The following is a 121,896-nucleotide window of genomic DNA, read 5'->3' as shown; positions in this document are numbered from 1 at the left end:
GTTCTAATTGTATTTTGCAATTACCTCCGCACTGCATTTGAATAAATAAAAACAATGGTTAAATTAAAAAAAAAGAACATTTAACTAAAATATCAACAGGGATCATCAAGAATTCTAAATGGTAGAAGATGCAAATTTTAAGAGGTTCTTGTTGTAAACCCCACCACCATCAGCAAAAAATGTCTGAGAACTATTTGGTGTATTGTGTATATAAATAGCAATCCATCTTCATGTATAATGTCTAAAGTAGATATGAAATGCCTAAAGTAGGCTTCAGTCTCTTCTTTGCTTTTAAAAAAATCTAATGTGTCAGCAGCTAAAGTCCTTCAAGTTATTTTGGTTATGGAAAGATTATAATTCAAATATGTTTATTTGAATATGCTTTTTTTCCCCGTAGTGAGTTTTTGCACTCCCTAACGCCATTGCTCATTACTGTAATTGAAGGATATTTTAAATGCATATTATCACTTCCTAGGGAATGAACAATTCAGTATAATTGTTTGCTACAAATCAAATGGTCCATGCTTTCCCACAGAAAATCTCCAGAAACCTGAAAAGCAGACTACAGACAAATCAGACAACACCAAGTAACAGGAACACAGCATTCATTTAGAAAAATACAGATAAATCGAAAAACCTTACATTCATGGAAACCTTTTTAATAGTCCAAATAATTTTCACAAGTGTGGTAATAATACCTAAAGATCTGGATGTGTCCTGCTTGACAGTTTGTCAATGATGGTAAATTAAACCATATAATCAAGTGTTCAGAGACCTGCTCAGTTGTCCTGCCTTATATATAAATATATATAAACATATAATAATAGTATTAGAAATTCTCTGACTTCATCAATCCCATAAATATCTTTAAACAAATTTGTGGCAGGAATGGAATTACCAGAAAATATAATTTTTGTAAAAAAAAGCTCTACAAAGCTCATGTTTTAATGAAAACCAAGCGACAATACTTTAATCAGAAAACATAATTGCTGAGTCAAAATGCACAGCTCTTCTACAAAATAAATGGAAAATGCCCTCTCCCTTATAATTAATTCAAACAACCAAAAACAAAACTCCATACAGTTCTATCTTAGCAGCAAGATCTTCATTATACAGTTATTTCATTTTCTATTTCAAATTAGATTAATGTTGTATTAATGATAAAAGTAAAACATCTCTATTTTTTGTGAAACTGTTATCATTAGCAGGTAGGGAGACATCTTCAAAGAACAAAGATCTTATTAATTTGAAATGTTAAGGCTACTACTAAACTATACTGTGTAGTTCAAAGAATGATACTTCTAGCTCTTTGACAAGGAACTTTTCTGCATTATGATGTGTTCAAACAGTGTTTGCCAAAACAGTCATTTGAATACGACCATTAAGAAAAGAAAGTCTATTTTATTTTATTGCATGTACAATAATGTACACAATTTTAGTAAGGTCACACAAGAGACCAGCAGTAATGATAAGAGGTATATTTGTGGTTACAGTAGCACATCACATTAAATTAAACCTTTCCCCCTGTGTTGAATCTCTGTTTCACTGGTCCATTTACAGAAAATAAGTAGTTGGATCTCAATGTGATATTTTGCTTTAATACTTAATCAGCACTGTTAAAAATACAAATAAAATAAATAATGTTTGTAATATCACAGTTCACCTGTTTTTTTTTTAAGAAAACAAGAGATATCCAGTTCACACTTTCTTAGCTTCTGAAAAAAAATCCTTTCAAAATTCTCAGTGAACAACTATTGACAGGATAATTTGCATCCCTAGGAAACAGAGGAATGTGTAGGTTTCGGTTGCAATTTCTCACCTAGGCACACTGTATCATATACCTCATCATAAATGTTACCCTTCTCAAAGCCCTTATAAAAACGTCCCTGATGGTTTCATTTGTTATGATTAACTTAAATATGATCTATTCTTCCCCACTTGAGTCTGTATCATCATTAATATAGTCTTCTTCTACAGGCATTCCACCATTCTGTGTACCCCATTCATCTTCATCATATTCAATACTGTCATTGTCTTCAAGGAGTTCGTTTTCAGGCTCAGGCCTGGCAGCAGCAGCTGCTTCTCCCCCTTCTGCTGCTGGAATGCCTCCTGGGTCTTCATTAGGGGCAACATATCCATTATTATTGGAAAAGGCGCCATTGTCTCTCGAGTCCTCCTCAATATAGACCTTCTGGTGGCACATGGGGCAGGTGTCCTGTATGTACAGCCACTTCCGGAGGCAGAGGGCATGAAAGTAGTGGTGACAGGGTGTGATACGCGCAGAAGTTGCAAACTCCTGATAGCAGATGGCGCAGACGTCCTCAATGTCTCTCAGCTGACCTCCTTTCACCTCCGGCAGCGAGTTGATTTTCTTCACTGCTGTCCGCCGATTAATGAAGGTCTTCCAGCCATTCTTGGCTTGTAGGTAAATGTTGAAGTAGGCATGGAGACACATCATGCACGCGCGGATCTTACTGCCAGATTCGAACATCATGGTGTAAGCTCCATTCCCAAACATGATCACCCCAAAAATGAACTCAATTACATTGCCAGTTGAGCGCACATAATACACATAGTCATCCAGCTTTTCCCATAAGACATTGTAGTAGCCATCAATCATGAAGAGTGTGTAGACAGTCAGGGACACAATGACCTTCAGACAGAGCTCTACACAAAATGCAGTCACAGCAAACAGCCAGGTATTTAGAATGTAGTGGTGCCAGAGGATGAAGCTCAGCACAATGGGCAGTACAAACAGACACAAGGAGACCAAGAGCACAGGGAAATGTCTGCGAAAAGACGAAACATGTGAGGCACTCAAAGACATCAGAACTGGATCAGTCATCCCATGAATGAAATGCAAGATGGCAGTCAAGAGAAGGCACATGTTTCGGCTGAGCCGGACCAGTCTCTCCTCAGGGTCTAGGCCACTAAGGCCAGTCTGAAGAGCTAAAATGAAAAACAACACAGGTGCTACGAAACCCAAGCGTTTATCTTCTTCTTCTGTGGAACCAATGAAAGCCAATATACCGAGCCCCAAGTAATGAGCAATGGAGGAGATAACTGCACTCATGCCCAGGACTGTCAAGGTTGAGTCACACCCACTGATGATAAGGTTGCACAAAACATCCCAGAAAGCATCCCAGGAGATCAAATAATTCCACTTTCCTTCTTCATTGTCCACCACTTTCACAACGTAAACCAGAATGATAGCTTGAGCTGTAAGTCTCGTGAGCCAGAAAACCCTGAGGACATCTGGGAAGCGGATCCTTTTCCAGGTGTCCTCCACCAGCAGCTGGAGTCCATAGATGCGATACATGTGCCTGATGAGCAGGTACACATAGCGACCTGAGTAATAGAACCACTTTATCTTCATAAGTAAGCAGACAACTGTGTTCACTACAAGAACCAAGCCTGAAATGATGGCCAGGAGCTGTCTCACATCCACTGGCAACTCCAAGATCAAGCCCCATATGGGGATCATAATGTCTAGGACAATTAGTGCAGCAAAGACTGACTGTACATTGAGGAGCATAACATGCCCAATTCCAAACATAAGCTGGACTGTGGCCATGCCCAGCCATAGTGTGGGTCCACTACGAGGAAGCAGCTTAAATCCTAATGCTGCTGTATAGTAAGCGCTGTAGAAGTCTATATGAGAGGTGGCGTAATAGTTCACCAGAAATGCGACGGCTCCCAAAAGTACTGCAAAGAAGATCATGTAGAACTTAAAGAGCGCTCTCTGGGACAAGACCAGGACAACACCTGATACCAAAACACCTGGAAAAGAAAGGAAAAAAATTAACTTGATTTATGATACAACATTATTAAAATTAACTTGATTTATGATGCAACATTATATCCTTATGAAAATCTGAATGAACTGAACTGAGAGCTACACATGTTCCGGCTGTGGCACTAGAAAAGGAAGCAGTACTTTGGAATGCAATATGTTACGTTGTAACACACATGATATTATGCCTGATGGCTGTTTTGCAGAGTGGAATTTTAGAACTTGACAGGTACAAATCGAGGTGGCACTCTTTAACACAGATTAACTACATTAGCCTGTATTCCCTGAACTGTCATCTGAATTGCTATGTTCTTGTGATAAGACAAGGGTATATACGAGACCATCCAGAATCAAAACTGACATTCAGATTTGATCTCATATTAATCTTTTGATCCAAAATACACGTTTTTAGTACACAGCAAAAATGATTAATTTCACTTTACTGTCCTGATAGTTATGATTTTCACTGTAGCCTATATGGTTTAGTTACAATTAACATTTAAGACTGTCGATCTAATTTCCTACTAAACAAATATTGTCTGCTAAAACTAGAACAATGAACTAATGCTTTTCTGAAAGCGTGATAAAACAACTCAAACCTAATGTTTACAAAGAATGTAAATCATCGTTTCAGCAGTATGAAACTTGCTCTTAAAGTTAAGATTTGCGATTACATATTTCAGGGCTTTAACCCATACAGATTTTGGAGAGAATGGGAAGAAAACCTGACTCCATAAATCAAGGAAATGTGGAAATAAACTGGCTAACAGAAATCCGTTTGAAGCATATTTCAAAAGTCAGCTGAAGGATAACATGAAGAAAATCGGACATCCGGTCCTAGAAACATATGCTACTGAAAACGCCGTCCATAAACTCATTTCTTAGGAAAATTAGACTTGCTCAAGACGACAGAGTTGAAGAGCTCCCTGTTTTATAAAATCTTATTGGCATTTAAAATCATCCGATCGCTGTTGCCCTTCCTAATGTTAACCCAAAACGAAGCGCGGGGATATAACAAATAAACGTAAACTATTCAACTCAAGACATTAGAAGCGCAGAAAGGCAGTGGTATTATCCAAAACAGCACACAGGGGAGTTTTTCACTCCTCTCGACTCTGTTGGCTACTCATGAACGGCGTGTCAATGACATCGGAACCGCAGGGAGTAAACCGAGAGGCCGGAGCTCCTGTTTGACAGGTGGCCTGGTCAGCTTGATCAGGTTTAACAACACGCAAGAGTGAATTAAAAGGATGACACACACCCTATCAGACGACATTTCATTAATACTTTAAATTCACCTTACCCAAAAAACGAATTAAAATCCGTACAGCAGTGATGGCCCATCCGGACCCAGGATCAAAATAAGAGTTAAAAATGGCGTCGATAATGAAAATACAGGGAACTCGAAAAGCCACATCCAGCACAGCTAGGGCCTGGTGGCCGATCCGGATATGAGGGGACGCCATGGGACGTTATACCAAGAGGACTCGGGCTCTCGGAGTCCAATGCTCTCTCGCCGCTTCTGATTAAACAAATTACTGAATTTTCTGAAGTTATTTTTCTGGATCCCTGCACACCGCCATCTTCACTGTCCTCCTGTTGCTATGCACGGAACGCGGAAGTAACTCCAATTTGGAACGTCATAGTGAATACGTAATTAAATGGAGCTCCTAAACATGACGCAATGGACTTGATGTCCAGTTGTTATGGCAACGGTCAGACAGTTCTGCTTTTTCTCTTAAGGTTCGTGCCGGATTGTTCTGCAGAAGCCAAGGAATGAATCCTCTGTAGCGTAGAAACCTCACTATCTCCTATTTTGGAAAAGTGCAAAGAGATAGACTACAACAATATCTTTTGTAATTTACGGAAGATAGCATATTAATAGCATATTAATAACAAGTTCCTACGTTTTCTCGCAGGAAGACCCATTTAAGAAGTCCATCTCAATAAAGAAGAGAGTGTACACATGTGTAACTAATACATTGAAAGTCGTCCATTAATATTGTGAGTAGGAGTTGCTTTTAAGTGTCATTATGCTTCTGTATCAAGGCAATCGAAGTATAGGATAATCAGTGAAACTGCAGCATGCCTACTACTAGTAGCATAAGCATTCCCTCAAAAGGCTCCCTATTTTGTTTCTCGTCTTCCTACCCTCAAACACAATGCTAAAGCGAAAGTGTAAATTCACAGCAGAACTAAAAAATAAATTTCCTTGTTTTCGAAGTGGCAGAGAAGACCGGGAAGCTGAATGTTTGGTGTGTAAGCCTGGTACGTTTGTCTCCGTGGCAAATCAAGTTGTACTTGACTTGCAAGCTCAAGTTGACTCAGACAAACGCAAAAAGGCAATTCGAGGAGAAAGTTCGTTAACCAAATTGTTGGCACGTCAAGGGGAAGAAAAGGTCTCCATAACTAAGAAGGTAAGCCAGAGAAAAATCTTAGTAATTATTTGATATTGTAGCGAGACGGGGTCTGTGAGAATGCAGACAGGAATTCAGGCTCTTTTTAGAATGGAAACTGCTCTTTATTGCCGGCACAGCAGCAAAGACAGCTGGAGACAGACAGTGTAACCAGGGTATAACACACTAGGGTCACCTAGGGTACTGAAACATAGGTATAGGGTAGTTAAGTGGGTACAGGTATAAAAGGCTGTAAACCGGAGATAATTATACATATGACAACCCAACAGCCCACAAAAATGTGCAACTGCACCAGATGTTCAACCCGCGCTGGCCAGTCGCCCTCAGTCCCCCCTCCCATCCTGCCCTTCGCCGTGCACCTCAGCTAGACGCTCTTCGGCCGCAACGCCAGGTGAGAGCGCCACATTGCCACCACCTAAAACATCAAGTGTCCCACCAACGATGAATAACCCAGCGAGGCCGCACACTAAATCCTCCAGCCCCCGTGGCGCCCGGTGAACTCGCTCGCTGCATTGGGGTGGAGTCTGGCGGTCTGCTCCCTTGGCCCCCCCAGGCCATAGGAATCTGGAACTGGCTGCTCCCTGGGATCCGCTGCGCCCTCCTATTAGAGCGTCCCCTCACGAGCCCTGAATGGAACCAGGCGGTCCCAGTGCAGGACCACAACCCTCCAGTGGTGCCAGGGAGCCACTCCTGCTCCTGGTTGCTGCTGCTCGTCCCCAGAAAGGGCTTGAGGGGGTCACTCGCCTGCTGGTAAAACTGGCACTTATCTGAGTCCGACAGGTGTTGGCACTAATCGCTGTCCATCCCTCCCACTGCTGACACAAATGTAGGGAGACAGGGTCGGTGAGGATGCAGACAGGAATTCATGCTCTTTTTAGAACGGAAACTGCTCTTTATTGCCGGCACAGCAGCAAAGACAGCTGGAGACAGACAGTGTAACCAGGGTATAACACACTAGGGTCATATAGGTACAGGGTAGTTAAGTGGGTACAGGTATAAAAGAGTACAGTATAAACCGGAGATAACTATTTATATGCAACCCAACAGCCCACAACAATGTGCAACTGCACCAGATGGTCAACCTGCACTGGCCAGTCGCCCTCAGTCCCCCCTTTGACTCCTCCTCCCATCCTGCCCTTCGCTGCGCACCTCGGCAAGGCGCTCTTCAACCGCAACGCCAGGCGAAGGCACCACAATATTATTATTTACAGGCACCGAACTTTTCTGTACTAATACCTGATATACAGGTAGATTTACCAATGAACATAAAACGTGGGATATTTTGAAAACCTTCTCCATCTCCACCCCTTTCCCAGATAAGGCAATAGGAAAGTTCCTCAGGATGTCTTCTATACCAGTTCAACCTCATGGTTCTCATCACCTGTGCGTAACCCAATGGATGTAACCCAGTTCCAATGGGTTTGAAATTTCACTTTCTGTGCCTTGTAATCACATTGACAGCCTTTTTCATATCGCACTGATAAGGGCACCAAGGAAACAAGTAGCTATTTGTGATTAGTTAATAATATTTAATTCATGTTGAAAATAAAATGTTAATTTGATAAATTTACAATTTATTTGATCTTTTTTTTTACAAAATCACAAGATGGCAGCAGTGAGGGGTGCCATTTCTTTCAGAGTAAAGCGGTTGGTGTGTAGCTCTTCAAGTACTATGACATATCGTTACTTTTCTATTACCATGGTGTAAAGCTTAGCAACACCAATATCACTAACCTATTAATACGTATTTAGATATCTTACAACCTCATCTAAAAGTCACATGACTTATATTAATTACAAATAAACTGGAAGTCAACATTAACATAACATGCATAATACCATACAAGTGACCATATCCCTACTAAAAACTATTAAACATAGTACATTAAAAATGATAAATCTGATAAATCCAAATTAGGTGTCATACAAACAACAAACTTAATGCCTTTTAAATTATTTTTTATTTTCTTTAAAAATATATATTTGTTTCCCAGAAGCAGCAATCAAGAATCATGTTCATCATGGTTCCTGTATGTGGATTCCAGGATTTTCAAGCTGCGAAACAAATCTGGAACAGTGTGGTAGTGAAGACAGAAGCCCATACCACGTTGTCTGGTGTGAGAGCAGCTCTAGTCGGTATAAGCCTTCAGCTTCCTTTGAAGAAGACCTTTATGGTATTGTTGAAAATAGTGTTTGCCAGCTCAAAAGGATCTTCTTCTCTTGCTGCAGCCATGATCTCTAGCACTTGACTGTAATGGGAGACATGAATGTTTTCATATTTTCAATTTTTAACTCATTAAAAAGCTCCTAAAAAATACCTCATTTGAAACTCAAGCACCAGTGTTTCACACACGCTACAGTCTTTTATTTGTAGGTGTGGGGGTTATATTATAGTTATGCACATGAGCTCATAGTACTGCGAAGTCTTTTAATTGAGGCACACAGCTCCAAGTATCACTTTGGTCTGAAAATTTCTAATAGGAAATTCTGAATGGAGTTCAAAGATCAAGTAATAGTTCAGAAAACCATATCATTTTACGTAACCATCTCTTGCTAAAAGGTGTACCTTTAATTTTTTTGGTTTTGTTATTTCCTCACTCCAGAGAGCTCCTGAATTCCTAAGACCACTCCACAGATTCTGAAGAGGCAAGTCTGCATTCACTACAGCATGGGTGGCTCCTCAAAAGTTCATGCCTAAGGACACTGGCAGCAGCCAGACAGACACCAACTGGTTCGAGAAAAGGCATGTCTGTGAGAGCTTCATCTGACAACTGTAACTGCAAGAAATGAGTTTTGAGGGCAAACTGTGCTTGGATTATGAAATTGTAGGCTTGTGAGGAGGTAGAAAAGTACAATTACTGGCCAGTTATTCAAACAACTGCAGCAACATATACAGCAACATGATGTAATCACATGATTGTTTCCTAGAGCTCAATACATGATCTTTAAAGCGAGGAAGTCACAGAAACTGAATGCCAAGGTAAGTCATTAGAAAAAAAACAACATTGTTATTCTCTAAGATGACATTTGTGGATGTAAATGTTGACACAGGTACTACAGAATCATGCTCGCAGGTTCTGATTAAAAGCCTGCACAATCTGTTGCATTTACTTATGTTTTAAAAATAATTTCCTTTGCTTACGTACATTATATGGCAGGGCTCATTTCTGTCCTTTACACAATGGCCTGCTTCCCATTTCTTCTTAGTAGGAAAGGTAGTTTTTATGTACTTGAAGCCTGCATGACTGTTCTTCACTCCACACCATGGAGCATCTATGTTACACAAGAAGACACAATCACAAGTAGTAACCATTACAGACACATGACTTTCAAGCCAACTGCACCACTTTTCTCTGAGCTGTCCAATTTTTTCCTACATGAAAGAGTCTTATTCTAAGCATGTTTGATTTAAACCAATATTTTGATAGTCAATATAAAATAAAATCTCAGACTTTAAGCATTTAATATATTGTGCATCTTTTAAAAATCTTGCCCTTTTGCCTAGATTCTTTTTATAATTTCTGTCCCCAGTTATACTTTTCTGTTGTTTAACTTATGTCACTTTAAAAAAAAGCTATCGTATAATAATAATAATGAAAAAAAGATTCACTTTTTAATTTGTGAAATAAGTTCAACAGAAAACTTTTCTGTTAAACCAAAGGATTCAATAAACCTGCCTCTGTCATTATTGAAGCTGATTTCAGTTCTAAAGAGCTGCACGTACCAGTTTCAATCATCAGTCTTTCAGAAGGAATTGACTTCATGGCCTCAACATTTTCTTCTGTTTTCAAGGAGCTAAAACAAGTGTGAGCGCGCTGGTGTCAGTATTGAATTTGACAAACGTGGAGTCAGTAAAAATCTTAGTTTGTTCATTTACATAATATAACTCAATATAGCGTTACATGTTCAGTATATATATAGTATACTAGAATACAGTTAAAGTAGGTAGCTGTGTTAGCATGCATAGGCTACAAAGGAATAAGTAAACATTTATTTCATGCTAAAAAGAGAAGAAAGGAAACAATGTTTCAACTGTAGACTTCTTCTGGTTGGGTCTCTTTTCAGGTCTTCGGGTGTAATAAACCTTTGAATAAACCTTTACTTGTTCCTTTGCAGCCTATGCATGCTGACACAGTTACATACTTGAACTTCTTCAGCCTACTTCTGTTGCGACCCACTATGCCTTCTACTATAATATATATAGTTTAATTTTGAATTTTGGAACCTACCAGCCATTTATTCCAATATAAAGGTCTAGATCAAGAATAGCTGCTGCCTCTTCCTTCGTACCATCAAATGAGTGCACCTGTAGCAGAAGACAGTACCATGAGGTCTACTGATATTCTAACCCCAAAAAAAATCCTTTTGTGAGTCATTACAAAATATGCATGAATCTTGCATAAAGGCATGAAATGGCCAGTTTCCAGAGAAAAGCTTATATTATTTTTTAACTGACAACCCACTGAAGCAAAGCAGATGTGAACCTGGTCAGTACCTGGATGGGAGACCTCCTGGGAAAAACTTAGGTTCCTGTTAGTGGGGCCAGCAGGGGGCGCTCACCCTGCAGTCTGTGTGCATCCTGAAGCCCCAGTACAGTGACACTATACTGTAAAATAGTTGCTGTCCTCTGTGGTCATTAAAAATCCCAGGGTGTTTCTTGAAGAAATTAGGGGTGTTACCCTGGCATCCTGGCCGAATTTCCCATTGGCCTTTACCAATCGTGGCCTCCTAATAATCCCCATTTAGATTTAGCTTCATCACTCTGTTCTCCTCCCCACTGATAGCTGGTGTTTGGGGAGTGTACTGGCGCACTATGGCTACCGTTGCTTCATCCAGGTGGATGCTGCACATTGGTGGTGGTGGAGGGGAGTCCTCATTATCTTTAAAGCACTGGAGTGGAGTGTCCAGAAAAGCACTCTATAGTGCTTTTAGTGTATAGTGTAATTAATTATTATTATTTTTGTCCTAAGGTATATTATTATTCAAAAATGATGTATCCACAATTTGTGCCTTTTCACTTACTTGTGATGTACAGTATTAACATTCATACATATAAATGAAAGAGCACCTGCTTACAGTATCTGTAGTGTAACAACTTCTAACCCCCATCTGTCACTCCTCTGTCACCCCAACGCACACGTAAAACCATAGCAATCTTGTTAGCTTTTTAATTAAAAATAAGCTAAACAAATACTTACCACCCCCCCAACACATCTCTCTCTGTTTCTTTTCATGATGTCTGTTGGTGTAGAAAAGCAGGTGTCATGTATCAATCAGAGCCATGATACCTTTGCATTCAGATAAACATAAATGTACAGTACCTAAAAATTCTTCATGTGAGTTTCTGCAATGGAGGAACATGGGCAGTTTTGTTTCTTCGGCCACGTCAAACTGCTTTTCAAAGTACCTTCAAAAAGTTAAGGAAAAAAATAATAGTATTATAAATATTTATTTTCTTATTTTCTAGAGTTAAAATAATTCCTTTAAGCAATATCTGGAACTTTTTTTATATGGGAAAAGCATCTTTGTATACCATTGTCCAGAACGCAGAAGCAAACTTATTCTAGTAAGACTGAAGTAGAAAATACCTGCATGTGTACTTAGAACTCAAAAGAGGAGGTCGCTCTGTACACAGACACACATGGGCAATTAGAACAGGCAATTCCCAAATCATTGAGAAATAGCTAAATGAGATTTTTAGAACACTGTACCAAATGAGCAAAAATGCACTAAATCACTCGTTATTTAAAATTCTCATGTTCTTATATACACCGAGACTGTGCTGTTCACGAAGGTAATATACCATGTACCAATACATATTATTTTTACATTTCTCTAGTTAATGGTAAAGTAGATGTACATTTCTGATGTCATTTTCTGATATACTGCCCTTGTCACTTAGTTTCTTCAATCATCCAAGAATGTTACAAACTCTTACTTGCTCCTGGGCACATTCATTTCTTTAGCATCCCTCTTCTGGTACTCCCCGCAAGTACTTTTTAATGCTTCCTTGCCAGTAATTTCTTATATACTATTCCAACTTACTTTCCTCTCGAGATATTGGGTGGTTCACCATTGAGCACAATATTAAATCATTTAAGAATTCTTTGTAGCTTTTAAGTAATGTTTTTATTTTACACATATGTTTTTCACTAGGTGACACCTGCTTTTTCCTCCCAGATAGATAAAAATGGTGACTTCCACAGATTTAGTTACATGTCTTCAACCTTCAAATAAAGAGCATCTTCACACCCACTTTGCTTGTGGCTTTATTCAGTGCCTGTATTTGTATTTGTAATTCTTCACAGTTAAGTGCAAATACCATGGTGTCATCAGACAATTGTCAATACATTAAGTAAATTATTTTCATTTTGTATCCAGTGTTAACTCAATTAAAAACACCTTACAAAACAGATGCATTTTTCATTATTTACAATATTTTCACTAATAGAACTTCAGATGAAAGCTGAAGGTTTTGTATAAGAAGAAACTTCAAAATGTTAGCCATTTTAATGTGAAAAGATGAAAATGCAGTTGGAAATATAACTGAGTATTTACTTACAGTAGCTGGGTTTCTTTGGGACAAAACTCCAGTCTGTCAAAATCTGGAATTACAATTACATTTTACTGAATATATACTATATAAAGACTTTAAAATTTAGAAAGACTTATAATCTAATAAATTATAATCTTATTAGATAAATATTTTATTAAACCCAGTAAAGTGTCTTTATATGTGCACTACACAGAACAAAAACATGAATTTAGAAGACCTTTACATCACCAGTAAGATTCCACTAATGCTTCACAATGTTACTATAGCTGACAAGAGTCAGCACTACATTGCTGCCTATTTAAAACTGTTAATTGGTTATTGTAAGATGAATGAGTCAAAGGGTGATGGTTTCTTCCTCTTGCAGATAGGAATATGCAAGCTATCAAAGTAAAGGCCAGGAAAGAGTCCCCAGATTCATATATTTTTTAAAATTTCTTTCTGGTCTTTAATTCACTATATTAATCCAGCTTTTGATGTGCAAGTTGTTGTTTTCTCTCAGAAAAAAGTGTATTAAGGGCACTTTCTTCTTTTCTGAATTGTGAACTTTTTAAAAAGAATTTGTTTTTAAAAAAAAGACAAGTATTATATTAGCTATAGAGGTAAAATGTTTTTGCTTCACAGATAAGCAGCTTAGTTTAATCACATAATGTTTGCTTTTGTTCAGATATCTTAACAGATCATTTGAGGTTTAGTGAAGAAAGCTAATAGTTTGCTAACAAAAAAAGTTCTGAGATTAATATAGGCAACCACATTCATTTTAGTATTTCTGAATTATTGTGAAGTATTTTTAAAGAGTTCTGGTCATAATGTCAGCTAGATTTTACCGAAACCAGTTTTCAGTTTGTGAATATTATCTTTAACGTACATTCACAAATTAAATTATTTGTATTTATTATATAAATATAGAAAGATCCTAGAAACAGTTTTTACTGGAGACTCCAGCAATGTAGGACAAAAAACCATGCCAGGATCCATGTTTCATTAGGAGATGAAGTAACCAAAGATTTACAAGCCTGAAAATCATTTAACCTCTAATAAATGAAGAAATATTAGAATTGTATACAAGAAACTTTGAAATAATGTATAAAACAAAGAAACTAGTAAAGGTTTATTCCATGGTGAAATTAGAAGAAAAGAAACACAACGTTTCGGCTGTGGAGCCTTCTTCAGGTGTCACCCAAAGTGCCGAGGAAGGCTCCACAGCCGAAACGTGTTTCTTTTCTTCTTGTTTACTTGATCTTCTTTACTTGTTCCTTTGCAGCCTACACATGCCGAACAGCTATCTACTTAAACTACATGTATAAGACAACATTAAGTTCATTTTCTTATGTTTTTGAATATAGCAGATCCCTTTACAGGTCCCTTACTTTTTTAAGAAGGGTCTTGAATTTTAACTGTGATGTGCAGTTGTGGTGTAAAGCACAGTCTATATGAGACAAGTCAGTTTTACAAGCACACCAATGTGTCTTTATACTTAAACACCAAAATTAAATTACTTTCCAGCAATAAGAAGAAACCTTAATACGTTCTTATACTATTCTGTGTCATAATCTACTGAGCTACCACTAATTTTATATTACCTTCTGTGTAATTCGGTGTATTACAATTCACTTAATTGTTTTCCCATTATAGCAAAACAGCCCCAGGTAAGACTTCTTTTGGCCTGACTACGTGGGGTCTAGAGAGAGAATAGATTAATATGGCACAGTACATTGAAGCCACTACGTAAAGCATTTTGGTAACGTCTGTGTTAAATCACCTTACCTTCCTCATCAGTGGCTCTCGTTCAGTTTCAAGAAAATATTACAGTTTTAACAGACTTGTTCATTATTTTAACAGGAGAGTGCTTTAGGACACAGAATAAAACTATAAGAAGAGCAAATCACGCATTGAACAATAAGAAATAAAAAAGACTGGAAAAGGTATAGGACCTACCTAGGCCACACTCCCCAATCGCCACTATCTTGTCCTTGTTTGCTTTGGCCAATTCTTTCAGGTCTGCCAGGTACTGATCAGCTCCATTCTGCTCAAACTCACCACAGCGGGTGGGGTGGCAGCCAACTGTGCTGTAAAATTCATCTTCACAAAGAAACCATAAGTCGTTCAAATAGGACACACGATGCACTTGAAAATGTCCATGTGACTCCGTAATTTTGCTGTAATAGTAAACTCTCCGGTATTTAATTTAAAAAAAATCACTTAAGTCACCATTCTTTTAAAAATTCTCAAATTTTTCTAACATTGTCTACATATAACAAACCATCAAGTTTCTGACAAAAAGAAATCAATGATATGGGAACCAATTACCTCGTGTTCGTGCCAGTTTTAAAGCATCTTTACTGTCCTGAAGACTGCCTCCTGTTATCATAAACTAGAAATTCAAACAAAATATGTTTAAAGTAATCCCGGGGCTCTCAAAAAAAAAATCATCATCAACCCTCAGAAACATGCAACACACAAACTGAATGGCTTACCTTATGGATTCCTATTTTAACGGCTCTCTCTATCACCTGTGGAAAGTCATCTGAAGTACAAAAATGCCAGTTTTGAAAAACTGAGTATTGTGATCCAATGTATTTCAATAAAATTATTATTATCCCTTACACTGATATATCACTTTTTCACAGGTAATGAAATGTTTTAAAAATGTGACAGAGCCAAAAATACAGCCCTCCTAGACAGTTTTATTAGGAAGACAATCAACATGTGAGTGGTGAATTCTGCTCTGTGTTGCAAAAAATAAATTTATCACAGCACTTAGCTGTATTGCTTCTACCTGATCTTTCAGTTTCATGTGTATGTAAAAAAAACAACAATATATTATAACCCCCAAACTATATTACTAATCAGTTCCTCTGAGCTTTCATTCCTTCTTAGGATTTGGAAAAACATGCTGCAGAAAAAGGTCTATGTGTAAGTGTGCTGTGCAATCAACTTTTTTATTCTGATAAGACATTTAGGATTTTTCCTTCAGTCACTGCAGGGAAACGTCTGTCTAATTTTGGTCAGACAACCAATTAATTATTTTCCTGAAATCTTTATAAACCTTAGTAACAGCGCTTGTTTAAAAATGTGAATAGCACGAATAAGTTGTCAGAATCCTACTGTATTATGGACGCGATACCAACCTTGATGTTTTTGGTTTCCCCTGTATATTCCTCGAAACATAGAATCGGTCAGGTTGATTCCGATATCTGAAAAGCATTGTAAAACACCTAAGTGGATTTTCAATAATTCTGTAGTAAACACGGGCATAAACAAGATCTGATATGGTTCTGAAAAAAGATGCACATGCAAATAACGATGCTAGTAATGAAATGTAATCAATATAGAACGTTAAAAATAGAAATAAAACTTTATTTAAATGTATACCTATGTACTATAACATATGATTATCGATCTTTATTTTTTTATTTTAAGACCCTTGTATAATATTCTTACCTATAAATTTAAACTGTGCCATACTTGCCCTTTTACAGCCGGCAATACAAAACCCACATGCAGACTTCAAAATTCCCATAATTCCGCAGTCACAACGGAACCGTACATACTGCAATAAATGTGCATTTATATTCGTTTAATTTATTTTTTCTAAAATTGTAAATTAAACTTAAGAGGCAGTCAACCCTTCCACTTCATAGGTTTTGGGTCCTGAGATCGATTTAGGTGTCGTATCGATAGAGTAATAGCACTGTACGAATTGCTCCTATGGGCTATTTATGAAGTTCAAATCTGACATTTCCTGATTGGCCATAATTCCTCCGGTATCCCACAAAGCAGTGCACTTGGTGAAGGTGAATCCGGTCGAGGGAGTTGGGAGGACCGCAGGAAAGATGGCATCCGCCTATCTTACCCACCAACAAAAAGTCCTTCGGCTGTACAAAAAATCCTTGAGACATCTCGAATCGTGGTATATATTTAGGTGAGAGCAACGGCCAATATTATTTTTTTGTAAGGAAGTGTTTTGGTGTGAATACAAGTATGCCGCAGGCCACCAGAAACAAAAACTACCCTTTGATATAATCTCATAGTATGTTATCTTAATTGCTCAAAAATGGTTGTGACATTTTTAAATCTCTCTCATATTTTCTACTTTGTGTTTTCAGGTGCGTGTATTGTATTTAATGAAAATACATTGACAAACCATGCCTGGTTTATATGGTTAACCGTGCCATGATAATAAAAGGTCATATACGTACATTATAGATATTTTCCATCTCACTGGGCTTCCAGTAGTAGACTCACAAAACTGCTTTATTAATTTAAGATACAATAACAATGGTTTAAGGTGTTTTAAGAGCATTGTGTAAATGATTGCAGCAGCCACTATGATTAAAAAAACGTTAAGAAGCTCTTAATTGTATGACTCTAGTGTGGGTCAAATACATTTCCTTCTCATGCTGCAGTATATTTCGTGTTTGTAGCTTATTAGCTGAAAGAACGATTTTTGAAAATAACCAAAATGAATGAAATATCTAAATATAAAAAATCAATCGATGGGCAATCGTTGTAAAATATTAGCATGTGTACTTCATAAGGTTTAACCCTCGAAAGCATGCTCTCAGTATTTTCTGACGAATTGATCACAACGGCACATGAGTGGTTAAACTGATTATTCTTTTTTTTTGTTCTGTTGAACTGGACATCTATGGGAACTTGATCGCATAAGATATGTTACAAATGAAGGAGTCCGTTGGGCTCGTTTCTTGATATAATGTAGGGTATTGCCTTTAACACGATGTCTGGGTAATTTGTTCCACATTACTATAACTCTTTGTTTGGGTAAGCATGAAGCTGTTCACAGTTTTTAATGCACTTCTATGTAGTTTCCACTTGTGCACACTGGATTTCAGAAGAAATCTTGACTGTCATTCTGAAGACCTGCATCGTGTTCCCTTGTTATCTTCAAACACCATGGGACACCTTGTGGTTATGATTATCAGTTTATAATAATAATAATAATAATAATAACAATACAGCTTACATTTATATAGCGCTTTTCTGGACACTCCACTCAAAGTGCTTTACAGGTAATGGGGACTCCCCTCCAACACCACCAAAGTGCAGCATCCACCTGGATGATGCGACGGCAGCCATAGTGCGCCAGAACGCTCACCACACATCAGCTATCAGTGGGGAGGAGAGCAGAGTAATGAAGCCAATTAATAGAGGGGGATTGTTTGGAGGCCATGATTGATAAAGGCCGATGGGAAATTTGGCCAGGACACCAAGGTACACCCCTACTCTTTTCGAGAACCGCCCTAGGATTTTTAATGACCACGGAGTCAGGACCTCGGTTTTACGTCTCATCCGAAGGACGGCACCTGTTTACAGTATAGTATCCCCGTCACTACACTGGGGCATTAGGACCCACATGAGCCGCAGGGTGAGCGCCCCCTGCTGGCCCCACTAACACCTCTTCCAGCGGTCTCCCATCCAGGTACTCCCGTGTGCCATATTTATCTTTTTTGTCTGTCAATATTAGACATTTAAGATTTTTTTTAAGTTTGAAACAGACATCTAATTGAACAAGCTAAAAAAATTCCAAACAAAAAAAAAAGGGATGAGCTGTTACGGTTTTGTTTCAAAGCATTCAGTATTTCTGTTGTTGGTGTTACGGAGTGTTACAGAGTTTCCTCTACTAAAAACCCAGTTGATGAGATGATGATTGTATATTAATAGAAATCCTGCTTAATGAACAAGGATCGTAAGTTAAAAATATTCATAAGGGCACAAGCAACAACTATAAGAACATTTGGGTGAATGCGTTGCAAATTCCATTGCAAATGGTTGCTTTCTATGTGATTTCCAGGGATATATACCGATTCCACGCATGCTTGCTGAGAGCCCGCTTTGACCAGCACAAGAATGAGAAAGATATGGTGAAAGCTACGCTGCTGCTGAAGGCTGGTGAGGAGGAGTTTTGGGAAAAGCAGCACCCCCAGCCCTATATCTTCCCTGACTCTCCTGGGGGAACCTCCTATGAGCGATATGAACGCTACAAGGTAGGTGGCTGTGAACACTTGACTTCCCACGAGCTGTCAGATGATTGAATTCTCCCTTTACACTGTCTCACCCTGATGTTTTTTTGCACACTGCTTGGGCTGAGTTTTATTTAAGTTGAGCATTATTTAACTTTTTTGTTATTGCTGCTGTTGTTCTGTGTGAAAGTTGGTGTTTCCTTAATGTTTTTGTATTGAGGCATACATGCAAATAAGCATTTCATTGCACTTGTGCATATGACAAATAAAATTGAAAAATTGCTCTGGCCGTAAAAACCTTAAACCTAACTAACTTCATCTTAAATTGGCTCTTACTTGTGTACGATTTGGGATTATAGTAATCATTGTGCTGTTACTTTATATACAAGCACATTTACATAACTGGATGATATTAAAAAAAGTTGATTTCTTAACAGTTCTCAGATTATACATGTGTGACTTTGTTATACTGTAATTGTAAAGTTTGTCTAGATGAATTTTCTATTATATCTGTTTATTGTGAGAGTATGAGATCTGTGGATTTCAATACTACTGTACTCAAGAGAGGCATTTCATTTATTTACTTTATGCATAAAAAGCACCAGGAAAATTGCCTTTCTTACCTTACTGCAATGTCTGGATTAAAGAGTGCATATTTCCCTCTGGTTAGGTACCTGAGTGGTGTCTGGATTACTGGCATCCCTCGGAGAAAGCTATGTACCCAGACTACTTTGCCAAGAGGGAAATGTGGAAGAAACTCAGAATCCAAAGCTGGGAGAGAGAGGTATGCTCTTCTATATCATAAAAAATATTTAACGGTTAATTTTTTCCTCCTCTTGCCTCCTATTAGAATATCTCGTTTGTATTCAGTCTATGTCACTTCCCATAGAGTCTCTAGCCGGAGGAAGGTTGGGGCAACTGGGAGGCCTTTGACATTGTGTAGTATAAGGCCACTTGCCATTGAGTGCAGCAGAAAAAGAGAATTCTAAGTGAAATTCAAAGGTATGGACAACTTTGCACTGTTATCTCAAAGCAATGTAAACTCAAGGTCACTCATAAAAGTCTCTTATCTGTAGCCAGCCAAGGATCCCCATCTGGTTTTACATTCCTGGCACAGCCTGGCTTTCAGCCCATCATCATGAGATTGTAGAACGTATCCTAAAGGCTGTGGATAGACTTGCAGTCAATATCAACCATGGAGACAGTAGAAACATATGTTAAGGGGTTCACCAAGCAGGGTAGGCACCATCAGTCTATATGTGATTAAAGCCCTCCAAAAATAAAATTAACAGAAGAAAAACATCTGGGTCTTGCTGCTGTAAAATACGTTTATGGCAAACAATTTGGAAGTGTTATGGAGCAGCCTATTGAATTGAGTGTAGGATTGTGTCCACTCCACTTGAACCTGCACAAACCACAGCTCCTATTGGCTAGCTTGCTTTCTTGTGAACCCCTAATCACGTTTAAATTTGACACAACTGACAGCGGAGAGGGCTAAAGACATGAGTGAGGGGCAGACTGCAGCATGGATTCCTTTTCCGCACTTTGTTACTTTAATTATTTTGCTATTTTTTATCCTGGCTTCCCTCTTGGAGAGTAATTGAACATTCCTAACCTAACTTCTTTTCTTTCTCTTGTGTAAAACCCTATAAAATAAGAATCTGTCACTCTTTTTTATATCCTTGTGTGAATAGCTTGTGGTTTCCATGTTTCCTGGTTGTTCTAATTTTTCCTTCTATATTTTAATATAATTTGCATGTCCGCATTTGTTTTCCAGACATTATCCACCTTTGAAATGTACTTTTGAGGGTATAATACACTTTTGGGAAAAATAAAGTTGACATGAGAGTGCAACCACTATTGTGGATTACCGAGTTCAATTTGGTTGAAAGCAGCTGTTCCCAGTTTCTTTAAATGCATCCAAATAAACACTTCTAAGGACAGACTTTTAAATTGACCCTTTTTCTCAAACGCATACTCATATTTACAGGTTTAAACTTGTACCTGTTTAACCTGGTAGATTATAAATTACTTCTTTCCTATCTTCATTAATGACAGAGATTAATAGTGCATTATTTTAGGATTTGTAAGTACAGTATTACATTATTAAGCACTGTAATATTTTAATTTGAATTATCTTTGTCTTAAATTTCCTACCTGATTAGATTAATTATCTGTGAGTAGGTGGGTTATGCAGTCTTGCTTCTGGTTATCTTTAGTTGGATTTTGGTTAGATTGTGTCATTCTTTAGACTTTTTCATTTTTTGTTCCATTTTCTGATGAAGGAATACGTCAGTAAAGGAAAACCACTAAATTCAACCTTTTGTACCTAGGGGGAAATGTCTGTGGGACAGGTCTTCTAAAGAGAGAATGGGTATCTAGTATTAAAAAATGGATTTAAATTAACCGTTTGCCTTCCTCTCTGATGTTTATCTGTACAGCATGTCCTCTCTATCCGAGCATGAACATTGAGTTCACGATCTCCAAGCCAAGACCCCTTAGCTTCTCAAAAATGGCACCATGTGATAGTTCTGCAGCATTTCAGATCATGTTCATATAGTATATAACATTGGTTTTGTAGAACTACTGTCTAGGGATCATAACCATGGCTTTTATTTCTACTTTTACAGATCCAACAGTTGCAGGAGGAGACCCCAGCAGATGGTCCCAAGACTGAGGCGCTGCCCCCAGCTCGCAAAGAGGGCGACCTTCCACCTTTGTGGTGGGAGTACGTCACCCGCCCACGAGAACGCCCTACGTGAGCCCAGAAAAGAGCAGGGGCCCATACAGTCCAAACGTCATTATTGAAAAACATACATGTCGGTTTCATAATGTACAGCTGATTCCCCTAGTGTAATCATAATAAAATTGAAACCAAGAAGTGAATTTTTATTCATGTGTTCATATCTATCCAACTGGATGTGGCTGATTGTGGTTTTACTCAAGTTGATCAGGATAAACCGGGGACCACAGAAGGACAAATGAAATGCAGAGATGAGACAAGGAGAACTCGTATTCATATGAGTAAAAATTGACTTTGGTTAAAATATCTTTGTTTGTTGCAGTATTCTTAGAATTCCTAACTACACTTCAAAAGTTGTGATTTTATTTGTGACTTGAGAAAAATATTACCCTTTTGACATCATGTATCAATACAAATCCACAAAAAAGGGTTTCTAAAACGATACAGAAACAAAAAATTTATTTATAATTATTCTAATTCAAATCAACATGAACAGAAGTATTAAAACCTTTTTTTGTTCCAAACAGCAGGTTAAGACAAAGACTTTTTTATAATTTCTCTTTAACATAAGCTGAAGCAATCATTACACAGAAAAGGGAAACAAATTACAGGAACTGACCAAATTTACAGCCTGTTGAGAACTCAAGACGGCACAGGGGAGAGGTCAACTCTCATGAACTAGCATCTAAGCCATTAGAAACAGTCTATTAAAGTGTGACAGTCTGCTTTTACAATATGCAAAAACACAAACCTTTTAAACTACTTTTTATATTTTAATCAGCTTACACATTCACACAGAAATTTTGGCAATTTTTAAAAATGTTTATATTGTGATATGCTCAAAGTTACATACCTAAACATTAACAGCTGTACTTAAAATTACAGCAATTATACAACTAAAGGTTTCTACACTGACAATATCAAAACATTTCTGTAATATGAGACAGTAACCACTTATAGTTTTAGCATCATATGCACAATGCATCAGCTACTTAGACTACTTCAGAATTCTCTTTCGGAAGCAGGTCTTTATAGAAATTACAATAGACTTCTGTTTCCTTAAATTGCCTTTCAAACCAAGGGCAGGTTCAAAACTGGATAAGAACTGAAAAAAAAAATGCTATCACATGAAAAGTGAAATGAATATTTCTTCACGCACATTTACTGGCTTTGAACACAGTCCAGCTGATTTCCATGACGATAAACACCTGTTCAAGTTCAATAGTGGATATCAAATCTTGGGAAGGCATCAGTAAGTGATGTGCAGTTTCTCAAGAGACTAAAGAATTTATCTTAGAGAATAGACATTTAGCTTCAAATAAACTGCACTATCTGAAATGCTTTGTACTTTTTAAAAAAATGTTCACGTGATCTTCCCAGTTAACATCTACTCAAAGGGAGCATCTTCACACATTGTTTCGAGAACTCTGCAGACTGCTTCAGTAACACTGCTTTCATCTCTTGTTGACCAGTGGCTTACACTAAGATCCTAGTACACAGCTTCACAATGAGATGCTAGTACCCTCATAATGCCGAACATAGCACATGATGGAAGTAACCTGGTTCTTCTGAGCTTTCCTGTTTTAGGGCAAGTGGTTCTTTTATGTCAGACTCCACAGCACTGCTTCAATGATGTGGTCCAGTGCATTAAGGAAACAAATTATTGACTCAAGGTGATTTCAAAGAACAATTCTGTGGAATATTTTGACTATTGCAAAAGCATCACCCAGATCCTTAAACATCGTAGGGCTCTATTAAACATTTCAGGTGTCAGGTCAAGCTTTTGTCTGAAAGTATTAGAATACTATTGAAACGCTCTGCACAGAAAACAATACTTTAGGTGTGTTTTGAAATGGGCCAAGAAAGCACTATTACAATAGAACATGTTACGGTCTTAAATAATGACCTGTTATCGGTTTATCAGTCTATTATCAACCAGAGGCTAAAGTTAGCCACTCTGAGCTTACAAGGGTGAGTGATGAACAATGTTGAGTGGCATGTTTTAGTTCTATGTTTGTCAGAAATGTTAAATATTTGGAAAATGAAGGTTAAATAGCATAGCTGGGCTGCTTTGCAAATGTCTATGCTTCAACTAAAGAAGCATAGAAAAGAACTCAGAAAACAACTGTAATATTAATGAATTATGATTCTGGATTTCACCCTTACCTTTAGAATGTGAAAGTCAGCCACATCAGGTCTTCTAACCTAACCCAAACTGTGCAGTCACAGGGAAAAGGGGGTTTATACTGATAAATACAAGAAGTGAAGAGAGAATCACAGGGTCTGGGTATGCTTTTCTGTCACCTGTGATATACCTCAACAATACTGTACAAATAGTATATATCTAGCATTAAAACTAATTTAAGGCAAATTTATGAGCCAATATGTTTCAGTTTAGAAGAATACAAAAATAAATGTAAAAACAATAAATAAAGCCCCTGGATTTCCATTTCTAGTTATATTTACAATTTGACATGAATTTATGAGTTTCACGGCTACTGCTCCTTCCAACAGTGATTTCAGTGCTTATGCCGAAATTATACCAAACCTGGGTCTTACAAAATACCAAAAAATATTTTTATCATTACTTCTATATATATATATGTGTATCATTTCAAAATGCTTTAGTTTCTACAAAGTATACGGTTTCCTCAGAAGAATAAAGAGATGTGATATGATATTCAGCCTGATCATACATTATCCTCAGCTTACGGAATTAAGGCCGCATGCAATATGATCCATTGTTTAGTGTACAGAGTGAAGAGAAAACCAACAAACGTAACACAAAACTCTGTATAGGCTACAAAAATTAAATGCCATAATCTGGCATCAGATTTAAAACAGAAAAGGAAACTGTTTACAGACAAGCCATTGGCTAATGTCTTTCCTTCCAGGTCTGTCATAATTTCAAATTTTTATTTTCTTAACAGCATCCTGTTTTGCCATGACACATTTTTCAAAATATACAGCATCAAAGCCAGGTTTCACCTGCAGAGTATTGCTTACTGTTAGCTGGTTACGTGCATCACTTCTCAAAAAGAGTACCCTTCTAAAACTTTAAAAAAGATTGCTTACTACTCAAGTACAATCATTAAAAAAAAATCATAGTTCACACCCGCCATGTAGGCTGTAGTCTCAGATCTTTTACAATATACTGTAAAAATTCACAATAAATTCCATCTGTTGAAATTAAATTAAACTCAGTCATTTCAACACTTTCAAGAAGAATTTGGCACCTTCAGGTTCATCAGGAAAAGGAGCAAGAGAAGAAGGGATCAACATAAATGATTGCTAAAGATGAAAAAACTTATATACAAAATTAAAAGAACAAAAATGGATGCCTGTTTTTAACATTTCTAAAATATTCAGTATCTTGCCTTCCCTTCTCCCCAATCTGCAACACCTAATCTTCAAAAAACAGATTTTTTTCAGATGATTACTGGAATGGACACAGCCTCAGCTGGCCCTGTTGGAAAGCAGTATAATATTCAATCGGTGGCGCGGGGAATGTTCATTTACGCAATGCGGGGCGCGGAGCGGTCGTTGGTCGTCGTCTTTTTCAGTTTGACCCCACGCCGGATGGCAAGGAGCATGTTGTCACCCTGAACGTCGGGCAAGGCTGTGTCCTGGGCGCTGTCTTCAGACAGGGTCTCTTCCCCTGGCGTGGCCTGCTTGATGCCGCTGTTGAACTCGACGACACTGCTGGGCTGTGGGGGAGGGACGGGGGGGTTAATGGATGCCTTGCCACTCCAGGACGAAACCACCACGCCTCCCCCCGGCTCACCCTCCACCACTGGTGCCATGGGGGACTCTGGGGTGGTCACTTGCTCTATGCCCTCCCCACTGCTAACCCCGAGGCTGCTGGGAAATCCCCCTGGCACGTCGGGCACGGTGGGCGTCTTCACTGGAATCACGGGAGTCTTGATGGGGATGGGGCCGGCGCCCACTGTGGCGCGGCGCACTGAGGGCTTAGTAGAGGGGGTCCGGCGGATGGTGGCCACTCCTGGGGTGACCATGACTGGTCCTGCGTTGGAGGGGATGCCAGCAGTGGAGGCGGGCCGCTTGGCCTGGAACATCTTGCGGTAGGACTGGCTAATGTCGCTGTTGCGCGGGATGGTGGAGGATTTGTCGAAATCCTGCTGCTCTACCTCCTGGTCCTCACTGACTGAGAAGTAGTCATAATCTGACACTGAAGCGAGGAAAAAAAGGTGAAAGAAAGATGAAATAGGACTTTTAGCTGTGATCTGGCTGTTTTTCTAATATTTCCAGTTGATCTGGGTAGTGGTTACCATCTGTTAAAAACATTTGCACACCAATTGCACTTTATTGGAGAGTGAGAGGAAGGATTTCAATAAAGAAAAAAAAGAAGCATCTCTAGAGTACTTTTCCTATTTATATGTATAAAATACAACAAGTAATTTCACTGAGAAAGGATCTAATACTGTTAAGAGATTGGACCATTTGTAAATCATCTAGAAAATAAAGATCTCAGACGTAAAGCAACATTCTTTGGGTAAAACTGGGAACATTACTAGAAAGCACCTGAAGATTAAGTGTCAATTTTTTTTTAAATCATTTAAAGGTCATGGGTTGGCTTGGTGGTGCAGTGGTTAGCTTTGCTGCCTCGCAGTGCTGGGGCCCTGGGTTTAATTCTGGACCTGGGGAGCTATCTGTGTAGAGTTTGTATGTTCTCGCATGTGTTCACGTGCATTTCCGCTGGGTGCTCCAGTCTCCTCCCACAGTCCAAAGACATGCTGGTGGCCAACTGGCTCTGGTGTGAGTGTGTGGATATTTGTATCTGTGTTTGCCCTGTGATGGACTGGTGTCCCTGGATGTATTCTGCCTTGTACCCATTGTTTGCCAAGATAGGCTCTGGCTTCCCTGCAACCCTGAACTGGATGAAGCTGTTAGAAAATGGATGTTTGGATCATTGAATAAGTGATAATGGCATATCCATGTTGACCTTTTAAAGCAGATGTGACAGGGAGCGCAAGTCATGCCTGTACCTTGTGAAGGGATAGTGTCCTCAGAGCAGCAGGGTGTGGTGGTCTGGGTGCTATAGCCACTAGAGCACTGCAGGGAGTCCCGGCTCGAGCGCTGGGTATCCAACTGAAGCCCACGGGTCAGAACCAGAGCCAGTTCCTCATGAGCCTCCATCTCCTCGCCCTGTTGACACACAAACATGCTAGCACACTCCCAGAGCTGAACAGGTTTTCGTTGGTTGAAATGATGAGGCCAACCAAAAGTCATTGTCATTGTCAATGGTGCAGGTGAACAGACGAAGATGATGTACAGATCCAGCATGTGTATAGTTGTTTGTGTCCTGCGATTGGACTGGTCCAGGCTGTATTTTACCTTGTGCTCTTTGCTTGTCAGGATTGACCCTGTACTGGATAAAGCACTTCGAAAATAGACTGAGGTATAGATCCTATGACTCTGTGCTCTTTAATATAAAAGCGTCAGCTTTCTACCACACATCAGAAAGTGGGAAATAGTAAAAGATATTAGAACTTCCTTGAGCTACAATTCCCCAGTGGAATCCACCAACATGTAGGAATTTGCCAGTTAGGTATTTCAGTATTGGGCTACAGGTTTTCTCTTTAATTCTGGTATTGTGCTCACCTTGGTAGACACAGCCATACTCCTGGGTCTCTGGGAATCATCCACAGGAGTTGTCTGCCCACCTGTGTGTGCAGCTGGGGCACCAGCATCAGCTGCTTCACGCTTCTCTTTGCGTCTCTGTAAGGTGTTCACCATGGGCTGATCATAGGGCCCTGGTTTCGCCCAGTCCTGCATAGTGGACCACAGGTAAAAATAAGAATCATCAAATAAGCATCCACAAACCACATTTTTATCTGTTGTTAAATATGGACTTAATTTACAGAGTAAAGAGACCTGAAATCAATTAGTTTTTTTAGATTGTGATCTGAAGAAATCACCACCATCTTGCGTGCGTTTGCATCAATTTCAGCTCCATTTTAGATTATTAAACATAAACTTCTAAAATGCTACAACTATGAACACCAAAATCCACCACCATCAAGAGCGATATTAAAAACCTCTATTTGTTTGCCAGGTCTTTTTTGCTTAGAAATGTCACTTTATTAGCTATATAACTGAAAACAATGAGTATGGTACAATACACTGATGAAAACTAGGTCAGAGTGCTGATTAAGCTTCTGAATTATAATTCTTCTTGTTTGCTTACATACACTGAGTAAATGGTAATACAGAGGCAGAACTTTTCCTTTTTACAAAATACAGAATTTTATGGTTTTATATGGAAAAGGAGTGGCGCTTGCAATACATTTGCCTATATTTCAATTGTTTCTACTTCTGATACAGAACAGAAACAATAAATGTTTGGAATAGATCTGGGTGCAGAAAAGGCTTTTCTGATACATTAGAAAACATTCGGAATAACTGGCAATCCCCCAGAAATTAAATAGAGAATAGAAATAGAGAAAAAAGCAGTAAATATTCAACATGTAATGGAGGTCAGGTCAGCTTGTGTTTAATTATAATTAGTGAAAATATTGTCAAACATATCTTCTTAATTGCAGCTTTGCAGTGAGCCTGGAAGACAGAAACGGAGATCACATATGGAAAGTCAAGAAAAGGGTGAGTAAGGTTAGTGTTTTGTGCAAGCCACTATAATAAAATGTGAACACTTCCCACTGAGTGTTCTTGCTACCCCTCAAGTAATTTAAATTTCCTGCTCTATAACCCAGCCTGATCAGTGTGTTCCACAGTAACCCATTAGACCCATTAAACCCATTAGAAATAATTTTGTTTTGCTTTACTTTTTCTACTTCAACATGCTCTGTGCAGTCCTGTTGTTCCCACTTGATTTCTAGTTTCCAGTTACAAATATATTACAGCTTTTCAAAATGTGAGGGAAGACAATGATATATTAACTCCATGAGAGAACCAAACAACAGTTCCTCACTTGTATGTGTTCCCAACATTATTTTCCCACAATTATTATTCAGAAAAAAAATTGAACAGCAGATTAGTCAAAATGGCAAATCGTTTTGGGAAAAAAAAGAGGTCAAATAGGATGTGAAACATGAAATTAAGTGGAAGGACTGATATAAGAGGAAGGCCATAGAGTAAATGGCCTTTAAAAAAATGTTTAAGAAGAGTGGAAAGCTCATGGTGGATCAATAAAAAAACAGTGGAAAGGGAAGCTTGCAGCAGATGATAGTCCGAAAAAAAGAGATGAGGAATCAATGAACAAACCTTCCAGCTGGGGATCTTGGATGAAAGGAGCATGCCGGGGCCCAGAGTGCAATAATGGGGGTAATCAGGGAGCAGGGCCCAGCCTGGCCGTGTCCCAGACCGGGAAGAGGATGGGGGGAGAAAGGGGAACTGGCCCGCAGAGCCAGTGGCAGCCAGGAAGGGTGGATCAGTGCACAGGCTGTAGTGATCGTACCCCTCTGACAACTACACAGATGTAGAGGACAAAAACAACAGAACACACAACAATGAGGAAATTAAAATAAACACAACCACAGGATGGCAATGAGAGGATTCCAAATCAAAGTTACAATAAACTAAGGGAAGCAACTCAAAAACAAATTCACAACATAAGGAAAATGATTTTAAAAAGTGTTTCTAACAAACAACCCAAATGTTGAACTTCTTAATTAAAGCCAAATTCTAAAGAACCATGGTATGATGGGAACCAAAAACTAAACCACTTGTTTGTTGTACAGCATGAGCATTACTGACTGGACTGTCTTTACAAAACATTGTAATAATGCTGTGATCTAGGCCCTGGTGGAGGTGTGAGTTGTAACACAGTGTCACCATGTGTGGTTTTGAGTTTCCGAAAGCGCTGATGAGCTCTAATGAGACGTTTTAAAACAAAAAACAGAAATACGCAAGACAAGTGTCCACAACATATGTAACTGTTTCCCCACAAGGGATGGGTTCACATAGAACACCGCACGCAGCATAACCAATTTCAGCGAGTTAATCTGACGCTTGGAGCGAGGTACAATGCGGAAAACTGAGAAAGGCGTAAAGAGCTGCAAAGCAAGGAAGGCCAGACGGCGCCTCGCCGAGACGGAATGTTCCAGACTGGAAAATGGCGGAGAACGCTGGCTGCTACCCGCCAGGGTGGGAAGTTCACCTTTTCGGCCGAAGCCCAGGCCCCGCCCATCGTGGAGCCGGAGCTGACGGAAGTTGGAGAGCTGCACTCGCTCATGGACTGGCAGGTCTCAGAGGCGTCGGAGGAGGCCGAGCTGGAGGAGGTCTGCAGGGCACGCGTACACAAACCCCACAGGGCAAGCGAGGAGGGCAACGCGCAGCGAGTTAGGGGTGGGTGCACAGAACGCACAGAGAGAGAGAGGAGACAGCAAAGAGAGCATCAGCACAAAAGCAGAGAAAGGGCACATTGGTTTAGGGAGTACATATTAAGCAGGAAGTTGAAATAACATAAGGGAGAGTTTTCACATAAACAACACGGCAGGAGAAAAAAGCACAAAGTAGCAAGAGGTTAGAGATTAGGTATCGGACAAAAAGCCGAAACAACCTAAAAGCCCATTTCAAGTCAAATCCAATCCTGATGTTCAAAAGAAAGCTGCAAAGCCTGGTTTCAAACACAGACCTAGAGTTATACCTTTTTACTAATAGGACTATACTCAAAACAAAAAATACATTCAGGGGTGTTCGGTTAATGGTGATTGTTACAAGTGTTAAAAATGCTGCCCAAGGAGTACATTAAGATATATCTTGGATGTTAGTATTATTTTTCTGTTTGTTTTGTGAATTCTAAATGCAAAATGAATAGGTATGCCAAATATTAACACCAATCTGAACCTCTGACACCACCCTGGACACTGGCATTGCCACAAATAAGATACATGCAAATATTTACTTGTACAGGCTCATTAAACTTAAGTCTGAATTAAGGCTGTTTGCTCCTTAAGGAAAAGTAAAATTGAACATAAATGAAAACAATCAATTGTTCTAAAGCATCCTGACGACACATAAGCACCGATCAATTATATCTCAAGTCTTTTCTCTGGCCCATCAAATAACAGCAATTTATAGTTCTATCCTTACTGAGGACTAAGAAATACAAAAACTATCTGAAACCTTATACTAAACAGTAATTGTACCATCAAGAAGAAGAAGTTAACTCTTCCATTAACATTCCTGCATTACTGTATATTCAAATTGTCATTTTCCTTTGCAAAGATGACTGGTTCCTATGTTAAACAGAACAGTTTAACTCTATACTCTTTAATACTTCCACTTTCTCTATAGAGCTTATTCTCTTCCCGAGAACATCTTTTCTAGGTCATTTACTCACTAAATGTAGAGATGTGTGCCACCTACTATGATAAAAACACTGCATTTGGACATGGAAGGGTAACTTAGGACGGAGCCTTAACATAAAGCTAATGTCACCTGAGTACAGTATTTAAACTGACATACTTTGTTGTAAACAGAAAGTAAACAGTTCTATCTTTTTAAAATTTTAAAAATCTAAAAACCAAAGCAGGCTTCTATCAAAAATACATAATGCAAACCCAAAGAAACATATCACTGTTACGTCTACAGACTTTGGATATTTATTTAATGTTTACTGCATTATTGTGAATTGACTGATTATTTTCAACTGACTGTGATGCACTTGACTGAATTTTGTGTAAAAAATAAATCTTGTCAGAGAGCTCATAGGGCACTGGTGATGAAGTCATTTATCCTATAGAGTGTCTGTTAACAAAATTCCAATTGTAGTGATTAACTTCACTGAAAGACGCTACAATAATCAAGTCCTGAGACCTCACTTTCTGCCCTCCTTGTGGGTTCATCCTGATGTGACAACACTGCAGCAGGACAATGAACATTCCTATTGCCCACATCGCAATGGCTTTCTCAGTACTTAAAATTTGACATTAATACTGTGCACATCCTTTTCATCAGATGTGATTCCTGTTAAACATCTGTGGGATGATATGTGACATCTAGGGCTCAAAGACCAGTAAAAGGACAGATGTTTGCCCAGGCTTTACAAGAAAAATTGAACCAACTCCCACAAGACAAAGCTTGTCACACATATGCAGCCTGCATAATTTCTAGTCTATACTACTCATCTGTTTATTTCACAGTAGAAATCCTGATAGTCAACTGTCAGCTGTTGATTACAAATATTTAATTATCTTTACAAATTCAACTATGTCATGAATGTTCAATAAAATGTCAGTGCATCCACTAAAAAAAAAAACTGTAGTACTCCGTATACAACTTTGAGAATTTGTTGCAGTTATGAGTTCTTCAGTATATAAGTGATTTCAGTGAAGAATAGGACTAAGATTCTTGTTCATTAACAAGTCACAGGAATTACTTTACACAAAACCTCTATCAAAAGACTTGGGTCATAAAAAACAGTAGTAAAAATGTATACCATACATATGCTTGCTCTAGCCTCTGCTTTTAAATTAAAATGTCTTTTAATATGACGTACTCATACTCAAATATTTAGAGAGCTTTAAACATACAGTATATGACCTGCTTTTGACATCCTTAGCGGTTGTATAGATCTTTCATGTGATGCTTGATCTGCACTACATGTATGACTGTACAGTAGGTCTGCCAGTGTTCGGCCGTACCCTTGCCCCTCGACCTCCCCTGGGTGCAGCCAGGTCCTTACCTGCGGGATGTTCTCTGGGGGCATGGGGGAGGGCGATTTGGACTGGAAGGCGTCCTGAGAGATGAAGCCCGAGTCGTGGGACGACACGCTGGAGAGCCGGACGGGGGCCTGCTGGGGGAGTGTGGAGCTGCGGTAGCGATAGTGTGAAGTGGGTGAGTGAGAGTGCGACCCGCTCGACCTGGAGTCGCTACTGTTAACGCTGTTCAGACTGCTGCCAGAGACAAGGGAAGGGGGGCAGGCAGAGGGGAAGGGGGGGACGAGTGAGGACAGGGGTGAGGGTGAGGTAGGAGGAAAGACCAGGAACAATTAACACTCCACAAAAAAATCAAGTGCAGCAGGCAATGTAAGCAGTCCACTTAAAAATGAAACAATAACAACAGGCAATAAATAATGATTACAACGTACTGCAATATCCCTTTGGTAACCTGTATCAATAGAGTATATTCAAAATTATTAAAGATCTGCTCATTTTTAAGTTTAAATATCCAACAATACTGGTCCTCATGACTTTTCATATTATATCTGTCCATGCCCTGGTAAGGAAGGAGAGTGGCTTCACCCTTCCTGTTTTCTGAACTAAAGCTTCTCGAAAGTTAAAACTCCTTACATGACATTTTTTTCCCCCAACTGAAATGTTACACTGTTTTCCATTGTTTTGTCACAAAGTGACGATTTTGACTTTGTGTGAAAGCTCACATAGTCTGCACTGTGCTTAGTGCTTCATTGAGGAGAGTGATAAAATTAAAACCTAAAGAAAACAAAAACTGCTTCACCAGTAGCCATTAAAAGAAATATCTGCCAGATAACAATTTGCAGTAGTAATATAGGAAACAGAACTAGTGCACTCAGTGGTGATTGCAGAAGTTAACTGTATAATTCAAAAACAACAGGTTAGCGCTCAGCGACAATTTAAAAATGCTTTCAAAGCTTCTTTCCTCCACCTTATTGAAAAATGTCTGACACAGCCTTGTGCGTCACACTTGCAGCTACTTTATATTACATAAATGCTATTTCTTACTGCTGAGAAGCTGATTTTAATATCTACTTTATGATTACAAGTATAAGGAGTAAACCTACAATTTACATACATTTTTCTTTTTATCTATACTAGTGAGCCATTTTGTCAGCTTGGAGAAGACATATTGGCTTAATCTTAGAACCCTACTTACTTATCAAGTTTGCCAAAAGGGATAAAGCACTAAAGAATGGGGAAATCTGCACGCAAAAAATCAAGCCAAATAAATATATTCAAAATAAATAACATTCAAAATGAACACATCTGTCATGCCTGTTACAAATCAAAGAATTAGTGCACTGTAAAATGTGCTTTTCCAAATTTAAGTGCAATGAAAAAGAACATCACAATCAGCTTCAAAAAACCCTTGAACAAGGAACAAAGAGCTATAGAACAAATTCACACAATACAGCAAAGCAAGCACATCTCCACATTACATGAACTGTTTTACAGATTGAAAATGGTTCAATTGAGACAATGTGACACAAGACACCAAAGACAAAGGGCTGAAAGACTTCAAAGAGAAGTATGGTTCTGTATTTTGTATTTCAATTAATAAGACAATTCTTACTGTTCCTAAAAAAAAACACTGAACTGTAACATACTGAATTGGACTTCAGAAAAACCCCAATGCTGTAGATGTAAAACCACAAAAACTATACAAATTCACAATGCTGTATAGCAAAAGTTTGTAAAACACTTTGCAGTTCGAACAATGGTCATACTTTATTTTAAATGACTATTATACTGTAACTGCCTTCAAACCACCTGTTGATAATTAATTTGGCTGACACCCATCAAAAGTATCATGACTTACATTTGACTTACAAACACAGTGTTTTAAACACACTTAAAAACACATTTTTCACCCATAACAGTGTTCAACTAAAAATGTCCACAAAATACTTAGCTATGTGTATTCTCATTTGTAATTTAACAAAATGGGAAAGTGGTGAATACTTCTATAAGGTGCTGTATTTCTTATCATTATGAGTACACTGACTAATGAAGTACTTTTAAGGTGTATTTTTTTCACAATCTTTATCTATTATGTATATGTTGTAGACACAGATTATGTAAAATTATCGCTTGGAGGGAATTTTAATAATTTCTGCATGCCATAAATTAAGAAGCTGTAAATGTGTGTAAACTTCTTTAATATTTTTAACATATTCATTTTCTTTTTTACCACAATGTGGCGCAGTGAGACTGACAATAAAGGACCTAACATTAAATGAAATTATGAATGTGAGACATACATTACTCTCACACTCTCATTATCTGACAATTATTCCTAAATGGATGCATACTTAATTAAAGATTATGAAACTCTGCACAACTAGGATTCTTTAAATAAGTACTGAATGCAAGACTTAGAATGGAACCCAACAGGCGGACTTTTTCCTGAAGACAGTGGTGTGTGTATTTTAGAGACTGACAATCTCTGGTACGTCTTACATGTGTCACTGTGTATCAGGTGGAGACAAAATTATTAAATCAGTTCTACCAATCCAGCTCCAATTCATTCTTTTGGCTGAAAAGGGTTGGGTGCTTCACTTTGTAAAAATGCTTTGAATTATATTGCAAACCATTAAAAGCCAAGGTGCTTAAGAGAAATACTATATATAATCTGTTACTCAATAATGTTATATCTGGGCTAGTGCTCTGTAAAAGAGAAAATTCTTTATAGGATAAGATAAAAAGATTACGGTTTTGATTAGATATGATCCCAGGGTAGACCTGAAAGTCTCAAGCTGACTAGGGGCTTCTCCTGCTCTGTCTGCTGTTTGCAGTGGAGCCCTACTCTTCAAATACACAGACCAGAGCTGATACCTACCTGCACACGCTGGACTTCCTGGACATCGTGGTACTTGGAGAGGACGGTGGTGTTTGATAGGACCACTTGTAGTCAGAACCTTTTAGATCAATAATAACCTGCATGAATTAAAAACAAAATGCTTCTTCAAAATTCCAACTAAAGACTGCCTATGAACATTTATACAGGCACTGAATGTGAACAGACATGGCCTTTCCCAATGAACTTCAAGTTTTGCTAAAGTTTAATGCAAAAGGAAGGAAACCTTCTATTATTATCTAATTATCTAACAGGGCGCTCACCCTGTGGTCCATGTGGTCCTAATGCCCCAGTATACTGATGGGGACACTATACTGTAAACAGGCGTCGTCCCTTGGATGAGACATAAAACCGAGATCCTGACTCTCTGTGGTCATTAAAAATCCCAGGGCGTTTCTCGAAAAGAGCAGAGGTGTAACCCTGGTGTCCTGGCCAAAATTACCATTGGCCCTTACCAATCATGGCCTCCTAATAATCCCCAATAATATGAATTGGCTTCATTTACTCTGCTCTCCTCCCCACTGACAGCTGATGTGTGGGGAGCGTTCTGGCGCACTGTAGCTGCCGTTGCATCATCCAGGTGGGGCTGCACATTGGTGGTGGTGGAGGGGAGTCCCCATTACCTATAAAGCGCTTTGAGTGGGGTGTCCAGAAAAGTGCTATATAAGTGTAATCAATTATTATTATAAATAATTAAATAATTATATAAGGATGACTGAAGATTTGGCCTTCATTACACTGAAATAGAGTCAGCTTTATATCTTTTGCAGATTTACTGGTGGGATAAACTACATCTAAAAGACAAATCTTAATCTGACCCTGTCCGAGTTTAGTGCCGAGGGGGCGACAATGTGCAGTGAGGTGCACTAAACCCTGCTGCTTCACACTAAAGTCTCGTCACACTGATTAACGCAGCCCCCACTACGTCTTCCTGGCTGCACCTTTGTTCTGATAACGCTGTGCAGGCCCCTCCTGCCCTGCAGAGTGATGCTGCCACACAAAGACGATATTTCCACCATTTTTCATGGCTTCTTTCACATAATGTACAGACTGGTTGTATAAAGAGGTTTTGTTTTAGATGCGTCTCTGAAGGGAAAGGCATGCACAAAGTTCTGCTGTAACTGGGCCAGCTGTGGTTGAATCTAGGCTGCATCCTGTGGTCTATGCTGTGCTAAAGCCTGCATTCTGGGAACCTCCTCTCCTCATAAAACAGAAGGCAAACCCCTCCAGCTGTGCTGAGGTCACTGTGAGCGCAGACCTGCTCGCTGGCCGGAGGCAGTTTGTGGGGGTCCATGGTCAGCGCCTTCAGGTCATCAGAAATGGTCTGCAGGTGAGTAATCTCTCCCAGCATTGAGATCTCCTCCTCCTGCAGCACAACAGCACCACAATGATAACATTAATACAAGTAAAGAGAAATCAGGGGTTCTAAGCAGAATTTAAATAGCAATTGTGCATCAGAAAAGAACGCAGGTCTCAGGTGTCCACAGTTTCATGTTTCGCTGTTCATAAATTAAACCCAGAGAATTTCTTCAAAATTAAAAGCGAAACACAAATGACAAGTGGAAACTACCTGGAGGAGCATTTAAAAGAGAGAACCAGAGGCACTTCTTCACCCCAAGGGTGTGGGAGTATAGAAGAAACCACGTGACTGGAGCCGATACTTGAGCTTCCTTTAAGGATTGGCTGCTTGGATCAATTGATACTCACAACCAAAGGGGCTAGATGATGGGCGGAATGGCCTGTTTTTGTTTCTAACCTTTCTCATGTTCCGATGTACTGAATATGTGAGTATTAAGCATTTACTCATGATTCCCGGGTTTCACTTTTTGCCCATGTTAACATTCCCTCTTTACATAGGTAAGTGGAATAGTATCAATCTGATGTGTGGGACCAATGTATTGATACTACGACAGAGGGAGTGGGCTCACCACGACGGGACGGAGCATGGAGACAAAGGCACAGAAGCGTGCCCGCTCCTCAATGAGTGCTTTCCTCACGGCCTGCTTCTCTGTCTCCTCCAACAGCAGGTACTTGTCGTTCACATCTTGCATGGCGCTATCCAGCTGGGGCTGGATATCCCCTCTCCCTGGAAAAGCAAACGAGAGTTGCGTAAGGACACCAGCTTCACAAGTCAAAACACAGCACCCACGGTAGGAAAACTGGGGGGAAAAAAACTCCCACTGTGAAACAGGTTTCTGATTACTTGACAAAGCGCAAGTTCACACTGCTCTGTGAAATTCAGCAAAGGGTCTTTTATACCACTCTAATAAACATCTATTCTTCATTATGGTGGTTCACGAAAAATGCAACAGCAAGATCAGTTCAATTAATCTGCATCTTTCACAAAACATGTTCTTGTACACATCGGTATAATGAACACAATGAATGTGCAACTGCCTGTTGTCTTCACTTAAAAATGGTAACATTCAACTCATTCCATAGTTCAGAACTAGCTTTTCTTTTTTGTCAATAAAGTTTATTTGCAAACACACACACATTACATTATCCAGTAATTTATTTTACGTCTGGAATGCAAAATCTTGCACTATGAACTGAGGTACTGTCTACATTATGATTCACGTCTGCAGCTTTTGTTCCAAAGTATGTGCTAGGTAGCAAATGGAAAAAATAAGATAGTTGGCTATTGTGAAACAGTATTTAGAATAGTTAAAATAAGGTATTGAATGCTTGCTGTATGGAATGAAGCTGGTATTTGAAGCTACCTTAAAACAATGCTGTACTGTATTACTAAGTAACTTCAGGACCTTGCTAAGTCTTTTGACAAAACAGGAATTTCCACAAAGTTATTTTTCAGTTTCTGTTTTATGCTATTCCCTTTTGCAAGAAGTTATATTTTTTAAATCTTAGTCATTGATACACTTTTGCAAAACTCATGTTCCACAGCTTGTTTGTGTACTTGTTTAACTTCACATAAGACTTGTCTTCTGAAGAGAAGGTTGACTCTGTTAAGTAAAAACAGCAAGGGCTTTTTATTTATAAACCACAGAAGTTAGCATTTGGAATTCAGGCACTATTTTAGGAGAACAGGTTGACATTTTGCACATTTACCCAATTACTCATGATCACATAGAATTTAGTTCAGTTTTCAATCTAAGAAGCTAAAGTAAATACATTTTAAATATAGTAACTGTTTATGAGGATGGTGCTTTTAAATTTAAGATTTTTAAGAGTGGATGCTATTCACTTAAAAGCAGCCCTTGAGGCTGTGCATTATTTGATTCTTTTATGGTGGCAATTATCTTATGCTTGATTATAAAAACACTTTTGTCGTGGTTAATAGAGATTTTCAAGGAGCTATCACCTGCACTGCTCTAAAGACGCTGTCTTATCAGTAATTCCTCATAGTGCTACAGTGCTCTGTACCATTTTTCCCCAAAATACAGTGCTTATAATTTTAGAAAGATGACTATCCCACTGTTAACAACAAATCTGAAATTTTCTTCATGTCACAAATACTTCAAAGACTTACTGGACTGCAATGTCATAATGACTGAAAATCTGAATTGCTTTTAACAGGATTTATTTTACATGATTATTCTAGTGTGTTCTTGCTTGACAGCAATTTTATTTCACCAGCTTCACAGTTGCTGTGTATGCACAGCCAAATATTCAGCTGAATTCAAACATTGCTGCAGTATACAGAGACATAGGCTCATGGGTTTTAACAATTTGTGTGGGAGTAGACTGAACATCCCACACAATGTGATCACACATTGTGTGATCTGTCAAAGCACTGTGGACATTTAAGAATATGAAGAGAGGTCCTCTCTAAATATGCACAACAATTGCAGTTCAGCACAAAGGAGTTTAACAAGGTGAAGTCCAGTGCATAAATTTATGTTTCTGAGCATCAAATGAACCACAAGTTCTGCTTCAGAAAGCATAAAATATTAACAGCCAGTTTTATTATATGTGTCCTGTTATAAGAAACCCACATACTTTGGGTTTAATCAGTAGCTCTCTCTGCTTGTACAGTTCAAGATTTAGCTTATGTCTTAATGTCTAGTGGATGAAAGCCAAAAAGCTCATTCTCATTTACACAAGCTTGTTCATCCTACCATAATTCACTTCCTATTGCATCAGAGATTGATGTAACATTTTTCTTTCCAGTGAAAAGAAAACAACAGATGGTCATCAGGAGGCTTTGTCTTCCTGAAAAGAATTTATGCCACCACTGTCAGAAATCTTTCTTGACTAGAGTGTGAGATGGACTCCCTCAGGACCCAGGGTTTTCCAAGTGCTACTGCTAGCTGTCCAGTCTTGGTTCTGCTGACTTTTTACTGAAACTCTGTTTCTCACTTATAAGACAATTACTTTCCTCTAATGCTCCAATCCCATCTCTTGTGATAAGAGAAAGACACTTTGTCATGCAGACAAGACAGTGCTTTCCTTTGCAGTGTCCACAAGGAACAGTGATGTCACATGCTTGCAAAACCATTTAGGCTTCTCACGAAAGTTTTGTAGGTGTAGTTAGATTTAAATATGCACCCGTCCATACAAAGTCAACAAAAAGAATGGGACAAGTTTTTTATCATCTTCAAGGCACACAAAAAAGCTACGGGCTGAACACTATTCTCATTTGCCTCCTTGAATGATGAACAGCTAGAAGACAAACACAAATAAAAAATTCCCTATTACTACAATAAAACCACAGTGGTAGCTTTTAAGGGAGTATATAATAGAGTACATTTTGAAGGTTACAAATTTGTAGTGACATATGGCTTATATATCTTATTTCATTATGAAAATTAACAAATTAAAGCATGAGGGGTTATGAACACATCCGAGAAAAGCTTTACAAGTGAATGTTACAAAGGTATTATTTTAAAAAAATATTTCAAATCTGGAGCAAGACATTGAAAATTGGCATTTTCTACATCATTATTGATTGTTGTTAGCTTAGGAGCCACTGGACTGAGAAGAGAGGCAAATAAAATCTAACTGGAAAACAGTGGAATACACAGACTACAAAGTACAACAAAGTACACTGGGGCTCCAACAGGGAGCAGGGATCTTTCACTTATCCTGAGCTTCAGCTTGCAAGAAGAGGCGCATAAGGGAATAACAGGATGGACATTGGCACAGAGAGGAAAATATTTCAGTCACTTTCCTGCCACACTAATTTAGTTTAGCATTTTTGGCTCATGTATGGACATCTAAAAAATCTCATGTACTTATGTACTGTAAATAAAGTATGGCAAGATTGAAAATTACTTTCATTCTTCTAAACTGTTTATAACAATAAACATAGAATTACAATTCTATGATTTTCAAATAATTAGGATGATTGTACAATACTAATGTTAAGCACCACAGAATAAGATTTATTATAAGATTAATGAAAATTCTATCATTTATATCAAAGCATGTTTTAGAAATACATCTGTGCTAGCTTAAAATGAGGTATAATGAGCTCTCTAATGTAACATACATTATACTAAATGATAATTTATTTGTGGGTTTCTTGTTCTCAAAATGAGGGTATAAAATCAAGGTGTGTCTTAAACCAGAACTGTAAGACATACTGCAATCTATCCACCTATAAAGTATGTTAGGATTCATTATTTTCCCCTTTGCTTAAACATCCAATCTAATGGCATAATTGTAGGCAGTTACTTCTAAGTACCACATGGAAAAGTAGAATATGGGTGAAAACAGAAGGGGGAAATGTGGGGATTGTGTTTTGTGCAGGTGAGTGTATAAGTAATTATGAAACAAAATTCAAAGTAGCTGCTAGTAAAAGTTTAGTTTCCCCACACCCACAATACTGTTTTACAGGTTTTTAACCTGGATCAATGCCAAAACATTGAGAAGCACAACAGTCTCAAATTTCTTTCTTACTATATTGAAGCACTGAAAAATATCTGATAATACTTAAGACTTCTGTATTCTTCAATACATTAAAAATTGTATTCACCTTTGAGGAATCTTAAATAAAGTGCCTTGCATTTCCAACAGAAATGATGGGACTTCCTTGTGTACAATAAAAAGAAAATTTCTTCTAATTTCAGAAATATAATGTACATTTTTGTTGCTAAATTAGAACAGAGAATAGATACAAAGGCACCAAAATACTACACCTCCAAATCAAATATCTCCAAAAAAAGGTGTGTTATATTTAAATTAGCTTCCAAGGTATTGCTGTTTTTACTCACAGGCAGTCAATAAAGGAGCAGAAATTCAGGTTATTATAATAACGCCTCTAATTATGAACTAGAGAGACACTGGGGGTCATAAAATGGAAACCACAAAAGGATGTTTTTCAGGGTGCTCCTCCTTAGAAATGACAACTTGTTATGACTTCTGTCTCTGGATGTGTAAGTGGAAATTCAAATATTAAAGAAATTGGAAACAATAAAAGCTTAAACAATAAACATCAGATGTTCAGTGGATTGGTGCTCCTCTTTAGATAATACAAAAACACACCAATTGTTCGGCATATTCACAAAAACCTTTTAAGCATTTTCTTGTGCTGTTATTCAATCTATATGTTATTTAATGGCATTCAAATCAAATGATCAAGAACCACATCAAACAAACATGTACAAGACTTGTTACATAACAGAAAGGTTCCAGGGAAAGGAATTATTTAGATCACTTTGATTCAAACCACACCAGATACGCAGAGCTGACGCAAAACCGCCCACACCACCAGGAAACGGTTATCTGAGAAAAATACCTTTCTTTGCCTTCTTCTGGAGCTTTAAGGTGTCTGAGGATTTCTTTTTGATCTCCTGACGTGCTTTCTTGTATTCTATAGAGGATGAGGTAGAACAAATAAAAATGATGAGTGTGAACTGTCTCATTTTCATCATTTTAGGATCTCAAACTAGAACTAGAAACACTTACCAGTGGTAGATTTGGCACCTTTTACAGACACCTTGTTCAAAGAATTCCTGGCATTCAGTAATGTAAACTTATGTAAGAAGTATAATAAGGAAAACAACAAATCTTCATCTTACACCATTTCTAAGATATGCATCTACTGTATGTGGTTCAGCAAAAAGGTTAAACAGATAATGTGAAATGAACATACATGAATAATACAGACTATATACAAATGCTTAAAACACTACAACTAACATAAGAAGAAAGGTTGGATTAGTCAAGAAACTAGCACCAAGTTATAATACCAACCACTCTTTTTCCACAACTCAAGAAGCATTTCATATGTCTAAAATAAGACTGCAGAGTTAATTCAGCACTTCAACACCTAACAGGTAGCGAGGGACAGCTTTCATTGGATATTAGCCAGGGTTTCTATGCAAAGAAAGCTCTTTTTTTAAAGGTTAAGAAAAAGGCAGGAGGTGATGCATTAAACTCCACTGGTAAACATGCTGAGACAAGAGGAATGTGAGATAAAGTGGTGAAAGCAGAAAGCAGCAAGCCAGCAGAACCCTCCCACCTTTTGCGTGGTCCTTATCCAGCATGTTGGCCACCTTCTTCCATTCTTCCATCTGGTCCTGAAGTGGGTTAATCATGCAGTCGATGAAAGCCCTTTAGGAAAATGAAAAATTACTATTTTAAATTTAGCAACTGGTCATGGGAGTGTATTAGGCTTAATTTATCAGGGAGGTGTTAGCTTTCTCACACCTATTACTAGTTAAAAGCCAAAGTTTGGGCAATTCGCCATAATTAGCAGTCAGATACATGCATATTTTATACTTTGTTTCCTGATCAGAAATTGTTCCTTCAAGCATAACTCAACCATGTAAAAGCCTCATTTCCATTCATCCATCTATCATCAGTAAACCACTTATCCTGGTGATTGCTGTGTCAAGCCTGGAGCCTAAAATGATGGCATAGCGCACAAGGCGGGGCAGAGGGCACATAACTAGACAGGACACCTGACTATCATGCGGCCACAGAGAAAGGGAAAATTTTAAAAACGCCGATAAAACCTAGCCATCATTTCTTTACGAGGTACAGTATGAGGAAACTGAAACACCTGGCAGACAGATGACCAAGCCAGATTTTATCGTTGGGTCTGTGTGGCAGCACCCACACAGCAGTGACGCTAAACATTTTAGTTTCTTAATTTTAGGAAGAACTACCCGAAGAGCCAGAAATAAATACAGAAAAAATACTGGTGGGAGGGTATTAATTAATGACATCTGAAGGTTGAGGGGGTCTACCCTAGCACTCATACCCACTGACTTCAGTGTAGGACGGCACCCTGGACAACAACTGGCAGAATGAAGTTTGACACCACGGCTAAAATTAGGCTGTGTCTGAATACACACTTTCTAGGAATTTGACAGGGTGGTCACAATCTCTTGATGTACACTGTCACCGTACTGACAGAAACAAATTAGATGTAAGTCCAGTAATTTTGAGCAGCACAATATGTTATATCCCAACATAAGAGAGGTCCTTTACCTCTTACATTCTAAGTAAGAGCATCTCCCTGTACTTTTTTCATCTTAAGGATATTTGTATGGTATTGTTTTTTTCACCTTACACCTGAATTACCATCAATAAACAATAATATGGATTTCAAACAAGTTCAATAGTTATAACATAACCCTGTATCTCTTCGTGTTCTCTGTGTAATGTGATATATATTGAGAAAGGACAGCAGGTTCAGATAAGATGGAGACTTGTGTCTGTGCTATATTTCACATAAAGCAATGGGGAGAGATCTGTCATCTTCAGTCTCCTGACTAATCGATGGAAATCAATTAGTCAGGTGACATTTAAAACCAGGAAGTTGAGAGCTATACAGAATGTTTCATACAGTATGACTACACAAGATAATGGAGCAGAGAAAGAAGAGGCCAAATGACGAGCCACAGACACACATCAAGCTGTGAATTTGTAGAAAAGTTTTGTTTTCAAAGAGACACTTGTGTTTTTGAAAGACGTATCCCTCTTTTTATATAGCTGCTCCAATTTTATGAGGACACAAAAAATTACAACACTGGTCATCAATCCAGAAACTGCAATGTGTAGCACAGCTTGACAAATCCACAAGAACTTTCAATGTCAAATTAGAAAGAGACTAAGGACTACAAGAACTACTTAAAAGAACCAGTGACAAACTCCCCTATGGACTACTGTACATAAGATTTGAGTCACCAAGATAGAGCAGAGGGGTTCTCCGTAGCTCTGGGTATGCATGGAGATGTAACATGATCCTGAAATATGGAACTACAAACCCTGGGAAACGACTATGAAAGCCCCTACTCCAGAGAAATAAATAATCTAGGGATTATGCACTCACATACAAGCTATCAGTTTATTAAGTGAGACAGAACTCTTTTTAGTATTTGTTACATCAAAGTGCTTCAATACTGACATAAAAATATCTTCGGTGTACAAGGCTGACCAGAGGCTAAAATGCATTCAGTGTCTGCATAATGAAGTTATCTCTGACAGCCTTCAAATGACATCATGACATTCTTAACAATCTAAAGGCGTCTGTCAAGAAATATCTAATGATTAATTAAAATTAATTAAAACTTCAAAGTTTTCTATTATAAATCCAGGTACCTAGGATGAGGGTAATCAACCCATAGGTAAATGGAAAGATAAACAAAACTATTATTTAAAGTGCATAATCATCTCTCAGCCTAAACCTGAGATGACTAAAGATACAGCTTAGTTCTACTCTATACCTATAGACATCCCAAGAATAATTAAATGCAACTTTGAAACTATCTTACAGAACAGTTGTTTAGCTAGGAAATAATGCATAAAATGCTTTCCACTTCATTCACTGAACTCTTTGAGCTCATAAACAATACCATCATTTATTTTGTGCCAAAAAAAGGATACATTTCAAGAAGTGGTACAATTAGCTGCCTGAAGTTCAATTCCAAAAGACCACTGAAGTTTTATATGTAAAAAGTACAGCCAGGAGTCAATGCATGCTATGGGAAATTGGTAATACTTTACCATATAAAATGAAAATCTTAAACATTGAACCAACAATTTCAGCCCTTTAATGTTTTTAATGAAAGCAGGCCTATTGCAAGTCTGTGTGGTCAAGATAATGTAAATACTGTAATAATACTCAGTTCACTATGTAATGAAAAATGCAACCCACTGCAGGCCTGAGGAATGGTATTGAAAGGGTGTACCTGCAAACACACTCTTGATTGTGCAAGAAATGGAAACCAACAGACTGTCTGTTGTTCCAATATTATTATGTACAGCATATTGCAAACTCAATATCCTCCTATTCAAAAAAGTGATAATAGCCGACATACAAAGAAGCATCACTCTGTGTATCTACCAAACATTGCACTTCAACAGAAGATCACTTCCATTAGAAGTGTGAAATTCAGAAGTGGATAAATAGAAACATGATTACTGTAAAGTGCAGCAGTGATAGCCAGTCTTTTACAATTGATTTTCAGATCTATAGCCACAGCAGACAATTTTCAACAAGCAAACTTATCTGAATCCTTATATAGCTCCCACACAGTATAGCGCATGCACTTTTAATGTTACACCCAACTAAAATTTTAGTTGTGTTAAATCATATTATATTTAATTTATATTTTTTATAATATATAATTTATTTTGTATTTATATACAATTGTGTTATACTGTACATTGCCTAGTGCACTCAAAAAACAATCTACAATCTTTTTTCCAGCGAATTTATTCAAATAAAATTACTACTTTTTTCCAGCTAGTTTTGGCAATATTTATGGTTAGCGTGGTAACACCAGACTTACGCAGAGAACTGGCGAAGCTTGGCTTCGATACTTCTGTGTCTCATGCACATCCTTGTGAGAGCAGATCCAATGTCTCTTGTGCCCCCTGAAGAAAGAAAAAAAGACTGGTCAGAAACAGTTCAGAAACAATCTACAGTATCTGGACTTCTGTTTGGAAATTAAATAATGTTCATGCCTACAAAGTATTTAGGAAGGTCTACCTGTAGGTGAAGGTATATATTTAAAGTACTGAGTGCACTTGGGATGTTCTTTACTGAACCTTTAACTGGAGTTATTCTTAACTTATTAACTATGAAATATCTAAACAAAAAATACAAACTGTTGACGTGAATGTTTAACAGAAAACTAAAATACAGAATGACAACAGAATTATTTTAAATGTTGGCTTGTCCTAAAGAGATAATAGAGACACAAATTTCCTTTGGTCACTGTCTCAACTAAGTGCTTAAAGAGTTGGTGATTTATGAGGTTATTAAAAAAATATATATATCTTAATATATATCTATCATAAGTATGCATTTATTAATCATTTATCCTGGAGCTTCTGGAAGGTTGTATACTGTATGAACATAGGATCATCAGGAAAACAGAGTTTTCATTACATGCTACTCTTGCAAATTAATCCCTCAATATTGCATCAAATTATTCAATACATCAATCATCCTCAACAGGAGTTGAAAGTAGCAGTAACTACATGTGCATACCTAACACTTGTAGTTCAAAATTAGATTCAAGTCTTAGATATCTCTGTGTTCCAACCTTGATGTGGAAAATTTCACAATTAAGCAGCAGTTTTAATCCATTGCTTGGGCATGATTTACCAGCACACTACTTCATAGTTTATCATGTTTTTCTTTTTACTGTACAAGTTTTTTAAATGATCAAAATACTAATTCTGCACCTCGAGGATAAAAATAAGATACCTAAATAGACTCAGCTGTTAATGCAGCTTAAGGTGCTTCTACCAATTATTAAAATTGGGGGGATACTTACAGTATGTAATCAACTTTTGTCTGCTTTAATTTATAATTAATTAACAAGCTGTAGAGTTGTTTTATAATTATTTTTAGCTTAGAGTATTTTGTGTTGATCAGTGATAAGAACTGCCAAATAAATTCATTTTGATTCAATGATGTAAGAAAAAAATGTGAAAAATACCAGAGGAGATAAATACTTTTCTATAGCTGCTGTAAACACAGTTTGCCCAAACCTTAACTGCCAAAGCTGTTTTTTAAGAAGAGTCTGTATTTACAGTATAAGAGAGGATAGCCACTTTCAAATAAAAATAGCCCCTAAAAAAGTCAAGCTTTATTTTTTAAATTGTCTATTTCACAAAACACCATGAATTTCAGCAACAACTTCAATTTCACCTACAGTATGTCATTTCTAAGACCTGCAATAAGCGGGAACATGCAATAAGAGAAAAGAATGCAGCCACGTCTCTGTGAATTCAAAGTTTAAATGTGAAAGAAATTCGACCAATGACCTCATGTTTTGGGGGGGAGGGGGCAAACGCTAAAAAAATGCTTGAAAAATTCTTTAAGGAACACCTTAACAAAAAGCCGGAGTCCTCATTATGAAAACTGTCGCAGGACCCTTGGCTGCACAGACTGCTGCACTGTTCTGATGACAAGAACTCTGTTGAGCACCATTGTCCATGCACCCCCCACGCCTCATCAGCAGGCCGGTCCCGTTCCTGCCCCACTAAACCTACAGACTACCCGCAAACGGCCATGAGGGGCATCCGGGCAAGGGGGGGTGAGGGGGGTGCAGGTGGAGAATACTCTGCTGGAAAGCTGAAAGTGCACATCATGAAAAGCAACAGAATTCGCGTTCAGATTACGTAAGACTAAATAACCACGCTCACTTCACTGCCAAATCATAAGGGCAGGATAAAGTGCAGCATTCAATTCTGAAGCTGGCGATGGAGGAAAATGGTCAGTATGAATTTAGTTTTGAGAAATTAAGGTACAGATAAAGGTTACACTAAAATAAATCAGAATACAAATTGTCCCACATTGTAGTATTCTACTACTGCCATTCCCATTGAAGGATTAAGATCAAAGAAGTAGTATTTTGCAGAATTTTGTTTTGGGAGAATCTAACTCATTTATCCTTTTAGTGCTTTAAAAAAACCTATTAACCTCACCCTATTATGATAGCAAATAGCTCTAACAGGACTGTAAAAACAATGTTTAAGTATTTATAACATGTTTGTACATTATTTAATTTTACTCCCAGTCTGCTTTGTTGAACATCTGCTTGAATATTAAGGTATTCTTGTTCTTGCCCTTTTTCATGGAAGTTTGGTATTCTACAATTTCACCACATGCCAAAAACTTTGGCAGAAGACTTTGATTCCTTCAGGAAAGGGAAGATATCCAATTAAAAACATACCAATTCTAGACAGGCAGAGCTTCAGAGAAAATACCTTCCTCAATAAAGAAAGGTGATGTCTCCGACACCCAGATCTCCCACCCCACCCAAATATATGTCCTATTCATTTCCTTACCATTTTTGTATCTTAAAATACACTGTATAATAAAGTACAGCAAACTTTAAATTAATTTAAGTTATTATAACTATGGGGGGGGGGGTGTTAACCAAGTCCACCTCGAGTTACAGGAAAGGTAATTTTCTCTAAAATCCTGATTCATCAGGGGGTGAAGCTTACATCACAAACACTTCCCTTTCCCAGTAAAGGGAAAATAACCTACCTTTGAAGTTTCCATAGATTACATCTATTACACCAGACTGCTTAAGTACAGAGTGCACGAGTGAGAATTATCTCCATGGTCCTGTGGCTGGGATAAATCTTTCCTCATGTTTCAGGAGAGTGATTAAATATCATCAAGGAATGACTTCCAGTCCCCCAGTGGGTGACAAATGCCCTGTGTGCTCCTAGTTAATGATTATTCTTGAGGGGAAAAAAATTATTTGCCTATTCCTTACCCCCCACCCCCTCCCAAACTCTTCTTCTTGTCCTGCGCTGGCTCTGTGAATAGGAAAAACATGACCCCCCGCTCTGTGCACGATCTTGGCAGCAGTAACTACATAATACAGCTGTGCTCTTTCACAAAAACAGTTGGAAAAATCAATGCATCTCATAAGTCTTTTTAACACAGGAACAAGAAGAGAGAGAAAGGAGTTAGGATATGGTAGGCATCAACTCACAGAGCAGACAACATGAACAAAGGAAGATGTCATTACACAGTACAATTTGTATTTATAAAATGCGTTCCTTAGCAAAAAGATTTTTTTTTCCTGAAAAGAAACAGCATAGGTTTCTACAGTTTCCATACAAAAATGTATGGAAAGAACTTCTAAATAAGAATAATGTATTTAGCTTTTGAAAGGTTAAACACAACACTGAGTTATCTAAAACTACCCTGGCACATGGTTACATGATTAGTAGTATATGTAGACAAGCTGTATCGCTCTATGAAATAACAGAATGACAGAGCTGTTTTGACATCTTGATAGTTGTGAGACCAAGAACAGTCAATGTAAAGGGAATAAAGAAAGAATATACACAGTAACCACTAATAGGTGGTACTGTAAAAGTTTCAAAGTGGAATTAGATTGAGTAAGTAGAGATAGTACTGTATCCTGGTGAATGCACCATTGTAATAATCCACAGAAAAAAGTAAAATACTGTAGTATTGACAATTACTTTACTGTTGATTCAGATACAGTAAATCCTAACAAACAGACTAATAGAGGAGAAGGGGTGTCCATTCAATCATCATCAATCAGCCCCAAAGTACGTTTTCTGAGAAAAAACTATATACTATATATAAGCTTTCTAAATGTTCTGACTTACTTTTTAACAATTACAATCAACAGAATGCCTTTGCAGTTGTGTTCCTGCAAAAATAAACAATTTCATGTATCGTAATTACACTGAATAAAATTAGCTAAAGCTTTAACACAAACAACTACCACCATGAGCAAATTACCTACCCCAGTAGGGCACCAATGATATTCCTGAATGTTAAACCTACAAACCGTGGTATTGGTACCTTGTTTTTTTATTAGTGCTTTTCCCTGTTATTGCAGGGAAAGTCTGATATTTCTGATTTTACAGACAATATTTCCCTTTAGCAGAGTTTGTCAGTTAAGCTGTAATGTTAAGTAATAAACAAACATAGCCATGTAAATGCAAAGACTGCAATCTGTATTTCAATATTTCATTATCAGTGGGGAAGTACTTCATATAGAAAATATATTTTCCCCAATGGTGATCTTATTATGTGCAACATGGCAAAATTATTTTTCCTCACTCTCTGAAAAGTGAGATATGCTTTTGATTGTATACGAAGTAATGCAGTTTCATGGTTAACGTGCTTTGGATGTACTGAATAAAGCAGACCATCTCCTGGCTGTGAATGTGAGGTTAGCTTGTTTTAGTGAAAGCCAAGTCTGACTAGAATAATGAAAAAGACCCCAAACAGAAAGTAATGCAGCACACTTTTTTCCTACAGGTTTTCAGTATGTACAATCCTGTATGGACAGTCACTTTGGAATTAAATTCTGCTTGACTGTTTGGGAGGGATTTCTAGTATGAACACTGAAACAAGGGTTTCAGACTCGCTTATAATTTTTTTTCTGAAACATTTTTTAAACATACTACTTCATATTAAGAATAGAGATATTCAGATTTTCTTTTCACGAGATGTATCTGAGACATATCAATAAGGAATACATACACATACACACATTATGTTAATACTGGATACGGATATACATTAATCTCTATATCCATCCATCTGCTGACAGACTTTGTAGCAACTATGAAATGGTTCTCAAAAATCTTTTTTCCAGCTTAAGTTAGTTAAATTTACGTTAAGTAAAATAGGTTTCTATAATGAGCAATTCTGTTCACATATGAAATTGATATGCCTATATGCATAACAAGGAGATCATGGAGATTTTTAATGTGTGCTAATAAAACAGTATGAAACATATTGAATTCTGCATACTGTACAAGTTGTCTTTTTGTGTGGCAGCTATGCTTGTAAGCTGGAAATGATAATTTTGTTAATTGTTCAAGTGGTTTTGTTATTGCCTTTATTAAAGCAACTAGACTGTAAATTACCTCTTACAGTGAAATTACCTAAAAGGGGGTATCAGTCTTCTTAAAACTGATCACACAAATCACTTTCTTGACAATCACACAAATTGGATCTGACTCAAGATACTCCCAATACAAACAGTTCTGCCAATATTTCCTTTTTTAAAAAAGATATTCTTTTAAATAAGTTAATTTTGCTAACATTATTTAGAATTTTGCTACAAGCAAGCAACAAAGTAACTCATTTCAGCGCAAAGCTTTCTTTAAGATCGCTCCCCTTAAAAAACTGTATGGTCTCAAGTATGTTATAGCATGTTTCTCTTTTCTCCCATGAAGACTTAGTTAGGGCAGGTGAATAAAAGAGCTTTACATTTTTAACCAAGGGTATTACTTTACAGTGTAACATCATTCCACTAATCCACACTAATGCCATTCATGGGTTGCAGTGGCAGTTCCATAGCATGAAGACAGATGACAGTTTCTGTTTATTAGTTCTGGTAAACCTTTCTCTCTAAAAGCTGTATGGTTTTCTTTATGAGGCAAAGCCATACCTGTACGTCAAGGCTAAACTTCAATGCCATAGGCTGGGAAACAGTATCCACTGAAAAACCCGAGAAGTGTCACTTAATACAGGGAGCTCACTGGACCTATGCTTTTCATTAAGTATCTTAAGTTGCAGGGCACATTATGAATTCTTTTCTCCCTGCTTTGTGGCTATAATAGGTGGTCGGGATCATCTGTCTAAGACCTTCATTAAAAAGATCATTGCACGGTATATCAGATCTGTGAGAGACTCAAGACAAGATGCTTTATTATTCCAGATTCAGTTCCTAAGTTTATATTTTATGCTCTATTTTAATATTTTTGTTGTTCCTACAAACATATTTTTCCCCCATCCAAAATTATAAGTAGTTCATAAGAACATGGCTACAGATGACATGAGATCACTTCTGTAATTTACTTTATTTTGTGTCGTCACTGTGTATTTTGCAAAAAGTTAACACTAAAACTTTATCGATGTCTTTGGAAATTCAGAATATTTCAATCATGTTCCCTTGCAGACTCGTTCAATACGGAAAAACCTTTCCTTTAACCAGTATCATTTTGCAATGAGGTGTCCACAGCTATACAGAATGTGCTAAATATGATCTTAGTTGTGTATTGTATAATTTAAGCATACAATCATATTTGAATGTTCTATTTGCATTTTATTTATTGCTTCTCCTTATTGTCTTGAGGAGGAAAATGATACGTCAATGTAGATACAAATTATTTTTCACAGATCAAATATGCTCAGTGTATGCCATCTTACATTTCTATCTTATCTTTTTGCTAACTTTGTGTCACATTTGACACTTCTCTGCATTAGAGGTCATCTGTCAGTGTACAATTTTGTTTGCTGACTTTGTGTAACATTCTGCACCTCTCTACATTAAAGGTCATCTGTCAGTGTTCAGTATTGTCTTAGTCTTTTTTGTTTTCATTTGCTGCTGACACGATATTGGGTAATCCTTTCTTTTGGTGTCATCTGTGAGTCCTGGATGGCTACAGCCATTAAATTAAGAACTATGTTTATGAAACATTTTATTCAAAAGCCTTCTGTAAATCTTAATGTATCATGTGCTCTGTGTATATATTATTGCCATTGCTTGTTCAAATAACTTTTATATTACCTTTTGTAATTTGCCATTGCTTAGAATCCTATTACCATAGACATGTTGCTCTAGTTTAGTTTTAATTATTGTCCCCATGTCCTTATATGTAATAGGAATAAGACTTTGTAGTCTATAATTCCTCGGTTTTTATGCGCTACATTAGCAATTCTCCTGTCAACAGGTATAACCTCCATCTTGAGTGATTGATGGGTTTAACTAATGGTCTATAAACAACATCCCTCATTACCTTTCATATAATTGGTAAAATGTCACCAGGGTCTAGAGATGTGTTTATCTTAAGTGCTTCTAGTACCTGCAACATCTCTGCTTCTTCTATGCTAATACAGTTTTATGCAGGACAGTTTCAGCAATGGGAATTATGGCACTTATTTCTTCCTATACTAATACATTAGACATTTCCCTTTCATTACCGATGATCATCTTTGAGACAATTTACATCGTTCTTTACTTTGCACTTCAGTGCTGGGAAAAAAAGGAAAAAAATCCAATATTCTTTCTCAGCCTTTCTAAAACATTTTGACCTAAGCTTGTATTTCTTCTTAACTGAATGTTGTATTTTAACCCCTCTGTAAAGTCTTTATACTTAGCTTTAATTTACATATTAAACCATATGACCAACCACTGTTTGAACTTTGAACTTCTGTTTTTTTCCAGAAGAAAAATCTGTTCTGTTCTTCTACTGAATTATCTTCAAGAATGCATTTATCCATTCACTATTAATTCCTGATAAAATTTTAGCAGAATGAAAGTGTGGTTTGAATATATTCGACCAGTATATTTGAACAAGTGGAGACTACTACACCTTAATATAATATTAAATCTGCAATGCTCAAGAAGTAGTGTGTCCTTTTACTCTTTATACAAAAATACCCTTCTGATCAAATCAAATCAGTCTTATAATTATAGCAGGCATTTCTGTCTAAATATACAGTTCAACAAAGAACACCTAAGCACAACTACAGGAAAACAGCTGACATCACTACAAATGTGACTCATGCCACTGAATAAATAGGCAGTTGGCCTATTTGACGCAAATACAATGATGTGGGTTTCTAATGATCTGCTTTATTGCAAACTGCAAAGTTCATTACCACTGTCTAAAGGAACAATAGACCTAAATCCTCTATTTCAGAGAAAGGCATGATTATTGTTAGTTCCCCTAAGACTACATGGAAACAGAGTAATGGGATATATTCCCCGAAAAATAAAAAACAAGTAAGAAAAAAAAACATTAACAATTTGAGAAACTGAATAGCCAATTATTTTACTAGATTTATGCTCCAACTTGAATTGCCAGTTATTCATCCTGTCTCACTGCTATACTTCTGTAAGGAACACACAAGCTGCATTTTCTGACTCGAAGCCATTATGCCAGCTGCCTTTTCATACTGTGAACAGGAAACAGCTGTACTAATATAACAGACTTGTCCTGCAAGACCAAGACCCATTTCCAAAAGTCAGCGTTACACAACCGGATGGGGTGTCCTGTGAGAACATTCTACTAGCTCAGATGGCTGGGGTCATGTTAGCTATAGTATGGAAGGTTAAATTATGTGAATTTGTAACTAGGTGAACCAGTTTGCTATTGCCAGGCCTTGAACTGCAATGCAAAACACAGCAACCTGTCAACTCGTGAAGCTGAGAAATTAGTTCAATGTTTTATTCCCACATGGTTAGACTACTGCAATGCTTTGTTCAACCAGTTCATCCAAGAAATTACTTCAGAAACGACAGCATGTGCAGAACCATGCTGCTCCAATGCTGATCGTGTCAAAAAAATCTGAACACATTTCTCCAGTGCTGAAAAATCTGCACTGGTTACCAGCCTCTTGAAGGATAGACTTTAAAATTCTCTCAATGACCTACAGTACCAGGCACTGCATGGTCTGCCTTCCAAGTACCTTCAAGAGTTACCATTCCCCCATGTCCCAGTTTGCTTGCTTCACTTGGCTAGCTCTTGTATGTAACATTACAAGGACCTCACACTGTACGTTAGGGGCCCAAGACCCTCATCTTTGGAATACCGTTGCTGATTGTATAGAAAGCCTGTGTTGATGTTTTCAAATCCCACCTTAAAACTTAAATGTTTTCGATGGCCTTTAATTCATAATCTATTTCTTTCATTTAACTTCAGAATTAAATGCAGTTTTGTTTTTGTGTTTACTGTATTTTTTATGTATAGTATAAGGAAAGACTGCTCAAAAAATTGAAAGGTGCTGTAGAAAAATAAAACTAGTGATTCATTTTTGCTCCTTTTTGTAGCACGTTTTATAAAATTCTAAGAGTTTTCAAATCTCTGACACCTTAATGTTTCTCTTCTTCTAAAATGATGTTTCTCACTAGGTCACACGTTTAAGGGTAGGGATGAAATTTCTATTTGGACACAACACGAAAGAGCTCAGAGGAGGATTCTTAATTTATCTTCTGTGTTTCACAACTTCCAAGTCTGTTACGACGTCATCCTAGGAAGCAGCAGGGTACAGATCATAAGCTGCTTCACACTACTCACTGGTTTCCGTGGAGACTGCTGCAGTGGCTGTGGATGTGCATTCTTATTTTGCAAATACTACACTACTCCATAGAGCCTCAGCTGGTCCTGGGTTATTGAATCAATAAAAGCGCACAACAGTTTTTTTTTGCTTTTATGCATGATATTTTGCGCTCCTTCCGATATCTGTTTTTTTTTTTTAAATGTCACAGCAACAAAGCTATACACACTGTATTGTGACACTTCTTGGTTGCTCTTAACAACACTTCAAACCAATCGTAAAGCCAAAAAAGACAGGATTTGGTTCACAGCAGTTACTGTAAAGATGTCTCCTTTTTCTCCACTGCCAGCTAGTTTCATATTTTAAGAACCATTTCTAGACTGCCAGACACTCATCCCGTGACCTTAACCTATAAATATCCCTGGCGCTCGGCTCTGACTGCCAGTACCTCAAAAAAAGCTGATGTATGGAATAGCAGTCATTATTAATAGCTGTGACGTCAGCCCCCACGATTATCACTGCATTGCAGCACTTGAGTGCTCTCTCCCTCATTATCCTCTCTCCTTCATTCCTCTGATATGGCAGGGTCTCTTGTCAGCTCAGGCACCCACAGTGAGCTCATTACAGGACAGCAAAGCCTTGGAGCATGCAAAAAAAAACAACCCATAAAAAATCCTGCATTAAATATTAAATAAAAAGCACTGCATACAACTCCAACAGAGAAGGAGAGTAAGTATAATCCTTTAGCACACAATTTATACCATTATACTCTCTTGTGATTGTGCCACTGTACTGACAGACATTTTTTATTCTCCTAAAAAGGCTCTATGGCATACCCAAAAAACAGTTCTCCTACAATAAATTCCACATAGTTGAGCAGAAGATGAGTCAAGATAAAATATTTCCATAATGTCTGAGCTTGTTAACAAAATATGCCAGCAAATAGATGTCTTTTGTTGGGAATGTCATCCTGCAGCACTTTTTTTTCTCCTTTGAAGTAAATGTCAACAACTTAACTAAATAGTTCTGAAATAAACCAAGCTAAATGTAAGCTTGAACTCAGGTGGGGAAATACATACTGTATTGTCTTCATATACAAAACAAAATAATTTTGCACAGCTCTTTATTAGTGCCTATTCTTACATTCAGGTTGGAGATATTTATTTTCCCTCTGAGGCTATTTTGATTTTATAATCATTTGTTGTGACCATGGAGGATCATGGAGGTGCAGTGGTTAGCAGTGCTGACTTGCAGCTCTCGGGCCTTGGGTTTAATTTCTGGGGAGATATCTGTGTGGAGTCAGTATTTTCTCCCCGTGTTTGCATGGGTTTCCTCTGGGTGCTCCAGTTTCCTCTTACAGCCCAAAGACATACTGGCAGAAGAACTGGCTTCCGGGAAAACTGACACTGCTGTAAATGTGTGGGTGTGTGTGTGTGTGCGTGTGTGTGTAAGATTGTGTCTGTGTGTGCCCTACGATGGACTGGCTTCCCAGCCAGGGTGCACCCAATACTTCCTGAGATAGATTCCTGGCCACCATAACCCTCTTTTGGATAATCAGTTATTGAAAGTGATGTGATGACGTGATGTTGTTACCAAACTGTTAAATCTCAGTATAACCCTTTATAATGATACCACATTTATAAACACCACATCTACATAAATATACTTCTGTTTTTATTTTCCCCCTTACATTGGTCTGCATATGTAAAAAATCCCAATAATGATGATACTGTTTTAGCATGAGATGTGTAGGCTACAGACATTATTGCTTCTGTAGTGGCAGTCACAGATTGGATACTGAAAGTTGTGAGAATAATCAAGAGGGCTTTGAAACAGCTGCTTCCTCTGCACACAATTTGTTTAAAGCTATACAGTGGACAAATCATTTTCTATAAATTTAGTTTTTACATTAGTTTTTTCCCCAATAGTCCACAAACCTCCACATAAACAATCAAATTAATACAAAATGGCTTTATCATAGACAGAGTACCTACAGTATAAAACAATCTGAATAAACTGTGCCTTATTACCTTATAATTTCGCTTTGTACTAGATAGCTTTAAGATAAACTATCAGCCATAAAACCTAAGAGCACAGAGCCCACTGTAATTATATACAAACTTTGGCTCTGGCAGATAATGTGTTTGGACTTAAACCTGGGAACATATAAACTCAACACTAGTCAATTGTTTATTTCACAACCACAAAATTACAAATTCATGCAGGATATATTCATAGGAGGCAACGCACACTGTATGGATTTTAATTTGTTTCCACGCTCCCAAATGTAAAAGAATATTACATGCATGCAAATATAGTATGTTTGGATTGCTTCTTGTTTTTTTTCCCCTGTGTCCCAGTTCAAACTGTCATCCAGACATGCAATTGTTACTGTTGAGCAAGTTATAACTTTCTATAAAAAATACAGCTACCTACTGCTAACTCTGTAACAATTTGCTACCAAAATCTACAACTATATAAAAAACAACATCCACCAGAATGCACAAGGGGGTATATAAAAAGGCAGAAATGAAATACAGTAACGGCAAATGTTAGTGAAATTAAACACTTACAATCCTTAATGGCAGATATAAATTGTTTTGTAGTAGAGTTTGGATAAGCTGGTGGAAGACTGTTCTATTCTTGCTATACAGTCTTACAAAATCAGTAGTTGCAGAATTATAAAACAATGGAGGAGGAGAAAACAGAGCAGTCTTAAGACTGCTGAGTGCTTAGAGGCCACAGCAGGCACTTAACATTTCTAAATCTTAAGTAAAAATACTAAGTAAATTAGAGCTTTTAAAGAGCAATGGTATGTGGTTCCAATTAGAACTGAATCTACACAGTAATCTGCATTATTTTAAAAAATGTTACTAAATGAAGACTTTTCAGGTAAAGACAACATGGCCTTTTTCTCGAACCTTTCATTTCTACATATGTTACTGTACCGTCCAAAAACAGTGAGTGGGAAGAATATAGAGACCATAAACTGTTCTGGTTTATGTCAGTTTAATCTGTGTTAGAGGTTAACTCTTCACTATGGTCTCTGACATAGACATACAAATGCTTCAAATTTTTGAAGAAATGCTCTTTAAGAGTTACTAAAGTATCACACTGAAAAAGGTCCTGCAGTTTTTAAATGTTATTTTCTTCAGTATCTGCTCTCAAAACGTGACAGGCCATTACATAAACATAGCCATAACAGCTCTGGACCAGGAAAGGAAAGCTACTACTCAAGAGTATATAATTTCTAACACAATATAAAAACAGTAAATTCTATTTTACATGTTTGCTTTAAACAGTCTTATGACATGTAACCATAATCAGTAGACCTTCTAATCTACAATACATAAGCCCAAGGGTGATATTCAAGAGTTAAGTTATGGGTTTGAGCTTTCAATTTCAGGCACCTCGGTTTTGTTCCTATCTAATGCAGAGTATCACATTGGAACATATAGTGAAATATTTTGAGGTTTCATAATTACATTGAGTGAGTAAAGTTAAAACTGTGTAAATCACAGTAAGTTAACTTGGTTGTTCCACTGAATAAACAGCTTACCTACCGTTCTCAGAAGATTAATTGCTATCTTGGGTAATGAATTGGCAACTAAATGGTAACCACCAGAGACCTGATTTCACCTTAGAACACATTCTTTACATAAAAAAACAAGTTAAGATGCACATAAGTAAAACCAACTATAATCACATGCCACTTATATACTGTATGCAGTTATTACCAGGGAACTAAAGCAGACATTTTGTCTTCAGAATTCTGTTTAGTCTTGTTTAAATTGCAATTTTAAGGTACAAGGTATTATGATTTTATTAGAATTAATTACAATTTATTTCCTTAAGGCTTTATTTTGAAACTGCCTATTTTCTGTGCATTCAACAATAGTACATCATATTGAATTCTATTCATGTCAAAGTCTTTTCACCAAGTGCACAAAACCTCAACTCTATCATAAATTTAGAAAGCAGATCTTAAATGTCAAATCTGAAGGCTAACAGAGAATCAGGTTAGCTCCAATAATATAATTTATTCTAAATGGATTTGAAGTGTTTCTGAAATTCTTTAGGAATCTGACTCATACATTTGCTCAATCATTCAAGTCTTTAATCGGATCACATCGGCAGTTCAAAATGCAATTTGGAGAGAAAAAGTTATTTTTCTTCTGCAAATAAACAGAATCCTAAAGTGAAATAAATACCAGACGGGAGGCACATACTGTATCTGATGCAAATAAGGTACTACTGCCGGGATAGCAAGGATGCTTAAGTAAAGCAAGATTATGACCAACCAAGTACAGAAAGTGCTTGAAAAACATCAGATATTTCACATGATATTTACAAAAAAGATTCTATCTTACAATATTTACAGTAACTCTAGTGGCACTGCAACCTGTAATTCAGCATTACAAATTCCTGTTCTTCTATGGGGGCAGAGCAGCTGTTTGAGTAAAAACCCTGGGTTTCAATGTCCAGACAGACTCCTCTCAGTGACTGTTGGGTGTGTGGGTGGCCCTGGAGACGGTCTCTTAAAAACACCTCCTGGATGAGGGTGGCTGAGGATGTGCATACCAGGCTCACAAAATGTTCTGAAAATGGAGCAAAACTTGATACTGTTGCTATGTCACACCAACCAACTGCACAGCAGCTGCCACAACTGCCACACACTGGGGCTTCACAACAGAAACACCGACATCTGATCCAAAAAGTAGCTAGGCATCAGTATTTTTTAGTGAGTTCTGGAGTTCATCCATTCCAGTGCAGAAGGGACAGCATGCCTGTACTTTTTCACGCTCATCAGACAGAACTATACCGTATCTTCCAGCACTGAATCACCATTGTAAAAAAATCTATAATGGGCAAGGGCTCCTAAACTACATGGTAACTGACATTCATACAATATGGCACATTATCAAATATGTCAAACGTCTCACAAGACTGATTGTATGTTCTGTATCTATGGCAAGGGCTCAGCCCAAAATAACTTGCTTAGTTGTGCTGTAAGCAGAAATTCTCAACATTGTCAAACTTAAATATTATGGTATGTTCAGCACATCCACCCATCTATTTTCTATCCTCTTTATTCATTGCAGAGTCATGGGGGAGGCAGAGCTTATCCCAGCAAGCAAAGGCAGGTGCAAGGCGGGGTACATCCTGAACTGGGCGCCGGTCCATCACTGGGCAGATGTCCAGAAGTTTTCCCAGAAGCCAATTAACCCACCATGTTTTTGGACTGTGGGAAACAAGTGGAACATCCGTATGAAACCCACGTGAATGGGAGGAGAGCATACAAACTCCAAGCAGACGTCACCCCAGGTCTGGAATTGAACACAGGGCCCCAGTGATGGGAAAAATAAGCACTGAGACTGTGCTACCCATGGCAGAAAATGCCTTACATAATTCACCCCTAAATGCCAAGAAACAACTATCTGCAATACAAAAGAAAAAGGAGACTCAGCTGTAGGTGGAACTTAAATGGTCTAAGGCTGGCACATTATGCCTTATGATCCAATTGAATAGAACAGAAACAGTTAACGACCAATCCTCAAATCACACTGCGAAAGTGTCAAAATGAAGAACTTTAAACCATGTCTGATATACAGTATGAGGTCTGTCATGGTGAAACTTTCAATGAACTGGGAAAACCTAAATGATATATATTATAACATCAGAATGTTGTTTAAACCTTGTGCAATCTTAGTACAGTCTTTACTACCAATAAAAAAAATAAATTTTCTACAATAAAAACTCATACACAGGAATAGTCACAGATGAAAGTCACAGCCCATTCAGCTCATTTGAATGTATACTGATGGAAAAAAGAAACGCAACACCATCTCCTCTACACTCTGGCCCTCCTGGAGTGACTCATCCGTGAAGAGAACCTGATGCCAATGCTGACGAGTCCACCGCAGCCTCTGTCTGGCCCAAGCCAATCGGGTGTGACACTAGGAGGTGTGAGCAGAGGACCTCTGACAGGTCGCTTTGCTCTAAGGCCAGCAGCATGGAGCCTCACTGTCCTGTCACTGATGCGGGCATTGTGTCTGCCGGCAGTTTCAGCAGCAGTACGGGTGGCAGATCTGAAACGATCTCTCAGATGGACCAGTCTGCCCTGGTGTGGTCACTCGAGGGCGACCGGATCTTGGGACAGTCATCTGTCCTGCCGGTCTACTGAAACCTTCTCTGCAGTCAGGACACAGTGGAGCGACTTACTACATAGTGTCTGGCAACACTGGCACATGACATGCCTGCCTGCAGCATGCCAATGGCCCTCTCCCTTGCTTCTGGTGACATTTGAGGCATTATGGAATGCACAGAAAACTGACTAAGTGTGGCCTTTTTCTTGCAGTGAGCTAAGCTTTGAATTAAGGCCTTTTTAAAGGTGACCTGATCAGGCATTGTTCTACCTGGACCTTGTTGGTTAAAAGTGCACCTAACGAGCTTTCGTGTGATTGGCAAGTTGCAATGCCTCACTGCACAAGCTGTATTGCTGGTCAGAGGGCTTAAAACATATTGACAACTTTTTGTGAAAGTACATAAGCTATAACTATATTATTCTCATTCCAAAAAATGTTGTGTTTCTTTTTTCCATCAGTATATTTCCCTGCACTCATTGCCATATATTGCTATGGGCTTGTATGGGAACAGATCACCTAAAGTGTGAAATCTCCAAAAAGTCTCCCGCAGAAAAGTAAAAAAATACAAATTAGCTAGTCACCCCAAGTCTGTATGCATGTATTTTAGAAGTGAAAATCTATGCAATGGGAGAACATGGTCAGGTGGGTAGCTGCGTCAGCATGCGTAGGCTGCAAAGGAACAAGTTTATTCCATGCTAAAAAAGAGAAGAAAGAAAACACAGTGTATCAGCCTTGGAGCCTTCTTCAGGTGCTGACATAGCTACCCACCTGAACTACTTCAACCTAAATCTGCTGCAACCCACTATGCCTTCCTCCAAATCTTTTTCTAGAGATCTTTGTCATTCCTCCTCTTCCTCCCTGGGTCACTTGCCCCCCTCTCTTACTAGCTTTCCGCTCACACCTGAAGAAGGCTCCATGGCCGAAACGTGTTTTTTTCTTTTCTTTTCAGCATGTTGTAAACCTATTACTTGTTCCTTTGGGAGAAAATGCATGCTCCACACAGATGGGAATCCAGACCTGGAACCCAGCATGAATAGAAGCACAATGCCACCCAAGCACTACTCATGATGCAGGAGAGGCTTTTTTTAAAGTTTCTTCACTACTTTGCCATGTCCAGGGAAGTCAGCATAACCAGACACACCATTTTTGCTGCAGCTGCAGCCTGACTGTCATTTCCGATCGGAGACCCTGGCATCAAGGACAAAGAGGCCACACTAGCGCAGGAATCAGGCTGACTGAACAGCTCGCTCTCTAGAGAGACAAACCTAGCAAAGAGGGGAGGAAACAATGCACATCAGAAACCTGGAAACTAATTATTAAATTATTATCATATTTAATAATGTGCCACACAGACAGTGGCTGAACAACTCAATTAAGTCAATTAATTTTAACACAACGACAATGTACTTTTGGAGGTCAACTTGTAAATAACTTGTAATGGTACTGAAGGGGAAAAGGGGTAACATGTTTCCTTAAAATATCATAGCCTATAAATTATCATTATAAATATAGTAAAACACAACCAATAACAGAATATACCATGTAATTTAATAAATACTGTACCTCAGTTATCTGTTCTTTTTTTTTTAGAAAAATATGTACTTTTGTATATTTTCTTAAGGAATCTTATATGAACTTAAACTTATTTTCATCAATCCTTCCTGGGACTGGGGCAAGGGCATGTTTCTGTTGATTACGAAAATGCCTATGGATACAACTTAACACTTCTCAATGACAACAGAATTAAATCATTCTCCTTACTAAATATTAAATATAAAGGTCGTCTTACCATACTAGTGTCAAGACAGTAGGAGTGCAATCCAAATACATGCATAAAAAAGAACAACCCTTTGTCATAATGTACGTTATTGCACTAATAACCTGTGTAATTACATTTACAATCACATCAATGACCTCCCTTACTCTTGCAGATCCTGGGTCAATTTTCTTGGCTCAAAGCAAGTCACAGTTCAGTGACTTGAGTGGGCTTGCTATGTTTCTCAGTTCTGTCTTATTTGGAGGTATGGTGCTTTACTAAGTTCTCCTTTAAATTTCTTGTGTTTCCACGACAGTTCGCCAAATTCTCATTAAAAAAAATGAAACTTTTAAGTTTGATTACTTAGTAAAAACAATCCAGATATCCTATGGCATTTTGTATTATTTGGAAGTTGCAGCTTGTTGAGCTTTGATCTCTTCCAAGTTACTGCTGGTGAAGCAAATTCACGGTGAGACAGTATTAGAAAATAAATGGGAAGTGCGAGGAGGCGTGTCTTTTAATAGTGAGTTATTTTAAGAAAGGACCGTAACAGCAGGTAAACGTTTTAAACTCATTTCTAGAATCTTGGATGCCATTTTTCCTTCTAGTGTTCACTTTTGTTTGATAAAAATAAACTTTTATGTCGTTTGGCAATGTTTCTGTACATAATGTAGCGATTTCAATTCAATTAAAGCTGTATTATCCTCTGGGAGAAATGTGTTTTACAGCACAGAACAACACAACAATAAAACAAACGGAATAAAAAAATAAGACAAACACTGCCAACAGAGAGGATGATACAATAGTGCACTGATATATTGTTAAGAGGTTCTTTTATATCTGTTTAAATGACATGCTTTACACAAAGGATTGTTGGAGAATGGATCAAGTTACCCAGCCAAGCTGTTTAAGTCAACACCCTGGCTTTGTTCAAGAAAAGGCTAGATTAGATCTTTGGACCAAACAGCTACTAACTCCCAAAAGGGCCAAATGGCATCTGACTGTCCTTAAATGAATGCTTCTGTAAAGGAGAGCTCATTTGAACAAAAACCAATAGGTGTGTGGATCACCAGGACCAGGACTGAGAACCACTGCGTTAAGGTACTGTATAGATACTTGTCATCCACCTAAACAAATGAGGGAGAATCACGTGCAAGGAAGAAGTTTCAATTCAGGTTAAAAACTGCAGTGATCGTGTGTTAAACAAGTTCCATAAAATGCAACATTTCTCATACTTTATACAGACTGTGTGATAAACACCACTGCATTGCAGTGCACAGCAAGCATTGTTTTAATAGTTCATTATAAATTCTGTCAAAGTACAGTATGCAGCCCTGTTCTTTGTTCTTTCCAGCATGTGTTTGTGGTGATGCAATACCCAGGAGCAGCAACGGAAGCTCCTGACAAGGCATGTAACCTCAGCTTCAACAGTACAGCAAACATAAAGGCATCAAAGGGCAAGCCTGTTTCAGTCATATGGAGAGTGAACTGTATTAATCTTCACCCTACTGTAAAGAAAATGTTCCATGACTCATTACAGTAGGTTCCTGAGAGATGGCAATGAACAGGGTTAAATTTTATTTAACAAAAAAATACAATAAACCTGTACTTCTTCCAAAATGTCCCCCAAAAAAAGGCACGCAAAAATAATCTGTGAAAAGAAGATGCTGAATATGAATTTCTGGTTGAAGTATTTTCCAAAATGCAGACAGTATGACATGATCAGTCTGACAGCCACAACAAATTAGGTTACATTTGCCCCCGAGGCAGCCACGTTCACTTAACTCCAATTACGGCCATGTTATGATCCACAGCCAAGTGCACACTTCCACACTTGCAAAAGTAATACAAAACACATTCCAAAATCTCGGAAGTTATAAACATTAACAGAACTGCAAACAGAAAAGCTAAGCGTGCTGTTGCTGTTAGAAAGCAACGAATACTCAAGCAACGAATACTCAAAAAAAGCACCACACTTATTTGAAAATCACAAAAAAAACATCATAAGAGAGAGAATGGAACAATTATCTAGTTGACCTCTCAACACTAGTTGACCTGTCTATCTCTGAAATCTGTTGCAAGCTAGCAACACCATACTGTGTTGGCATGTAAGAGTGTAGCATTTCCAGTGCTCAACATAATTATTCACATGAATGAATACCTGCTTCTTATTGTACCTCACTGTTCACAGCCTCTAATATATAATATAGATGTCTGGTATATCTTGCTTTCTAGCACACTCAAATTAGACATATCAGATTAATTTTCCTTCCGCTTTACTACGGCTGAAAAGGAAAGTGCACTGACAGAACATTTAGACAACTTTACAATGTTTAAAATAAGTAAAAACTACAAAAACACCTTTAATCGGGTGAAAAATTAAATACAACCCTGTTAACTTTAGATATCAACTAATAATAACTTTAGAACATTTAGAATGAAACTCCAAAGAGAATGACATTCCTACACAGAAAAATTAACTCAGCCCTTTAACTTTGGGTCGAAGAAACGTGCCCAACCAATCAACACCAACTGCTCTAATGCCCCACGAGCTGTGCAGACGAGTGGATACAATATCAGCATATAGGCCCAGAAAGCTTGGTTCTTTCACACTACATACCAAGAAGTCCATCTAGTGATCTTTCTCTGGGTGACAGGAATCAAGACAGTGGTCTTGACAGCTGCTCAACTAAATAAGAATGACAGACTGCTCCAGACAGCCATCAGAGGTTAAAAGTTCAGCATTCTTGCTATTCCACCATAGAGGTTATGAATGTCTCTATTAGACAACCATTAGGTAAAGTATGCAGGCATTAATTGCTGTGTGAAAGAAAATTTTACTAGAAAAAACAATTCCTGGTACTCATAAGAATTCAAGTGCTCAGTGCAAAATCTGCTGATTTAGATGGTGTGTCTCACAAATAGCAACCTGATTTAATTACCAGAATTAATAACTGTGGCTTTTGTCTTTCACAAAAACATTTGGGATGATACTGGGTTCTGGCAGGTTTCCAAGCTAAACTGTAGCTAAATTAGTTTATATTGAGCAGTTACTCATTCACAATTATTTTCAGATCCCTGTAAGATTCCAAATACCACCACGTTTTCAATGCTTCAAACCAGAAGACAGACCTACGCATCCCACATATTGTTACTCCTCATTCCAGACGTAGTTTACACAATTGCTCAAAAAGTGGTGTCAGAAGCAATTAAAGAACTAACTGCAGGTACTGGAGGACTCAAGAAATGTTCTCACTACCTTGCCTTGATGTTTCTGCATTGTTTCATAATTCAATTAGCTTTGGAGCTAAAAGACTCTTAGCAATATTTAATACACGAAAGACAGCGCGTCCGTGATGTCTTTCCTCTAGTGCAAATGTGTTACATGTCATGCATACACAACTTCCTGCAGTATAAGTTAAAAATTAATGAAAGAGAACTAAAAACCATGCCCCCAAAGGCAAAATCTTCATTTGTATTTCTTAGCGGCAGCACATTTTAAATGCCAATGTCTCAACAGCTTGGCTTACATAAAGCATAACATGTAAGGAATTTTGAAATTTTGAGCAACATTAATGCCAATTATTTTTACTAAATAAATATTCTCTGATAACAGAAGCTGAAGTACAGAATGGCTTATCTTAAGAATTTAAGTCTCTGTACCCCAATACAAAGAAAACAGTTTGAAGTCAGGGTTATACAACAGCTTTATATACCAAATATAAAGCAAATATAAAACTGAAGAGAGCTCATCCTGAAGAGTATGAAAAAGTCAGCAAGGGACTCGACTGTATAAATGTTTTGTGCTCCAACAAGATCATTATTCCCTAGTTCCATAACCTGAATTGCTTTTTTACTTAGAGTACATCATGTTGAATGCTTGCTTTGCATGCATGTAAGAAGCACTTTTACGAAAAAAACACACAAAGGTTTTAACCTAAAAACATCTTCAGAAGAACACATGATGGATGTCTGAGCAGAACCAAAATTCTCCATTCCTTTTTGACTGTTCAGGAGGTTGTATCTTCGTATTTCTCTCCAAACCGCCTTGCACTTCATATGTGGAACTACCAATGAACATCAGATAAATATATATATATATGACACACTACATTATAACAATTGCAACCCTTGAAACTCAAACTATAATATTTTGTTTGGCTGGTCACAGTGTATCATATTAAAAATGCAGCTTCTGTTGATGTCTCTAAATGTTGTACTAACCCTTATACATTTTCAGTAAGCCTTTAAATCTTAAACTATTTCTTTCACTTTCTCTATATAGGAATGCAACTGACAGTCAAATGTATTTAAAAACAATAATTCTAAAGGAAATCTTAAATACAGGAGATTCACTAACCGTAGTTTAAAAACAATACTGATCCTCTAGCTGACTAAATATTTTTTATCAAATCTAACCTTTGCTTTCATTACAATGCTGGTATATACTTGACTTCTATCTATTATATCTAGCTGCACCATCCTGCCCATTTGTACCAGCTTCAACTTGTTTCTTTTCCATTATTTCAAATAGGGTTCCGGAAAAAAACAAACTAGGTCACTTCCAATTATCACCAGTAAAGCATGGAACCGTATCACTAAGGAGCTGTAATAGATTTTTAATCAGTTTCCGTCTCATTACAATAGTCTGCGCAGTATTCTGCTATTCTTAGGAGACTGTGGAAAAAGCAAGGCAGCAAATGAAACATAAAAGATTATACAGCTCCAGTGGTATTACAGCATTTTCAGATAACAACCATCACAGCACAGCAACATTAAGCACCTGTAGTGGCTTGCAAAACACAGGGGCTCTCCAATGATGCCAAACACTGATAAAGGGAGTAAAGGAACAAGTTATAGGTTTATTCCATGCTGAAAAAAAGAAGAAAGAGAACACAACGTGTCACACCTGAAGAAGGCTCCACGGCCGAAACGTTGTGTTCTCTTTCTTCTTTTTTTCAGCATGGAATAAACCTATAACTTGTTCCTTTGCAGCCTACGCATGCTGACGCAGCTACCCAACTGATAAAGGGAGACAGGAACTCACGTTAAAGCCACAAGCTGTCACTGGATAACAGATAATAATTTGGATTTTCATTTGAATCGCTACTTTATGTTGGTTCAATATAAAATGAAACCTTACATTATGTAGATGTTTTTTTAATAGGAAGAGATCTATGGAAAAGAAGAACTTATATGCATTGGAGAAAAATGAATGATTTCTATTGAGAGATTTTTCAATGGCTGTTCTGTTACTTTGATCCATTTAAGGACTTACAATGGGAATCAATATGACCTTTTCTGTTTTTAGTCAGTCTCGTTGCTTACTGTATTCAATCTAACTCCTGAAATATGGGAAAACACAGTCACATGGTTTCAGGTGGCTAATATTATGGAGAGAGACAGAAGGAAAAGGGGCAGAGTTAGAGAAGTGACAAGAGAATCTGAGTAAACATGTAGAACGTAAAGTAGTTCAAATACAGTAAGTAGCTACGTTAGCATGTGTAGGCTGCAAAGGAACAAGTAAAGGTTTATTCCATGCTGAAAAGAGAAAAAAAATAAACAACGTTTTCGGAGCCACGCCCAAAGAAGGCTCCACAGCCGAAACGTTGTTTCTTTTCTTGTCTTTTCAGTATGGAATAAACTTTACTTGTTCCTAGAGAATGTAAAGGTGTCAAGATATCTTATTGGTAATGAGCACATTTTATAGTAGAAACAAATATAGTGAACTACTATATTCGAAACTAAACTATACGGGATAGAAGATGTTCTGCTATATTGCACTGTGATGCAGTACTCTAGGACTTCTAACATTGTAGCCACAATAAATATCTACAATACTAAACCTTAAGTTTGGTTTATTTTTAGTGATATAATGAAAATGCTTAATAATACTTAAGAGGTGGTGCTGGATTCATTTATAAATGCATATTTACAGCAGTGCAGCATGCTTAGTGCTTCTGCCTCAAAGGGTTCAACTGTGGGCTAAGGTGCAATTTGTATGTTCTGCCCTTGGCCTTATGACTTTTCATCTGGAGTTTCCTTCCACCTCCCAAAAGCATGCTAGTTAGTGTCTGTAAGTTGTATGTGTGTACATGCCTGTGCCCCTGCCACACAACCTGTGCTTCCAGGACAAGCTCCAGGCTCCAGGTTACCAAAACCCTTAAAAGAAATAAGCCACTCTCTGTTAATGAATAGACATTTTCAATACAGCAATAGCGTGCATGGGCTTTACCAACTAAAACAGGAAGTAGACGGGACACAAACTACTAAAATCAAGGCACAGACATAACCAGACCGGCCTTGCTACATTTTGAAACTTTCATAACCTGCTGCTTTATTGCTTGTTATTGTATACCCTATTCCTCTTCAGATACGTCAGCTTTTGAAGCCAAACGGTGCCCTTCTACTGTATCAAAAACTTTTCACCAAGGGCAAACACAGGGAACCAGTCAAAAATAACAGTACTTTCCAACTTGCAAAAACCATATCTAACACAGTACATGCTTTAAAAAATATTTTTCACATTACATGCTTGCAACATTTTAAAGTTAGTTTCGATGAGAGTGAAATATTATAATTAATTAAACGAACACATATTATGTGATAGGCCTGTGCAGAGGATTACTTACTCATCTGTATTTTATAGTAGATTTTTTCCTGCATTCAATTATTGTGACAATTCAATTCATGTCCTACCAAACGGCAGTTATGGGGCACGAGAACAAAAGCTATCCAGCTATTCAGTTTTCGTATTTTTGAGAGTTAAAATCCAAAGATTCTCTTCAATCTGAATTTTCCTTTAAACAGTATATGGTCACTACTGGTCATCTTTTGTGCCCATTCAAAACAAACACATCCTATTTTTATTAAAGTACATTTCCCTTATATATGTGAGTGCACCCAAACATCTTACTGTCCACCTTCTTTCACCTCCACCCTGAGAGGAATTAAAGCAGGACAACTTTCGAAGCAATATTCTATCCAATAGACAGAACGAGACCAACATCAGAGGGGTAATGAAAGAGACAGAATGTGCATGTATTCACTGCCTGTGACGCGCTGTTCACTGGGAACACGTACTGTACCTCCTCCAGCGTATAATCATGAATGTTGGCTTTTGCTCACTCCTGACAATCGGCTTGAACATCCATCTCTTTAGAACAGATGGCTGTCCCAGGTAAAAAGCCAACATGTCATCGCTTGCTATGCATGAAAAAATCTGTTAAGGTTTAAATCTGTAGCCTCACAACCCTGGAAAAGTTTCTGTCTGTTTGCTATTTAAACTCTGTCCTTGAGTGTTAAGCCTGTGCTCTTTCTCAGAATTTCCCCCCCAAAAGTTCTTTGGCCAGCAAAATAAAACAGCCTGAACCTAAGCCTGCTGTTCAAATATTCAGCTTAAGAACAAGTGCTGTAAACTGCTCCCAATAAAGAACAGCAGCCTTGACATGACAGATGCAAATAAGAGGGCAGGAACTAGACTGAAAAATGTTTTATTGTCTGGCTAATATTTTATAATTGGCATTCCACTCGCTGGTCTGTTATGTAGCAATCGTTATACCAAAGCAATCTACCAATTGGCCTTTCAAATCATAAATTACTCACTTTTAATAGCCACGTATCCAATTCAGTGGCCAGGAGCCTATCCCAGGAAGAACTGCATGCAAAGATGGATTCAACCTGGAGGGGATGCCAGTCCTTTTGCAGGGCACACACAGACACAAACGCACACACATTCAAACCTAGGGCCAATTTTTCCAGAAGCAAATTAGCACCCATATGTCTTTAGACTGTGGGAGGAAACTGGAGCATCCAGAGAAAACCAATCCGAACATGAGGAGAATGTACAAAGTCCACATAAATAGCACCCCAGGAACTGACCCTGAGCCCAGGCGCAACATGGCAGTAATGTTAAACACTATGCAATCCCCCCTCAAAATTATAAAATGACTATTTTTCATACATGACTAATCTTTAAACATTACACATCATAAATTAATTTATGATTTAGCATAAGTAATCTAGCACAGTGCTACTGCAAATGAACAAGTAAATAATCAACTGAAGAATGCAAAGTAAAATGGAGTTCATTCCTAACCAATTAGGTCAATCATCCTTTCTGCCTTACAGTGCTTGCAAAATGACTAATATTTCTCATGATAAGAGGACATATAAACTTGGCAGTTTCACAAGCATCAAAAAATGCACAAACATAAAACACGGGTATTCAGCTATGCAACATTATTGGTTCACTTACTTTTAAATGAATCAGGTGAAGACAGTGCCCTCAAGGTTATAAACAATAGATTTGGAGCTTTCCTAGATTGCAGCTCATTTACTGTCATACAATAATTCGAAATTAATGTCGAAAGAACATATCAGCCTACAAGCCCAGTCAACTAATGTAAAAAACTGTATTAAATGAGCCATTCTAGAAGTTAGTGTCTTAACAGCACAATTCTCAACCAGAGGCACGTTAAAATCCAATTGCATCCTGTTCAGGAATACCAGGCAGCACTATAATATGTATGATATCAATATATACAAAGATGCAAAGCAAATGTACAAGTAATTAAAACAGACAACAACATACTACAAGGCTAAAGCCAAGAACAGAAAACTTGCAAAACACTACAATCATGTTTTCTGGATATGCACTGAATAAAAGCCTAAAGTTCAATGATCATTCCCACTATTTAGTGAGTAAGAATCATTCAGGACCAAAAAGGAAACTAAATTAAAAAAATGCCAGGGAATATTAGCACAGAAGAATAACTCAGCCAAATGTTATAGTCTTCTAGACTTCATAGATCATAGATAAAAATCATAGATTATATTACACTGCCCTACAATCTTCCATAAAATACATTTTGCCAGCTTGAATTAATATTATGAATTCTGTACCGGACTGCCTAGTGTATATATCCACACTCAACTTTCCATAACTTTTGTAAGTCTCTGAAGCTCCTGTACACTACCTCTCCCTAAGTCACGTTTTCCTGTATCACGTTTCCCACATAGCAGCTCAACTGACTGAAGCCAGCAACAGCCAGTGCAATGACCCACATACAATACTGGCCCCTTACAATACACAAGGAGCTCAGGCAGCAACTCTTACATTCACACAAGCCATCTGCTGAATGAACTGTATGCATCATCTGCTCCTTTCCCTTGACTCCTAATGGACGTGAAACACTTGGTACATCTTAAACAGTCATGCAACATGCAGTGGCCCTGTGTGCTGTTTTTAGGGAGATAAAGAATAAAAGTATGTGAAATGGGGGAGGTTTTTGTCATTTTTAACAGGAAAGAACAAGCCACTGTGCTTTTCTAGCAAGTGAGTGACAAAACCTTTCTTTTTAAGGAGCATGTGTGTTTCACTGTTACCACAAAGATTCATTTCTAATTGAAAAAATATTTGCGATCCTTAGTTGCTACTTCATACATCTGAGGAATTTAAGACTCAGGAATACACACTGCTTCAAATTAACGATACTTCATGAGGCTGAAGAGCTATCTACTGTATGTCTATCTCAGAAAACCTTCTAAACGATGTGAATAAGGGAGTTGCTTGCTTACTGCATCAGTTCAGGGGACACTTCTGATAAGCCTGACTGTAATTCCAGTTTACATGCAGTACAAGTTAAAGTTGGCGTTCCTTTTTTTTCTACTTCATGCATAGAACCACAGTCTTAAGTACAGTGCCTTCACCCAGGAGCTTGAAGAGCAGTGGGTGTAAAGACAAGAGCATGGGTAAAGTTAACCAAATCATTTATTCAAGCTCAGTATGCCCACTGGGCAAATGAAAAATAATCATAGATCCGCTTTCCAAGCGAACAAAACGTGCCAGTGTTCATTGCAAAACAGGATTTAGAATAGGTCCTTTTCATCTAAATACAACACTTGTTTAGCTGACATTTAGAAACTGAACTTACAAGGAAATTTTTCCAAATCAATAACCAGAATATTTTTATTTCCCCCAGGTTCACAGTTAAGAACCTCTATAAGTGTTAACAAAATATCCTTTGATATTCAGCAGTAATTAAGTTAGGTTAAGGTTAGCAGAAATTCTTCTGTGTATTCTTCTGTTCATGTGCAAGAGTGAATTCATAGGAAAAGAAAGTTAGCTGGACATGTTCCATGCTTCCCTCATATCTGAGTGATGGTCAAAGAAGCTTAAAATCTAAAACAGCAGTGGGAACTCATCGTTATGACACCTCTCATTTTACATTGAAATATTCTCATTTCCGACCAGCTCTTAAGGAAGATTTCCACCAAGCACTTTCTATCTAGGAGGAATTGTCATCAAAGCCAAAACCTGCTAAGGGAGGTCTTGATGGTATCAATGCTCTGTATTTCTGTAACCACTTATCTGCTTTACCATCTTGATAGTTGTCGTTATTCCCGCCTGTTTGAAAGTCTGGTTTCTAGGAATCTTTAATCTACCTATCATAAAAACGTCAAACGACTACCAGATAAACAAAATTTAAAAAACTGCCACTAGTCTTTCTAGATGCTGCAACTGATGTTTGTCTTATAACCCAATGTCCTTAATGAGAATTAGCCTTCTATTGTTTTAAAAGAATGAAAATCATTGATGTTTTGAAGGACAGCATTTCAAAAGGAGGATCTCTAGCTTCTGACTTCCAATGTTTTTTTTTTCTGATCAAGGAAGGAAACCACTTCAACTTCCAAAATTACCAAGAAATGGAGTTCACAATTAATTTGACATTTTCAGAGTACTACAACAGGCTTTTACTTAGGAACGTATTTGCTTATGAACACTACAGCTCCCTATAGGTTTACAGACAAGTACTTCAATAGCCTGGCTCTGCATTCATGATCAGGACCTCAATAAACTGTGCCGTCTGCCACTTCCAAACACTGCCACTGCTACAGAGATTTACTTCTTTTAGCCTGTCAGAATACAGCGTTCCTTTAAACCCAAGAATCTGGTTGCTCCTCTCTGGACTAATACCACATCAGCAATAACTTGCTTGTAACATAACAAGATTTGCACACAATGTTATAAAGGCTTTCTTAATAGTGCATTGTACAGTTTCTGTGTAGCATGATAAAAACTCTATACTTTTAATTTTACATCCAAACATTCAGTTTTTTATTGCTTGTAAACTCTTGTGATGGAGTACTTACATCTCTGCCCTTGGAAGAAATGTATAGTTGAGAGGTGAGACTACATTCAAACTTAAAGAGGCTCAATTTTAATTAAAAGAAGCGTTTATCAGGCATTTATCTGGAGTTCAAGGATGAAGGCTGAGTTACCTATTAACATGTTCCCTCTAAGCCCTAAGGAATGTAAACTAACATGCAGTTATAAACTTTTGAGCTCACTCACTTTCAGTTCCTAGTAGCTAATTTATCTGATGATCTCATCCTGCATGTTACTGTACCTTCAACAACAGGATTACGTAGCTGGTTACAGACCACCACGATCCTCTGAGTAGAACATGGTACCTGTCCCCAGTTCTAAATAAACGTCTTTGTAGTTTCCAACTGTGCCTAGTTTCCACTGGTTTGGTTCATTTGGTTTGGTTTGTCATTGTCTGTGAGGTTTCTAAATATCTGAATCAGGATTCCTCATAGCCTTCTCATTTCAGACCTAAAAGGTTCAGTTCTTTAAGCCTGTCAGGGTAGCATATTCCTAAGAATACACCTGAGAAGTTATCCTGTTGCTCTTCCTTGTCTTGATGAAAGTGTTGTGGCAGAAATATGCAAATTAAGAAAATATGGTTATAGTTCATACAAGACCAAATGCAACAATATTCATTGACATTTCCATCACTTAGACATTTAATTCACCTGTCTAAAGGAGCATTAATTGAAACTTGGGATCAATGTTGAGGTCACAGGTAATAAGATTCCTTTTGGTTTGTAGACTATAACTGACTATAGCCCTTGTTTGACAGGTATGATACTGTTTCACAAATTGGCTTTAGGCATTCAGAAGTTGCCCTGCTGAATCCTCTTCAGAAATAGGAGTTAGAAATATTACCTAATTTTGCCTCTTGGTGGGACTTGACACTAGTTATGAAAAGTAGGATGTAAAATAATACACATCTGTAGATTGTTCCTAGCAAACAGAAACAGGCTGGGAACCGGTTTCCATAATGTTTTGAACAACCTGGACAAGTCTGAGCTCATCTGGTGTGATGACAGCGCTCTCTGAGAACTGCTGAAAGACAGAATCCACCTGCTCTTGTAATACTCTTGTGTAAACCACATAATTCTTTCATTCTTATTTTCTGAATTGGGATAACATATGTGGTAACAGCTACAGTATATTAAAAAATGGGGAGAAAGGAGATTGAAGATTTGTTTTATTTGTATTGTTGCGGCTGTCTTTCAGCAGGTGGTGTGAAAGACAATGCATATTTGAACTCAAAGAAAGAAACAAATTGGACTTTTTTTAGAACAGAAGCAGCGGTAAGAACTTCTTTATTACCCATAATTCCTGAATACTTTACAATCAATCAGGCAAAGATAATTCAAAGTTAGCATGCAAACCCACCACCTTACTACAAGCAGAGTGTATGAAGTACTGTAGAAGTACTGTAAGTAAGGAGAAAAGGGCATTGTAACTGGCAGAGGAAAAGCTACTGTACTGTTCTATTTGTCCGTGTTCCAGCTCTGAGCCAAGATTCCAGAGCTGTTCCAAGGGAGCTGGCAGCAGATGGGGCTCATCAAGGTTTGAAAGCAAACTGCCCTCTGCATTTCTAAACTGTGCTCTATTTAAATAAAATGACTTCATCCTTGTTTGTTAGTGAGACACACAGATGGACTTCATCAATTCGCATTAAAAATCAAATGGAAGAGTAAATGGACTTGACAGAAAAGTGTGCACAAAGGGCCTACTGTTAAGTGTGTACAGTAGCCCTAACCAGCTAAACCACAGACTCACACTAGGACACATTGTACTCTATGGCCTTATAGATACACACAAGCCTATTAACACTGTGTGAAGAACAGAATATTGTTTGAAGTTAGTGAAATGTACCAGATACAAGACGTATCTTTCTAAAACAAAAGTCATTTCATTTTGATTTGTTTCCCCACTTTATTTCTGAACCAGCCAGCTTTTTAAAAAGACATAATTAGCAGCATGAAAGCACTGGTATCCCAGCGGCTATTATAAGTTACGAATTGATAATGATGTTTCACTTCTGGGATAAGAGGTAAAACTTTATGACTGCTGAAACTGCAATGCCAGTCCCGGAATGGCCTGCAATTAGCCAGTGGTGCATAATTAGCGGCATATCACTGGCAGCCAACGTACCCCCCTTGCTGCACAGTGGTGACCCCTGTGATTGCCTGGCGCCTGTAAGCTTTACGGGCAGTCAGAGAGAGAAGGATCATCAAAAACCTGCATGCTTCTGACGTAACTGTGGATAGACCTCAACCACCCCTCCCTCCTCACCACCTCTCGCTGTTATGAGGGTCATAGAGAAGATGAAATATTTATGAACTAGTCTTTTCAAACTGTTTAAAAGTATCAGAGTTAAAGAAAACTGGTGCTTCAAATTAATAATACAAATACAGCTGAAGTTGGGAACTACTGTAGCTCTTCTACAACGGCTAACTCAGCTAACAGCTTATTTTTTTAAACTATCCGTTGCTCAGAATGCAGTGCAATGTGGAGTAAGCACAAAAAATAATTCAAAGGCACCATTTTCTTATTTTAATTCACAGCCTTTTCTTCTTCTTCAGTGTTGTGCTCTCCTGGATACAAGGGAATGCCCATGGCTTTTCTTCCAGTCACTGCTTAATTATTTAATTGAATCTGCAAAACTTTAGTTGAATTATTAATGACCTTGTAGGAAGCAAGTCGGCTAGCATTAAAAAAAAACTGCCTCCAAACATTTGGATTATGCCAAGCTATTGAGAAACTGACTCAGGTACCACAGGTTTTGGCACCAATAAAACAACTTGTGTGGGAGAGTTAAACATAACTGAGAAAGAGAAAAGCACACAAAAGAGAAAACACTTATATAAAGTGCATAAGAATGTGAATGCATTGTAAAAAAGGCAAGAATGTAGATGTATCAAATAAATCTTTTATGTTATTTTAAAAAACTAAAATCAGAAAAATGTCTCAGGTAGCTAAAAAAAAGTAGTAACTTTGTGCCTTCAGAAGTCTTCCCATGCAGACTTATCATATATATTATCATTATCTGAGTAAAACCTTTACCTTTTTTAAACATTTCAAAAATAATATTCCCAGCTTTTCTTTAGAAAACCTTTGTCCTGTTCTGTCGGCATTTCTGTCAGTCTTCATTTCAATAGCCTTAGTTAATAACCTTGATCTCCTACAAGGCTTTATCTTTTATATTTGTTTTTGTACTTTAATTCAATTGGACTCTTTTGAAGATCAAGTCTCTCTCTGGTGATATACTAAATGTATTATGAAGAAAGACAGATACCTAAAACCTTCCCTTTAGTTAATGGAAATATTAAATAACAGCCAGCAGGTAAGATAAATACATAAAGTCACCTCAAGAGCGTCCTGTAAATAAAGACATTTTTACGCAACAAAAAACTGTTAAAAGTAAATGGAATAAATCTAATCACGTGACACAAACACACAAATGTCAACATCAAACCCGTAATGTTTTGCCCATATAATTCAATTTCTATACAGTTGAAAATTTCAAATGCTCAACTACTTTCTCTAGGTACCTGACATATTACTCTGTGCATGCATCACTACGATTTAGTTCATTCAGTCTCAGATTTCAGGATCATCTTAATCATCATGACAACACAGAAAGGTAAAGTTTATCAGGGTTGTTAAAGTAAAGCAATAACAGAAAAAAGTGTTAAAGACATAAAATGATCATGGAAAATAAAAACGTCAGACATTACCTAACAATACAGACATTCATGCAGATGTTTTCAAATTTATGATTAACTAAGAATCAGATAGGCCAGTCAGTCAAAAGTTGAACTTATTTTCTAAAAAGAAATTCCTGTTCTTAATAAAGAAAAGTGTTAAGGCAAATCAAAAGTACTGGATATGATTTTAAAACAGGGAAAAGGTAAGTTCAAAACAGAATTAGTTTCCTGACTTTTATCCAAAAAACATCTGAAGAGAAAAACACACGGCGATGCAATTATCAATATGTTTACCTCTGTTTTATTTGACAAGGATGAAAGCATCGAAAACAAAAAAGTTCCGCATTTAATTATCTGCACAGCTAAAGACAACTGTTATAATAAAGTTGAGTTTGATTTTTTAATTTAAGACATGACAAGTTTTATCGCTTTCGGGTTGTCATTTCATACACAGATTTAGGAAAATGTGGTGATGTTGGTCGTTATAGTGCTCAGGCTAGGTTAAGTCTACAGCTAAATCTGACAGACAATCTCCAAGCAGCAATGCCAACTGATGCATTGCTGAATGCTGCGTTGGCAGAGGGTAAACCTGGGGCAGAAGCGTCATCTGGTACTAGAAATGAGTGTGTAGCGTCATCAGTGAGATACACTCTGGTCTCCTGAAAGATCACAGCACATCCAATGGCAAGGGGCTCGACAAGAGTTGGGAAGGAAATCCCAGTCCTCATCCAGGTACCTCATTCCTGTCAGACTGGAAGTAACTTTGAGCTTACCAGCCATAAACAAAATGTTCACTAAAAACCATGTTGCTGAAAAATGGCAGCCTTCCATTTCTTCAGCCAGCACTACTCAGTTTCACTTAAAAACTAAAACAGCAAAAGAAATAGACACTCTCTGTACATACAGACACAGCTTCCATTCAGTTGTGCAACCACGTCTTAATAAAGTGACTGTTGTATTATACATGTAATATAGGCCATTTTAGTACAGACTATATTTTTCCATGTTTGGACATGTAAGTCCTAACAGCCATGGAACATTTAATAATATTTATTATTTAATAAACTTTATAATTTCAAATCATACCAAAACAAACAAAACAAGTTTCATTTCTCAATGAGGTATTGTACTATATGCTGGGATACTGATCCTTTAAAGGAAACTGGAAAAAAATCCTTAAGATTTTATACTGCCAACATTTATGTGTGCTGTCTTTTTTTAACCCTCTAACCCAGGGGTAGTCCATTCTAATGTTAAATAGCAACTAATTAACACTTACAAAAGCTGATTTTACATCTTATCCAAACACTTAGTACAGTTACTCTTCGGTTCAAAGATGGAGTGGACTACTTCTGCTCTAACCAAAGGGGTCAGTTAGTAATTTTTCCTGAACTTGCTTTTTGAAAATTTCATTTTTTTACTTCTATTCCAGACATTTTTTTCATTTGGCTAAATACTTTCTCTTTGACTGCATGGTATTTTATAATGCATCTTGCAATTGTTCACAAATAGTCTGGACCTGAATACCTATTCCCATTTTTGTAGAAAGAATCTTTTGTTTAATGTTACCCCAAGAAGAAAATCTAGTTTATGCCAAAATATTTTGTGTTTTAAAGTTGAAAATGAAGTCACAAATTTAGGTTCTTCATGCAGCAGATGGTTTCTTTTTCCTTTCAACACACAGAGTGCAAAATTCGATTTAGTCCATGATAACACACCCTAGGATGAGTGCAGTGCTTTCCTGCGATTAACTTCCATCCGTACACAAATGTGCCATGAAAGGCAGGCCTGGGGGTGCCATCTGCATACCCTGCGTTCTCTCCTCCAGCATGCCTGGATTCTGTATGAGAAAGATGGGACTGCAGAGCCCTGAATCACTGCCATCAGCTCCCTTCAACAAGCAGCAAGGTTCTATCACCATATTGTGCTCTAATCCACTCTAATATGACTGAAAAACAAATCGGAAATAATAATGTTGCAGAACTAAATGCTTAATTTTCAGTCATGTCCACGTTTTTCACTGCTCATCTGGTTTGAGGATTTTATTTTAATTCAGTGTGATTTATCCATGGCTCATTTTTTCTAACTCAACATTAGACTAGTCTCTCATAATATGCGATCATGACTAAGAAAGATCTTAAAATGGATATTTTCCAATAGCAGAGACTACAAAAGACCTGTTACAAAAAGCCAGCAGATCCACGTAAAGCTGCACCAGCCTGGATGTTAGAGCAAGTCACTTTTTTGTGCATCACTAATAGCAACTGCTGCTACTGAAGGAAAGATTAATAAACGCAGGTCCTACACGACTCATTTGTGATGTAACCTAGAAACACTTGTTCCAGGCAATGAAGATATCAGAAGTGCTCTTTTATAACAAAAAGAAACATTTGCTTAGTATTTAGAGGATGACATCATTTGACTGCCGGGAAACCATTAATCAAACAATCTTTCTACATGAGCGTCTTCAGTGACCTTTCTCTTAGTGGGCTACTGCATCTCATACTGAATGCAATGTAGAGAATTCAAGGCTATATGTGCATCTTTGTGCAAATAATGCATGCAGTAAGAAACGTACTCCATCATGTCCCAAAATACAGTTTATACAGCAATAGTTTGGAATTATCAGCATTACATATTTTAAAAAATAAAATATATCTATTTAACAATTAAATATAAAAGCAAAGAATTACAACAGTTATATACTATATACATGCTGATGACTACTGATGGCTAAAACATTGCACTGACATTTTCCTGTGCAAAGGTTTTAATCCAGGAAAGGTCTGTCCAAACTGCGACCAACTGCGTATTTCATAACCATATAACTCAATGCTCTGACACAGAACTAAAAAAATAATACAACTACGATTTGAGCTGCTATTCACTCAAACTGATGCAAATCAGTTAGGTAGCAACATGCTATAGCAATACTTAAACTTCAACAAGACACATATAAATGCTCTTGTTTTTTCACATTGTTGATTAATCATACCATTTCTGAAGTGCTATACAAGTATACACATATAAAAAGTTTCCCTCTTTTGCATGTCCTAGTTCAGTTGGTAGTGCATAATGATGCTGAGTACGGAATGAGTTAAAACAAGCAATTTCCCTTCTGATTTCCATTTGGTTGCCATGGACACCACCAGCAGAAGCAGGGTCATGCCTTAGAGAACTGATGTGGGGAAGTGGAAGTCACTAACTTGCAACAGTACCTTCTGGAAAACTGAAACAAATACACACATAACTCCAATAAACGATTTAAAGGAGCACAGCCTTGGAAAAACTAAATAACAAAAGGAAAAAAGATAATCCACACATAGGCAAATTAAGTCTCTGAAGCTCCATCTACCCACACATATAATGGATTCACTTTCACTTCTGGCCCACACCTAGCAACCAAGTTATCATAATAAAAGAGGAAAGAGAGGAAGGCACGCAGTTCTATTTCTACCTACACAAACACTCCTTCCTTCCAGAAGCAATTCACACGCAAGTAACCTGGCGACAAAACCACCCTTCTATTTTTGTGACAACAAAGAGAAAGTCAGACTAAATATTGTGATGAACGCCAACATAAATAAAAGGGCTTGTCTTTACTTTTTGTAACTAAAGGCCTGATGAGAGCCTCCCTTTCCCATTTCCTTCCACAACTGTTATTGTCAGTCTCAAAGGTTCCTAAATGTATAGGTTTTAAAAAACAATTTAGGAGATCTGATAAAAATAACCCTGGTTTTTGCAGACCTTAAAGTGGAGGCTTCTAGCTGTGCTGATACTTCAGTCATCAAAAGATAAAATGCTTTTAACACAGCTGTAAAAACTTTGATAAAGCTGTTTTTATTCCAATAACCATCACAATGCAATTACAAACAATTACAAACATATGGTCCTATAAAGATATAGATTTAAAATCTTCACTCTTTTAAGATGGATTAGATCTATTTTTTTAATCACAAAGTACAAACCTGAGGTACGCATCATTAGCAAGCAAAAGGACAGTCATTAAATTGCACATTACTAATCCACTAACATTTAAAAACACTGATGCAATTAGAGATGATGCATTTTTACACAGGTAGACAGGCTCAAAAGACATTTACCAAATAAGCAAATATTTAAAAAAAACTAGGCAGCTGAACAACTACTGTAACCAACATGATTCAGTGTGGTCACAAATGACATTCAAGAGCCATTTTCAACAATAAAGGTTTAATTTTTTTTAGATGAGAAGCCTTTGGCTCCATTTTGCCACTTGAGGTCAAACAACACTACAATGCTACAGTTTGAATTTTCTTTACATTGTTACCACAATTCACATGAGCCTGTCTCAGTACCAATTTAACACGTGTGTCATTTCTCTAAAAAGAAGAGCAAAGAAGACACCCAACTCATCTGTTAAGATGATCTAGAGCACAAAAAAGACATGGAAACTGGATTAAATCCTCCTTTCTCTGGACCTTTCATATTAAATTAGCAAACACTTAAATTCTACAGCTGTGACTCTATTTGGGCATATCACTACTCTGCTGGCTACCCAAGCTGATGGTAGCACAATAATGATAACAGACTGAGCCTGGATAATACAAGTTGATTGAATCAGAAAGAACTGTAATCCTTAAAATAACCCATCACACCTCACTTTTTACAAGAGGACAAAAGCAAATCTAGGTAATGATCTCTGGGGAGGAAGCTGCACTACCATTTCCCTCTGGAGCTTACTCTATAAAGTAGTGTGACAAACTGGTGAAGGGAACTGTAAATGTTTCTTTTTGTTTTGTATGAGTGGCCATGTAACGGGAGGTGTGTTTGGTTATGCAGTGAAGTTTTTACAGCACCATATCTGATGTTAAGTATAAACTGATATGTGCCCCATCCAGCTTTTAATTCAAGTTAAATTACAGCTGTACAGCAGGAAGATGTTGTAGGATCAAATTTTGAGGGTTTGTTATGAGGATTAATGGCATAATATTAATACTGTAGTGAAGAACTAAGTCCTTTCTCCAGGCCTATCTATTTCTCATCCACATTAGAGGAATGTGCACATACGGTAACACTGACACAGCCCTCCAAATCTATTCTCCCAGTATGTTGTTCCATTTAGCACAACCAAAAGTAGTACTTAACTACTAATACAGACCTTATCAGAGCATCATAAAATTTGCACATTGCCCTTGACAACATTATGATTTCCAAAGCAAAGACTCCTATATTAAGTTGACAACACTGAAACTAAAAAGTTCATGCTCCCCCATCAACGAACAAAGACTTAAAAAATGCAGGGCTAAAGATTTTTCCACTTAACAGCATGTCTTCCAAATTCCACTGTGCGGGTCATGTGCTTGAAGGGAGCCCACCCACTTCAAGGCAATAAACACCAAATCCTTCAGAAATCGCCAAAACAATTAAGGAGGCGACAAACTAAACAAAGGAAAAGTGACAAGTTCGTCTCGGTTTCCTTCAACATACTGCTTGCGCACAGCCTGTCCCCTCCAATTGACATCATGAACATCTGTGTACCTCGTGTGCTGGTAGCCAGGTCCGCCACTTTCTGAAAGGCGTCCAGGAAGGCCGCAGCTGCAACTACTGTAGTCCTGAAACAGATGTGGAGCACAGCTGGTTACAATCTTTAAGACTAAATTACAACACATGCTTAAAGTACATTCCCAGTGCTGCACACTAACACTTAGATAAGAACTATAGGGGCTGGAGGATTCATTCTTTTGCTTTCAGTTAGATCTTGGCCTTTAGGTTTAGCTGATAACATTTTTAAAAGAAAGCAAAGATACTAACTGGTAATACATTTGTCTGTCTGCCTTGGATCACAGTACCTTTAAACTATGTAAGTAAATACCATACATACCATATATATACAGTCTGTGATTTCAAACCTTGAGCTGCATTTTGACTGCAACTGAAAACCAAGTTATCTCCCATAAAGCAAGATTAACAGCACAGTATGGGCCAGTTTGACAGCAGGCATTATGCAAGAAATATTTATGCTTTTACGTAATGAGTGCTTATTTTGAAAGCAATGAAAAATGCTTTCAAAACTGAATAACTGTTGAAAGTAATGAAGACTGGTAATAAAACAAAAGGAGGAACATTCCACATTTGACCTGATTGCAACTGTCTATAAGGTCAACCAGGGTGTGTCGTATCACAAAACTCAGAGACAGGCATGAGAAATGACAGTTATGGCTCCACATAAGGATGAAAACTGAAGAAAAATTAAGAAAACACAGTTGGAGAACATTAAAGAGAAAATGTGCTATCTCACTGTAAATGCAATGTCTCCCTACAGTACATTTACTGTTTCTCTGTAATATGTTCAAAAAGAAAGGAAATTTAATCCTCCAATTAACAAAATTTATTTAATAGAGAAATACAAAAACTAATGCAGTCTGGGGTTAAAAGAAAAACATGCAAACCTTTCCCCTGATACAGATACAATGACTATTAAGTTTTGCTGTTTTTCAAACAATACATTCACAAATGAAAGAATTAAAAATCTCTTATAATCATGTTTTTTTTCACTTTCTAGAACTGCATTTCCTTTTCCGTTCCAGATATACACACACTCAATGAAGTTGACATGAACAGACAGCATTTTCTCATGGGTGGGGGCTTGAAAAAGCAGGAAATAATTGGATACAGCAAACATATGTAAAGGGAGAAACAAAGTCTTTTACCAAGAAGAAGAAGGTCAAAATGAAAGGCTTGTGGTGTGTTTCTAGATGGTTTCATCTTAAAATACGTATGGTGAAATACATTTGATTATACACAACTGACATTGCTTAGAAGTCCTGTGGGCAAATTTACTAAGTGAAGGCTTAATAGTTTTTTTTCCTTGGGAAGGGAAGATTACCTAAAATTCTCAGTAATTATAAAACATCCTTGTAACAAGAGTACAAAATTACAGATTTCAATGTGCTGGGCCTCATCGTTCGAAGTTTCAAAACATCCATTCCAAGGGTTCCACAAGTTTCCACAGTTATCCACATTCAACAGACTAAAAGTAGAACTTTTCATTTTATTTATGCACAGGGCTGGTTTCAATAACACTAGCTACTGTTTTAAAGAATACAAAGCAACAACTAACATTTTATATAGAAACTAAACAACCAAAAAATGAACAGGAGAAAAAAAACAAACAACAGATCTGTGATATAAAGTCAGAATAAAAATATCTGTCACATCTAAATATTTCAATTGATTGATCGCATATATACTGTGAGTTTTTATTTAAATTATATTAAGATATCCCATAATTATGATGAAATGCAAAACATCCTAAGATATAAAGATCCCATGGAAATGTTCATAAGTGTAGGACTGTTATTCCTAGTGACTTGGCTAAATTCCACTTAGGGCCTGTATGATCCAGCCTTCCAAACGTTTCCTGCTGATTTGAAGAAATATCTTACTTCTATACCTGATCTGCTGAACTGAAGTAGGCAGCCTCCTTATAAAGTGTGTCCCCGAGACAATAGTAAATACAGATGTTGGATATGGTTTGCAAATAATGAGAGTACTTTACATGACACATGACAATAAAGTGAACCAATTACCCAAGTTGAAACAGTGAGCAGTCAAACTGGAAACTGTCTCACACAAGGATAATGTTTCCTTACAACAGTTAGAAAACACAGAAAGAGACATTGTTATAACATAGCTAAACATGTATGTAAAGTAATACCCATAAACAAAAGTGGAAAGTCTATACTAATGCCTCACTAATCTTTTGATCTGAAATTTAAATTATATCAGTCCACAAAAAAAACAAAAAAACAAATTTCCCTTCACTGTTACTTACAATTTTAACTGTAGGATAAAACATTCTTTAGGAAGGGCGTTCAGCTTTCCTCAATGCCAGAATGTGGGACAGTAATTTGAAATGGATGATTGACAACCTAACTCTATTCTACTCAAATGATAGCAGTTAAAATAACAACAGAAAACTCTGTAACTACCGTTGAATTCTAAATTCTCCATTTAATCCACAGGATGAAAATTAATTTGGTTTGTTACTCCAGACCCAGATTATTAGTGAAGTGCTTCTAGATGTTCACTCAGCCCTGACAGGTGTGTTTTCATTTGAAGTGGCTAAATCAACCTATGCTGACAAAGCAAGGTTATCAAGATAGAATCGCTACCTTCAATACACAAGCAAAAAATAATAAATACATTATGTTCTAAAAAAATGTTGATGTAATTGTTCACCACTGAAACCATTTCACTATGTAGCGTAACATTTGACTTCTACTTCTTGTATAATAGAAAAGCAATTCAGGAAAATGAGAAATAAAAGCAAAAACAGTTTTCCCTATACATTTATTTTAAGAATGTGTTAATTTTGCAATCTGAAAATGTATCCTTCTGATTCTTTAAAAAGTAATAGTCCTCGGCTGAGTTCTGAACTAAGGCATAGCTCTTCATGGCTGGTTGTGAGGGTGAACTGTGAAGTCCCTGGTCAGTCCCAGCACTCAAATCCACTTATGTGTGTCCCCATGTGTCACAAGAGCTCAGGTCAGATGGAAAACACCGCAATTAAAGAGTCTGTGACATAGCTCACTTATTACCTACCTGAGCTGCGACTGAAGTTTTCCTGCCTTGTTAATGAAGTCCTCCCAGATTGGATAGCTGCTCTGTTGAGGCAAAGAAAAGGTAAATTGTTTTTCAGCAGTATTTCACTCCAACTCTCCAAGAAAAATGTGGCTATTCATGAATTTTAACACCAACTGATGTCTTCTCACAGATGAACCCTCACAGGAAAACCAGTAATTTCCACAAACGCACGGACAAAGTTAAAAAGGGGATATCAAATGGTAACTGTATTAACTTCCACCTTCAAACAAAAACCTAAAATCAACACCCTAGCAAAAAACAAATAAAAAATAAAATCACTGTCTGAAAGTGGTGGCCTGTAGCCATTTAATATGACATAAACCAACAGCTTTGCTTGCTAAGGAAGGCCAGAGTATACTGTTGATAGTTTTGGTTAATTTTTTTGAAGAGTACATTAAGCATCCTTTGTTCATTATTCACATTTCAGGTTTTCCAGTGAAATGTGAAGACATCTGTTAATGGATGCAGTGGCTTGGTGATGCTGTCATTCTTTATTTACAGCCACCTAAAGTACAAGAGATGAAGACCAGCACCCTATATGGTCCTCTAGGCATTAAAGTTGGACACCGTCAGTAAATAAATAGCTCTAGTAAAAAGAGAGAATACTCCATCATACTAGAGAACAGCCATTATGTGAAGAACTTCATAACAGTTGAATTAGAAATTCCTCAGGTCAAGGTGTGGTAGGTAGCACTGTATTTTCTTTTAAAAAAAACAGGACAGCAAAGGTACAAGTAAAAGAATAAAAATGTCTAATTGTATTGAAAAATATGCCAGTTAAAATAAAGTTTTAATCCATCCTCCTATTTTCTAACCACTTAATCTAAGTCACGGCAAAGCCAGTGCCTGTTCCATCAAGCAATGTATGCAAAGTGGGATACACCCAGGATGGAACACCAGTCTATCAGAGGGCACACAGAGACATACACTCACACCAGGGCCAGTGTTCCCAGACGTCAACTAACCTACCAGTATGTTACTGGACTGTAGGAGGAAACTGGAGTATGTGAAGAAATCCCTTGTGAACACAGACAGAGCATGCTAACCATTGTGCCATCATGCCACCTTTTATGCATATTTTTATGAAGTAAATAAAAACAGTGTCAGAATTTTGTTCCAAAGAGAATAAAACTGACTGTATACATTTTAAGCAGTTAACTTAATACTTATGCAACACTGAACTAAAATACATTATGCAATACTCCACACATTATCAGTAAGACACTTATGCTGGGGAGACTACCTTGCATGCCTTCGGGAGATGGGTGGGAACTGGAGAACCCGCATTGCTCACAAGAACTTAGTTCAAATCTTAAAACATCATCTCAAAGTTTTGCTCAAATGTTATTAATGATTCTAATATGTGTCCACATATATATGATCACAAATAAAAAACATTTCAAACATTTTAGTTTCTAGTCTCTAACGGTCTTATTTTTTCCCAGCTGTGTTCTTAATCATGACAAAAAAAAATCTAATGAAAACTACTGCAATTCCTGCACATATGGAGTGTGTACATAGCATTTTCTATGTACTCATACACAATAACACACAAAGTGGGTATCACTTTGTCACACTCCATTTACACCCAACAGAAAAAGCTCTACTGCCGAGCCAAGGGCTGGCACAAGGTCACAAGGTGACAGAGTCTCACCTGCTGAGAATTGCCTGTGCTAAACACGTCCTACTTCCAAAGCCATTATTGCACTGCTCTGACTGGATTCAGTCAGTTAAGAAGGCTATCAATGGTGGAAAAGTCAGTGCACTGAATTGTCAAGATATTTCATACAATCAGGTGGAAATTGTTTTAGTAGAGAAGATTTGGTTCTCCAGCAGCTCAGCCAACAAAGGTGCTTGCTCAGAGGGTAGGTTAAGCCCTAGAGCACAGAGGCCCCTGGTTCGAGACTCACTGAGACTTGGATTCCCATAGCACTAGCATACTATTAGCCAAGCACCAGGACTGAGTGGGCTGAGGTTAGTCAGGGGTTTCACAATGTGCTGCAAACCTCATCTCTGGGGTATAGCAGGCACCTCCGAGTGCCCCTTATAGACATCACATTTAAAATTGTTTTCCAAGTGATTTAGGTTGTTCTACAAACAGCAAGATCTATTCACATGTTTATATTACACACACAGAACTGTCATTCCTTGATTTATCTTTCAGAAGTCTTAAGAATAATATATGAAGTTTGCAGAACCATTTAATAAAATGGCATCAACCCTATACAGATACCTTTCCTTATGCTGTATATAACCAAGTAACCATCTGTGGAAAGGAAACAAAATTCTGATGGTCGGAAGTATTTTGATACACTGTCATTCCCTCCTGTGACTGTTCATTATAAACTGATCACCTATTAAAAGCTGCTCAGTCACTAATAAGGGACCCACTCCCAGTCTCTACTCAACTGTCTGCACCCTGACGTTGGGCATTAAAAAAGCTTATCAATCAAATGCATTGTTGATGAAGAATGTAGTCTGAAAATTACCAGAAGATGAAGGTGTCCCAAGGAACAGGATGGGGGAACCACTGTCTTAAAATGATTGGTTGAATTTGAATTAAGCTTAGGCTGCAAAAACTGTCCTTTTGTCTTTTAGTTTTCATAAAAAGCACTGCATAAAACAGTTGTATAATCTTCATTTCAGTGCATAACTCAAATAGCCAGATGTTACAAAGGTGGAGCGCATCCATACTTGGACACGACTTCAATATGGGAATTTCAAAACAAGTCACTGTGCAGAATTAATGCTGTGAAGTAAAGATTGTCCATTTGGTTAGGTTAATTCTAATGTGGATGTCTACAGAGAAAAAAAATACCGTATACAGATCACAATCAAGTGTTCTTGCACTGAACTCAATGCAAACAAAATTAAAAGATTTGTGAAGGACATTTAATCAGTAATGCTTTGAAAGATCATCTTGAATTCATTTAAAGTGAGTCTTTCAGACAGAAAAGGGTCTTTCTGACTTCAGGACCTTCTGGTTACTGCTCTAGTTCAGCTCAATTTAACTTACTAATTAACTCGGTGTTTCTCAACCTTTGGGTCGCCTGATATGCAGATGAGTCTCGGGAGATGTCTATGAACTGTTATTATGGATCCCACTGGAGTTCTAGGCAAGGAAATCTGAACTACATTACATTAAAAAAAGTTGAAATTGGTTTTGAAACATACCATAATTTAAATATATTTAATTTGGAGCTCCACTCTTGCTCATGAAAACAAAGTGTGCGCCCTATACTCTGAAAGTAATCATGACAACTTGCACAACCGCTCGTTACCCAAATGCAACCTGTCAAACCAACATCACCCACTGTTCCGGGCCATGGTGGCTAGCGTTATGCGTCATAGTTATTAAGTCAGTTATTAATTTCTTCGTCCGGTCGCCTCCAACTCTACACCGACATCTGCCAGTGAAACCGATGTTGAACCCGAGACCCTGAAGTGTAAATGTGCACGGAAATATAACGAATAGTTTCTTCAGTACGGATTTACGTGTATCTGGGAAAACAACGAGGAAAAGCCTGAATGCCTACTGTGCGGTAATGTACTCTCCACAGAGAGTATGACACCAAACAAACTCAAAAGACACTTCGAGACCACTCACAAGAAATAATTGGGCAAGCCAAGATCTTTTTTTGAAAGCGTTGAGTTGAATAGGCAGCATATGCGGTTTAGAAAACCCATGACGGTTAACGAGAGGGCTTCGAGCGCGTCTTTTACCGCACTGCTAAATCTATGAAGTCACATACCATTGCTGAGACTCTGATACTGTCAGCAGCTACTGACATGGTAAAAATGGTGTGGGGAGAGAAAATGAACGGGTGCCCAAGACAGTCCAGTTTCTCTCACTGATTTCTCTCATTCTCTGACTGATCAGGCAGGGATTGCTGACAGCATATGCTTGATGGATATTGAGCTTAATTACCTGATTAATGTATACCTGCATAATGCTATAGTAAAAATGTTTTATTTTCTATTACACATTTATGGACATGGTTGAAAAGCACTGGGTTTGGTTGGTTTGGTAAATATACGTCATGCTTTGTGAGCTCTACATTACCTGTGTTTTGTGTGTGGTGTGGCTACTTATGTGAAATTGTTATTCATGACACAATTAAAATAAAAGGAAAGGGATAAACATGCTTTTATACATGTTAGAAATCTGTTGTGGTATAATATAGAAGTGTTATCTATAGTAGCCTTTTGTTGACAAAGTATTCTGACTCAGCCCACGAACCCCACTTGATTTTCCCATTTGGCTCACTTGTTAGGGTAACTGAATAACTCTGTTCTAATTAGTGGGGTCACGAGAATTTGGGTACCTAAAAACGGGGCACAGGCCAAAAAAGGTTGAGACGCCCCAAATTAACTACTGTGTACTTAATGATTAAAACTGGTCATACCTGGAAATGTTAGAAAACTTGTTTTATATTCTAAAATTCATAACTTGAAGCCCCATACGTAGGAGTGTGGGACAATCAAAGACCTCTGGATGACCAACGTTAAATTAATCTGGATTGAAAACAGACACGGGTCACGAGAACTGGGAAAATGCTTTACGTAAATCTATCCATATTAATACATACAAAGGCAAATACTAAAATACGTCTAACTAAAAACTAATGAATGCCTAAAAGTCGCTATCCCGGTCCAGCATTCCAAGTGGACAGAGTTGACATTCTTTTCTTTTACGGTAACCATGCTGAAATGTACCTTCACTTCAACAATACACCGTGGAAAAGTCATATTAATCTAGAAAAGTCCAAAAATAAAATATAAATTCCTCCTCCACCTTGAAAAGAGAAGGGACCGTCAAAAAAAAAAAACGTCAATACGTGAATATAAAGACCGGACTTTCTAACTGCACACATCGATATACAGAGCTGCATGTGAGCGCTTGAGCTCAAACTGCTTCTCACTACTGTCAAAGTATTACTTGTAAATGTACACCTGCAGGATAAACAAAACAAAATACGCAAAGGAATAAAAACAGTACAGCACCATCTTCAGCGAAGTAAATGTTGTTTAATAAAACAGTATTTCTTTGACAATTAAGCTCGATGTACAGTAGATGGGCTACTGCATAATAACGTCCACACACCTACTCAAAATGCAGATGTGTTGTTTATAACTTTCACCAATCACCCTGAAGAATGATGAACCACCCTTTTATACGCGTTTAGCTCATCTCACGATCTGCCGATCGGTACAACAAATTGATCTTCATTATTTCTAAGAAGACATGGCACCTGTTCGTTTTACGGTGACCTTTCACATTTCGCAAAGTCTCTTCTTGGAGCGTGCCAGTGAATCTGTCACTCAGCTTTACTCGGTACAAACAATAACAAGCGCCTTTTTAAACGAATCTATTGTACTTCCGAGTTGGTGGCTGTATTAGCGGCCTAATTTGGGGGGGGCGTCTCCTACTTAATCACTTCGCTTCTCTAACAGCCATTGACTTCATTGTTGGGTATCATCACCCCAATGTACTTTGTCCAGCTCACCCTTGCTGCAACTACCCTGTGTGGCCGAGCGCAGCTGCCATTTTCAACATTCCGCAACTTCGGAACAGGTGTGGAGAGACAGACGAGGCGAGACGCCTCTCTTTCGATCTCAGGTGCTTCCCTAAACGCTGTATCTTTCAGTTCAGGTAGGGAATATTTCTAAGTTTTAGCATGTGTGCAAATGTGCACTTTCCCTGTCGTTATCTGAAAACGGTCGGTTAGGTTGATTTGTCTGTTCAAACTAAAATGCATAAGAACAAACATACGGTTGCTTTGACAAACTAAAGAAAATCAGATTAATAAACATGCATACTGTTATTCAATTCTTACATGTATGCATCAGTTCTGTCGTTAGTCCTAGAACTATTTAGGTTAAAAATGCAAAATAGTAAAGCACATTTAATGTGGATGGATAAACTTCACCGCTGCATCAAAAACCACCTCAGATTTGTATAGCGCCTCTGTTGCCGTAACCGTAGGAGATGACGACAGGCATAATTTTTCCCCCGAGTAAAAACAATGCAGTCATACAGCCCCACAGTCTGTGAAGCAATAAAAACATAAAATTCCAAATAAATCCAAAACTCAAGATATTCATCAGCAGGTTTTTGGTGTAATTTGTCTAACGCATTGTGATAATGGATTTGGAAATGTGAGATTCTAAGTACTATGACACAGTCTGTGTAAATCTAGTCCTACAGTACATAAGCTACTGAATGTCAGCTCACCTACACCTTTAACTTCCACTAAATAGGGAAAAAGCATGACGTAATGGTAACGCATAAAACAAGGTTGTTCAGCTTAAGTCTCATTTAACTTGATTACATTTTATTACCTTCATATCGCTGATGACGGTTTGAAAAAGTCCTCCAAGCGCACTGCATTCCTTTTCCATAACAGCCTCCATTTTCCCAGCTTGGACCCGGGTTAAAAAGGCTACGGTACTCGAAAACCCGTTGTTTTTATTCTTGCAAAAATAAAATCAGGGTGATTGGAGAGATTCTTAGAGATTTCCCCCCATGAATAATTATAACAACAAAGATAAAAAAAACTTTATATACAGCTAAAAGAACTGAAACACCAGCTAGGTTATCGATAAGGCTCAGCACAGCTCTCCCAAACAAGGGAGTGGAAGCACCGAGTGATAAGATTACAAATCCATGTTACAGTCCATGTTTCCATGTTTCTGCTTCAGAAAACATCCCGAACCGATTAGAAAGCCGAAAAGGCGAGAGAGAGATGGTGAAAACTACCGGAATCCAATTCAAAGGATCGAAACAACAACAAACGCAAAATTCCTGCAGAGCTCCCCCAGCTGCTTCACAATGCGACGCACCGCAGCTGAAGAGGCACAGAATCCTCTTGGAGGAGTGCGCGTCCACCGGTCATCGGCGGCGCGCTGCCGTACAACCCCGCCTCTCTTCGTAACAGCCTACAGGAGCGCCAGCCGATTTAAAAGAACTACAGTGTGTAGGATTTAAACTAGGCATGTACTTGTTACCTGAAAGCTTTTTTTTATTCCTGTTATTTAATAATAACATTTTGCAATACTAATTCGAAATAGGTGTACTGATATATTAGTATTTCAATCGTCACCACTGTTTTATTTTTAAAACGTATGTGCTTCCAACAAAACGTAAAATTGTCGTTTGTGTTTAAACTTCAAATGTTATAGAAATAAATCACTGAGGTGGTTGGAGTCCTTAACGGATATTATCAATCCCCGTGAAGTACAGGATATGGAATGAAAAATGATGTGATTTCTAAAAATGCAGGAGGTGCTGTGGTTGTTACTGGCGGCTATCACTGGCAATTATTTTGAATTACGTTAAAACCCTTAGAATTTGGACGTCCTAGTCAATTAGCTTGACTAACCGCTCTTGAATTCACGGGAGAGCTAGAGAGAATTTAAGCACATCTCCCACAATGTGACGTTTCCGTCTGTCTGCATTTGTTCACACTGCGAGATCATGCAGGACACAGCAGGAAGGAATGACGCAGCTTCTGTAGATAACACTCCAGGCAGACGGCTAACCATCACGTTACTGGTACATTGAATATCAGTGAAAGACTGGTGATGTATTTTTCTTTTTTCCTCAATGTGTCAAGACAAACTCCTTTTCGTTTTATACTACATCCAAGTAAGAAAAATATGTATGTAGGTATGTATTTCATCTCACTAATAATTAATAATTGCTTACACTTACTGTATATAGTGCTTTTCTGGACACTTCACTCAAAACACTTTACAGGTAATGGGGACTCCTCTCCACCACCAATGTGCACCACCCACCTGGATGATGTGACGGCAACCATAGTGCACCAGAACGCTCACCACACACCAGATATCAGTAGGGAGGAGAACAGAGTGATGAAGCTAGTTCATAGATGGGTGGTGATTCGTAAAGGCCAATGGGAAATTTGGATGCCAGGATGCCACCCCTACTCTTTTTGAGAAGCACCCTGCACTTTTTAATCACCACAGAGAGTCAGGATGTCAGTTTAACATCTCATGCAAAGGACTACACCTTTTTTTTACAGTATGGTGTCCCTGTCACTATACCGGGGCATCAGGACCCACACAGAACGCAGGGTGAGTGCCCCCTACTGGCCCCATTAACAACACTTCTGGCAGCAACCTTAGTTTTTCCCAGAAGGTCTCTTATCCAGGTACTGACCAGGCTCACACCTGCTTACCTTCAGTGGGCTGCTGACCATAAATAGCCATGGTCTTTATATATTGTCTATTATGGTATGCTCCACACTACTTTTGTATCCAGGGTTCATTTCTTGCCCAGCATGAGCTGAATGGCAAATTGGACTGAGATGTTGGAAAAAGAAATTTCACTAAAACCTGAACCAATCCACTAACATTTGTAGAAATGCTGTTGAGGCTTTAGTTTTACAGTGGAAAATAAACCAAAATGGTAACTTGGCTACATTGAAATCTACACTTTTAAATGAGACTTACATTTGGCAAATGCTGCTACCAATTATTTCTAACAGTAATTTCTATGGTGAACATTGCCTAGAATTACATAATGAGAAAGACTGCTTGTAAACTGTGAAATAATGTAAGTAATGACATTGACAATTTCAAGTGGGTCATTGATAGCAAATTTACATAGGACTTTAAAAATCTTATGTACTCCATGTTTTAGATTATTAATGAAAATTACTTGGGACACCTTTTTTTTAACAGAACACTTTTTAATTTAAACCCAGACATACACCGCCTAGCTTATAAATCGCTACAAGTATGAATTAAAACACTAATAGCCATGCAAAGGAGCAGGTAACTGGTTTATTCTGTGCTGAAAAGAAATGAAAGAAACACAACGTTTCGGCACAACGTTGTTTCCTTTCCTTACAGCATGGAATAAACCTGTTACCTGTTCCTTTGCAGCCTACGCTTGCTGACGCAGCTACCTACTTGAACTACTACCATACTATTAGTTGTATACTAATAGCTGTACTATGAAAAATGCGCTGCTCAACTCTGCTTTAATACTTACGGAGACACGGTATAAAGTGTTTTGAATACTCTGCTTATAATTTAATTAGGTTATATTTCCCTCTAGCGAAAATAGTCGGTACTGCGGGGAAAAAAATAACTGGCTCCGCTTCCCCCCGAAAGTGTATTGGAAAAAGACGGATGGATCAATTGCTATGTGCATTTCTAATCGAGCTTGTGCTAATCATCCTCCTGTACATTCCTTAGAAAATGGTTAAAGGTAAGCAATTGACAATCCACCTCGAAAAGTAGAAGTGTTTAACGAGTGGTGAAAACGCCAGAATAAAAAAGTGAAGGAGGTATTAAAACGGTTTATCAAGTCGTTAAATGTGTGGCTTTGATACAAAACACTCTCTGAACCTTGTCTCAGGCACCACTGTATTATTCCTTCCGAGTTCCTGTCTGTTGATAAGAAAATCCCATCTTGAAGCAGTTTCCAGTTGTCCAGGACTCCTGGAACTGAGAACGGCCATTTCTGCAACATCAATAAATAATTGTTCTGTGGAAAGTGCAGACATTGTCGAGTGTTTTCGTCTCATGTGCCAGTGCCAGTAGTAGCGGGCGTGACAAAACAGTTTTAAAAAAACTTTTTAAATTTCAGTTCTTCCATTCAATTTCTTACAACTTTATCCAATACAGGGTCACGTGGAAGCCGGCTGCAATGGTCGCAAGACTTGATACCCTGCAGGGGCGCCAGTGCATTGCGGGGGGCAGACAAACGCGCGCACGGTTAAGTCTTCATTCTTTCAAATTTTAATTGTTAAAAAGGACTTAATAAATAAGAAGATGCCAGTCCATTCAACTACATGATTTAGTCACAGTACTTGGTTGATTTCAGGATCTCATTCACTCTGCCCTTTTTTGAAAAAAACAAAACAAAACAAAACAAAACAGATGATCAGTTTCTGCGGCATGGGTGGACAGCTTGTTTCAGACTCTCCCAACATAGTGTGCCTCCAGTTGTACAATTTTAACATCGGCTAGGCCTCTGGATTTCCAAATGTTTCATTAACACTGTTAATTTTGGGTAATTGTTGTAGAGGTGTGCACAAGATGTCACTTGTTGTATATGAACAGAATCTGAAAGCAAAAAGGAAGAAACATGAAGTACAAGAAAGAGGAATTGAGGGTGATGCTGAATAATTAAACACTGGAATATTGTCAGAAGACACTTCTTTCCATGCGGGCTTTATAGTGGCATGCATATATCCTAGGAACAGGTATGTGACTGTTCATCTACTTTGAGACTTCAAAAAGTCTAAAGGTAACTAGATCAAATGGTCGTATATCCATTGTTACTGTTGACTCCTAGGAAACTGTTTTAGTTAGACTTTCATCCACCCATTTTCTAACCACTTGATCTTCTATGTGGCAGGGGAGCCAGATCCTATCCCAGCAAGCAACAGGCGCAAGATGGGATACACCCTGCATTGGATGCTAGTCTATTGCAGGGTACACACACACACTTACATCAGGGCCAATATTTCCAGAAGCCCATTAACCTACTGAGTATGTCCTTGGCTTGTGCATAAAAAGTATTTCCTTAAGCACAGCTGATAGAATTCCATTAACTCCTAAAGTGGTTCTATTACTTGTAACATTTCTGTTTCTGTTTACCTTTTATTGTTTATTCTAATATTTGAGAAACCACACAATATCTTGCCCTCACTGTTCTTCTGGTGTTTTAATACTGATAAACACTACTTTATTCCTGTGTGCTATAATCGTTTCCCTCTTTCTTGGTTGTACTAACACATCCTTTGTTATTTGCTAGCAATTAATTGTGCTCTATTTCTTAACTAGATCGACTGGATCCTGTTTTTTTTTAATACAGTGATTTCCTCTAGATTTTTCAAATTTCACATGTTAGTAAATCTTTAAAGCATATCCTATTCCTTACTCCGTCTTGATTTTTTAAAAAAGATTAAAATAGAGGCATTCCCTCCAGGAGGAGCACTGTAGAGTTTGGAAGCAATTGTCAACCTTGTCTATCATTACAGTGTCTCAGCTACTGATATCTGCATGAAAATCACTTCTTCCTTCACACACATGCTCATGATGTCACTATGTAAAGCTGCATTACGATTGATATCCAAAAGTGACTTTTATCTATCCAGATCTGTATGTTATACACCTTGGATCCAGGGAGACAACATACTGTTGACATTTTATCCAGCCATATCTTGAAGGAAGCCAGGGTATAGGCTTTGACAGCATGGCTGGATAACTCATTTGATACTCACACCATCAATTGAAAGACCCCTGTTCTCAGTTTTAGTGCTCTTTCACATTCACTTCTTCATAAGTACTCTCTTCTAGTTTATTTCCCCTTTATACGTATAGTCTGGGTTTTGACTTCCAACATGCACAACCCCCAATGCACATTTTTAAAAAATGTTATTAGCTGCCTCTCTGCTGACTCTGCAGTCTTTGTAAATCATCCTCCCTTCCTAATTTGGTATCAAAATTGACTAGTTTACTAAATGTATCAGAGTGTAGATCATTCATTGAAATTAGGAAGGGCAGTGTTTCTAGTACTCTATTAACTACATCATCCCATATTGAAGATTCACCCTTTATCTGTATTCTCTGTTTTCTAATTATTAACCTGCCCTGAGTCTAAATGCACACACTACCCTAAATGTCAGTTGCTTATGTGACATATAGCTGACTTGCCTTCTCTTGCCATTCTGATTACAGTATATCCAACAATCTTATTATGTGCCTGGAGGCACTGGCACAAGTTGAATGTGTTGAGACTGATGTCTGGTTTTCATTACCTGTGATGATGTCCTGAAATGTGTTGCTTTAAGCTTCCTAGTCTTGACAGTCTTGACATTCCATGTCCTGGAATGGAGCAAACTTGTTTGTCATTGAAGTATATGTGATAATTCCTTCTGTAAGTCTTGCACAAAGTAAATTACAGTATATAGTAACAGAACCAGCTGTTCTTTAAATGAAAGCTTTCTTAATCAGATGAAAGATTAATCTCAAATACACTCGTTTTAAATTGCAAGATTAATTACAGAATAAGTGACTTGACTCTACACATAACCTGATTTTGTTGTGTGTGGTTTTCCAAGTGTTCCAAGTGGTTTTATTTGCTTACAAGAATATAATTTTGTATTCTAATTATTCAATCAAAAAAGCATAACTTTAAAGAGAAAAAATACTTTTGATTGGGCATTAAGAGGATGGGTTTCTGTGAAATCCACAGAATTGCTAGACCAAAGGTGAAGCACACCAGTAGAGTGCACTACTGAACTACAAAGTTTAGACCCAAGAAAATTGACCCAGTTTAGAGAAAGATTCCTCCATCTGATCACAGGTTGTTTGTAAAGTAACCTTTTTGCGATTCTGCAGCCGACCACAAGAGGTCTCCCAGTGACAATACAATATAGAGTGGATGATGCTGGACAGAGCATAGAAAATGAAATACCCCTCCTGACAAGGAAACAAATATCACAAACATACAATAAATATTTATTCAATCTACTGAAATAGTGTGACTAAATGCCTTTGAAATAGCCCTATTCTGTTCCCAACAGCTGAAGAAGGTGGAACAGAAGGAGTGTTTGTCTTATTATGACTCTCTAAATCCTGCTAATCAAGTACTCTGTGACCCTAGGGCAACGACAATACAAATAACCATTATTTAAAAATTAAGTTAAAGAAACTAGACAGTTCTGTATTATTTACATATTTTCTTCATTAAAGCATAGTTGTAATATTGTTCTTGAATTGATCATATTAGACTGAATAATGATTACATAGTGTAACTATAAACAAGTAAAAAAGGTGAAGTCTATACCAGAGCTACAGTTTATTCCAGTTTAGTGTAGTATTAAGTGGGCTAAAGAGGACATAACGTCCCCTACCTTGGATGTTTTTAAGTTTTAAAATTTAAAATAGGGTGGCTTAGGATAGAATATACATGGCAGTACTGTATTCAAAATGACTAAATATGCTGTTTGCTCTTCAAAATTTCTCCACATATTGTATATCGCATGTAAAATTTGTTTATATTAAGGTTGATATGTCATAGTAAGAAACATAAACAAACAGGAGAACAAAAATACTTTTGACATGACACTAGCCTTTACCATAGTAGCAAGAACTGTCTGTCACCAGACAACAGAGCAGGTGCATGCATGAAAACTGTAAACAATTATCTCTGTAGATCCACATCAACATAAGGGCTGTTAAATATTTGATCAGGATAACTATAACACTTTGAACTCAAATATTATGCACACTTAGAGATAATAGCAATACAGAAAACAATAACAGCTGCATCCACAAATGCATTTACTTATTTAACAGAAGATCACTAATTTCATTCCTGGCAGTGCTACTGTATTGAGTACATACTGTATTGGCTGTGACTGAATAGCATTATCCTGTTAGGACTAAAAGGCTTTTGCATTTCCTCCACATGACTCCTGAGGACTACCAGACATCTACAGGACTGTGTTATAATTTTGGTGCATTGTCTGTCCTTTTCCTGGCACATACTGTAAACCTTCTTTCTATCCTGCATATAAGAAAGATGTGACTAGCCTGGAAAGCACACATCTCAAAAGATGTGTGTGAATGGTTTCGTTTTCAGGTGATTGGATACAAATGGAAAGAAATATTGACAGTTCTGGGTTCTGAAAAAGACTGTGGAATGATTCTCAAGGTCTATTTATAGAAGTATTTTTTCTATGAATTCATTCTCTAACTTTGATTCTGATTAGAATACTTTCCCTGTCAGTGATGTGCAAAATCCAGGTTACATTATTTCAGCCATTTTACAAAAGGTTTAGGTTTAAACTGTTAATGTATATTTCATGTATTTAAATTATTACACCAAGGTTTGGTATTTTCCAGACATGGATTTTCTTTTCTAGTAAGAAGTTTATCAAATTACTGCTATCAAAGGTCTCAAAAAATCATATAAATGATGAGCTAATGTCTAAGACGTGGTTCAGCCATTCAGATGATAATATTCAAAATGAGTTATCTTTCAGTATGTTCATTTATATAAAACGGCAATGAAATTATGTAATCTCTTGTTTCAGGGCTCTCTCTAATGGACCTACTGAATTGCAACATTGAGTCTGAGTAATGATTATAAAAGTTTCTAAACATGCTTTTCATGCTGTTCCCTACTGTTATGATATACGTTATCTTTTAAGGAACATTAGCATTGTTATATCTGTATTGTATTTTATCAGTGTAGACTTTGTATTACTTTTTGTATAAGGCAGTGGCACAGTTAGAATTGCTGCCTTACAGCTTAACAAAAATCGCAAATGTGGCCCAAAAGTTGTCGTCAAGGAAACAACAAAACAACACTTTTCCTGCATTTCAACAGCCACCAAAAGTACAGCAAAGGCATCAGAAAATGTCTGCTTCTCATTCAAGCCCTAACCCTAACCCTAGCTCGGGCACTTGTATTAAAACCATCAAAAACCTTGCCTTCACGTGCTGTGTTCCAAAAGTTACCCAAATGACTCCAAACTCATCAGAAACATTTAATGTAATGCTTTAAAGCACCTTCAGTGCATCTGCACTGAATCTGCTTGACATTTCCAGTATTTCTCGTTGGGTCAGCTGCAGCTGGAATTCTGCGTGAAATAAGCATGATTTGTGGCATATTGGGATCAGCATGACAATTTCCACTAAAGTTTGGCTAAAAGTATCACTTTATTTGGATTCCAATACAAAAAACGAAAGAGTTTAGCACGTTAAAAGGGCATTTGAAAATTTTTGCATTTTTAACCATTTTTGAGCGACAGCCGCGCGGCTTAGCAATAAATGCCAATTGTGGGCCAAAACTTGTCGTCAAGGAAACAACAAAACAACACTTTTCCTGCATTTCAACAGCCTCCAAAAGCACAGCAAAGGCATCAGAAAATGTCTGCTTCTAATTCAAGCCCTAACCCTAACCCTAGGTCGGGCACTTCTGTTAAACCCATCAAAAACCTTGCCTTCACGTGCTGTGTTCCAAAAGTTACCCAAATGACTTCAAACTCATCAGAAACATTTAATGTAATGCTTTAAAGCACCTTCAGTGCATCTGCACTGAATCTGCTTGACATTTCCAGTATTTCTCGTTGGGTCAACTGCAGCTGGATTTCTGCATGAAATAAGCATGATGTGTGGCATATTGGGGTCAGCATGACAATTTCCACTAAAGTTTGGCTAAAAGTATCACTTTATTTGGATTCCAATACAAAAAACGAAAGAGTTTAGCACGTAAAAAGGGCATTTGAAAATTTCTGCATTTTTAACCATTTTTGAGCGACAGCCGCGCGGCTTAGCAAAAATCGCAAATGTGGGCCAAAAGTTGACGTCAAGGAAACAACAAAACAACACTTTTCCTGCATTTCAACTGCCTCCAAAAGCACAGCAAATGCATCAGAATATGTCTGCTTTTCATTCTAGCCCTAACCCTAACCCTAGCTCGGGCACTTGTATTAAACCCATCAATGTGGCATATTGGGGTCAGCATCACAATTTCCACTAAAGTTTGGCTAAAAGTATCACTTTATTTGGATTCCAATACAAAAAATAAAATAGTTTAGCACGTAAAAAGGGCATTTGAAAATTTCTGCATTTTTAACCATTTTTGAGCGACAGCCGCGCGGCTTAGCAAAAATCGCAAATCTGGGCCAAAAGTTGACGTCAAGGAAACAACAAAACAACACTTTTCCTGCATTTCAACTGCCTCCAAAAGCACAGCAAATGCATCGGAATATGTCTGCTTTTCATTCTTGCCCTAACCCTAACCCTAGCTCGGGCACTTGTATTAAACCCATCAATGTGGCATATTGGGGTCAGCATCACAATTTCCACTAAAGTTTGGCTAAAAGTATCACTTTATTTGGATTCCAATACAAAAAACGAAAGAGTTTAGCACGTAAAAAGGACATTTGAAAATTTCTGCATTTTTAACCATTTTTGAGCGACAGCCTCGCGGCTTAGCAAAAATCGCAAATGTGGGCCAAAAGTTGACGTCAAGGAAACAACAAAACAACACTTTTCCTGCATTTCAACTGCCTCCAAAAGCACAGCAAATGCATCAGAATATGTCTGCTTTTCATTCTAGCCCTAACCCTAACCCTAGCTCGGGCACTTGTATTAAACCCATCAATGTGGCATATTGGGGTCAGCATCACAATTTCCACTAAAGTTTGGCTAAAAGTATCACTTTATTTGGATTCCAATACAAAAAATAAAAGAGTTTAGCACGTAAAAAGGGCATTTGAAAATTTCTGCATTTTTAACCATTTTTGAGCGACAGCCGCGCGGCTTAGCAAAAATCGCAAATGTGGGCCAAAAGTTGACGTCAAGAAAACAACAAAACAACACTTTTCCTGCATTTCAACTGCCTCCAAAAGCACAGCAAAGGCATCAGAAAATGTCTGCTTCTCATTCAAGCTCTAACCCTAACCCTAGCTCGGGCACTTGTATTAAACCCATCAATGTGGCATATTGGGGTCAGCATCACAATTTCCACTAAAGTTTGGCTAAAAGTATCACTTTATTTGGATTCCAATACAAAAAATAAAAGAGTTTAGCACGTAAAAAGGGCATTTGAAAAGTTTTGCATTTTTAACCATTTTTGAGCGACAGCCGCGCGGCTTAGCAAAAATCGCAAATGTGGGTCAAAAGTTGACGTCAAAGAAACAACAAAACAACACTTTTCCTGCATTTCAACTGCCTCCAAAAGCACAGCAAATGCATCAGAATATGTCTGCTTTTCATTCTAGCCCCAACCCTAACCCTAGCTCGGGCACTTGTATTAAACCCATCACAAACGTTGCCTTCACGTGCTGTGTTCCAAAAGTTACCCAAATGACTCCAAACTCATCAGAAACAATTAATGTAATGCTTTAAAGCATCTTCAGTGCATCTGCACTGAATCTGCTTGACATTTCCAGTATTTCTCGTTGGGTCAACTGCAGCTGTAATTCTGCGTGAAATAAGCATGATTTGTGGCATATTGGGGTCAGCATCACAATTTCCACTAAAGTTTGTCTAAAAGTATCACTTTATTTGGATTCCAATACAAAAAACAAAAGAGTTTAGCACGTAAAAGGGGCATTTGAAAATTTTTGCATTTTTAACCATTTTTGAGCGACAGCCGCGCGGCTTAGCAAAAATCGCAAATGTGGGTCAAAAGTTGACGTCAAAGAAACAACAAAACAACACTTTTCCTGCATTTCAACTGCCTCCAAAAACACAGCAAATGCATCAGAATATGTCTTCTTTTCATTCTAGACCTAACCCTAACCCTAGCTCGGGCACTTGTATTAAACCCATCAATGTGGCATATTGGGGTCAGCATCACAATTTCCACTAAAGTTTGGCTAAAAGTATCACTTTATTTGGATTCCAATACAAAAAACGAAAGAGTTTAGCACGTAAAAAGGGCATTTGAAAATTTTTGCATTTTTAACCATTTTTGAGCGACAGCCGCGCGGCTTAGCAAAAATCGCAAATGTGGGCCAAAACTTGACGTCAAGGAAACAACAAAACAACACTTTTCCTGCATTTCAACTGCCTCCAAAAGCACAGCAAATGCATCAGAATATGTCTGCTTTTCATTCTAGCCCTAACCCTAACCCTAGCTCGGGCACTTGTATTAAACCCATCAATGTGGCATATTGGGGTCAGCATCACAATTTCCACTAAAGTTTGGCTAAAAGTATCACTTTATTTGGATTCCAATACAAAAAATAAAAGAGTTTAGCACGTAAAAAGGGCATTTGAAAATTTCTGCAATTTTAACCATTTTTGAGCGACAGCCGCGCGGCTTAGCAAAAATCGCAAATGTGGGCCAAAAGTTGACGTCAAGAAAACAACAAAACAACACTTTTCCTGCATTTCAACTGCCTCCAAAAGCACAGCAAAGGCATCAGAAAATGTCTGCTTCTCATTCAAGCTCTAACCCTAACCCTAGCTCGGGCACTTGTATTAAACCCATCAATGTGGCATATTGGGGTCAGCATCACAATTTCCACTAAAGTTTGGCTAAAAGTATCACTTTATTTGGATTCCAATACAAAAAACGAAAGAGTTTAGCACGTAAAAAGGGCATTTGAAAATTTTTGCATTTTTAACCATTTTTGAGCGACAGCCGCGCGGCTTAGCAAAAATCGCAAATGTGGGTCAAAAGTTGACATCAAAGAAACAACAAAACAACACTTTTCCTGCATTTCAACTGCCTCCAAAAGCACAGCAAATGCATCAGAATATGTCTGCTTTTCATTCTAGCCCCAACCAAAACCCTAGCTTGGGCACTTGTATTAAACCCATCAATGTGGCATATTGGGGTCAGCATCACAATTTCCACCAAAGTTTGGCTAAAAGTATCACTTTATTTGGATTCCAATACAAAAAACGAAAGAGTTTAGCACGTAAAAAGGGCATTTGAAAATTTTTGCATTTTTAACCATTTTTGAGCGACAGCCGCGCGGCTTAGCAAAAATCGCAAATGTGGGCCAAAAGTTGACGTCAAGGAAACAACAAAACAACACTTTTCCTGCATTTCAACTGCCTCCAAAAGCACAGCAAATGCATCAGAAAATGTCTGCTTCTCATTCAAGCTCTAACTCTAACCCTAGCTCGGGCACTTGTATTAAACCCATCAATGTGGCATATTGGGGTCAGCATCACAATTTCCACTAAAGTTTGGCTAAAAGTATCACTTTATTTGGATTCCAATACAAAAAATAAAAGAGTTTAGCACGTAAAAAGGGCATTTGAAAATTTCTGCATTTTTAACCATTTTTGAGCGACAGCCGCGCGGCTTAGCAAAAATCGCAAATGTGGGCCAAAAGTTGACGTCAAGAAAACAACAAAACAACACTTTTCCTGCATTTCAACTGCCTCCAAAAGCACAGCAAAGGCATCAGAAAATGTCTGCTTCTCATTCAAGCTCTAACCCTAACCCTAGCTCGGGCACTTGTATTAAACCCATCAATGTGGCATATTGGGGTCAGCATCACAATTTCCACTAAAGTTTGGCTAAAAGTATCACTTTATTTGGATTCCAATACAAAAAATAAAAGAGTTTAGCACGTAAAAAGGGCATTTGAAAAGTTTTGCATTTTTAACCATTTTTGAGCGACAGCCGCGCGGCTTAGCAAAAATCGCAAATGTGGGTCAAAAGTTGACGTCAAAGAAACAACAAAACAACACTTTTCCTGCATTTCAACTGCCTCCAAAAGCACAGCAAATGCATCAGAATATGTCTGCTTTTCATTCTAGCCCCAACCCTAACCCTAGCTCGGGCACTTGTATTAAACCCATCACAAACGTTGCCTTCACGTGCTGTGTTCCAAAAGTTACCCAAATGACTCCAAACTCATCAGAAACAATTAATGTAATGCTTTAAAGCATCTTCAGTGCATCTGCACTGAATCTGCTTGACATTTCCAGTATTTCTCGTTGGGTCAACTGCAGCTGTAATTCTGCGTGAAATAAGCATGATTTGTGGCATATTGGGGTCAGCATCACAATTTCCACTAAAGTTTGTCTAAAAGTATCACTTTATTTGGATTCCAATACAAAAAACAAAAGAGTTTAGCACGTAAAAGGGGCATTTGAAAATTTTTGCATTTTTAACCATTTTTGAGCGACAGCCGCGCGGCTTAGCAAAAATCGCAAATGTGGGTCAAAAGTTGACGTCAAAGAAACAACAAAACAACACTTTTCCTGCATTTCAACTGCCTCCAAAATCACAGCAAATGCATCAGAATATGTCTTCTTTTCATTCTAGACCTAACCCTAACCCTAGCTCGGGCACTTGTATTAAACCCATCAATGTGGCATATTGGGGTCAGCATCACAATTTCCACTAAAGTTTGGCTAAAAGTATCACTTTATTTGGATTCCAATACAAAAAACGAAAGAGTTTAGCACGTAAAAAGGGCATTTGAAAATTTTTGCATTTTTAACCATTTTTGAGCGACAGCCGCGCGGCTTAGCAAAAATCGCAAATGTGGGCCAAAACTTGACGTCAAGGAAACAACAAAACAACACTTTTCCTGCATTTCAACTGCCTCCAAAAGCACAGCAAATGCATCAGAATATGTCTGCTTTTCATTCTAGCCCTAACCCTAACCCTAGCTCGGGCACTTGTATTAAACCCATCAATGTGGCATATTGGGGTCAGCATCACAATTTCCACTAAAGTTTGGCTAAAAGTATCACTTTATTTGGATTCCAATACAAAAAATAAAAGAGTTTAGCACGTAAAAAGGGCATTTGAAAATTTCTGCAATTTTAACCATTTTTGAGCGACAGCCGCGCGGCTTAGCAAAAATCGCAAATGTGGGCCAAAAGTTGACGTCAAGAAAACAACAAAACAACACTTTTCCTGCATTTCAACTGCCTCCAAAAGCACAGCAAAGGCATCAGAAAATGTCTGCTTCTCATTCAAGCTCTAACCCTAACCCTAGCTCGGGCACTTGTATTAAACCCATCAATGTGGCATATTGGGGTCAGCATCACAATTTCCACTAAAGTTTGGCTAAAAGTATCACTTTATTTGGATTCCAATACAAAAAACGAAAGAGTTTAGCACGTAAAAAGGGCATTTGAAAATTTTTGCATTTTTAACCATTTTTGAGCGACAGCCGCGCGGCTTAGCAAAAATCGCAAATGTGGGTCAAAAGTTGACATCAAAGAAACAACAAAACAACACTTTTCCTGCATTTCAACTGCCTCCAAAAGCACAGCAAATGCATCAGAATATGTCTGCTTTTCATTCTAGCCCCAACCAAAACCCTAGCTTGGGCACTTGTATTAAACCCATCAATGTGGCATATTGGGGTCAGCATCACAATTTCCACCAAAGTTTGGCTAAAAGTATCACTTTATTTGGATTCCAATACAAAAAACGAAAGAGTTTAGCACGTAAAAAGGGCATTTGAAAATTTTTGCATTTTTAACCATTTTTGAGCGACAGCCGCGCGGCTTAGCAAAAATCGCAAATGTGGGCCAAAAGTTGACGTCAAGGAAACAACAAAACAACACTTTTCCTGCATTTCAACTGCCTCCAAAAGCACAGCAAATGCATCAGAAAATGTCTGCTTCTCATTCAAGCTCTAACTCTAACCCTAGCTCGGGCACTTGTATTAAACCCATCAATGTGGCATATTGGGGTCAGCATCACAATTTCCACTAAAGTTTGGCTAAAAGTATCACTTTATTTGGATTCCAATACAAAAAACAAAAGAGTTTAGCACGTAAAAAGGGCATTTGAAAATTTTTGCATTTTTAACCATTTTTGAGCGACAGCCGCGCGGCTTAGCAAAAATCGCACATGTGGGCCAAAAGTTGACGTCAAAGAAACAACAAAACAACACTTTTCCTGCATTTCAACTGCCTCCAAAAGCACAGCAAATGCATCAGAATATGTCTGCTTTTCATTCTAGCCCCAACCCTAACCCTAGCTCGGGCACTTGTATTAAACCCATCACAAACGTTGCCTTCACGTGCTGTGTTCCAAAAGTTACCCAAATGACTCCAAACTCATCAGAAACAATTAATGTAATGCTTTAAAGCATCTTCAGTGCATCTGCACTGAATCTGCTTGACATTTCCAGTATTTCTCGTTGGGTCAACTGCAGCTGTAATTCTGCGTGAAATAAGCATGATTTGTGGCATATTGGGGTCAGCATCACAATTTCCACTAAAGTTTGGCTAAAAGTATCACTTTATTTGGATTCCAATACAAAAAACGAAAGAGTTTAGCACGTAAAAAGGGCATTTGAAAATTTTTGCATTTTTAACCATTTTTGAGCGACAGCCGCGCGGCTTAGCAAAAATCGCAAATGTGGGCCAAAAGTTGACGTCAAGGAAACAACAAAACAACACTTTTCCTGCATTTCAACTGCCTCCAAAAGCACAGCAAATGCATCAGAATATGTCTGCTTTTCATTCTAGCCCTAACCCTAACCCTAGCTCGGGCACTTGTATTAAACCCATCAATGTGGCATATTGGGGTCAGCATCACAATTTCCACTAAAGTTTGGCTAAAAGTATCACTTTATTTGGATTCCAATACAAAAAACGAAAGAGTTTAGCACGTAAAAAGGGCATTTGAAAATTTCTGCATTTTTAACCATTTTTGAGCGACAGCCGCGCGGCTTAGCAAAAATCGCAAATGTGGGCCAAAAGTTGACGTCAATAAAACAACAAAACAACACTTTTCCTGCATTTCAACTGCCTCCAAAAGCACAGCAAAGGCATCAGAAAATGTCTGCTTCTCATTCAAGCTCTAACCCTAACCCTAGCTCGGGCACTTGTATTAAACCCATCAATGTGGCATATTGGGGTCAGCATCACAATTTCCACTAAAGTTTGGCTAAAAGTATCACTTTATTTGGATTCCAATACAAAAAACGAAAGAGTTTAGCACGTAAAAAGGGCATTTGAAAATTTTTGCATTTTTAACCATTTTTGAGCGACAGCCGCGCGGCTTAGCAAAAATCGCAAATGTGGGCCAAAACTTGACGTCAAGGAAACAACAAAACAACACTTTTCCTGCATTTCAACTGCCTCCAAAAGCACAGCAAATGCATCAGAATATGTCTGCTTTTCATTCTAGCCCTAACCCTAACCCTAGCTCGGGCACTTGTATTAAACCCATCAATGTGGCATATTGGGGTCAGCATCACAATTTCCACTAAAGTTTGGCTAAAAGTATCACTTTATTTGGATTCCAATACAAAAAATAAAAGAGTTTAGCACGTAAAAAGGGCATTTGAAAATTTCTGCATTTTTAACCATTTTTGAGCGACAGCCGCGCGGCTTAGCAAAAATCGCAAATGTGGGCCAAAAGTTGACGTCAAGAAAACAACAAAACAACACTTTTCCTGCATTTCAACTGCCTCCAAAAGCACAGCAAATGCATCAGAATATGTCTGCTTTTCATTCTAGCCCCAACCAAAACCCTAGCTTGGGCACTTGTATTAAACCCATCAATGTGGCATATTGGGGTCAGCATCACAATTTCCACTAAAGTTTGGCTAAAAGTATCACTTTATTTGGATTCCAATACAAAAAACGAAAGAGTTTAGCACGTAAAAAGGGCATTTGAAAATTTTTGCATTTTTAACCATTTTTGAGCGACAGCCGCGCGGCTTAGCAAAAATCGCAAATGTGGGCCAAAAGTTGACGTCAAGGAAACAACAAAACAACACTTTTCCTGCATTTCAACTGCCTCCAAAAGCACAGCAAATGCATCAGAAAATGTCTCCTTCTCATTCAAGCTCTAACTCTAACCCTAGCTCGGGCACTTGTATTAAACCCATCAATGTGGCATATTGGGGTCAGCATCACAATTTCCACTAAAGTTTGGCTAAAAGTATCACTTTATTTGGATTCCAATACAAAAAACGAAAGAGTTTAGCACGTAAAAAGGGCATTTGAAAATTTTTGCATTTTTAACCATTTTTGAGCGACAGCCGCGCGGCTTAGCAAAAATCGCACATGTGGGCCAAAAGTTGACGTCAAAGAAACAACAAAACAACACTTTTCCTGCATTTCAACTGCCTCCAAAAGCACAGCAAATGCATCAGAATATGTCTGCTTTTCATTCTAGCCCCAACCCTAACCCTAGCTCGGGCACTTGTATTAAACCCATCACAAACGTTGCCTTCACGTGCTGTGTTCCAAAAGTTACCCAAATGACTCCAAACTCATCAGAAACAATTCATGTAATGCTTTAAAGCATCTTCAGTGCATCTGCACTGAATCTGCTTGACATTTCCAGTATTTCTCGTTGGGTCAACTGCAGCTGTAATTCTGCGTGAAATAAGCATGATTTGTGGCATATTGGGGTCAGCATCACAATTTCCACTAAAGTTTGGCTAAAAGTATCACTTTATTTGGATTCCAATACAAAAAACAAAAGAGTTTAGCACGTAAAAGGGGCATTTGAAAATTTTTGCATTTTTAACCATTTTTGAGCGACAGCCTCGCGGCTTAGCAAAAATCGCAAATGTGGGCCAAAAGTTGACGTCAAGGAAACAACAAAACAACACTTTTCCTGCATTTCAACTGCCTCCAAAAGCACAGCAAATGCATCAGAATATGTCTGCTTTTCATTCTAGCCCTAACCCTAACCCTAGCTCGGGCACTTGTATTAAACCCATCAATGTGGCATATTGGGGTCAGCATCACAATTTCCACTAAAGTTTGGCTAAAAGTATCACTTTATTTGGATTCCAATACAAAAAACGAAAGAGTTTAGCACGTAAAAAGGGCATTTGAAAATTTTTGCATTTTGAACCAGTTTTGAGCGACAGCCGCGCGGCTTAGCAAAAATCGCAAATGTGGGCCAAAAGTTGACGTCAAGGAAACAACAAAACAACACTTTTCCTGCATTTCAACTGCCTCCAAAAGCACAGCAAATGCATCAGAATATGTCTGCTTTTCATTCTAGCCCTAACCCTAACCCTAGCTCGGGCACTTGTATTAAACCCATCAATGTGGCATATTGGGGTCAGCATCACAATTTCCACTAAAGTTTGGCTAAAAGTATCACTTTATTTGGATTCCAATACAAAAAACGAAAGAGTTTAGCACGTAAAAAGGGCATTTGAAAATTTTTGCATTTTTAACCAGTTTTGAGCGACAGCCGCGCGGCTTAGCAAAAATCGCAAATGTGGGTCAAAAGTTGACATCAAAGAAACAACAAAACAACACTTTTCCTGCATTTCAACTGCCTCCAAAAGCACAGCAAATGCATCAGAATATGTCTGCTTCTCATTCAAGCTCTAACTCTAACCCTTGCTCGGGCACTTGTATTAAACCCATCAATGTGGCATATTGGGGTCAGCATCACAATTTCCACTAAAGTTTGGCTAAAAGTATAACTTTATTTGGATTCCAATACAAAAAACGAAAGAGTTTAGCACGTAAAAAGGGCATTTGAAAATTTTTGCATTTTTAACCATTTTTGAGCGACAGCCGCGCGGCTTAGCAAAAATCGCACATGTGGGCCAAAAGTTGACGTCAAAGAAACAACAAAACAACACTTTTCCTGCATTTCAACTGCCTCCAAAAGCACAGCAAATGCATCAGAATATGTCTGCTTTTCATTCTAGCCCCAACCCTAACCCTAGCTCGGGCACTTGTATTAAACCCATCACAAACGTTGCCTTCACGTGCTGTGTTCCAAAAGTTACCCAAATGACTCCAAACTCATCAGAAACAATTAATGTAATGCTTTAAAGCATCTTCAGTGCATCTGCACTGAATCTGCTTGACATTTCCAGTATTTCTCGTTGGGTCAACTGCAGCTGTAATTCTGCGTGAAATAAGCATGATTTGTGGCATATTGGGGTCAGCATCACAATTTCCACTAAAGTTTGGCTAAAAGTATCACTTTATTTGGATTCCAATACAAAAAACAAAAGAGTTTAGCACGTAAAAGGGGCATTTGAAAATTTTTGCATTTTTAACCATTTTTGAGCGACAGCCTCGCGGCTTAGCAAAAATCGCAAATGTGGGCCAAAAGTTGACGTCAAGGAAACAACAAAACAACACTTTTCCTGCATTTCAACTGCCTCCAAAAGCACAGCAAATGCATCAGAATATGTCTGCTTTTCATTCTAGCCCTAACCCTAACCCTAGCTCGGGCACTTGTATTAAACCCATCAATGTGGCATATTGGGGTCAGCATCACAATTTCCACTAAAGTTTGGCTAAAAGTATCACTTTATTTGGATTCCAATACAAAACACGAAAGAGTTTAGCACGTAATAAGGGCATTTGAAAATTTTTGCATTTTTAACCAGTTTTGAGCGACAGCCGCGCGGCTTAGCAAAAATCGCAAATGTGGGCCAAAAGTTGACGTCAAGGAAACAACAAAACAACACTTTTCCTGAATTTCAAGTGCCTCCAAAAGCACAGCAAATGCATCAGAATATGTCTGATTTTCATTCTAGCCCTAACCCTAACCCTAGCTCGGGCACTTGTATTAAACCCATCAATGTGGCATATTGGGGTCAGCATCACAATTTCCACTAAAGTTTGGCTAAAAGTATCACTTTATTTGGATTCCAATACAGAAAACGAAAGAGTTTAGCACGTAAAAAGGGCATTTGAAAATGTTTGCATTTTTAACCATTTTTGAGCGACAGCCGCGCGGCTTAGCAAAAATCGCAAATGTGGGCCAAAAGTTGATGTCAAGGAAACAACAAAACAACACTTTTCCTGCATTTCAACTGCCTCCAAAAGCACAGCAAATGCATCAGAATATGTCTGCTTTTCATGTAAGCTCTAACCCTAACCCTAGCTCGGGCACTTGTATTAAACCCATCAATGTGGCATATTGGGGTCAGCATCACAATTTCCACTAAAGTTTGGCTAAAAGTATCACTTTATTTGGATTCCAATACAAAAAACGAAAGAGTTTAGCATGTAAAAAGGGCATTTGAAAATTTTTGCATTTTTAACCAGTTTTGAGCGACAGCCGCGCGGCTTAGCAAAAATCGCAAATGTGGGCCAAAACTTGACGTCAAGGAAACAACAAAACAACACTTTTCCTGCATTTCAATTGCCTCCAAAAGCACAGCAAATGCATCAGAATATGTCTGCTTTTCATTCTAGCCCCAACCCTAACCCTAGCTCGGGCACATGTATTAAACCCATCAATGTGGCATATTGGGGTCAGCATCACAATTTCCACTAAAGTTTGGCTAAAAGTATCACTTTATTTGGATTCCAATACAGAAAACGAAAGAGTTTAGCACGTAAAAAGGGCATTTGAAAATTTTTGCATTTTTAACCATTTTTGAGCGACAGCCGCGCGGCTTAGCAAAAATCGCACATGTGGGCCAAAAGTTGACGTCAAAGAAACAACAAAACAACACTTTTCCTGCATTTCAACTGCCTCCAAAAGCACAGCAAATGCATCAGAATATGTCTGCTTTTCATTCTAGCCCCAACCCTAACCCTAGCTCGGGCACTTGTATTAAACCCATCACAAACGTTGCCTTCACGTGCTGTGTTCCAAAAGTTACCCAAATGACTCCAAACTCATCAGAAACAATTAATGTAATGCTTTAAAGCATCTTCAGTGCATCTGCACTGAATCTGCTTGACATTTCCAGTATTTCTCGTTGGGTCAACTGCAGCTGTAATTCTGCGTGAAATAAGCATGATTTGTGGCATATTGGGGTCAGCATCACAATTTCCACTAAAGTTTGGCTAAAAGTATCACTTTATTTGGATTCCAATACAAAAAACAAAAGAGTTTAGCACGTAAAAGGGGCATTTGAAAATTTTTGCATTTTTAACCATTTTTGAGCGACAGCCTCGCGGCTTAGCAAAAATCGCAAATGTGGGCCAAAAGTTGACGTCAAGGAAACAACAAAACAACACTTTTCCTGCATTTCAACTGCCTCCAAAAGCACAGCAAATGCATCAGAATATGTCTGCTTTTCATTCTAGCCCTAACCCTAACCCTAGCTCGGGCACTTGTATTAAACCCATCAATGTGGCATATTGGGGTCAGCATCACAATTTCCACTAAAGTTTGGCTAAAAGTATCACTTTATTTGGATTCCAATACAAAACACGAAAGAGTTTAGCACGTAATAAGGGCATTTGAAAATTTTTGCATTTTTAACCAGTTTTGAGCGACAGCCGCGCGGCTTAGCAAAAATCGCAAATGTGGGCCAAAAGTTGACGTCAAGGAAACAACAAAACAACACTTTTCCTGCATTTCAAGTGCCTCCAAAAGCACAGCAAATGCATCAGAATATGTCTGATTTTCATTCTAGCCCTAACCCTAACCCTAGCTCGGGCACTTGTATTAAACCCATCAATGTGGCATATTGGGGTCAGCATCACAATTTCCACTAAAGTTTGGCTAAAAGTATCACTTTATTTGGATTCCAATACAGAAAACGAAAGAGTTTAGCACGTAAAAAGGGCATTTGAAAATGTTTGCATTTTTAACCATTTTTGAGCGACAGCCGCGCGGCTTAGCAAAAATCGCAAATGTGGGCCAAAAGTTGATGTCAAGGAAACAACAAAACAACACTTTTCCTGCATTTCAACTGCCTCCAAAAGCACAGCAAATGCATCAGAATATGTCTGCTTTTCATGTAAGCTCTAACCCTAACCCTAGCTCGGGCACTTGTATTAAACCCATCAATGTGGCATATTGGGGTCAGCATCACAATTTCCACTAAAGTTTGGCTAAAAGTATCACTTTATTTGGATTCCAATACAAAAAACGAAAGAGTTTAGCATGTAAAAAGGGCATTTGAAAATTTTTGCATTTTTAACCAGTTTTGAGCGACAGCCGCGCGGCTTAGCAAAAATCGCAAATGTGGGCCAAAACTTGACGTCAAGGAAACAACAAAACAACACTTTTCCTGCATTTCAATTGCCTCCAAAAGCACAGCAAATGCATCAGAATATGTCTGCTTTTCATTCTAGCCCCAACCCTAACCCTAGCTCGGGCACATGTATTAAACCCATCAATGTGGCATATTGGGGTCAGCATCACAATTTCCACTAAAGTTTGGCTAAAAGTATCACTTTATTTGGATTCCAATACAGAAAACGAAAGAGTTTAGCACGTAAAAAGGGCATTTGAAAATTTTTGCATTTTTAACCATTTTTGAGCGACAGCCGCGCGGCTTAGCAAAAATCGCACATGTGGGCCAAAAGTTGACGTCAAAGAAACAACAAAACAACACTTTTCCTGCATTTCAACTGCCTCCAAAAGCACAGCAAATGCATCAGAATATGTCTGCTTTTCATTCTAGCCCCAACCCTAACCCTAGCTCGGGCACTTGTATTAAACCCATCACAAACATTGCCTTCACGTGCTGTGTTCCAAAAGTTACCCAAATGACTCCAAACTCATCAGAAACAATTCATGTAATGCTTTAAAGCATCTTCAGTGCATCTGCACTGAATCTGCTTGACATTTCCAGTATTTCTCGTTGGGTCAACTGCAGCTGTAATTCTGCGTGAAATAAGCATGATTTGTGGCATATTGGGGTCAGCATCACAATTTCCACTAAAGTTTGGCTAAAAGTATCACTTTATTTGGATTCCAATACAAAAAACAAAAGAGTTTAGCACGTAAAAGGGGCATTTGAAAATTTTTGCATTTTTAACCATTTTTGAGCGACAGCCTCGCGGCTTAGCAAAAATCGCAAATGTGGGCCAAAAGTTGACGTCAAGGAAACAACAAAACAACACTTTTCCTGCATTTCAACTGCCTCCAAAAGCACAGCAAATGCATCAGAATATGTCTGCTTTTCATTCTAGCCCTAACCCTAACCCTAGCTCGGGCACTTGTATTAAACCCATCAATGTGGCATATTGGGGTCAGCATCACAATTTCCACTAAAGTTTGGCTAAAAGTATCACTTTATTTGGATTCCAATACAAAAAACGAAAGAGTTTAGCACGTAAAAAGGGCATTTGAAAATTTTTGCATTTTGAACCAGTTTTGAGCGACAGCCGCGCGGCTTAGCAAAAATCGCAAATGTGGGCCAAAAGTTGACGTCAAGGAAACAACAAAACAACACTTTTCCTGCATTTCAACTGCCTCCAAAAGCACAGCAAATGCATCAGAATATGTCTGCTTTTCATTCTAGCCCTAACCCTAACCCTAGCTCGGGCACTTGTATTAAACCCATCAATGTGGCATATTGGGGTCAGCATCACAATTTCCACTAAAGTTTGGCTAAAAGTATCACTTTATTTGGATTCCAATACAAAAAACGAAAGAGTTTAGCACGTAAAAAGGGCATTTGAAAATTTTTGCATTTTTAACCAGTTTTGAGCGACAGCCGCGCGGCTTAGCAAAAATCGCAAATGTGGGTCAAAAGTTGACATCAAAGAAACAACAAAACAACACTTTTCCTGCATTTCAACTGCCTCCAAAAGCACAGCAAATGCATCAGAATATGTCTGCTTTTCATTCTAGCCCCAACCCTAACCCTAGCTTGGGCACTTGTATTAAACCCATCAATGTGGCATATTGGGGTCAGCATCACAATTTCCACTAAAGTTTGGCTAAAAGTATCACTTTATTTGGATTTCAATACAAAAAATGAAAGAGTTTAGCACGTAAAAAGGGCATTTGAAAATTTTTGCATTTTTAACCATTTTTGAGCGACAGCCGCGCGGCTTAGCAAAAATCGCAAATGTGGGCCAAAAGTTGACGTCAAGGAAACAACAAAACAACACTTTTCCTGCATTTCAACTGCCTCCAAAAGCACAGCAAATGCATCAGAATATGTCTGCTTTTCATTCTAGCCCCAACCCTAACCCTAGCTCGGGCACTTGTATTAAACCCATCACAAACGTTGCCTTCACGTGCTGTGTTCCAAAAGTTACCCAAATGACTCCAAACTCATCAGAAACAATTAATGTAATGCTTTAAAGCATCTTCAGTGCATCTGCACTGAATCTGCTTGACATTTCCAGTATTTCTCGTTGGGTCAACTGCAGCTGTAATTCTGCGTGAAATAAGCATGATTTGTGGCATATTGGGGTCAGCATCACAATTTCCACTAAAGTTTGGCTAAAAGTATCACTTTATTTGGATTCCAATACAAAAAACAAAAGAGTTTAGCACGTAAAAGGGGCATTTGAAAATTTTTGCATTTTTAACCATTTTTGAGCGACAGCCTCGCGGCTTAGCAAAAATCGCAAATGTGGGCCAAAAGTTGACGTCAAGGAAACAACAAAACAACACTTTTCCTGCATTTCAACTGCCTCCAAAAGCACAGCAAATGCATCAGAATATGTCTGCTTTTCATTCTAGCCCTAACCCTAACCCTAGCTCGGGCACTTGTATTAAACCCATCAATGTGGCATATTGGGGTCAGCATCACAATTTCCACTAAAGTTTGGCTAAAAGTATCACTTTATTTGGATTCCAATACAAAACACGAAAGAGTTTAGCACGTAATAAGGGCATTTGAAAATTTTTGCATTTTTAACCAGTTTTGAGCGACAGCCGCGCGGCTTAGCAAAAATCGCAAATGTGGGCCAAAAGTTGACGTCAAGGAAACAACAAAACAACACTTTTCCTGCATTTCAAGTGCCTCCAAAAGCACAGCAAATGCATCAGAATATGTCTGATTTTCATTCTAGCCCTAACCCTAACCCTAGCTCGGGCACTTGTATTAAACCCATCAATGTGGCATATTGGGGTCAGCATCACAATTTCCACTAAAGTTTGGCTAAAAGTATCACTTTATTTGGATTCCAATACAGAAAACGAAAGAGTTTAGCACGTAAAAAGGGCATTTGAAAATGTTTGCATTTTTAACCATTTTTGAGCGACAGCCGCGCGGCTTAGCAAAAATCGCAAATGTGGGCCAAAAGTTGATGTCAAGGAAACAACAAAACAACACTTTTCCTGCATTTCAACTGCCTCCAAAAGCACAGCAAATGCATCAGAATATGTCTGCTTTTCATGTAAGCTCTAACCCTAACCCTAGCTCGGGCACTTGTATTAAACCCATCAATGTGGCATATTGGGGTCAGCATCACAATTTCCACTAAAGTTTGGCTAAAAGTATCACTTTATTTGGATTCCAATACAAAAAACGAAAGAGTTTAGCATGTAAAAAGGGCATTTGAAAATTTTTGCATTTTTAACCAGTTTTGAGCGACAGCCGCGCGGCTTAGCAAAAATCGCAAATGTGGGCCAAAACTTGACGTCAAGGAAACAACAAAACAACACTTTTCCTGCATTTCAATTGCCTCCAAAAGCACAGCAAATGCATCAGAATATGTCTGCTTTTCATTCAGGCCCCAACCCTAACCCTAGCTCGGGCACATGTATTAAACCCATCAATGTGGCATATTGGGGTCAGCATCACAATTTCCACTAAAGTTTGGCTAAAAGTATCACTTTATTTGGATTCCAATACAGAAAACGAAAGAGTTTAGCACGTAAAAAGGGCATTTGAAAATTTTTGCATTTTTAACCATTTTTGAGCGACAGCCGCGCGGCTTAGCAAAAATCGCAAATGTGGGCCAAAAGTTGATGTCAAGGAAACAACAAAACAACACTTTTCCTGCATTTCAACTGCCTCCAAAAGCACAGCAAATGCATCAGAATATGTCTGCTTTTCATTCTAGCCCTAACCCTAACCCTAGCTCGGGCACTTGTATTAAACCCATCAATGTGGCATATTGGGGTCAGCATCACAATTTCCACTAAAGTTTTGCTAAAAGTATCACTTTATTTGGATTCCAATACAAAAAACAAAAGAGTTTAGCATGTAAAAAGGGCATTTGAAAATTTTTGCATTTTTAACCATTTTTGAGCGACAGCCGCGCAGCTTAGCAAAAATCGCAAATGTGGGCCAAAAGTTGATGTCAAGGAAACAACAAAACAACACTTTTCCTGCATTTCAACTGCCTCCAAAAGCACAGCAAAGGCATCAGAAAATGTCTGCTTCTCATTCAAGCTCTAACCCTAACCCTAGCTCGGGCACTTGTATTAAACCCATCAATGTGGCATATTGGGGTCAGCATCACAATTTCCACTAAAGTTTGGCTAAAAGTATCACTTTATTTGGATTCCAATACAAAAAACGAAAGAGTTTAGCACGTAAAAAGGGCATTTGAAAATTTTTGCATTTTTAACCATTTTTGAGCGACAGCCGCGCGGCTTAGCAAAAATCGCAAATGTGGGCCAAAAGTTGATGTCAAGGAAACAACAAAACAACACTTTTCCTGCATTTCAACTGCCTCCAAAAGCACAGCAAATACATCAGAATATGTCTGCTTTTCATTCTAGCCCTAACCCTAACCCTAGCTCGGGCACTTGTATTAAACCCATCAATGTGGCATATTGGGGTCAGCATCACAATTTCCACTAAAGTTTGGCTAAAAGTATCACTTTATTTGGATTCCAATACAAAAAACGAAAGAGTTTAGCATGTAAAAAGGGCATTTGAAAATTTTTGCATTTTTAACCAGTTTTGAGCGACAGCCGCGCGGCTTAGCAAAAATCGCAAATGTGGGCCAAAACTTGACGTCAAGGAAACAACAAAACAACACTTTTCCTGCATTTCAATTGCCTCCAAAAGCACAGCAAATGCATCAGAATATGTCTGCTTTTCATTCTAGCCCCAACCCTAACCCTAGCTCGGGCACATGTATTAAACCCATCAATGTGGCATATTGGGGTCAGCATCACAATTTCCACTAAAGTTTGGCTAAAAGTATCACTTTATTTGGATTCCAATACAGAAAACGAAAGAGTTTAGCACGTAAAAAGGGCATTTGAAAATTTTTGCATTTTTAACCATTTTTGAGCGACAGCCGCGCGGCTTAGCAAAAATCGCACATGTGGGCCAAAAGTTGACGTCAAAGAAACAACAAAACAACACTTTTCCTGCATTTCAACTGCCTCCAAAAGCACAGCAAATGCATCAGAATATGTCTGCTTTTCATTCTAGCCCCAACCCTAACCCTAGCTCGGGCACTTGTATTAAACCCATCACAAACATTGCCTTCACGTGCTGTGTTCCAAAAGTTACCCAAATGACTCCAAACTCATCAGAAACAATTCATGTAATGCTTTAAAGCATCTTCAGTGCATCTGCACTGAATCTGCTTGACATTTCCAGTATTTCTCGTTGGGTCAACTGCAGCTGTAATTCTGCGTGAAATAAGCATGATTTGTGGCATATTGGGGTCAGCATCACAATTTCCACTAAAGTTTGGCTAAAAGTATCACTTTATTTGGATTCCAATACAAAAAACAAAAGAGTTTAGCACGTAAAAGGGGCATTTGAAAATTTTTGCATTTTTAACCATTTTTGAGCGACAGCCTCGCGGCTTAGCAAAAATCGCAAATGTGGGCCAAAAGTTGACGTCAAGGAAACAACAAAACAACACTTTTCCTGCATTTCAACTGCCTCCAAAAGCACAGCAAATGCATCAGAATATGTCTGCTTTTCATTCTAGCCCTAACCCTAACCCTAGCTCGGGCACTTGTATTAAACCCATCAATGTGGCATATTGGGGTCAGCATCACAATTTCCACTAAAGTTTGGCTAAAAGTATCACTTTATTTGGATTCCAATACAAAAAACGAAAGAGTTTAGCACGTAAAAAGGGCATTTGAAAATTTTTGCATTTTGAACCAGTTTTGAGCGACAGCCGCGCGGCTTAGCAAAAATCGCAAATGTGGGCCAAAAGTTGACGTCAAGGAAACAACAAAACAACACTTTTCCTGCATTTCAACTGCCTCCAAAAGCACAGCAAATGCATCAGAATATGTCTGCTTTTCATTCTAGCCCTAACCCTAACCCTAGCTCGGGCACTTGTATTAAACCCATCAATGTGGCATATTGGGGTCAGCATCACAATTTCCACTAAAGTTTGGCTAAAAGTATCACTTTATTTGGATTCCAATACAAAAAACGAAAGAGTTTAGCACGTAAAAAGGGCATTTGAAAATTTTTGCATTTTTAACCAGTTTTGAGCGACAGCCGCGCGGCTTAGCAAAAATCGCAAATGTGGGTCAAAAGTTGACATCAAAGAAACAACAAAACAACACTTTTCCTGCATTTCAACTGCCTCCAAAAGCACAGCAAATGCATCAGAATATGTCTGCTTTTCATTCTAGCCCCAACCCTAACCCTAGCTTGGGCACTTGTATTAAACCCATCAATGTGGCATATTGGGGTCAGCATCACAATTTCCACTAAAGTTTGGCTAAAAGTATCACTTTATTTGGATTTCAATACAAAAAATGAAAGAGTTTAGCACGTAAAAAGGGCATTTGAAAATTTTTGCATTTTTAACCATTTTTGAGCGACAGCCGCGCGGCTTAGCAAAAATCGCAAATGTGGGCCAAAAGTTGACGTCAAGGAAACAACAAAACAACACTTTTCCTGCATTTCAACTGCCTCCAAAAGCACAGCAAATGCATCAGAATATGTCTGCTTTTCATTCTAGCCCCAACCCTAACCCTAGCTCGGGCACTTGTATTAAACCCATCACAAACGTTGCCTTCACGTGCTGTGTTCCAAAAGTTACCCAAATGACTCCAAACTCATCAGAAACAATTAATGTAATGCTTTAAAGCATCTTCAGTGCATCTGCACTGAATCTGCTTGACATTTCCAGTATTTCTCGTTGGGTCAACTGCAGCTGTAATTCTGCGTGAAATAAGCATGATTTGTGGCATATTGGGGTCAGCATCACAATTTCCACTAAAGTTTGGCTAAAAGTATCACTTTATTTGGATTCCAATACAAAAAACAAAAGAGTTTAGCACGTAAAAGGGGCATTTGAAAATTTTTGCATTTTTAACCATTTTTGAGCGACAGCCTCGCGGCTTAGCAAAAATCGCAAATGTGGGCCAAAAGTTGACGTCAAGGAAACAACAAAACAACACTTTTCCTGCATTTCAACTGCCTCCAAAAGCACAGCAAATGCATCAGAATATGTCTGCTTTTCATTCTAGCCCTAACCCTAACCCTAGCTCGGGCACTTGTATTAAACCCAT

At 38.0% G+C, this 121,896-nt stretch overlaps 4 protein-coding genes across 11 annotated transcripts; 1 reads left to right on the top strand and 3 right to left on the bottom strand.

Moving 5' to 3' along the window:
- Positions 1-929: 929 nt before the first annotated feature.
- Positions 930-5,419, bottom strand: rnf139 (ring finger protein 139). Its single transcript, XM_006635939.3, has 2 exons — positions 5,097-5,419; positions 930-3,780 (listed from the first exon to the last, which is right to left on the bottom strand). The coding sequence occupies exons 1-2, from the start codon at positions 5,257-5,259 to the stop codon at positions 1,925-1,927; spliced, it is 2,019 nt and encodes a 672-aa protein (XP_006636002.1). The 5' UTR covers positions 5,260-5,419; the 3' UTR covers positions 930-1,924.
- Positions 5,420-8,152: 2,733 nt separating this feature from the next.
- Positions 8,153-16,521, bottom strand: tatdn1 (TatD DNase domain containing 1). 2 transcript variants are annotated; one of them, XR_001479597.2, is made up of 13 exons: positions 16,208-16,521; positions 15,895-15,960; positions 15,241-15,290; positions 15,074-15,137; positions 14,702-14,845; positions 12,773-12,815; positions 11,532-11,617; positions 11,409-11,449; positions 10,440-10,516; positions 9,935-10,005; positions 9,357-9,483; positions 8,777-8,987; positions 8,378-8,459 (listed from the first exon to the last, which is right to left on the bottom strand). XR_001479597.2 is itself a non-coding variant. In XM_006635940.3 (12 exons), exons 1-12 carry the CDS (start codon positions 16,284-16,286, stop codon positions 8,357-8,359), a joined length of 951 nt encoding a protein of 316 aa, XP_006636003.2. In that variant the 5' UTR covers positions 16,287-16,518; the 3' UTR covers positions 8,153-8,356. The 2 variants fall into 2 exon arrangements, 1 of the variants encoding a protein (XP_006636003.2); XM_006635940.3 differs by lacking the exon at positions 8,777-8,987 and having other exon boundaries at positions 8,153-8,459; positions 16,208-16,518.
- A 26-nt stretch (positions 16,522-16,547) lies between these two features.
- Positions 16,548-21,633, top strand: ndufb9 (NADH:ubiquinone oxidoreductase subunit B9). Its single transcript, XM_006635884.3, has 4 exons — positions 16,548-16,688; positions 18,579-18,771; positions 19,418-19,531; positions 21,378-21,633. Exons 1-4 carry the CDS (start codon positions 16,600-16,602, stop codon positions 21,507-21,509), a joined length of 528 nt encoding a protein of 175 aa, XP_006635947.2. The 5' UTR covers positions 16,548-16,599; the 3' UTR covers positions 21,510-21,633.
- A 299-nt stretch (positions 21,634-21,932) lies between these two features.
- Positions 21,933-93,058, bottom strand: LOC102697438 (MTSS I-BAR domain containing 1). 7 transcript variants are annotated; one of them, XM_015357662.2, is made up of 15 exons: positions 92,694-93,058; positions 86,310-86,371; positions 83,244-83,317; positions 45,733-45,817; positions 42,453-42,544; positions 41,727-41,801; positions 36,955-37,112; positions 36,285-36,392; positions 35,009-35,106; positions 32,157-32,367; positions 29,628-29,750; positions 28,733-28,936; positions 27,113-27,280; positions 26,497-26,656; positions 21,933-25,679 (listed from the first exon to the last, which is right to left on the bottom strand). In XM_015357662.2, exons 1-15 carry the CDS (start codon positions 92,763-92,765, stop codon positions 25,006-25,008), a joined length of 2,364 nt encoding a protein of 787 aa, XP_015213148.2. In that variant the 5' UTR covers positions 92,766-93,058; the 3' UTR covers positions 21,933-25,005. The 7 variants fall into 7 exon arrangements, with proteins under 7 accessions (XP_015213148.2, XP_069051030.1, XP_015213149.2 ...); XM_069194929.1 differs by having other exon boundaries at positions 32,157-32,364; XM_015357663.2 differs by having other exon boundaries at positions 32,157-32,283.
- Positions 93,059-121,896: the final 28,838 nt, after the last annotated feature.

This window comes from Lepisosteus oculatus, chromosome 10 (genome assembly GCF_040954835.1).
Source record: "Lepisosteus oculatus isolate fLepOcu1 chromosome 10, fLepOcu1.hap2, whole genome shotgun sequence".
NCBI classification, from domain to species: Eukaryota; Metazoa; Chordata; class Actinopteri; order Semionotiformes; family Lepisosteidae; genus Lepisosteus; species Lepisosteus oculatus.
The sequence above is the reverse complement of the archived record's forward strand: the minus strand, read 5'-3'. Positions and strand labels throughout refer to the sequence as shown.

What these genes read in the sequence shown, in the direction of transcription:
- LOC102697438 (XM_015357662.2), bottom strand. Translation starts at nt 92,765, where the DNA reads ATGGAGGCTGTTATGGAAAAGGAATGCAGTGCGCTTGGAGGACTTTTT. An exon ending in TGCCTCCGGCCAGCGAGCAG is followed by an intron (nt 35,107 to 36,284) that starts GTCTGCGCTCAC and finishes TAATTCATGCAG; the next exon opens with GTTATTATTGATCTAAAAGG. An exon ending in CCTGGGCTTCGGCCGAAAAG is followed by an intron (nt 28,937 to 29,627) that starts GTGAACTTCCCA and finishes ACATCTGTGTAG; the next exon opens with TTGTCAGAGGGGTACGATCA.
- rnf139 (XM_006635939.3), bottom strand. Translation starts at nt 5,259, where the DNA reads ATGGCGTCCCCTCATATCCGGATCGGCCACCAGGCCCTAGCTGTGCTG. An exon ending in GATTTTAATTCGTTTTTTGG is followed by an intron (nt 3,781 to 5,096) that starts GTAAGGTGAATT and finishes TTTCTTTTCCAG; the next exon opens with GTGTTTTGGTATCAGGTGTT.
- ndufb9 (XM_006635884.3), top strand. Translation starts at nt 16,600, where the DNA reads ATGGCATCCGCCTATCTTACCCACCAACAAAAAGTCCTTCGGCTGTAC. An exon ending in GAATCGTGGTATATATTTAG is followed by an intron (nt 16,689 to 18,578) that starts GTGAGAGCAACG and finishes TGTGATTTCCAG; the next exon opens with GGATATATACCGATTCCACG. An exon ending in AGCGATATGAACGCTACAAG is followed by an intron (nt 18,772 to 19,417) that starts GTAGGTGGCTGT and finishes CCCTCTGGTTAG; the next exon opens with GTACCTGAGTGGTGTCTGGA.
- tatdn1 (XM_006635940.3), bottom strand. Translation starts at nt 16,286, where the DNA reads ATGGGAATTTTGAAGTCTGCATGTGGGTTTTGTATTGCCGGCTGTAAA. An exon ending in CCCAAAGAAACCCAGCTACT is followed by an intron (nt 11,618 to 12,772) that starts GTAAGTAAATAC and finishes AACTTTTTGAAG; the next exon opens with GTACTTTGAAAAGCAGTTTG. An exon ending in AATGAGCCCTGCCATATAAT is followed by an intron (nt 8,460 to 9,356) that starts GTACGTAAGCAA and finishes CTCCCATTACAG; the next exon opens with TCAAGTGCTAGAGATCATGG.